Source organism: Ranitomeya imitator, chromosome 6 (genome assembly GCF_032444005.1).
Source record: "Ranitomeya imitator isolate aRanImi1 chromosome 6, aRanImi1.pri, whole genome shotgun sequence".
Lineage (NCBI taxonomy): Eukaryota > Metazoa > Chordata > Amphibia > Anura > Dendrobatidae > Ranitomeya > Ranitomeya imitator.
In genome coordinates this window covers 29,611,153-29,755,331 of record NC_091287.1, presented here as the reverse complement: position 1 = coordinate 29,755,331, position 144,179 = coordinate 29,611,153, and the positions used below count along the sequence as shown (strand labels likewise).

General features: G+C 45.0%; 1 protein-coding gene and 1 long non-coding RNA gene across 5 annotated transcripts; one reads left to right on the top strand and one right to left on the bottom strand.

Annotated features, from left to right (window-relative positions):
- Nucleotides 1-30,888: 30,888 nt before the first annotated feature.
- Nucleotides 30,889-143,628, bottom strand: SGCE (sarcoglycan epsilon). 4 transcript variants are annotated; one of them, XM_069729381.1, is made up of 12 exons: nt 143,486-143,619; nt 96,164-96,286; nt 83,227-83,384; nt 70,401-70,473; nt 66,802-67,000; nt 59,916-60,078; nt 51,906-52,117; nt 43,783-43,809; nt 36,580-36,768; nt 34,855-34,898; nt 32,716-32,750; nt 30,889-31,999 (listed from the first exon to the last, which is right to left on the bottom strand). In XM_069729381.1, exons 1-12 carry the CDS (start codon nt 143,547-143,549, stop codon nt 31,949-31,951), a joined length of 1,338 nt encoding a protein of 445 aa, XP_069585482.1. In that variant the 5' UTR covers nt 143,550-143,619; the 3' UTR covers nt 30,889-31,948. The 4 variants fall into 4 exon arrangements, with proteins under 4 accessions (XP_069585482.1, XP_069585483.1, XP_069585484.1 ...); XM_069729382.1 differs by lacking the exon at nt 43,783-43,809 and having other exon boundaries at nt 143,486-143,628; XM_069729383.1 differs by lacking the exon at nt 32,716-32,750.
- Nucleotides 84,939-86,929, top strand: LOC138643550 (uncharacterized). The gene is made up of 2 exons (XR_011314178.1): nt 84,939-85,049; nt 86,317-86,929. It is a non-coding gene; the product is annotated as an uncharacterized lncRNA (long non-coding RNA).
- Nucleotides 143,629-144,179: the final 551 nt, after the last annotated feature.

Genomic DNA, 144,179 nt, shown 5'->3' with positions numbered 1-144,179 from the left:
CAGCTCCCCAGCGACCACACAACGACTTACCAACGATCACGGCCAGGTCGTATCGCTGGTCGTGATCGTTGTTAGTCGTTTAGTGTAACGGTACCTTTAAGCCCCGAGGGATGCCGGGTGGTGTTCTTATCTATTTGGCCTGAAGGCTTCAGTACGAATGCCATGATATAGATCAAAAGCTTTCAGATAAGATTCAGTGGTTAGTTTTAACATATAAATGGAAATATTGCCTGAGACAGAGAACAAATTGGAAGAGAGAGAGGACACAGAGCCCAGGCTGATTGACTCCTATGTAATATATGACTTTATTGTTTGCTATTTTGAGTGACTGTTTATATTTATTATCTTTTATTAATTCATTTTAGTTTATTCAATTTTCCTGTGAGTATTTATTCATCACAATTCTTTGAACTGTAACAAAACAAGTGGTGTCAGAAAGTGGGAATTATGTCTTGGCTAAAAACGTTTGCAAAATTGAATAAGTTTGTTAAGAATAGGAAAGCAATTGAGAGTGTTAGATCCTTGCCGGAATGGATGTTGTCAGGACCGTGTACCCCAATGGCGCAGGAATGTAATAAATATATGGAGGGACAGCATTTAGCAAATCCCCAGGATGTGGCTGCAAAATTTGATCTCTCAAGGTATAATGCAAAGGAGCAAAAAAACAGCAGCGGCCGTTGGATGGGTCTGTGTCCAGGCACTGCAAAGTTTGCAGGAGGAGATTGATCACTTGCGTTTAGCGCTGCATACAGCTATAGCGCAAAGGATCAGCTTGCAATCAGCTTTGAAAGATCAAGTGAAACAGCATGAAAAAATGCAAAAGAGTTTGGAAGAATATGTGATAAAAAATATGAATAAGAATAAGCGCAGGAGGAGACAGCAGCCAGTGTCAGATAGTCATACTGCACATGTTAGAACCATGATTGCACATGAGAAATGGTCAGATTTGTTAGAATGTGATGACTTAGAAAATTAGGTAGAATTGCATGCCAGACTTAAGGCCCCTTCACATTAAGCGACGCTGCAGCGATACAGACAACGATCCGGATCGCTGCAGCGTCGCTGTTTGGTCGCTGGAGAGCTGTCACACAGACCGCTCTCCAGCGACCAACGATGCCGGTAACCAGGGTAAACATCGGGTAACTAAGCGCAGGGCCGCGCTTAGTAACCCGATGTTTACCCTGGTTACCATCCTAAAAGTAAAAAAAACAAACACTACATACTTACCTAACGCTGTCTGTCCCCGGCGCTCTGCTTCTCTGCACTCCTCCTGTACTGTCTGTGTGAGCACAGCGGCCGGAAAGCAGAGCGGTGACGTCACCGCTCTGCTTTCCAGCTGACCGACGCTCACAGCCAGTGCAGGAGGAGTGCAGAGCACAGCGCCGGGGGACAGACAGCGTTCGGTAAGTATGTACTGTTTGTTTTTTTACTTTTAGGATGGTAACCAGGGTAAACATCGGGTTACTAAGCGCGGCCCTGCGCTTAGTTACCCGATGTTTACCCTGGTTACCAGTGAAGACATCGCTGGATCGGTGTCACACACGCCGATCCAGCGATGTCCACGGGAGATCCAGCGACGAAATAAAGTTCTGGACTTTGTTCAGCGACCAACGATCTCCCAGCAGGGGCCTGATCGTTGGTCGCTGTCACACATAACGATTTCATTAACGATATCGTTGCTACGTCACAAAATGCAACGATATCGTTAACAATATCGTTATGTGTGAAGGTACCTTTATTGTAAAAACAAAGACCAGGAGAGAAGTCACTAAATGTAGGCGAGATAGGATGGATGCAGGAGATGCAGCTGTTGGCGCAGAATCCGCCATTACAGAGAAAACTAGAAATTATACAGCAGGGGAGCTAACAGAATTAGCCACCAGGTACAGACAGCAAGCAGGAAAGAATTTATTAACATGGATTCTCAGGTTATGGGATTTCGGAGCCGATACGATAATCCTGAACCGTTTTGAGGGCATAGGAATTGCTAGTATTTGTATTGATCCCATGGTGCGTTTAAAAACGAGACGTGCAAGGGACACTGCAGAGAATTTTTCACTATTGCATTTGGTGAGGGATTCTGTGGCACAAATATATGATTCTCCTATTGAATTAATGCCACAAACACGATGGGACTCTCTTGCAGATGCAGTTCAGAGACTGAGAGAAATCGCATGTATAGGTGGTATAACTCGCAATTCTTTGCCAGATATGAGTGATCACTTTGCTGTTGTTGAGGATTGGAATGGGCCAGATGCTGCAGTGATGACAGTAATGATGAAAAATAAATTCATAGAAGGTGCCCCAGTTGCTTACAAATCCCAATTATTTACTATGTTCAGTGCGCTCATGGGAAACTCCACTAATGTATATACAGCATGCAGTTTAATTTCTCATTTATCTGCTCTAGAGAAAGCAAAAGTGTCAAGAAATTACACAGTAGACAGAGTAGATCTAGAGAGAAGGAAAGGTGATAATTCCCAAGTTTGAAAAAGCGGAAAGGAGCTGTTTTGTGACCTGATAGCTAGTGATGTACCATTTCAGGACATAGATGGCATTTCTACATGTGACTTGTTCAGAAGATGGCAAGGTTTGAGCAGAAAAGGCACATTGAAAATCGCCAGGCCCAGGAGGGTGGCGACAAATGAAATAGGAGGTTGGAAGGATAGAGGTGGGACACCTGATAACAAAGTCCCTACGGCACCCGTCCCTTTGACTCCTCTAATACCATGCCTGTATTCCCTCATGGACTAATTAGATAAAAGTTGTGGAACATTCCATGAGAATTGTGATTGAACAGTTTTGCCATATTTTTTGTGATATCTAATGATGTTTGTTTTTGTTTTAATAGTTTGATGCGAAGAAAAAATCCTGTGAGCATTTATTCATCACAATTCTTTGAACCATAACAAAAAATGCAGAAAGGTCCTTTCTCGAATGGGAGGCATCAAGGAAGTGTCCGCCAAAGAAATTCAGCAGAACGTGTCCACGCCAAAGTTCTGCTTGAAGATCTGCTATGTGAATTAGGTTACTATAATATCCCCTTTAAAACAAGCAACTGTTCCTTATTGCAGGCAGGAAGCAGTCAGTAGGGCTGAACTTAGAAGTTTACAGGCAGGCTATAGAGTTGAACTTAGTAATTTTCAGGCAGGCAGTAGTCTGTAGGGTTGAACTTAGTAGTTTTCAGGCAGCAGTCTGTAGGGTTGAACTTAGTAGTTTGCAGGCAGGCATCAGACAGATGGACTCCAACTTCACACTGCACAAGCTGTCAGTGCAGAGAAGAGTAGCGGGTGGGTGGGCAAATGGGAGGTCAGATGGGGTAATGGGAGATCGGATGGGTAGGTCACTTTCAGGCCCTAAACTCCTGCATATAATGTGCCATAAGGGCCTGGGGCGCCCTGACAGCTTAGGCCTCTTTCACACTTCCGTTGTGCATTGCACGTCACAATGCGTCGTTTTATGAAAAAAAAAAAACGCATCCTGCAAATTTGGCTGCAGGATGCGTTTTTTTCCCCATAGACTTGTATAAGCTGCGTATGGCGACGCATGGCCACACGTTTCGTCCGTCGCGCACTTGGATCCTGCGCAATTTGACGGCACGTCGTCTGGAAAAAACGTTCAATGAAATGTTTTTTTTGTCAGCATTGGAAAAACGTGCAACGACGCATCCTGCGGCATACGCCGTTTGCTATAATGGCAGCCTATGGACGCAGGATGCGTCGTTGCCTGTGAAAAGCAGGAATCCTCATTCGACGGATCCGTCAAAACACTGGATTTGTGGGATCCGTTTTTTCCTGACATCCGTTGATTCGTCACAACAACACATTGTGACGGCCGCCGAACGACGGAAGTGTGAAAGAAGCCTTAAGAACAGAGGGCGGCGGGCAGCGTCGTCTGACGTCACTGATGTCGTTTGGGGCCGGTCCCCTCTGCTGTGACAATACAAAGTAGCTGCGGCTGTGAGTGACTGGGCCCCCGGGGATTAATAAAGTAATTAGCCCGGGCCCCAGCGTGCCACGCAGTCTACCAGGCCGTTTATGCAGTGGTCCAGTGCAGGCTGCGCAGCGTGTCTCGCCCAGTCCGATCCCCCCACTTTGCTTCTGCTCATACACCAGTAATGCCTGGACTGCACCCACCATTAGGCAGAGTCTGGATAAGGATTTCAGACAGCCTGTGCACAGGTCAGACTGAGCTGCAATACGAGAAGCATCCTGCAGAAGAGAGTGGCGCTGTTTCTAGTCATATGTAGCAAGCAGGACAATGAGCAGTGATAAGGAATTAATGAGGAATAAAATTAAACTATCAAAGGTTCAATATTTGGGAGTCTTAAGAAGAAGAGAGGTCATCGACGTTGTTCTTGTTCAATGGGTTCTTCATACCACGTCTTGTTTTTGGAATGTTTGGGAGACCTCACGATCTGGACTCATCCACAAGCCACTTACCGGGCGAGTGACGTGTCACCGTGGCCCAGAACCAAAGATTTAGAATATTATTATAAGTAATTTACATTTTTCTCCACCCAAGGTAAAATTAAACCTTGTAGGTCACTTAGATATCATCATCACATCATATTCGGAAGCTGCAATTATTAATAATGGCTGCAAATACAAAAGATGAAATGCAGAGAGCGTTTAACCCTTACATTCCAAAATTAGCAAAGGTTGTGCCCCATTCAGACCAGCCCCCCGCGATCAGTAAGGTTACCATTATCTTATTGACAGGGAATGATTTGTCACATCAGACCTCAAGTTCATCATTAGTGATTTATTGAAATCATTTTCCTTTTTTTGTTTTGCGTTTTTACGCTGATGTTTTTCAAACTGGCACATGCACTTCACAAATTTCGGCGCAAAATCAAAAATTCTTTTTATTTTTGCCTTTTTAGCAGCAAAAGTAGCAAATCCTTTAAGAAGTTGCAGAAATGAACCTAACTGAACGCTCCTCCAGAGCAGGGACTGCGGCAAAAGAAAATGCAATATTTGGTAAAAGTCACATTTCATGAATCTGGATGAGACAAAAAATGGATGGAGTTCTAAGTTTTAATGTTTGTCAAGTATTTTATGATCTATTTCATGAAGGTGCGCACACGGTCAGCAGTATGGTCTGTTTCCATCTTGTTGCATTCCATGAATGTGTCTAAAACATCTGGATTAGGGAAGTTGTCTAGGAAAAAAAGACTTAAAAAGAAAGACTACGTAAGAAAGTGGCACAAAGCGTACAGAGGGTAAAAGGCAAATTACTGCAGAACGCGGTTCCCATTGCAGTTCACAGGTTAATTCTTCTTGGCATTTTTAAAAGCACATTTTTATGCGGAATTCACCCGAAAAAGGCGTCAGGACGACTTCACGCAGTCGGTGACACATTGTGGCTCGGGATATGTCGGCAGTCGTCTGGACACACCGTGATTTACCGGTAATGTTGTGTTTTGCATGAATTTCCGACATTCGGGATATCGGCTGTTGTTCTGGTAAATAGTTGATTGGTGGGGTGTCTGACCCCCACTGATCTGATATTGATGACCGATCCTGAAAAAAGCATCATCATCATCATCAATCTCATAGTCTCAGACAATCCCCCCAAAAATAAGTTGCTAAAGATAAACATTCGGAACAAAAAAAATGCATTTTATTTTATTTTTGATGCTGAGATTAAAAAATGTGTGATGGCAGAAGCAAGCACTGTTTTCTTAGCCTTAAAGGGTGCGTCCACCGCTGCTGCTCTTACACTTAATGCACATGTAAATCATGGATTTTCACAGAAATTCGTAGCAAATTCTGGAGGGAAAATCACAAGCTGAGCCTACAAGTCCCTTTGGCTGGTCACCGTCACTGTTAGTGAGTAATCTGATGGCGCGTGCTCCACACCTATACATGGGAGTGGGGTAGTATACTCTGATGACACGATGGCGGAGCTTTTTTTAGATCGTCTAGTTAATTATTAGCCGCTTTTATAGTTCTGGAAACATGTTCTGTGACAATGACCTGGATGCCGCCGAGCTGCAGGATTGTAGATGTTTTATTGTTCTGGATGGCATATTACTATGGGCTGTTGTCTTCATTTAAAGAGAAAGCTCCTAATGCTCTAATGAGACAGGAGGTGGATTTCAGACTCCCGTAGATACCTATAGGCAATGTAGGATGATGGAATCACTGTAACTTTGATGCAATGTTGCAGAACAGCCAACACTAAAGATATAGGCCATAGATTTTAAATAACTCATTTGTATTCCATAAATCAATAGTACATGTGAAGATAAGATATTACAAAGGTTCTCAATTCACAGGTAAAATGTGTCTTTAGAGAATACAGACTTTCCCATTACTAAGGAGATGACAGTTGGTGCTTATAAAGTTCTATGTAGAACTGTAACTGTTATTTCAAGACAGCTTGCAGCAGAATGTCTGTGTCTTCCTCTAGATCTTTCTTAAAATGTCTGTGTCTTCCTCCACCTCCTCCTTAGAATCTGTCTTGCTCCTCCCTAGAATATAACACAATTGCAGCGAACATGTTACATGTACAGAGTCCAATTAGGCTCTTATCAAACCACTATTGCTATATATTCATTAGAGTACAAGCATGCATGGACCATAAGGGACCAACTGCAAAATGCATATGCCAAAACTAAAAACCACCTGAACAGTCATGGAGTCCCATAAAAATGTCAAACTTTATTGAATGTAGGTAAAAGCTAAAGAATTACAGGTACAATGTTAAAACCCCTGAGGAAGGAGCTGGCTGCTACGAAACGCGTGTCGGGGTGGGCTGCTGGCCCTCCACTCCTGTACCTATTGGGTATGTTATTATGATACTCTGCTGCTGGTATATTGTTGAGTTATTTGCCATATAATATGTTTGATATATGTCACTGCAGTATTTATTATTATTATTATTTATTTATATAGCACCATTGATTCCATGGTGCTTTATATGTATTTATCACTATATTATGCCGGGGTGGCTGGTCAACTATAGCCCTGTTGTTGTTCCTGTGTGACCGTTGTGAACATTCTATTTCTCTTTCACTTTTACCATTGTACCTGTAATTCTTTAGCTTTTATCTACATAAAATAAAGTTTGAAATTTTTATGGGACTCCATGACTGTTCAGGTGTTTTTTTGGTTTTGTCCTCCCTAGAATGTCTGTGTCTTCCTCTAGCTCCTCCCTAGAATTCCTGTGTTTTCCTCTAGCTCCTCCCTAGAATTGCTGTGTCTGCCTCTAGCTCCTCCCTAGAATGCCTGTCTCCCTCTAGCTCCTCCTCCCTAGAATGCCTGTATCTGCCTCTAGCTCCTCCCTAGAATGCCTGTCTCCTTCTAGCTCCTCCTCCCTAGAATGCCTGTATCTGCCTCTAGCTCCTCCCTAGAATGCCTGTCTCCTTCTAGCTCCTCCTCCCTAGAATGCCTGTATCTGCCTCTAGTTCCTCCCTAGAATGCCTGTCTCCTTCTAGCTCCTCCTCCCTAGAATGCCTGTATCTGCCTCTAGCTCCTCCCTAGAATGCCTGTCTCCTAGCTCCTCCTCCCTAGAATGCCTGTGTCTGCCTCTAGCTCCTCCCTAGAATTGCTGTGTCTGCCTCTAGCTCCTCCCTAGAATGCCTGTCTCCTTCTAGCTCCTCCTCCCTAGAATGCCTGTATCTGCCTCTAGCTCCTCCCTAGAATGCCTGTCTCCTTCTAGCTCCTCCTCCCTAGAATGCCTGTATCTGCATCTAGCTCCTCCCTAGAATGCCTGTCTCCTTCTAGCTCCTCCTCCCTAGAATGCCTGTGTCTGCCTCTAGCTCCTCCCTAGAAGCGGTGGCGCAGTGGTTAGCACTACAGCCTTGCAGCGCTGGGGTCCTGGGTTCTAATCCCACCCAGGACAACATCTGCAAAGAGTTTGTATGTTCTCTCCGTGTTTGCATGGGTTTCCTCCGGGCACTCCGGTTTCCTCCCACATTCCAAAGACATACTGATAGGAATTCTAGATTGTGAGCCAATCGGGGACAGTGATGATAATGTGTGCAAACTGTAAAGCGCTGCGGAATATGTTAGCGCTATATAAAAATAAAGATTATTATTATTAATGCCTGTCTCCTTCTAGCTCATCCTCCCTAGAATGCCTGTATCTGCCTCTAGCTCCTCCCTAGAATGCCTGTCTCCTTCTAGCTCCTCCCTAGAATGCCTGTGTCTGTCTCTAGCTCCTCTCTAGAATGCCTGTCTGCTTCTAGCTCCTCCTCCCTAGAATGCCTGTCTGCCTCTAGCTCCTCCCTAGAATGCCTGTCTGCTTCTAGCTCCTCCTCCCTAGAATGCCTGTCTGCCTCTAGCTCCTCCCTAGAATGCCTGTCTGCTTCTAGCTCCTCCTCCCTAGAATGCCTGTGTCTGCCTCTGGCTTCTCCCTAGAATGTCTTTAGCTCCTCCCTGGAATGACTCTGTCTAGCTCCTCCCTAGAATGCCTGTGTCTACCTGTAGCTCCTCCCTAATATGGCTGTGTCTGCCTCTGGCTCCTCCCTTCTCTCGTCGCTCATGACTCAATACTGTTTTAATCCATTGTCTCCCGTCGTATCGTTTGCAGCTTATGCAGAATACAACCAGCTGTCGAGATCAGTTTTTCATCAGCTTCCACGCTTTGCATAGGCAGCGACCTAGAAGACAAAGCTCACTTGATTATACTGAGGTTTGTCATTTCAGTTACTGCCTATGCAGAGCGCAGCCAGCAGCTGATGACCTTTTTACCTTGCCTGCTGCTCTCTGCATAACCTACACCAAACAGGCAGTCATTTCACCGCGCTTCATGGCGTTGAGGAGTAAGGAGTCTTGTGTGTTCACTTTTGGTCCAGAATCTCAATTGTATCCTAATGTCTCGGTGACAATGAAGTTTTGCAGCGAGCAGGAACAGAATAAATATTTGTTGAGTCACCGAGATCTGTGTTCTTAAGAAAAGCAAATAAAGTAACGTAATGTTTTCTGAAAAGTTTTGTGTCAAGTTCTAGAACTACAAAACTTAAAAAATGTCTGTACTTACTTTCTGTACCCTTCGTCCTTTTTCACACAGTATTCAAGATCTCTGCTTGCTGCCATTCACTAGGGATCTTCACTGCTTCATTGACCGATTCGAGTACCGAGCATCCGAGCAGTTTATTGCTCTCTCATCACTAATGGTTTTATATATTAGGAGGACACCAAACTGCAGACGCCGTGTATGGAAAAATTAAGTACGCCCCATGAATCAGTAGCTTGCTAAAAATACTTTAGGCAGCGTTAATTCGCAGTAATTGTTTTTTTTGTACGATTTTAATCAGTCTCTCACATCGTTCTAAAGGGATTTTGGCAGAATATTTTTCAGGTGTGATTTTCACATTGCCCACCACACCTGTTACTTGCCACAAGTGAGTTTGAACGAGCATCACTTGCTTGAAACAAAGCTGTTCACCCACAATTTTGGAAAGGTGCCAACAATTCTGGCCGGCATATATTTGTTTAGTTTTTTTTTTAGGTGTGAAATTATGTCCAATTAACCTTTCTTTCTCTGTTTTTGTTGTTGTTCCAATACACACAAAGGAAATAAATGTGTGTATAACAAAACATGTTATTGCAATAATTTTCTGGAACAATCTGAAGGGTGCCAACACATTAAGCTATTACTGTATATTTCAAAATTTTGCATTTTCATATGTATTATTGATATATAATGTAAAAATTAAAACAACATTTACACTTTAACCCCTTCCTGACATGCGCCGTACTAGTACTGCTCTGTGGGAACTGTGTTCCTGCAAACCGCAGTACTAGTACGGCGGCACGATCACGCGGTCTCACTGTGTGCGCCGCGGCGGTTGCTTGGAGGTGTCAGCTGTATGTGACAGCTGACACCCCGCAGTAATGCCCACAATCGGCGCTAGCGCCATTCGTGGGCATTTAACCCCTCTGATGCCGCTGTCCCAACCTGGGACAATGTTATAAAGGTTAAAAAAAAAAAAATAGAATGTCTAAAAAAAAATAATCCCCAAATAAAGAAAAAAATAAATATTTTTCCAATAAATCCATTTATTTATGTAAATAAAAAAAACAATAAAAGTACACATATTTGGTATCGCCACGTCCGTAGCGACTCGCTCTATAAAATTATCCCACTAGTTAACCCGTTCAGTGAACACCATAAAAAAAAGGCAAAAAACAAGCTTTATTCTCATACCGCCAAACAAAATGTTCAATAAAATGAGATAAAAAAGATGGATATAAATAAACATAGTACCGCTGAAAATGTCATCTTATCCCGCAAAAAAAAGCCGCGAAACAGCTCCATCAGCAGAAAAGTAAAAAAGTTATATCTCTCAGAATAAGGCCGGCGTCACACTTGCGAGTTTTACGGACGTATGAGCGCAGAAACTACGTCCGTAAAACTCGCAAAACATACGGCACAATTATTCTCTATGCCCCTGCTCCTATCTGCCGTATTTTACGGATCCGTATTATACGGCTTTCTACGGCCGTAGAAAATCGCAGCATGCTGCGTTTGTCACCGTACTGCGCAAGAAATACGCCAATGAAAGTCTATGGAAGCCCCAAAAATACGGATTACACACGGACAAGCAGTGTGACTTGTGAGAAATACGCAGCGGTGTTAGAAAAGCCGGCAATTCAGTGCGGTGTACAGTAAAATCACACTGACAGCTTACAATAGAATAGGTAGAATAAATGTGTACACATAGAATAGGTATATATATATATATATATATATATATATATATATATATATATGTATGTCAGTGAGACACATATATGTATATATATTAATATTTCTTCCAGCGCTAGACAGCTTTAAAGCCGGTAATTCAATTACCGGCTTTTGCTCTCTCCTTCCTAAACCCGACATGATTTGAGACATGGTTTACATACAGTAAACCATGTCTTCTCCCCCTTTTTTTTGCATATTCCACACTACTAATGTTAGTAGCGTGTATATGCAAAATTTGGCCGTTCTATCTACTAAATTAAAGGGTTAAATGGCGGAAAAAATTGGCGTGGGCTCCCGCGCAATTTTCTCCGCCAGAGTAGTAAAGCCAGTGACTGAGGGCAGATATTAATAGCCTGGAGAGGGTCCATGGTTATTGGCCCCCCCCTGGCTAAAAACACCTGCCCCCCGAGTTCATATGAGGACAACCAGCAGAGGGCGCCTCTTATGAACTCGAACCTGGGAGCTTTCTAGGAAATTTCCCACGATCTAGGAACAACCAGCAGAGGGCGCCTCACCGCAAATGAAGGTAAATATAGGTCATTGACCTACTTTACCTTCATTCCCTGGAGTTTTGCAGCCACGAACAACATTGCATTAGCAAAGCTCGTGGCTGCAACATTTTTTAACCCCTTCAGATGGATTTACATCGTTGGACTTTACAGATCTGCGGAAGGTAAGGATATTGTTGTTTTTTTTTTTTTTGTTACAGAACGAGGGTCTTCAGTGATTGGATTGGGCGTTGAATAAAACATTACAACAACCTTTGTTTTTATTTCATTAAAATAATTTTTAATAATGTGTTTGTGTATTTTTTTAACCCTTTACTAGTATTGGATTAATAATAGATAGGTGACATAATTGACGCCTCTCCATTATTAATTTGGCTTAATGTCACCTTACAATAGCAAGGTGGCATTAACCCTTCATTACCCCATACCCCACCGCTACACAGGAGTGGGAAGAGAGTGGCCAAGTGCCAGAATAGGCGCATCTTCCAGATGTGCCTTTTCTGGGGTGGCTGGGAGGAGGTGTTTTTAGCCAGGGGGGGCCAATAACCATGGACCCTCTCCAGGCTATTAATATCTGCCCTCAGTCACTGGCTTTACTACTCTGGCGGAGAAAATTGCGCGGGAGCCCACACCAATTTTTTCCGCCATTTAACCCTTTAATTTAGTAGATAGAACGGCCAAATTTTGCATATACACACTACTAACATTAGTAGTGTGGAATATGCAAAAAGAATGGAGAGAAGACATGGTTTACTGTATGTAAACCATGTCTCAAATCATGTCGGGTTTAGGAAGGAGATAGCAAAAGCCGGTAATTGAATTACCGGCTATAAACCTATCTAGTGCTGTTTGAAGTTAAAATATATATACATATATGTGTCTAATGACATATATATATATATATATATATATATATATATATATATATATATATATATATATATATATATATATATATATAGACAGTATATAGATTTTTTTTTTTTTTTAACACATGGATCCCTTGTATAGCCGTATGTCGGATTTGCAAGCCTGCGAGAAAAACACGCAGTACGGATGCCATACGGATTACATACGGAGGATGCTATGCGCAAAAAACGCTGACACACCCTGCCTATGGAGGAGCTACGGACCACTATTTTGGGGACTTTTCAGCGTATTACGGCCGTAATATATGGACCGTATTGTTTTACGCTGTGTGTGACGCCGGCTGTTGTGAATTCTGTTATCGAACTCCCTCCTGTGGTCATGAACGGTACTTCGGCGAGTTCTGTCCATGGACTCCCTCTGGTGGCTGTGAGTGGAGCTGCTGGTTCTGAGGTTCCTTCCACAGGTGACCTAGTTTAGTCTTGGCTGGCTGCCCTATTTAACTCCACTCAGATCGTTACTCCATGCCAGCTGTCAATGTTCTAGCACTGGTTCAGTTCGCTCTTGGATCTTTCTGGTGCCCTGTCTACTCCAGCAGAAGCTAAGTCCCTGCTAGTTATTATTTGTTCATTATTTCCTTGTCCAGCTTGGTATCATGATTTTGCCTTGCTAGCTGGAAGCTCTGGGATGCAGAGTGGCACCTCCGCACCGTGAGTCGGTGCGGAGGTCTTTTTGCACACTCTGCGTGGTCTTTTTGTAGTTTTTTGTGCTGACCGCAAAGATACCTTTCCTATCCTCGGTCTGTTTAGTAAGTCTGGCCTCCCTTTGCTGTAACCTGTTTCATTTCTGTGTTTGTGACTTTCATCTTTACTCACAGTCAATATATGTGGGGGGCTGCCTTTTCCTTTGGGGAATTTCTCTGAGGCAAGGTAGGCTTTATTTTCTATCTCTAGGGCTAGTTAGCTCTTAGGCTGTGAAGAGGCGTCTAGGTAGAGTTAGGGTACCGTCACACTATACCATTTCGATCGCTACGACGGTACGATTCGTGACGTTCCAGCGATATCGTTACGATATCGCTGTGTCTGACACGCAGCAGCGATCAGGGATCTTGCTGAGAATCGTACGTCGTAGCAGATCTTTTAGAACTTTCTTTCATCGCTGGATCTCCCGCTGTCATCGCTAGATCGGTGTGTGTGACACCGATCTAGCGATCTAGCGATGCGATCCAGCGATGTGTTCGCTTGTAACCAGGGTAAACATCGGGTTACTAAGCGCAGGGCCGCGCTTAGTAACCCGATGTTTACCTTGGTTACAAGCGTAAAACTAAAAAAAAACAAACAGCACATACTTACATTCTGGTGTCCGTCAGGTCCCTTGCCGTCTGCTTCCCGCACTGTGACTGCCGGCCGTAAAGTGAAAGCAGAGCACAGCGGCTGTGCTTTCACTTTCACTTTACGGCCTGCAGTCAGTGAGTGCGGGAAGCAGACGGCAAGGGACCTGACGGACACCAGAATGTAAGTATGTGCTGTTTGTTTTTTTTTAGTTTTACGCTTGTAACCAGGGTAAACATCGGGTTACTAAGCGCGGCCCTGCGCTTAGTAACCCGATGTTTACCCTGGTTACCCAGGGACCTCGGCATCGTTGGACGCTGGAGAGCTGTCTGTGTGACAGCTCTCCAGCGACCACACTACGATTTACCTACGATCACGGCCAGGTCATATCGCTGGTCGTGATCGTAGGTAAATCGTATAGTGTGACGGTACCCTTCGGTACGCTCCACGGCTATTTCTAGTTGTCTGATAGGATTAGGGGTTGCGGTCAGCAGAGCTCCCACTTCCCAGAGCTTGTCCTGTGTCAGTTTACCCATCAGGTCATTCCGGGTGCTCCTAACCACCAGGTCCATAACAGTACAGCTGGCACAAAGTATTAATGCATCTCAATAGGGGGATAAGAGAAGTTCTGAGACCATTTTTTTTTCTCTGCAGTGTGTTTTGTCTTTCTTTTCCCCTTAACCTCTGGGTGGTTCAGGACACAGGTGTAGATATGGACATTCAAGGCCTGTCCTCTTGTGTGGATCATCTCACTGCAAGGGTACAAAACATTCAAGATTTTGTGGTTCAGAATCCGATGTTAGAGCCTAGAATTCCAATTCCTGATTTGTTTTCTGGGAATAGATCTAAGTTCTTGAATTTCAAAAATAATTGTAAACTGTTTCTAGCTTTGAAACCCTGCTCCTCTGGTGACCCCGTTCAACAAGTAAAAATCATTATTTCTTTGTTGCGTGGTGACCCTCAAGACTGGGCATTTTCCCTTGCGCCAGAAGATCCTGCATTGCGTGATGTAGATGCGTTTTTTCTGGCGCTTGGATTGCTTTATGATGAACCTAATTCAGTGGATCAGGCAGAGAAAATCTTGCTGGCTTTGTGTCAGGGTCAGGATGAAGCGGAGGTATATTGTCAGAAGTTTAGAAAGTGGTCTGTGCTTACTCAGTGGAATGAGTGTGCCCTGGCGGCAATTTTCAGAAAGGGTCTTTCTGAAGCCCTTAAGGATGTCATGGTGGGATTTCCCACGCCTGCTGGTCTGAATGAGTCTATGTCCTTGGCCATTCAGATCGATCGGCGCTTGCGTGAGCGCAAAGCTGTGCACCATTTGGCGGTATTATCTGAGCATAGGCCTGAGCCTATGCAATGTGATAGGACTTTGACCAGAGCTGAACGGCAAGAACACAGACGTCAGAATGGGCTGTGTTTTTACTGTGGTGATTCCACTCATGCTATCTCCGATTGTCCTAAGCGCACTAAGCAGTTCGCTAGGTCTGCCACCATTGGTACAGTACAGTCTAAATTTCTTTTGTCCGTTACTCTGATTTGCTCTTTGTCATCCTATTCTGTTATGGCATTTGTGGATTCAGGCGCTGCCCTGAATTTGATGGACTTGGAGTTTGCCAGGCGCTGTGGTTTTTTCTTGGAGCCCTTGCAGTATCCTATTCCATTGAGAGGAATTGATGCTTTGGCCAAGAATAAGCCTCAGTACTGGACTCAATTGACCATGTGCATGGCTCCTGCACATCAGGAGGATATTCGCTTTTTGGTGTTGCATAATCTGCATGATGTGGTCGTTTTGGGGTTGCCATGGCTACAGGTCCATAATCCAGTATTGGATTGGAAATCTATGTCTGTGTCCGGCTGGGGTTGTCAGGGGGTACATGGTGATGTTCCATTGCTGTCAATTTCGCCTTCCACTCCTTCTGAAGTCCCTGAGTTTTTGTCAGATTACCAGGACGTGTTTGATGAGCCCAAGTCCAGTGCCCTACCTCCTCATAGGGACTGCGATTGTGCTATTGATTTGATTCCTGGTAGTAAGTTTCCTAAGGGCCGACTGTTTAATTTATCTGTACCAGAGCACGCCGCTATGCGGAGTTATATAAAGGAATCCTTGGAGAAAGGTCATATTCGCCCGTCGTCATCACCGTTGGGAGCAGGGTTCTTTTTTGTGGCCAAGAAGGATGGTTCTTTGAGACCTTGTATTGATTACCGCCTTCTTAATAAGATCACAGTCAAATTTCAGTACCCTTTGCCGCTGCTGTCTGATTTGTTTGCTCGGATTAAGGGGGCTAGTTGGTTCACCAAGATAGATCTTCGAGGGGCGTATAATCTTGTGCGAATTAAACAGGGCGACGAATGGAAAACAGCATTTAATACGCCCGAGGGCCATTTTGAGTACCTTGTTATGCCATTCGGGCTTTCTAATGCTCCATCTGTGTTTCAGTCCTTTATGCATGACATCTTCCGAAAGTACCTGGATAGATTCATGATTGTATATTTGGATGATATTTTGGTCTTTTCGGATGATTGGGAGTCTCATGTGAAGCAGGTCAGAATGGTGTTCCAGGTCCTTCGTGCGAATTCCTTGTTTGTGAAGGGGTCAAAATGTCTCTTTGGAGTTCAGAAGGTTTCATTTTTGGGTTTCATTTTTTCCCCTTCTACTATCGAGATGGACCCTGTTAAAGTTCAGGCCATTTATGATTGGACTCAGCCTACATCTGTGAAGAGCCTGCAGACGTTCCTGGGCTTTGCTAATTTTTACCGTCGCTTCATTGCTAATTTTTCTAGTGTTGCTAAACCGTTGACTGATTTGACCAAGAAAGGTGCTGATGTGGTCAATTGGTCCTCTGCGGCTGTAGAGGCTTTTCAGGAGTTGAAGCGTCGTTTTTCTTCTGCCCCTGTGTTGTGCCAGCCAGATGTTTCGCTCCCGTTTCAGGTCGAGGTTGATGCTTCTGAGATTGGAGCAGGGGCTGTTTTGTGGCAAAGAAGTTCTGATGGCTCGGTGATGAAACCATGTGCCTTCTTTTCTAGAAAAATCTCGCCTGCTGAGCGCACTTATGATGTTGGCAATCGAAAATTGTTGGCCATGAAGTGGGCATTCGAGGAGTGGCGACATTGGCTTGAAGGAGCCAAGCATCGCGTGGTGGTCTTGACGGATCACAAGAATCTGACTTATCTCGAGTCTGCCAAACGGTTGAATCCTAGACAGGCTCGATGGTCGCTGTTTTTCTCCCGTTTTGATTTTGTGGTTTCGTACCTTCCGGGCTCTAAGAATGTGAAGGCTGATGCCGTGTCAAGGAGTTTTGTGCCTGACTCTCCGGGTGTTCCTGAGCCGGCGGGTATTCTCAAAGAGGGGGTAATTTTGTCTGCCATCTCCCCTGATTTGCGGCGGGTGCTACAGAAGTTTCAGGCTGATAGACCTGACCGTTGTCCAGCGGAGAAACTGTTTGTCCCTGATAGATGGACTAGTAGAGTTATCTCTGAGGTTCATTGTTCGGTGTTGGCTGGTCATCCTGGAATCTTTGGTACCAGAGATTTGGTGGCTAGATCCTTTTGGTGGCCTTCTTTGTCACGGGATGTGCGTTCTTTTGTGCAGTCCTGTGGGACTTGTACTCGGGCTAAGCCCTGCTGTTCTCGTGCCAGTGGGTTGCTTTTGCCCTTGCCGGTCCCGAAGAGGCCCTGGACGCATTTTTCCATGGATTTTATTTCAGATCTCCCTGTCTCTCAAAGGATGTCGGTCATTTGGGTGGTTTGTGATTGCTTCTCTAAGATGGTCCATTTGGTACCCTTGTCTAAATTGCCTTCCTCCTCTGATTTGGTGCCATTGTTTTTCCAGCATGTGGTTCGTTTGCATGGCATTCCGGAGAACATCGTCTCGGACAGAGGTTCCTAGTTTGTTTCGAGGTTTTGGCGGTCCTTTTGTGCTAAGATGGGCATTGATTTGTCTTTTTCCTCGGCTTTCCATCCTCAGACAAATGGCCAAACCGAACGAACTAATCAGACTTTGGAAACATTTCTGAGATGCTTTGTTTCTGCTGATCAGGATGATTGGGTGTCCTTCTTGCCTTTGGCTGAGTTCGCCCTTAATAATCGGGCCAGCTCAGCTACTTTGGTTCCGCCTTTTTTCTGTAATTCCGGTTTCCATCCTCGTTTCTCTTCAGGGCAGGTTGAGCCTTCAGACTGTCCTGGTGTGGATACTGTGGTGGACAGGTTGCAGCAGATTTGGACTCATGTGGTGGACAATTTGACATTGTCCCAGGAAAAGGCTCAACGTTTCGCTAACCGCCGGCGCTGTGTTGGTCCCCGACTTCGTGTTGGGAATTTGGTTTGGTTGTCGTCTCGTTATGTTCCTATGAAGGTTTCCTCTCCTAAGTTTAAGCCTCGTTTCATTGGTCCGTATAAGATTTCTGAAGTTCTCAATCCTGTGTCATTTCGTTTGGCCCTTCCAGCTTATTTTGCCATCCATAATGTGTTCCATAGGTCGTTATTGCGGAGACACGTGGCGCCTATGGTTCCCTCCGTTGCCCCTCCTGCCCCGGTGTTGGTCGAGGGGGACTTAGAGTATGTGGTGGAGAAGATTTTAGATTCTCGTATTTCGAGACGGAAACTCCAGTACCTGGTCAAGTGGAAGGGTTATGGTCAGGAAGATAATTCCTGGGTTGTTGCCTCTGATGTTCATGCTGCCGATCTGGTTCGTGCCTTTCATTTGGCTCGTCCTGATCGGCCTGGGGGTTCTGGTGAGGGTTTGGTGACCCCTCCTCAAGGGGGGGGTACTGTTGTGAATTCTGTTATCGAACTCCCTCCTGTGGTCATGAACGGTACTTCGGCGAGTTCTGTCCATGGACTCCCTCTGGTGGCTGTGAGTGGAGCTGCTGGTTCTGAGGTTCCTTCCACAGGTGACCTAGTTTAGTTTTAGGCTGGCTGCTCTATTTAACTCCACTCTGATCGTTACTCCATGCCAGCTGTCAATGTTCTAGCACTGGTTCAGTTCGCTCTTGGATCTTTCTGGTGCCCTGTCTACTCCAGCAGAAGCTAAGTCCCTGCTAGTTATTATTTGTTCATTATTTCCTTGTCCAGCTTGGTATCATGATTTTGCCTTGCTAGCTGGAAGCTCTGGGATGCAGAATGGCACCTCCGCACCGTGAGTCGGTGCGGAGGTCTTTTTGCATACTCTGCGTGGTCTTTTTGTAGTTTTTTGTGCTGACCGCAAAGATACCTTTCCTATCCTCGGTCTGTTTAGTAAGTCTGGCCTCCCTTTGCTGTAACCTGTTTCATTTCTGTGTTTGTGACTTTCATCTTTACTCACAGTCAATATATGTGGGGGGCTGCCTTTTCCTTTGGGGAATTTCTCTGAGGCAAGGTAGGCTTTATTTTCTATCTCTAGGGCTAGTTAGCTCTTAGGCTGTGAAGAGGCGTCTAGGTAGAGTTAGGTACGCTCCACGGCTATTTCTAGTTGTGTGATAGGATTAGGGGTTGCGGTCAGCAGAGCTCCCACTTCCCAGAGCTTATCCTGTGTCAGTTTACCCATCAGGTCATTCCTGGTGCTCCTAACCACCAGGTCCATAACAGCCAGCCTAAAGAGATGCAAAAACAACTTTTTTTATATAAAATAGTTTTTATTGTATAAAAGCGCCAAAACATAAAAAAATATATAAATTAGGTATCGCTGTAATCATACTGACCTGAAGAATAAAACTGCTTTATCAATTTTACCACACGTGGAACGGTATAAACGCCCCCCGTAAAAAAAATTCTGGAATTGCTGGGTTTTGTTCATTCTGCCTCCCAAAAATCGGAATAAAAGGCAATCAAAAAATGTCATGTGCCCGAAAATGGTACTAATAAAAACGCCAACTCGTCCCGCAAAAAACAAGACCTCACATGACTCTGTGGACCAAAATATGGAAAAATTATAGCTCTCAAAATGTGGTGACGCAAAAACTATTTTTTTGCAATAAAATGCGTCTTTCAGTGTGTGACGGCTGCCAATCATAAAAATCCGCTAAAAAAACCTGCTATAAAAGTAAATCAAACCCCCCTTCATCACCCCCTTAGTTAGGAAAAATATTAAAATAAAACAATGTATTTATTTCCATTTTCCCATTAAGGATAGGGTTAGGGCTAAAGTTAGGAATAGGGTTGGGGCTAGGGTTAGGCGTGGGGCTAGAGTTGGAGTTAGGGTTTGGATTATGTTTATGGTTGGGTTAGGGTTGGGATTAGGGTTAGGGGTGTGGTTAAGGTTAGGGTTGGGATTAGGGTTTGGGGTGTGTTGAGGTTAGGGGCGTGGTTAGGGTTGGGATTAGGGTTAGGGGTGTGTTTGGGTGAGGGGTGGTTAGGGTTATGGTTAGGGTGTTGGGGTTAGAGTTAGAAATGGGGGTTTCCACTGTTTAAGCACATCAGGGGCTCTCCAAATGCGACATGGCGTTCAACCTCAATTCCAGACAATTTTGCATTGAAAAGTCAAACGGCGCTCCTTCCCTTCCGAGCAATGCACCCAAACAGTAGTTTACCCCCACATAGAGGGTATCAGCGTACTCAGGACAAGTTGCACAACGACTTTTGCGGTCCAATTTCTCCTGTTACCCTTGGAAAAATAAAAAAATTAGGGCAAAAATATCATTTTTGTGGAAAAAAAAAATGATTTTTTTTTTACGGCTCTACATTATAAACTTCTGTAAAGCACTTGGGGATTCAAAGTGCTCACCACACATCTAGATTAGTTCCATAAGGGGTCTTCTTTCCAAAATGTTGTCATTTATGGGGGGGTTTCCACTGGTGAGGCACATCAGAGGCTCCCCATGTTTACCCCAACATATGGGGTATCCGCGTACTCAGGACAAATTGTACAACAACTTTTGGGGTCCAATTTCTCCTGTTACCCTTGGTAAAATAATGCAAAAGTGATCTAAAGTAAATTTTTTGTGAAAAAAAGTTAAATGTTAATTTTTTTTTAAACATTTCAAAAATTCCTGTGAAGCATCTGAAGGGTTAATAAACTTCTTCTTGGATGTGGTTTTGAGCACCTTGAGGGGTGCAGTTTTTAGAATGGTGTCACTTTTGGGCATTCTCTGTCATATAGACCCCTCAAAGTCACTTCAAGTGTGAGGTGGTCCCTAAAAAAATGGTTTTGGAAATTTTGTTGTAAAAATCAAGAAATCTCTGGTCAACTTTTAACCCTTATAGCTAAAAAACAAAAAAATATATGTATCCAAAATTGTGCTAATGTAAAGCAGACATGTGAGCAATGTTATTTATTAACTATTTTGTGTGATATGAATCTCTAATTTAAGGGCATAAAAACTAAAAGCTTGAAAATTGCTTAATTTTCAAAATTTTCGCTATATTTCCGTTTTTTTCACAAACGCAAATCATATCGAATAAATTTTACCACTATCATAAAGTACAATATGTCTCAAGAAAATATTCTCAGAATCACCAGGATCCGTTGAAGCACTTCAGAGTTATGACCTCATAAAAGGACAGTGGTCAGAATTGAAAAAAATGGCCTGGTCAGGAAGTTGAGAACAGGCTTCAGGGTGAAGGGGTTGAGTTCTTTGAAGCTCTTAAGATCCCACCTCTGCAGTTCTATAGGGTTGGGGTCTGGACTGTGACTCAACCGTTACTGCACGTTGATTCTTTTCTTTTTTCATTCTGATGTAGATTTGCTGCTGTGCTTCCAATCATTGTCCTGTTGTATGACCCAGTTTCGGCCAAGCTTTAGCTATGGGTAGATGGCCTCATATTTGACTCTAGAATAGTTTGCTACATGGATAATTTCATGGTCAACGATCATGTGGCTGCAAAACAAGCCTAAAACATCCCCTCTCCACCACTGAGCTGACAGATGGTACAAGGTGTTTGGGCTGATATACGGTTCGGTTTCTCTAAAATGTGGCTCGGGGTATTATGGCCAAACATCTCCACTTTAGCCTCGTGTGATCCAGAAGTCTTGTGGGTTTGCTCAATTGCAACCTAAACTCCTCCAAACAAGCCATTCTTGATAGTTTTTTTTATTGTACTGTCATTAATTTTAAGATGTTAACTGAGGCCTTTAGAGTCTGAGCAATAGCTCTTGGGCTTCTTACAACTTCTCTGAGCATTGTACCATCTGACTTTGGAGGGAATTTACCAGCACGTCCTCTCCTCTGGAGATTGTCAACTGTTTTGAATGTTTTACATTTGTGAGAATAATTGTGTTACTGAAGAATGATGGAAACTAAATATTTCAAAATAGTGTTATAACTCTTCCCAGGTTCATGGGCTGTTAGAGAAGAGCAAATCTTTCGAAATTTAAATTTCTCATCTTCAACATATTTTTTTCTAAAAAATGTATCTGCAACTACTGCAGTACCTTCTAATGACCGGAAAACAAGGTGTGCAGCACTGGGTTCTTCTTGGACTTTATTGAATTTATTGCAATTTAATGCAAACACAACCTGAAGTGACACCTGAAGAATAACCCACAGGACACTTGAGTAGCCAAATGTTGCCCAGTGCATCATCCAAGCGCAGCTTTTTCGCACGCTGCGTTTTAGACTCATTTTTCAAGGATAAAATACTCTGCAGGTTAGAGTACCAGCAAAGTGAATGAGATTTCTGACATTTCTTGCACACGAAGCTTATTTCTCGCTTACTGATTTGAACCATCAAAGCGTTTTGTCAGATCTTACAGCAGGTTTTTTTGCAGCAGTTTTCACACATTCAAATGAATTAGAAGAAACCATGTCAAAGCACATATTGTACGCAATGCATTCGTTTTTTTTGTGCAGAAAAATCCGCTACAAATAGTCAAAGTTTGACTATACAGGTGTTTCTCACAAAATTAGAATATCATCAAAAAGTAAATTTATTTCAGTTCTTCAATACAAAAAGTGAAACTCATATACAGCTCTGGCAAAAATTAAGAGACCACTGCAAAATGTTCAGTTTGTCTGATTTTTCTCTTTATAGGTATATTTTTGAGTAAAATGTGAATTGTTCTTTTATTCTATAAACTTCTGACAACATGTCTCCGAATTTCCAAGCAATAAATTTTGTATTTTTTTTTCTGAAAAGGAGAAATGGTCAAAAATGTTTTTAAAAAACTGTGCTTTCAGACCTCAAATAATGCAAAGAAAACAAGTTCATAATCATTTAGAAACAATACTAATGTTTTAACTCAGGAAGAGTTCAGAACTCAATATTTTGTGGAATAACCATGATGTTTAATCACAGCTTTCATGCGTCTTGCCATGCTTTCCACCAGTCTTTCACACTGTTCCTGGCACCAAAATGTAAGCAGTTCTTCTTTGTGTGATGGCTTGTGACTATCCATCATTCTCTTGATTACATTCCAGAGGTTTTCAATGGGGTTCATGTCTGGAGATTGGGCAGCCCATGACAGGGTTTGGATGTGGTGGTCTCTTAATTTTTGCTAGAGCTGTATTATAAAGAGTCATTACAGAGTGATCTATTTCACGTGTTTATTTCTGTTAATGTTAATGATTATGACTTACAGCCAATGAAAACCCAAAAGCCATTATCTCAGTAAGGCCGTGTGCCCACATTTAGTATTTTTAGCATTTTTTTTAGCATTTTTTCATCGGTTTTCAGCTGCAAAATCGCTAAAAAACCGCTTACATTAAGCATCCCATTAGAATGCATTCTTCAACTTTTGTGCCCATGAGGCATCGTCGAAAAAAAACGCAGCATGTTAATTAATTTTGCAGAAAATCTCTGGATTTGCCACTATATACGGTAATATAGTAGTGGGACGCTCCAGAAAAATACGCGAGAAAAACAGGAACAAAAAGCGAGCGGATTTCCTGCGTAAGGAGTCTGGTTTTGTTCAGGAAAATTCTGCTAACATTCTGCAACGTGGGCACATAGCCTCAATTAGAATACTTTATAACACCAGCTTGAAAAAAAGATTTTAAAATCAGAAATGTTGTCCTACTGAAATGTATGTTCAGTAAATGCACTCAATACTTGGTCGGGGCTCCTTTAGCATCAATTACTGCATCAAAGCGGCGTGGCATGGAGGCGATCAGTCTGTAGCACTGCTGAGGGGTTATGGAAGCCCAGGTTGCTTTGATAGCAGCCTTCAGCTCGTCTGCATTGTTGGGTCTGGTGTCTCTCATCTTCCTCTTGACAATATCCTATAGATTCTCTATGGGGTTAAGGTCAGGCGAGTTTGCTGCCAATCAAGCCCAGTGATTCTGTTGTCTGTAAACCAGGTATTGGCACTTTTGGCCGTGTGGACAGGTGCCAAGTCCTGCTGGAGAATGAAATTTCAATCTCAAAAAGCTTGTCGGCAGAGGGAAGCATGAAGTGCTCTAAAATGTCCTAATATTTCCTAGTAGACGGCTGTGATGACTTTGGTCTTGATAAAACACAGTGGACCTACACCAGCAGATGACATGGCTCCCCAAACCATCACTGATTGTGGAGACTTCACACTAGACCTCCAGCAGCTTGGATTGTGGCCTCCACTCTTCCTCCAGACTCTGGGACCTTGATTTCCAAATGAAATGCAAAATTTACTTTCATTTGAAAACAACACCTTGGACCACTGACAACAGTCCAGTTCTTTTTCTCCTTGGCCCAGGTAAGACGCTTCTCGCGTTGTCTAATGGTCATGAGTGGCTGATACAAGGAATGTGACACTTGTAGCCCATGTCCTGGATACGTCTGTGTGTGGTGAAGCAATGACTCCAGCAGCAGTCCACTCCTTGTCAATCTCCCCCAAATTTTTGATTGGCCTTTTCTTAACAATCCTTTCAAGGCTGCGGTTATCCCGGTTGCTTGTGCACCTTTTTCTACCACACTTTTTCCTTCCGCTCAACTTTCCATTAATATGCTTGGATACACCACTCTGAACAGCCGGCTTCTTTAGCGATGACCTTTCGTGGCTTACCCTTCTTGTGGAGGGAGTCAATGACTGCCTTCTGGACATCTGTCAGGTCAGCAGTCTTCCCCATGATTGTGGAGCTACTGAAACAGACTAAGGGACCTATTTAAACGCTTAGGAGCCTTTACAGGTGTTTTTTGTTAATTATTCTAATTTACTGAGATGATGACTTTTGGGTTTCCATTGGCTGTAAGCCATAATCAACATTAACAGAAATAAACACGTGAAATAGATCACTCTGTGTGTAATGACTCTATATAATATATGAGTTTCACTTTTTGTATTGAAGAACTGAAATAAATTAATTTTTTGATGATCTAATTTTGTGAGAAGCACCTGTACCTGGCCTAAAGAGAAAGGTCAAACTCGATACTACAGACCCATGCAATTGTCAGCTCCATCATTGTCCTCCAGAGTCCAGTGGTGGCCGTTTTACACCACTCCATCCGACGCTCGGCATTGTGCTTGGTGATGTACGGCTGCATGCAGCTGCTCGGTCATGAAGCTCCCGGCAGGGGCGCAGTGCTTGTGCTGATACCAGAGGAGGTCTGGACTCTGCAGTTATGGAGTCAGCAGAGCATTGATGTCTTTTCTGCCCTCTGTTCCTCAGCTTTGGCCCCCCACTTTCTAACCTTATGGGGTGTCCACTTCGTGGCTGAGTTGCTGCAGTTCCTTCCTCTTCTCAATAATATCACTCACAGGTGATGGGGAAGATTCAGGAGGAAGAAATGTCATGAACGGACTTGTTGCCCCGGTGGCTCCTATTACAGGACCGCGCTGGTATCAGTGAGCTCTTAACCTCCAGCAGACGGCATGGCGGGAGGCTGGAGGTTATACACCGGGGTTTGAGGGGCCAGATGTTATACTCCAGGAGCGAGTGGCCAGATGTTATACACCGGGGACGAGAGGCCAGAGGTTATACACCGGGGTATGAGGGGCCAGATGTTATACACCGGGGACGAGAGGCCAGGGGTTATACACCGGGGTATGAGGGGCCAGATGTTATACACCGGGGTCGTCCGAGACAACTGCTGGCCATATAGTGCGTATGGAGCCTTTAGATGTGGGAAGCAATTCTAGTCTCCATATCGGAGGTGTATACCGAAATTTACAGAATGTTTATAATAGTCTATATTCAAAATTGCTTTTTGTTCCGTGATTTGTGATGGATGACTGCAAAAGTGTGCATGCCTTAGTACTAAGCTTTGCAAACACTCCAGGATATGTTACAGCCGGTGACTATTGTATTGGCTGTCAGTGAACGCCTCCTCTGGGAGTTAGAGTACATATTGACTTCTCTATCACCTTGATGTCTGGTTACTTCACTGTCCTAAGTGATGCATGTAATCCCTGACGGATGGCACCCTGCTGACGGATGGCAGCCTGCTGACGGATGGCAGCCTGCTGACGGATGGCAGCCTGCGGCAGGACGCACAGAGGAGGTTTCTAGGCAAATATCTGCTTGGTTTATGGAATTATGAAAGGTTCTAGGCGGCGGGATATGGAGATGTGAGAAAAAGTTGGATTCTTGGGATGTATCACCTACAAGTAAACTATACCACTCAGTCTGCGCCTAACCTGAAATGGCTGATAACAGAGAGAAGACGACAGCCTGGCATGCTTTTGAAACTAGAGCAGAGAATAACTACAAACAATTGGATCCAATTTATCTCGGCATTACAAGCATCTTAAAGAGTAACTTTTCTTTTTAATAAATCAAGAATACACATAAACATAGCAAACTTTGCATTAGATTTTATTAGAGAAATCTGCTTCTCTCTCCTCCCGGACCGATCTTTCATTGTCAGATTCACAAGTAGAATGGGTCTTCGGTGAATACAGATTTTCTTATTACTGAGATAGGAGAGGACAGTTGGGGCTCATAAAGTTCTATAGAGAACTTGCAGTAGAATATCCTGCAGCCTCCAGCAACTCCTCCTCCTCCCTCCATAGAAGATATCAGTTGGTGTTTATAAATTCAATGGAGGGAGGAAAAGGATCTGGAGGCTGCACCGAAATTTCTGGAAATGTGAGAAGTCAGATGTATCTCTGCTTGAGAAGTCGTCATGCTGGTCAGGGCCAGGTGGAAAATATGGGATAAGTTACGACTTGAAGTAGAATGAATGTCGCTATATCTATCTGCACAGTAATCTCTCATATGGTTTGCAAAAACTGGTAACGCTGTATGTGATATTTGTCTTGGTCTTTGTATAGTGATTTTTGTATAGTATCAGAATTGAGCTTCGTAGCAAAGCCACAGAAGAGGACTAAAAATTAGTCACACCCATACTATTCGATTAGGCGGGACGGCCAGCCCCCTCTCAATGCATCCCATGTGAACACCCCTGTATACAAGACCCAACGTGCTGGGATTGGCTGCACCCTGACAAATAAAGTGCACAAAATACATACAAATATGTGAGGTATTGGTTGATATTTTGGCCAAGATATGCAAGCTCGCAACCCAACATCAAGGGTCCTCACTAGGGTTGAGCGAAACGGAGCGTTCATTTTCAAAAGTCGCCGACTTTTGGCAAAGTCGGGTTTCATGAAACCCGTCCCGATCCCTGTGTGGGGTCGGCCATGCGGTACGCGACTTTCGTGCCAAAGTCGCGTTTCGTATGACGCGCTTGGCACCATTTTTTCAGCCAATGAAGGAGCGTGGGCAGAGTGATGACATAGGTCTTAGCGGCGTGGACGCATATCGCTATGTTGTCGCTTTTGCGCTGTAGCGATTTGCAATGTGTAACACTAGCTTTTCAGTTGAGAGAGAGAGAGAGAGAGAGGAAAAAAAAAAATATATCCCATTGACTTTGCATTGGGTTTCGTGTTTCGGTCGATCCTCGACTTTTCGCCACAGTCGGCCGATTTCACTCGACTCGACTTTTGAGATAGTCGGGTTTCGCGAAACCCGACTCGACCCTAAAAAAGTCAAGGTCGCTCAACCCTAGTCCTCACGCTTGCGAGTCCTATCACTAAACTTAGTAGCAAAGCCACAGAAGAGGACTAAAAATCCGTCTCTATCCTACTATTATACAGGAAAGATATATATCTTGGTACCGTGTTAGCCAGTAGATAGAAAAATATTTAGAATTGAGAGTCCTCAGTGGTTGATAACTTTTAATGGCCAACTGAAAAGATGGTAACAAATTGCAAGCTTTCCAGACTACACAGGTCTTTTCATCAGGCAAAGACTAAAACAAATTCTGAAGAATCACATATTTATACACAGCACAGAACTGTGACTATGGGAGAGTGATAAACAGTAGTGTCCATAAATATTGGAACAGTTCCTAGATAAGGAGTGATTGTTTTGTTGTCCTCTGATTGGGGTCTGGTTCTGTTATGATGCCACATAAGGTCTGAAGTGCAAATTCCTTAATTGATGTAAAAAGACATACATCAGGACTACAAGATCCCAGGAACCTTCAGCTGCGTCACATCTAATGTGATGTACTTCATTATTTGTACTAAATGTCCAACTGGGGGTCTATATGTTGGGGAGACAGGGCAGAAACTGAAAACATAGACAAATTCTCACCGCCACTCAATAAGAGAAAAAAGAATGGATCTACCTGTGGCCAAACATTTTTGTATGCGTGATCATAGCACCATGGACCTGACATTACATGTATTGAAAGGTAACTTCAAATCTCAGAGAGACAGGAGAATCTGGGAGTATACATTTATGACAACCTTCGACACACTTGGTGCAGGAATGAATGTGTCTCATGGATTTGTCTTTTTACATCAATTAAGGAATTTGCACTTCTGACCTTATGTGGCATCATAACAGAACCAGACCCCAATCAGAGGACAACAAAACATTCACTCCTTATCTAGGAATTGTTCCAATATTTATGGACTGTGTATCACTCCCATAATGACAGTTCTGTGCTGTGTTGTGTATAAACATGCGATTCTTCAGATGTATTAGTCTATGCCTGCTGAAGAGGCCTGAGTAGTCTCAAAAGCTTGCAATTTGTTACATTTTTAATGGCTAACTGAAAAGATGGTATCAACCACTGAGGAATCTCAATTTTAAATATTTTTCTATCCTACTATCATACACTATTCCTACTGCCACACCTCACTGTTGACGAATTGCAGATAAAAGCAGTATTATTGTAGAATATAGAAGGGATTTTAATTGTCTCTGAAAAGTTTTTTTCTTGTACAAGAACAAACTGTGGAGAAACGCATCTAACACTGCCAGCTTGTGTTGTGGATGTAGTTTCCAAAATGGGGTCACTTGAGGGGGTGTTTCACTGTTTGGCACATCAGGGGCTCTCCAAACGCGACATGGTGTTCAATCTCTATTCCAGCCAATTTTTCGTTGAAAAAGTCATAGAGCTCTGCCATGCGCCCAAACAGTATCTTACCTCCACATATGGGGTATCCGCATACTCAAGCCAAATTGCACAATAACTTTTAGGGTCCTGTTACCCTTGGAAAAACTTAAATTGGGGGTGAAAAGATAATTTTTGTAGGAAAAATATTATTTTTTAATTTTACGGCTCTACGTTTAAAGCTTCTGTGAAGCCCCTGGGGGTTCAAAGTTCTCACCACACATCTAGATAAGTTCCTTGGAGGGTGTAGTTTCTAAAATGGTGTCACTTGTGGGGGGTTTCCACTGTTTAGGCATATCAGGGGCTCTCCAAATGCGACATGGCGTTCGATCTCAATTCCAGCCAATTCTGCGTTCTTAAAGTCAAATGGTGCTCCTTCCCTTCTGAGCTCTGCCATGCGCCCATATAGTGGTTCCTCCCCCCACATATGGGGCATGAGCGTACTCAGGACAAATTTCACAATAACGTTTAGTGTCCAATTTCTCCTGTCACCCTTGTGAAAATGAAAAAATTTGGATCTGAAGTTAATTTTTTTGTGAAAAAAGTTAAATGCTAATTTTTTGTAAAGACATTCCAAAAATTCCTGTGAAGCACCAGAAGTTAATAAACTTCTTGAATGTGGTTTTGCGCACCTTGATGGGTGCAGTTTTTGGAATGGTGTCACTTTTGGGTATTTTCTATCATATAGACCCATCAAAGTGGCATGGGGGGGGGCATTGAGCCCCCCAAAGCAAAAGTCTAAGGTGCCGCAAAAGTTTTGTATGCTTTATGGCCAATGTGAACATGTGCTGCTTGTATACAAACTTAGACCAAGCTCAATTTTTATTTTTGTGTTTCTTTTTCTCTGTATTTTTGCATTCTGCACAAGCCAGGGTGTGGCCTCCCTCTCCTGAGCTGGAAATTACATTTAAAAGGCATCCCCAGACTGGTGTCCATAAGTTGGGACCCGGGACTTTTGTCTGCCCTTATTCACACACTGAGGTCAACTCTGACACATGCTAAGGTTTTAATATTAGACAGGGTAGGACCCGTCCCAATCTGGGTCACCTTGTCGATGGTGGGATGGCTTTTTTGCTATTTTTGATCAAAAACAGTATTACTCAGAACCCTGTGTTACTTAAATGCACTTTTGCTTTTTACTTATTTAGTTACAGCAGGGTTTTTGCTCATTTTGTTTTTTGTAGTTTTTGGGGCCGCAAAATTGTAGTCCCATCCCCATTCGACCCAATTGTCATACGATCAGTGTCTGCAAGCTCCACTTTTTTGTGCGGTGCAGTCAATGCACGCCTGACCTACTTCTGCAAAGCACAGCAGGTAAAATCAGTTTGACATTACCTACCATGTAGTGCATAGGCAGTAAATAAAATGACAAAGCTCAATATGATGAACTGATCTTTGTCTTTTTAGTCGCTGCCTATGCAAAGACTAAAAAGTAGCTAATGAGGACAGACTCATCTTGCCTGCTGCTCTCTGCATAAGCAGCAGAAGTAATGCAGGAGATGAGGAGCACATGGATGATGACAGAATTTAATTAAGTCCCAGTCCGGCCCTGCTGAAAGCAGTGGATACCAGGAGAAAATTTACTCTATTTCGACCCGGCTTTCAGTCATAGAGGTGTGCACGGTCATGTTATGTTATGTAAGCATGCCCCAGCACTTTGATTGACAGCTCGCTCTGCACTGATGGATACACTGCAGATCCGGCTGTCAGTCAAAGTAATGTGCTGACAGCCGCCACTCATTGTGGACTGGTTGGTGACAGGTAGGCTGGGTTCACACTGCGTTAGTGTGACCTGTTTAATGGACTACGTTACACCGCGGCATAATGCGGTGTAAAGTAGTCCGTTAACGCCGCCATTACTTTCAATGGCTGATGCATCACTAGCGCACGCCCACAATGGGCGTGCGCTAGGGATGTGCCGTCATTGAGTGACGGACCCGAGACGCGGGCTGCAGCGTTTCAGGGTCCGTCACTGCTAGCGCACTGCTAGCGCAGATGGAGCTAGTAGATGCTCAATCTGCGCCAGCGCTGTGCAAACGTCGGCACTTGCGTTAGTGCAGTCCGTTTAACGGATGTGTTGAACGGACTGCACTAACGCAGTGTGAACTTAGCCTAACCCATTTGTTTTATATAGTGTCCTGTAAAGAGGCCTTATAACAAGAACTGCCACCAAGTATCCTGAGATCCTCTTTACTGGTCACTTGTCCGCACGCTTAACCGCTAAGCACAAACATGGAGCGCAAAACTATTGTAAAAGTATTTTATTATAACTGTATTCAGAAACATTGTCCGGTGTAGACCAGGATCTGTCCGTGGCTCCTATGTACAGAATTGTGTTTGCAGATTCTTATTGCCGCCTCTTATATACAAGTGGTTTTGGAACTATGAGTGGTTCTGGTACTGCCCATTTCTGGAGCTCTGCCCATTGCTCTACCATTGCCTTTGCTCTAGCACTGCCAGTTCTTTTACCATCGCCCTTGTTCTACCATTTCCTTTGCTCTAGCACTGCCAGTTCTTTTACCATTGCCCTTGTTCTACCATTTCCTTTGCTCTAGCACTGCCAGTTCTTTTACCATTGCCCTTGTTCTACCATTTCCTTTGCTCTAGCACTGCTAGTTCTTTTACCATTGCCCTTGTTCTACCATTTCCTTTGCTCTAGCACTGCCAGTTATTTTACCATTGCCCTTGTTCTACCATTTCCTTTGCTCTAGCACTGTCAGTTCTTTTACCATTGCCCTTGTTCTACCATTGCCCTTGCTCTACCATTGCCTTTTGCTCTAGCACTGCCATTTGATTTACCATTGCCCTTGTTCTACCATTGCCCTTGCTTTTACCATTGCCCTTGTTCTACCATTGCCCTTGCTCTAGCACTGCCAGTTCTTTTACCATTGCCCTTGCTCTACCATTGCCTTTGCTCTAGCACTGCCAGTTCTTTTACCATTGCCCTTGCTCTACCATTGCCTTTGCTCTAGCACTGCCAGTTCTTTTACCATTGCCCTTGCTCTACCATTGCCTTTGCTCTAGCACTGCCAGTTCTTTTACCATTGCCCTTGCTCTACCATTTCCTTTGCTTTAGCTCTACCAGTTGTTCTGATATTATTGATTGTTCCAAGATCTGGCTCAGGTATTAAAGTAACATTAAAAAAAGAAAATCCATATAAAAAGTAAAAGTAAAAAAGCAAATAGTTCTGGAGTTAAATATAATCCTGTAGACGGAGGAGTCTGAGGCGTCGTGCAGGTTACGGCAATAAAAAGCTGTAAATCTGGAGATAAACTGAAGATGCTTTTGTCCTTTCTGTATCCGTTTTATAAATTTATGGCGTCGGTGAGTTTCCGCTCCTCAGGTATACCATTGACCTGTAAATAGTAATTTATACATATTATTCCAGAATAAAAGAGGTTACATCACCACATACTAGTACACGTCCAATAACAGCTCAATGATTCCTTATCCAGGCTTTGCCCACTCGGAACTACATAATACCCATTCTTTTCAAAATTAGGTGATCATGTCCAACTAACGTTCTCATTCATTTCTGTGCTTGATTAATCCATCCTCAACGCTGCTCTAAGACACAAATTTTTGCCACAGGATATATTATGAGATGTTAGCCCCATAAGGGACCAAGTAGTATACTGGAGACCCCAATAATTACGCAATAGGCAAAAATTAGAATAATAGAACTTAGAATTACGCTTTCTAAGTATATATATTTAGAAAAGTTTTAAATTGGCTAAAAGTTTTAGGACATTTTAGCCCCCAAGTGCATGCAATTAGGTAAAAAAATGTCCATCAGGTTCCCTATCATTTACATCAGTGAAGATACCTAAATTAAGGCAAAAATTTACTCCAGCCTCATATTGCAGTTCAGCCTCCTTCATTCTGCAGTTTGGTGACTTTTCATGCAACATCCCTTTAAATTTTGTAGTCCTGATAGCAATGTGATCTGACAAAATTCAGTAATCTCATCGACAAGAGAGCAGGTTTTTGGAAACGTCCGTACTACGGCAGATTATAGCTTGGAGCTTATGTCTTGCAGATGTAAATTACGCGGAATATCTGTTATACTTACCTCAAATCTCTGAAAAGTGGTCATCCGAAATTCTCCTGGATCCAGAAGCAGCAATAAAGAGGAAGAATGGAATAAATCCCCCAAATCTTTACACATTCCCAGCACGCTTACTGCATGACATGTATGTGGGTTCTAGAATCGAAGTAGAAAACTGGCGTGGCTCTCCATAATATACAGATATGTTTTTTCTTATTTTTCCTCTTGGCTCAACATATGCTGAGATGAGTGACGTGACCTGAACAACTTTGAAAAAAAAATAAATCTGACTTTGTGATATTCTGCTGGGAGTTGTTTATGTTATATGTGTTAATATGTGGCCACCCAGTGGTTGTGATGTGCATTGCAGCCTGTTGCTGCTAACTTGCCAGGATAATGTAATGCGTTTGTATAATGAGGAATTTAGATATCCGAGACATTACAAAAAAAAAGTACCTAAGCACAAACAGGCAGGTAATTGCAACTTACCTGCCTGTTGTGCACAGCGCCGCTCTTCCCCGTCACAAAGTGGTCACAGACCGCTCCTGCCGGGGATTCAGAAGCCTCTGCTGACGTCACATCTACAGATCGGAGGCTTCTTTTCCGCTCCTTTCTGTCAACGGGGCAGGACTTCTGATGACATTCTGATTGACAGCCGGATCCCGTTGCCTAAGTGGGGAGCTGGCTGTCAATCAGAATGACCTTGGAAGTCGCACCTTGTCGCGTCAGCAGAGGCAGCTGAAGCCCCGGCAGGAGTGGTCTGTTACCGCTTTGTGCCGGAGAAGAATGGCGCCGGGCACCACAGGCAGGCGAGTTGCAATTACCTGCTTGTTAGCTCTTAGGTACATTTTTTATTTTTAGTCCAGGATGTACCTTTTAAAGTGGTTCTCCGGGAACAGAAATAAAATTACTAACTATAGGTAATGTCGCACTCTGTAACAATAAAGCAGGTAAACAAAGATTTTTAGATCATAATTTGTCCAAGTTTTGCATGTCCAGCAGCCAACAACAAGGCGACCTTCTTATGCTGGGAACCTACCTAATGTGACTCCTCTCCTACATTTATATAGGAGTGATTAAACCCCCAGAGGCTGAGTGGTGGAGCGCTCGGGCACAGAGCCTATATATAAATAACAATAGACTGACTGTCACTTCCAAACAGAGACCAGATGTGAACAGGTGCACAGTAAGAGTAGCCATCTCTATATATAACTTTACACAACTTTATTTGCTTGTTATGTATGGAGATGGCTACTCTTACTATGAACCTGTGCAGACCAGTGTGACAGTCAGTCTTTTGTCATTTATATATAGACCCTCTAACTGAGCGCTCCAACACTCAGCCTATGGCTTTTTTAAATCACAGCAGAGGAACCAGTTTAGGTTAGGTCCCCAGCAATGTAGGTTGCCTTGTTGTTGGCTGCCGGACAAGCATGAATTGGCCAAATTATGTAAGTATCTTCCTATTTTCTATTGCAGTAATGCAATTCAGTTTTTATATATTTCATGTTTACATGCAATAGCTTTACAGAATGCTACTTTATTTGTTAGGTATAGGTAATGTCATAATAAATAAATTCCTAAATATCTTTAATTGGCACATCACAATCGTATAAAGGGTATAAAGATCAGAATGACGGGTTTGCTTACAAACCACCAAAGCTGTTGGCTGAGTGAACATTTAAAATGATCCGTAGGTTTTTCTCATGAATATCAGGACATGAAGAAAATAAAAGAGTAACCCCTCTAGGAGTCAAAGCAGAGTGATGATACATAATGGTGGTCGTAGCTCGACCATACATTATATGGTCGCCATTTAAATATAAATTACTGCAGATGACTCCTTCCTCTTAGCTTGGCATATCCCAAAATGACTGTCTCAAGATGATTTTGTGATACTCTGTCAGGAGAGGTTTATGCATTAAGTGTCTATATAGCCACCCATGGTTGTGGTATGTTTTGCAGCCTGTTGTGATGATGTGTTGAATCTGTCCTTGCGGGAGAAGCGGGCAAATCTGTACAATGCCAACTAGCCGCCTCTAGGATGGTCTACTGAAGCCAGAGCTGTGGCCATCAGTCGGCAAGCTGTGAAATGTTTGGCATCACCACCAGATGTTTCATATTACCATATACCTGATGATCTGTACGCTTGTCTCTACTGACCTGCATTTTGCTGTTGAGGTATCCGAGTCTGATGCGGTAAAGTCCTAGGAAACAATGAAGAAGATTGAGTAACGCATAAGAAGACGTTCTTGACTAGTTACATGTGGCCACCAATGTATGGCCCTCTGAGCAGCACTTTAAGTAAATGTTCACCCCACCAAAGCTGATTCATTTATTTAATGCATTTTCATATTCAGGCACAATCCATAATAGTTGGCACTACACAAACGAAATACCAAATTACAGTACCATGACATCTTTAAGCACTTAGTTCTCTACCCTGGGACCACTAGGATTTATTAGACACCATACCACCAGATCACTAGACCTCAAACTAGAGTATCTCAATGCATCCTCCTTATGCAAACACCGCCCACGAGGAACTAAATAATGTCCCTTGAATAAAATATTCATTGCTCATTAACTTATTTGTTACATTGTTATACTTGGGTACTATCCATACTAGATGACACTGCACAAAAGAAACGCAAAACTCCTATACCATTACATGGTTAATTACTCCATGACCACCAAGATTTATTGGCCACTATACCAACAGATCACTAGACTTCAAAAGACACCTAAATCTAGATCTGAATGGTAATTTATATACAGTATATTATTCCACAATAAAAGTGGTTATATCACCTGTATAGCCACATACTGTGGTCTTATTACACTTCAAAATACACCTCAATTTAGAGCATCTCAATGCATCCTTCTTATGCAAACACCGCCCATGAGGAACTAAATAATGCCTCTTGAATAAAATATTCAATGCTTATTAACTTATTTAATCCATTTTTATACTCCGGTACTATCCATAATAATTGACACTGCACAAAAAAAAAAACCCATACCATAGTCACGACTTATTTCTCTACCCTTGAATTTATTGGCAGCTATATCACTAGATTTCAAAAGACACCTACATCTAGCTCTAAATGCTAATTTATAGGTATTATTTCATAATAAAAGAAGACTATACCACATTTATAGTCACATACTGTGGCCCTAGTAGACTTCAGCAGATACGGTAACTCAATCTCGAGTATTCCAAATGGATTCTTATCGAAGCGCCGTCCACGCGGAGCTAAATAATGTCCACCCATTAGAAATAGCTTTAATTTTTAAATCCATCATTATAATAAGCCACCATAAATAACAGTTGGCATTGCCCAAAACTAACTAAATTCCTATGCCAATAGGTCGGTAAGGACTTTGCTCTCTACCACAGAACCACCAGGAAACATTGGCCGTTGTAACAGCAGATCACTAGACTTGAAAATACACCTTCTTGAAAGTGCATCGACGCATCCTCCTTTTCCAAAGAAAACTAAATAATGTTCACTTCTGAATAAAATATTAGGTGCTGATTAATTTTTGTTAATTCACCTTCATAGTGATCTACCATCTATACTTGTTGTTTCTGTTCTTCAGAACTATTAAATCCCTATACCATTTGGTCAGTAGACTTCGCTTTCTTCAGCTGGACCACTAGGATTTATTGGCCATTATATCATCAGGTTGCTGGACTTTAAATAGAACATCAATATTGCGTATGTAAATGAATCCTAGCTAAGCACCACCCACGCAGAACAAAAACGAATAATAAGAATTTTCCCACCACATAGACACTTACATCCTGGAATAACACTGCTCGGTAGCATCTAGAATTTGCGAGCTACATCCTTCACATGTAGCTCACTTTTTCAAGATACTCACTGTTGCGTCTGCATCAAGGGCATGTTGGTGTTATCGTACGTGTCCGCATGCAGAGGGGGAACCATTTCCCCTGTCACTGGATGGAAAACTGGAAGTGTGGACAGGGGCCAAGCAATTTCTCTGTGTTTAGACATGTCCCGGAGCTCTTTTGTTGATTTCTGGATGGAGCTGTGGTGAACAAGCTGGATGCTGCATAAAAAAAATAATAAATAACATAAAATATGTTATTAAAACTTTGAGTATTTTGATACAAATTAACGAGAAGATTCCTTTGTCGTGTATTACACATATAAACTACAGCTGGTGCGCAGTGTGGCAACTATAAAGATCAATCAATCCATTACTCAGCATTTTAACATTTTCAAACATCGTGTCTCTGTTCCATGGATCATTTATGAACCATTAACACAGTCCGCTTTACATAAAAACATTGAAGTAGAAGTTCTCAAGCACCGCCCACGCGGAACCAAGAAAAATACAGAATAAAAGAAATTCCGTTAACACATAGACCCATGCAGGAGTAGAAAAACATGGCTGCTTTATTCCATGCACAGCGCCACCTCATCATCGACAGCTCGTGTAGAATTGCAGCTGGGCCCCTTTCTATTCAATAGAGCTATGTTTTGGATAACATTTTGGGGACTGATCACTGTTACACAGTTAAACCTTCCATACATTGATAAGCCTTTCGAACAGTGACGATCTCATATGATGTAACCAAACAGGACGATTACTATTTAACCTTCAAGTGGTTGAGGGCCTTGAAGAAGGCAAATTAGGAAGTCCAGAGTGGGGCACGTCACAATATGTTCAAGGTATAACAAATATATATGCTCTGTAAGGTACTATAATTTAGTTCTATTATTTGTGCACTAAAAACCACTATTGTGTCATATCTGATCCGAATGGTACTGTTAAAAAGACAAAATAAAATGCAGTATGGCACCACCATGTTCTTCACCACATGGCACTGGTGAAGAAGCGATGGCACATGATCTCCCTGCAGTACCTCTCTCCGTTCTGTAGACCATAGGTCGCTTTAAGCTTGTGGTCTACAGAATGGCAGGATGATGCAGTGACTGAGCCATCGAAGCACGCACATGATCTCAGACTCCCGGCATCAATGCGTTGGTCCGCCAGGTGGACTCTTCGGGATCCTGGATTAGGTGAGTACATGTTTTTTATTGTACTTAAAATTTTTGGTGTTTCTTTGGAGGCATTATACAGTGTTGGGGGCCGTCATACATTGTAAGGGCAAGTGTGGGGGCCATTATACAGAGTGGAAGCTAATATTATACAATTTAGGGGAATACTGTGACGAGCCCTCATACAGTATGCGACCTAATGTGGGGCCCATCATACAGTGTGGAGATTATTTTGGGGGGCCTTCAAAGTATGGAGACTATTATGGGGAGCTTTCATACAGTGTGGGAGCTAGTGTGGTTACTACTGTGGGGGTCCTTAAAGTGTTGAGACTGTTGGCCCATCATACTGTGTATACGGGAGCTGTGGGTCTATCATACTGTGTATAGGGGAGCTGTGGGCCCATTATACTGTGTATAGGGGAGTTGTGGGTCTATCATACTGTGTGTAGGGAAGCTGTTAGCCCATTATACTGTGTATAGGGGAGCTGTGGGCCCATTATACTGTGTATAGGGGAGTTGTGGGCCCATTATACTGTGTATAGGAGAGCTGTTAGCCCATTATACTGTCTATAAGGGAGCTGTGGCCCATTATACTGTGTATAGGGGAGTTGTGGGCCCATTATACTGTGTATAGGAGAGGCGTGGGCCCATTATACTGTGTATAAGGGAGCTGTGGGCCCATTATACTGTGTATAGGGGAGTTGTGGGCCCATTATACTGTGTATAGGGGAGTTGAGGGCCCATTATACTGTGTATAGAGGAGCTGTGGGCCCATTATACTGTGTATAGGGGAACTGTGGGCCCATTATACTGTGTATAGAGGAGCCTTGGGTCCATTATATTGTGTATAGGGGAGCCATGGCCCATTATACTGAGCATAGAGGAGCTGTGGGCCCATTATACTGTGTATAGGGGAGCTGTTGGCCCATTATACTGTGTATGGAGGAGCCTTGGGTCCATTATACTGTGTATAGAGAAGCCTTGGGTCTATTATACTGGATATAGGGGAGCTGTGGGTCCATTATACTGTGTATAGGAGAGCTGTGGGCCCATTATACTGTGTATAGGGGAGCTGTGGGCCCATTATACTGTGTATAGGGGAGCTGTGGGCCCATTATACTGTGTATCGGGAAGCTGTTGGCCCATTATACTGTGTATGGAGGAGCCTTGGGTCCATTATACTGTGTATAGAGAAGCCTTGGGTCTATTATACTGGATATAGGGGAGCTGTGGGTCCATTATACTGTGTATAGGAGAGCTGTGGGCCCACTATACTGTATATAGGGGAGCTGTGGGCCCATTATACTGTGTATAGGGGAGCTGTGGGCCCATTATACTGTGTATCGGGAAGCTGTTGGCCCATTATACTGTGTATGGAGGAGCCTTGGATCCATTATACTGTGTATAGAGGAGCCTTGGGTCTATTATACTGTGTATAGAGGAGCCTTGGGTCCATTATACTGGGTATAGGGGAGCCATGGCTCATTATACTGCGCATAGGGGAGCTGTGGGCCCATTATACTGTGTAGAGGGGAGCTGTGGGCCCATTAAACTATGTATAGAGGAGCCTTGGGTCCATTTTACTGTGTATAGAGGAGCCTTGGGTCCATTATACTGGGTATAGGGGAGCTGTGGGTCCATTATACTGTGTATAGGGGAGCCATGGCCCATTATACTGCGCATAGGGGAGCTGTGGGCCCATTATACTGTGTATAGGGGAGCCTTGGGTCCATTATACTGTGTATAGAGGAGCCTTGGGTCCATTATACTGTGTATAGGGGAGCTGTGGGTCCATTATACTGTGTATAGAGGAGCCTTGGGTCCATTATACTGGGTATATGGGAGCTGTGGGTCCATTATACTGTGTATAGGGGATCCATGGCTCATTATACTGCGCATAGGGGAGCTGTGGGCCCATTATACTGTGTAGAGGGGAGCTGTGGGCCCATTATACTATGTATAGAGGAGCCTTGGGTCCATTTTACTGTGTATAGAGGAGCCTTGGTTCCATTATACTGGGTATAGGGGAGCTGTGGGTCCATTATACTGTGTATAGGGGAGCCATGGCCCATTATACTGCGCATAGGGGAGCTGTGGGCCCATTATACTGTGTATAGGGGAGCTGTGGGCCCATTATACTGTGTATAGGGGAGCCATGGCTCATTATACTGCGCATAGGGGAGCTGTGGGCCCATTATACTATGTATAGAGGAGCCTTGGGTCCATTATACTGTGTATAGAGGAGCCTTGGGTCAATGATACTGTGTATAGGGGAGCTGTGGGTCCATTATACTGTGTATAGAGGAGCCTTGGGTCCATTATACTGTGTATAGAGGAGCCTTGGGTCCATTATACTGTGTATAGAGGAGCCTTGGGTCCATTATACTGTGTATAGGGGAGCTGTGGGTCCATTATACTATGTATAGAGGAGCCTTGGGTCCATTATACTGTGTATAGGGGAGCTGTGGGTCCATTATACTGTGTATAGGGGAGCCATGGCCCATTATACTGCGCATAGGGGTGCTGTGGGCCCATTATACTGTGTATAGGGGAGCTGTGGGCCAATTATACTGTGTATAGAGGAGCCTTGGGTCCATTATACTGTGTATAGAGGAGCCTTGGGTCCATTATACTGTGTATAGGGGAGCTGTGGGTCCATTATACTGTGTATAGGAGAGCTGTGGGTCCATTATACTGTGTATAGAGGAGCCATGGCACATTATACTGCGCATAGGGGAGCTGTGGGCCCATTATACTGTGTATAGTGGAGCTGTGGGCCCATTATACTGTGTATAGAGGAGCCTTGGGTCCATTATACTGTGTATAGAGGAGCCTTGGGTCCATTATACTGTGTATAGGGGAGTTGTGGGCCCATTATACTGTGTATAGGAGAGCTGTGGGTCCATTATACTGTGTATAGGAGAGCTGTGGGTCCATTATACTGCGCATAGGGGAGCTGTGGGCCCATTATACTGTGTATAGGGGAGCTGTGGGCCCATTATACTGTGTATAGAGGAGCCTTGGGTCCATTATACTGTGTATAGAGGAGCCTTGGGTCCATTATACTGTGTATAGAGGAGCCTTGGGTCCATTACACTGTGTATAGGGGAGCTGTGGGTCCATTATACTGTGTATAGAGGAGCCTTGGGTCCATTATACTGTGTATAGAGGAGCCTTGGGTCCATTACACTGTGTATAGGGGAGCTGTGGGTCCATTATACTGTGTATAGAGGAGCCTTGGGTCCATTAAACTGTGTATAGAGGAGCCTTGGGTCCATTAGACTGGGTATAGGGGAGCTGTGGGTCCATTATACTGTGTATAGGGGAGCCATGGCCCATTATACTGCGCATAGAGGAGCCTTGGGTCCATTATACTGTGTATGGAGGAGCCTTGGGTCCATTATACTGTGTATAGGGGAGCTGTGGGCCATTATACTATGTATAGGGGAGCCGTGGGCCCACTATACTGTGTATAGGGGAGCTGTGGGCACATTATACTGTGTATAGGGGAGCTACAGTATAAGCCAATCATACGGTGTATAGGGGAGCTGTGAGCCCATTATACTGTGTATAGGAGAGCTGTGGGCACATTATACTGTGTATAGGGGAGCCGTTGGCCCATTATACTGTGTATAATTTGTCATTAGATCAATAGGAGTGTGAGATTCGAGTTGTATTCTGCATTACAACCTATTGATTTTTATTAGGAAATGTGTAATACTTAATTTGACCTCTGGAGGCACTGCAGGGAAGTTGAACACTTACTATTAAATTTCCCAACAGCTAGTTACTGGAGTTTCCACAAAATGATTAGATTATTGTCAATGGACCCAAACAAGAAGGAATCTTCCAAAGTGGAAGCGACTTTACAATACAAGGAGCACTGAACTTAGCACTTAAAGGGGCTATCCAGTGAAAACAAGTTATCACCTATCCAAAGAAAAAGGTGATGGGTGGGTGTCCGACTGCCAGGAGCTGCACAGATCTGGAAAATTGGGAACTTTTATCCCTGTTAGAATGGAGTGGTTGTGCACATGCTCGACCAATGCTCCATTCAGTCCCTATGGGTATTTTGGCATTGAATTCAACATTTTTAAGGCAGTCCCGTAGAGAATGAATAAGCACCGGGCATCTGATTGTCTGTGACTTTTTCTAATGGGGATTAACATTCTCTGTCAGGGCTATAGAGTCTCCGATCAGCCGATCAGCGGGGATACTAACAGTAAGACGTTCACCAATCATTAAGTTCTCAGCTACCCTGTGGGTATTTTATGAGTTGTTTTAACTGGACAATCCCTTTAAGCCAATTTTCAAGGCTCATTGGCTATGTTCACACGTTGATTTTTTTCTGCTGCCAAGACCTGCTGTTTTGACAGTAAAAACAGAAACTTGCATAAAAAAAAATTTAAATAAACACGGCAAAAACATAGTGTGAACATAGCCTTAGGGTTGTAAACTGTTCAATCCCAAGCTTTTGATGTACCAAGCGCCAGCATGTTTGTCATTGCTCATAATGACTGTAGAGTAGCTTGTCTTATATAGGCACAACACAGCCTGCCCAAATAGTGCGTGTAACCCACAACCACAGAGAGTATTACTGCGTCTGTCTATTCCATGAATTAGTTCATGGATGAGCAGAATTCCCCAAACTTTATATTTTGTTACCCACCAATCCCAGGTCTCAGCTTTGCTCCCTTCGCCCCGTCTGCTATAGTTTCTTGTGCTCCAAGTCGGGCTTTGCAGCCTGCTCCCATGTGTTGAATTTCCTAGTCCTATATGAGGCCTCCCAAGACACATATCTAGGTCTTGATATTAAGATTTTTAGTTTGTCTGTGCACAGCTCCCTGTGTTCGATCTCCCAGACGTCTCCTTTCTGCATGCAACTTCCAGAACCTCTGCTACATGTCCACCTGCTGTTTTCAAGACCTCTGCTGCCTGTCTGTGGTCTCCCCGATGTCTCCTGTCTGCGTATGCTTTCAAGACCTCTGCTACTTTTTCCCGGTCTCCCAGAATTTCTGCTACCTGTCTGTGTCTCCAGGACATCTCCTGTCTACCTGTGCCATCTAGTACCTCTGCTACTTGTTCCGGGTCTTCCAGGACCACTGCTATCTGCCTGCGGTCTCTAGGACATGTCCTGTTTGTCTGTGGCATGCAGTGCTTCTGCTACCTGTCTGCAGTCTCCAGGACGTCTGCTGTCTGCCAGTGGCATGCAGTACTTCTGCTACCTGTCTGCGGTCCCCAGGACATCTCCTGTCTGCCTGTGGCATGCAGTACGTCTGCTACCTGTCTGCAGTCCCCAGGACATCTCCTGTCTGCCTGTGGCTTGCAGTACTTCTTTTACATGTCTGCGTTCTCCATGACCTCTCTTCTCTGCCTGTGGCATCCAGTACCTATGCTACTTTTTACCGGTCTTCCAGGACCTCTGCTACCTGTCTGTGGTCTCCAGCAAATCTGTCTTTTTGCAGCATGCAGTACTTCTTCTACCTGTCTCTGGTCTCCAGGACATCTCTAGCCTGCCTGTGGCATCCAGTACCTCTGCTACCTGTCTGCATTTCCCAAGTGCCTCAATTTCCTGCAGCACTGACGCCCATGGCTTGTGTGCCCACCCTTGGTAGATTTCAAAATAACACGATTCCCAGGAGATTAGTGATTGCAGACAAGGTGCAAAGAGATTTCCATTAAGTCAGGAAGAAAACAAATGTAAATGTATCAAAGAAAAAATATTGACAAATTACAAAGGAAAGAATCTTAAATGTATCAAATGCATAACAAATATTTGCAATTCCTAAATTTTGGGCGTTTCTGCCCTTTTTTTTTTCGTAGCCCACATTTAGAGGAAAGCACCATAATATGCGCACATTGACAGGGTCGTGACTGTCTTTTCTTCTTCACCAGGCACCTATTGAACCTACGTAATCTACAAGCAGCGTTCACCAAAATAAAGAGATGACTGGATGTGGATGAGAAGCATGGAGGAGCGGGTGGGTGAGGCGTGACAAGCTACGGTGAGGCGCGGTAGTATAATGTGACAACGAGGAGACATAGAGAAGACACTTACTCTGGGGTTTGCATGTTTCTCTTTTCCCTAGAAACGAAACAAAATGAATGAAATTAAATTACAGCACTGATATTCGGAGCACGTCTTACGTCTACGATGGGGACAACGATGGGACTATATGAGCCGTAAACACTGCTGTAAGGACTGCGAAGGCAAACAGTCATGTACATCAGTGTTTATCGTGATGGAAGCGATGGTACTCCACGTGTGATCCAGAGTGTTAGAGGAAAGGGGGCCTACGGCAGAAGTCCACCGATGACCACCGCTACACCCCTCGTCCTTAGGAGGACTTGATGCTTGCCCCTCCATCTCCAATCCATACCCTCTAGGTTCAGTTCCCACCACCTGTTTGCCATTTAGTAGGGTTCCTGGCACTGCACCCACTAATATTAAGGCATGTTTAGGTTTCTGCCCATATCTGTTGACCATGGCCCTTTCACATGGGCCAAGACAAACTGTATGGGGACAGAATACGGTCCTCGTGGACAGCACATCACCGTCAATGATGATTAATATGGGATAATTTTGGGATCGGGAACAAGCATTCTGATGAACACTCATGGGAAAGGACCTTCGAGGCTGGGCCCTCTTCCTGTAGGGACTCATGGGCAATCACTATGGTATGAATGCCTTGGATGTCCCAGACCCTGAGATGCTCCTAGAAAAAAAAAAAGCTAGACATGACCATTACATGGCGATCTGTCTAACCCAACTTTCTTCCATCTTTGTCTATAGTCAATTCAGAATAGAGAACCCCAAAAAAAGTACCCTGAGTGTGTCCAAGGTGCTAGAGACCATTTTATAGTCCACAGTACAGCAGGTGTCTTAGATTTATCTCATTTGATCTTATCTAAAACTTCGAGGACTCATGCACCCTGCATGGTGGCAGACAGACCCATGGGGACTGTGTACCGCCATATGGTGACTTCCTAAAGCACCACATTATCCCACAGAATAAATGCTTCAGTATAGACTCATTTAATAGCATAGGCCTTATACTGAATATTTTTTAAACTTTTTGTGAATGGTGGATCCTGAGTTATCTACTGTATATAGAGGTGTTATCAGTCATTGTACAGGAGGAGGAGGTGAGCTGTGTCATCACCTATTGTGAATGGTGGATCCTGTGTTATCTACTGTATATAGTGGTGTTATCAGTCATTGTACAGGAGGAGGAGGTGAGCTGTGTCATCACCTATTGTGAATGGTGGATCCTGTGTTATCTACTGTATATAGAGGTGTTATCAGTCATTGTAGGAGGAGGAGGAGGTGAGCTGTGACATCACCTATTGTGAATGGTGGATCCTGAGTTATCTACTGTATATAGAGGTGTTCTCAGTCATTGTACAGGAGGAGGAGGTGAGCTGTGACATCACCTATTGTGAATGGTGGATCCTGTGTTATCTACTGTATATAGAGGTGTTATCAGTCATTGTAGGAGGAGGAGGAGGTGAGCTGTGACATCACTTATTGTGAATGGTGGATCCTGAGTTATCTACTGTATATAGAGGTGTTATCAGTCATTGTACAGGAGGAGGAGGTGAGCTGTGACATCACCTATTGTGAATGGTGGATCCTGTGTTATCTACTGTATATAGAGGTGTTATCAGTCATTGTAGGAGGAGGAGGAGGTGAGCTGTGACATCACCTATTGTGAATGGTGGATCCTGTGATATCTACTGTATATAGAGGTGTTATCAGTCATTGTAGGAGGAGGAGGAGGTGAGCTGTGACATCACCTATTGTGAATGGTGGATCCTGTGTTATCTACTGTTTATAGAGGTGTTATCAGTCATTGTACATGACGAGGTGAGCTGTGACATCACCTACTGTGAATGGTGGATCCTGTGTTATCTACTGTACATAGAGGTGTTATCAGTCATTTTACAGGAGGAGGCGAGCTGTGACACCACCTATTGTGAATGGTGGATCCTGTGTTATCTACTGTATATTTAAGTGTTATCAGTCATTGTACAGGAGGAGGAGGTGAGCTGTGAATTGTGAATGGCGGATCCTGTGTTATCTACTTGATACTTGACTATTGCACTTACACACACGGGCTGATGACCGGATCATGCAGCTTTATATGAAAATCCCTAATTATTATAATTGCTAGACCTGAAATAACAAGCACTTTTCACCTATTGTGTCCCCCCATCTCCTTGTAGATTGTAAGCTTGCGAGCAGGGACCTCACCCCTAATTTCACTGTTTAAATTGTCTTAACTTGTACTGAATTTATTGTCTGTACATGTCCCCGCTTAATTGTAAAGTGCTGCGGAATTTGTTGGCGCTATATAAATAAAAATTATTATTATTATTATTACTGTATATAGAGCTGTTGTTATCAGTCATTGTACAGGAGGAGGATGTGAGCTGTGACATCACCTATTGTGAATGGTGGATCCTGTGTTATCTACTGTATATAGAGATGTTATCAGTCATTGTACAGGAGGGGGAGGTGAGCTGTGACATCACCTATTGTGAATGGTGGATCCTGTGTTATCTACTGTATATAGAGATGTTATCAGTCATTGTACAGGAGGGGGAGGTGAGCTGTGACATCACCTATTGTGAATGGTGGATCCTGTGTTATCTACTGTATATAGAGGTGTTATCAGTCATTGTACAGGAGGAGGATGTGAGCTGTGACATCACCTATTGTGAATGGTGGATCTTGTGTTATCTATTGTATATAGAGGTGTTATCAGTCATTGTACAGGAGGAGGAGGTAAGCTGTGACATCACCTATTGTGAATGGTGGATCCTGTGTTATCTACTGTATATAGAGATGTTATCAGTCATTGTACAGGAGGGGGAGGTGAGCTGTGACATCACCTATTGTGAATGGTGGATCCTGTGTTATCTACTGTATATAGAGGTATTATCAGTCATTGTACAGAAGGAGGAGGAGGTGAGCTGTGACATCACCTATTGTGAATGGTGGATCTTGTGTTATCTACTGTATATAGAGATGTTATCAGTCATTGTACAGGAGGGGGAGGTGAGCTGTGACATCACCTATTGTGACTGGTGGATCCTGTGTTATCTACTGTATATAGAGGTGTTATCAGTCATTGTACAGAAGGAGGAGGTGAGCTGTGACATCATCTATTGTGACTGGTGGATCCTGTGTTATCTACTGTATATAGAGGTGTTATCAGTCATTGTACAGGAGGAGGAGGTGAGCTGTGACATCACCTATTGTGAATGGTGGATCCTGTGTTATCTACTGTATATTTATGTGTTATCAGTCATTGTACAGGAGGAGGTGAGCTGTGACATCACCTATTGTGACTGGTGGATCCTGTGTTATCTACTGTATATAGAGGTGTTAGCAGTCATTGTACAGAAGGAGGAGGAGATGAGCTGTGACATCACTTATTGTGAATGGTGGATCCTGTGTTATCTACTGTATATAGAGGAGTTATCAGTCATTGTACAGGAGGAGGTGAGCTGTGACATCACCTATTGTGAATGGTGGATCCTGTGTTATCTACTGTATATAGAGGTGTTATCAGTCATTGTACAGGAGGAGGAGGTGAGCTGTGACGCTGAATGTGCAGAAAATCAAAGACCCGATAAAAACAAAATGTGTAATTTAACCTAAATGTGAAAATGATATTTAGCCCCAAATACATGCTGATTCTGATGAATGAGAAATTTCGGTTGTCGTTTCCGTGTCTTCCGGGAGATTTGTCGACCCTTCCGTGAGTTTGGAAGTTCTCGCTGTATCCAAGAACCTCTTAGACTTTCCAGAAGAAGTTGGACGTATGCTTATATTTTCTCTACGTAGCAGGAAGCAGTAGACATACGCATGACTACCGCAGGGTGCACCTGTAGTCTGTTACCATGGAAATACTTAGATTTGCATAAAAGCTGTATACAAAAAAAGGAGCTTTTCAAAAAGACTAAATTATTTTAACCATTTTCGAGCAGAAATAAAAAGTGATTGCAAAAGTGAACATATTCACATAGCCTTCACATTTTGTGGGGGTTTTTGTGCATCCACCAGGTCCCCCCAATCCCCACTTCCTATATTTCATCGCTTTTTAAAATATTTTTATATTGATGCTTTTCATTTTCAGAATAGAAGAGGCCACTCTGGATCTCAGTGAAGCAAAACGTCCGTGATTAAAAGGCAAATAGTATTAAATATGGAGGATGAGAATGTAAAGACATAATGCAAATGCTGCAGACAAGGAAATACATGACGGTTAGAGGACGCGAATGGTCGAAATAAATCGCATGACGTAATGAAGGCAAGATGTTCAGAAGATGGTCGTGTCTCAGTTACTTGCTGCTTTTTACTGCATCCTTAAAGTTAATGCATACTGCCTGTCCCTTTAAGAACAACATTTAACATCTGTCCATTTTATAGTTCACTTTTTCACCTTCTGTACTCCAAATGTCAATGCGGCTGACTGGAGGAAAAGCGGGCGATTGGAAGCCACTTATATGCAGATTATTTATAGGGATGAAGATAAATCCCCTAATAAAGTTTCATAACTATCTATGCTAGACAAAATCATTAAAAAAAAAAGTTACTCTTTAAAGGGAATCTGTCACCCCAAAATTTGCCTATAAGCTGCGGCCACCACCATCAGGGGCTTCTCTACAGCATTCTGTAATGCATTCTGTAATGCTGTAGATAAGCCCCCGATGTATCCTGAAAGATAAGAAAAACAAGTTAGATTATACTCACCCAGGGGCGGTCCCGGTTCAGTTCGGGTCCGATGGGTGTCGTGGTCCGTGTCCGTCGCCTCCCATCTTCATAAGATGACGTCCTCTTCTTTTCTTCCTGTCGCGGCTCTGGCGCAGGCGTACTTTATCTGTCCTGTTGAGGGCAGAGCAAAATAATGCAGTGCGCGGACGCTTGGAGAGGTCAGATAAAGTACGCCTGCGCCGGAGCCACGACAGGAAAAAAAGAAGAGGACGTCATCGTATGAAGATGGGAGACGCCTTGACCCGGACCACGACGCCCATCGGACTGGACCGCACCGGGACCGCCCCTGGGTGAGTGTAATCTAACTTGTTTTTCTTATCTTTTAGGATACATCGGGGGCTTATCTACAGCATTACAGAATGCTGTAGATAAGCCCCTGATGACAGTGGCCGCAGATATATAGGCGAATCTTGGGGTGACAGATTCCCTTTAAGGTAAAGGTGGTTGCAATTTAGGTTTCCTCTTTAATTGTAAATTCAAGTATTATAAATGCTATAAGAGAGACCCCAGCTCTTCTGTGGACCCCTGTATATAATGGAGGTCAGATCTAAATCATCACTACTGTGTCATATTGAGACTTTTTGGCTCAGAAAAACTTTGGATGTCCAATGTTAGATTACACTATGTTGGATCGCCCAATGCTGGATCGCCCCATGTTGGATTGAGTAATGTTGGATTGAGTAATGTTGGATTGCCCGATGTTGGATTGCCTGATGTTGGATTGCTCGATGTTGGATCAACTAATGTTGGATTGTCCAATGTTGGATTGCCCAATGTTGGATTGCCCGATGTTGGATTGCCCGATGTTGGATTGCCCAATGTTGGATTGCCCGATGTTGGATCGACCGATGTTGGATCGACCAATGTTGGATCGACCAATGTTGGATTGTACAATGTTGGATTGCCCAATATCCCATTTTGGGGTTGCCCAATGTCCCATTTTGGGGTTGACCGATGTTGAGTTCCCAATGTTGGTTTGCCCGCTGTTGGAAAGGCCAATGTTGGTTAGCCCGATGTTGATTAGCCTGGTGTTGGATCACACGGTGTTGCATTGTCCGCTGTTGGAAAGGTTGATGTTGGTTAGCCTGATGTTGATTAGCCCGGAGTTGGATCACCCAGTGTTGTATTGCGCGTTTGACCATCTATGGCCTGTTGTGTTGTTTTGTAAAATCCCTTTAAAATGGCCCAGGTAAAATCACTAAATCTATTCTTCTGTCCTTTTAGTAAAAATGCCACAAAATGCATATGAGAGAAGAGCTTTAGGTGACCTCACTTCTCTGCCACAGAATGAAAGCATTGGAGACTGTCATATGGGCACTGTATAGCGGTATTATTTGGGCATTACAGAGCATTTTTTGTGCATATAGTATTGCAATATACAGGCACTACATGGCTTTCTGTTGTGATTAATTTATGGTGGCATAATTTTAAGGTATTACGTCAGCATTGTATGTAGTAATATGTTGTGTGAACATATTTATGAGACTACCATATATGAGTAGCGGGCCGGCCATATACACCTCGCAGTAAGTCTAGTAGCAGTTTCCTTAGGACTATAGGGCAAAGTAATTATTGTAGCTGAGTTATAAAGAGTAAATTGATAAATCTGTCACAGTGAAAAATTGTATACGAATACGAGGCAATTATTATACTGAAGCAAGACCACTTGTTCCCAAAGCAGGTACAATTCATACTCATACCATAGCCCAACTCTGAATAGTGGGAATGACTGATCATCCAAGTCTCATTTCATCACAGGGAACACCAATCAGCCATAATATTAAAACATCTGTCTAACTGTGTTGGACAGTGCCACCAAAATTGTATGGACGCCACAAGACTTCGGTGGCATCTGGCCCCAATATACCGTAGATCCTTTTTTTCCTAAATTAACACAGTCCAAAAAAGAAAATAATAGGCAAAACGTCTATCGTAAATGTCTCCAAACACAACCTCAATGTAAGTATAGAGGCATGACGATAAATTGCAACAAATATTATATGATAAAAACTTGAATTTTTATTATAAACATAGAATAAAATAAATATAAATACAATGAATTCAAGCTTAAGAACATACGAGTAGTGCGGGAGCATTGGGACATGAAAAATATGTATGTATATTGGAAATTGTACCGCCTATAATGAAAGGAAAAAATCCCCCAAACAAAGAGAATTTGGCATAAAGTCAATTCTGATTCATGATTTACAAATAAAGTGCATAGTGCATAATGTGATGATTTACCATGAATTGTGCTTGGGTTTTAAATCAATCATAATAGACGTGGTAAATGCCAGTGAAGGGCTATTGTGCATCTCATAATATAATAAGCCGTACAATACCTGTAAAGTGCTGAGTGCAAAGAGTCCCTGCTACCTAAATCATGAATCAGAATTGACTTTATGCCAAATTCTATTTGTTTGGGGGATTTTTTCCTTTCATTATAGGCGGTACAATTTCCAATATACATACATATTTTTCATGTCCCGATTCTCCCGCACTACTCGTATGTTCTTTAGCTTGAATTCATTGTATTTATATTTATTTTATTCTATGTTTATAATAAAAATTCAATTTTTTATCATATAATATTTGTTGCAATTTATCGTCATGCCTCTATACTTACATTGAGGTTGTGTTTGGAGACATCCTTTTTTTCCTGTACGTTTCTCAGTGGGGCCTCCAAAGACAGAATTTGATTTTCCAGCATGTCCCAGAGATGATCGATAAGATTGAGATCTCGGAATTGAGAGACAAATCGTCACCTTCATCTCTTTGTCATGTTATTATAAGGTTTTGAGGTCTTGTAGGGGTTTTTATTCTGATGATAAAGGGCACGGTCATTAAGATCCCACTGCCATGATGGGAGCAGCACTTGTCACATAAAATATCCGTCCCCCATAGATGCCATTGTCATCAGATACTGGATGCTATTGACTTCACCTGTCAGTGGTTTTAATATTACGGTCGATCAGTATATGTACTGTACCTCCACTTCCATAAATACATTTCTAGAAGATGAATTTGAATATTTAGTAATATCCCATCATTATTAATGCTCACAAACCATACACAGCATGAGACCGAGCACTGCCACCTGTTATATGTGGCTGCCACCAGTCGGACGGCCAGTCAAACTGGTCCCAAGCATAGACCACCACAAGTCATTTAACATGTTATGGTCTTTTCATCAATATAGGATCCTTATCATAAACCATTGCATGCTGGCCCAAATATAGTCCATAATCATGTAACCATTCCTATGTGTCTCTGATATGATGGAACATGTGCAAAGAAAATTCAAAAACTACTGAATATGATGCCAAAAATATTCAAAACGAAATATCCACAGTTTGCTTTATGTGTGTAATGTGTGTACATAAAAGCGGGGCACTCACATTCCTTCCCTCCGACAGCACATGATGTAGGCCAAGATGGCAAAAAGCACCAAGGCTACGGCAGAGGGCACTGCCAACGTGATGAGGAAGTCCGAGTAATAGTCTCTGCCCTTCAGTGTTTCGGATGGAGGTCTATACTCCCCTGCGTCAGGAAGGATCCCTTCCCCCCGCACAACTTCCTGAGTGATCACCACTTGCTTCAATTTATCCACCTAAAAGAAAAAAATGATTTTTTTTTTCAAATTTAACAGTAACGGTCATTTCAGAACTTGCAGAGGAATGTCTGTGTTCCTCTTCCTCCTCCCCAGAATGTCTGTGTGTTCCTCTCGCTCCTTCCCAGAATGTCTGTGTGTTCCTCTCGCTCCTCCCCAGAATATCTGTGTGTATCTTTTGCTCCTCCCCAGAATGTCTGTGTGTTCCTGTCGCTCCTCCCCAGAATGTCTGCGTGTTCCTCTCGCTCCTCCCCCAAATGTCTGTGTGTATCTTTCGCTCCTCACCAGAATGTCTGTGTGTTTCTCTCGCTCCTCCCCAGAATGTCTGTGTGTATCTTTCGCTCCTCCCCAGAATGTCTGTGTGTTCCTGTCGCTCCTCCCCAGAATGTCTGTGTGTATCTTTCGCTCCTCCCCAGAATGTCTGTGTGTATCTTTCGCTCCTCCCCAGAATGTCTGTGTGTTCCTGTCGCTCCTCCCCAGAATATCTGTGTGTATCTTTCGCTCCTCCCCAGAATGTCTGTGTGTATCTTTCGCTCCTCCCCAGAATGTCTGTGTGTTCCTCTCGCTCCTCCCCCAAATGTCTGTGTGTATCTTTCGCTCCTCCCCAGAATGTTTGTGTGTTCCTCTCGCTCCTCCCCAGAATGTCTGTGTGTATCTTTCGCTCCTCCCCAGAATGTCTGTGTGTTCCTCTCGCTCCTCCCCCAAATGTCTGTGTGTATCTTTCGCTCCTCCCCAGAATGTTTGTGTGTTCCTCTCGCTCCTCCCCAGAATGTCTGTGTGTATCTTTCGCTCCTCCCCAGAATGTCTGTGTGTTCCTCTCGCTCCTCCCCCAAATGTCTGTGTGTATCTTTCGCTCCTCCCCAGAATGTCTGTGTGTATCTTTCACTCCTCCCCAGAATGTCTGTGTGTTCCTGTCGCTCCTCCCCCAAATGTCTGTGTGTATCTTTCGCTCCTCCCCAGAATGTCTGTGTGTATCTTTCGCTCCTCCCCAGAATGTCTGTGTGTTCCTCTCGCTCCTCCCCCAAATGTCTGTGTGTATCTTTCGCTCCTCCCCAGAATGTCTGTGTGTTACTGTTGCTCCTCCCCAGAATATCTGTGTGTATCTTTCGCTCCTCCCCAGAATGTCTGTGTGTATCTTTCGCTTCTCCCTAGAATGTCTGTGTGTTCCTCTCGCTCCTCCCCAGAATGTCTGTGTGTATCTTTCACTCCTCCCCAGAATGTCTGTGTGTTCCTGTCGCTCCTCCCCAGAATATCTGTGTGTATCTTTCGCTCCTCCCCAGAATGTCTGTGTGTATCTTTCGCTTCTCCCTAGAATGTCTGTGTGTATCTTTCGCTCCTCCCCAGAATGTCTGTGTGTATCTTTCGCTTCTCCCTAGAATGTCTGTGTGTATCTTTCGCTCCTCCCCAGAATGTCTGTGTGTTCCTGTCGCTCCTCCCCAGAATATCTGTGTGTATCTTTCGCTCCTCCCCAGAATGTCTGTGTGTATCTTTCGCTTCTCCCTAGAATGTCTGTGTGTTCCTCTCGCTCCTCCCCAGAATGTCTGTGTGTATCTTTCACTCCTCCCCAGAATGTCTGTGTGTTCCTGTCGTTCCTCCCCAGAATATCTGTGTGTATCTTTCGCTCCTCCCCAGAATGTCTGTGTGTATCTTTCGCTTCTCCCTAGAATGTCTGTGTGTATCTTTCGCTCCTCCCCAGAATGTCTGTGTGTATCTTTCGCTCCTCCCCCAAATGTCTGTGTGTATCTTTCGCTCCTCCCCAGAATGTCTGTGTGTTCCTGTCGCTCCTCCCCAGAATATCTGTGTGTATCTTTCGCTCCTCCCCAGAATGTCTGTGTGTATCTTTCGCTTCTCCCTAGAATGTCTGTGTGTTCCTCTCGCTCCTCCCCAGAATGTCTGTGTGTATCTTTCACTCCTCCCCAGAATGTCTGTGTGTTCCTGTCGCTCCTCCCCAGAATATCTGTGTGTATCTTTCGCTCCTCCCCAGAATGTCTGTGTGTATCTTTCGCTTCTCCCTAGAATGTCTGTGTGTATCTTTCGCTCCTCCCCAGAATGTCTGTGTGTATCTTTCGCTCCTCCCCAGAATGTCTGTGTGTATCTTTCGCTTCTCCCTAGAATGTCTGTGTGTTCCTCTCACTCCTCCCTAGAATGTCTGTGTGTTCCTCTCACTCCTCCCTAGACTGTCTGTGTGTTCCTTTAGCTCCACCCTAGAATCTCTGTGTTCCTCTAGTTCCACCCTAGAATCTCTGTGTTCCTCTAGTTCCTCCCTAGAATGTCTGTGTCTTCCTCTAGTTCCTCCCTAGAATGTCTGTGTCTTCCTCTAGTTCCTCCCTAAAATGTCTGTGTCCTCATCTGGCTCCTCCCTAGAATCTCTATGTTCCTCTCGCTTATCCTTAGAATGTCTGTGTCTTCCTCTCACTCCTCCCTAGAAAGTCTGTATCTTTCTCTAGCTCATCCCTAGAATGTCTGTGTTCCTCTAGCTCCTCTCTAGAATGTCTGTCTTACTCTAGCTCCTCCCTAGAATGTCTGTGTATTCCCTTAGCTCCTCTCTAGAATGTCTGTGTCTTCCTCTAGCTCATCCCCTCCTCTCTCCATAGAATCTTATTAGCACTAACTGTCATCTCCTATCTCAGTAATGTCAAAATCAGTATTCTCCAAAAACAAATGTTTAAAACTGAGAATAAAAGATCATTCCAGGAGGAGAAAGAAGCAGATTTCTCTAATAAGACATATTACACAGTTGCTTATTTTCGTGTGAACTACTCATTTAGTAAATAAAAATGAAAATTTTGATCACTCTTATTCCCCTAGTGTATGTTTTTTGCACACATCCACATAAGTTATATGGTTACTTTAACTTGTTTGTAACTCTTTAGGTATCTAGGAGGGCTAAGCAACCACCAAACACAGCTTAAACCTATAATAGAAGGAATATGCCCCCAAATAAAGTTTGCAATAAATGCAATTCAGCAAACCAAAATAGACACATGGTTAAAAAAAAACAAAAAAGATAAACTACTTGGGATAATAAAGGGTAAAGATAGCATAGTAGAGTAAATCCTAATTATTTTATTGAAGACACCACATGATAAGCAGAATAAAAAAACATGCAAGAAGTACTGGAGCCTCGGGGAGAGCAAGCGCCGACACCGCGGGAACAGTGCCTGCATGGGAGGTGAGTATAAGCTTTATTATTTTTACGAGGGCCAAACATTTTGATCAAGAAGGGGTTGTCCTAGTAGTGGATACCCCCTTTAAAGAGAACCTGATAGCTGGTATAAACTGCTTGATCCACAGGCAGTATGTATAAGACACTGGTTGTATGATTTCAGCCATTTATGTTCAACTCATAGAAAAATATGCTTTAAAAGCTGACGAGGACCAAGCCGCATGGGAGGCTAGTCCGGAAGTCCCCTGCAGCTTCTCCACGCCAGCTCCCCTGGAGCGACAGGTCTTTCCCTACCGCCTGCCCATGGATCGGACACAGAGGCGTAGCTAGGGTTTTGGTTCAGGGGGGACAAAACTTCTGAGTGGGCCCCTAACCAGGTAACATTGATTACAACTCGGTGACGCGCCCTAATACTGGAGGAGAACCTCAGCAGGTGTCCGCGCTGTTACTGAAGATAATCTCTACATAAAGACCAATATGAATATTACCGCCATATGGTAAGTGTTAGATACCAGCCCTACAGAACATATAAGAGATCACAGCACAGTTACAGATAATGACTTACCGCTGACGTCCTTTCTGATGGAATCGTTCATTTTTCCCATCTTTTCCATCTGGCCCAGACCGACATGACAACTTCTTCCAGCTAGAATTCACCTGCAGAGAATACAACAAAGACACATTTCACTTCTCATATTCCAGCCCCATCACCATCTATTCCCAACCTGCACAAACTCCTCATACTGCTGATACCCCAATACTGAGCCGCTGCTGCCGTATGTGTCCCTATTACTGCACCTGATACCCCAATACTGAGCTGCTGCTGCCGTATGTGTCCCTATTACTGCACCTGATACCCCAATACTGAGCTGCTGCTGCCGTATGTGTCCCTATTACTGCCCCTGATATCCCAATACTGAGCTGCTGCCGTATGTGTCCCTATTACTGCACCTGATACCCCAATACTGAGCCGCTGCTGCCATATGTGTCCCTATTACTGCACCTGATACCCCAATACTGAGCCGCTGCTGCTGTATGTGTCCCTATTACTGCACCTGATACTCCAATACTGAGCCGCTGCTGCCGTATGTGTCCCTATTACTCCACCTGATATCCCAATACTGAGCCGCTGCTGCCGTATGTGTCCCTATTACTGCACCTGATACCCCAATACTGAGCCGCTGCTGCCGTATGTGTCCCTATTACTGCACCTGATACCCCAATACTGAGCCGCTGCTGCCGTATGTGTCCCTATTACTGCACCTGATACCCCAATACTGAGCTGCTGCCGTATGTGTCCATATTACTGCCCCTGATATCCCAATACTGAGCCGCTGCTGCCGTATGTGTCCCTATTACTGCACCTGATACCCCAATACTGAGCCGCTGCTGCCGTATGTGTCCCTATTACTGCACCTGATACCCCAATACTGAGCCGCTGCTGCCATATGTGTCCCTATTACTGCACCTGATACCCCAATACTGAGCCGCTGCTGCTGTATGTGTCCCTATTACTGAACCTGATACCCCAATACTGAGCCGCTGCTGCCGTATGTGTCCCTATTACTGCCCCTGATACCCCAATACTGAGCCGCTGCTGCCGTATGTGTCCCTATTACTGAACCTGATACCCCAATACTGAGCCGCTGCTGCCATATGTGTCCCTATTACTGCACCTGATACCCCAATACTGAGCCGCTGCTGCTGTATGTGTCCCTATTACTGAACCTGATACCCCAATACTGAGCCGCTGCTGCCGTATGTGTCCCTATTACTGCCCCTGATACCCCAATACTGAGCCGCTGCTGCCGTATGTGTCCTTATTACTGCCCCTGATACCCCAATACTGAGCCGCTGCTGCCATATGTGTCCCTATTACTGCCCCTGATACCCCGATACTGAGCCGCTGCTGCCGTATGTGTCCCTATTACTGTACCTGATACCCCAATACTGAGCCACTGCTGCCGTATGTGTCCCTATTACTGCCCCTGATACCCCAATACTGAGCCGCTGCTGCCGTATGTGTCCCTATTACTGCCCCTGATACCCCAATACTGAACCGCTGCTGCCGTATGTGTCCCTATTACTACCCCTGATACCCCAATACTGAGCCGCTGCTGCCGTATGTGTCCCTATTACTGCACCTGATACACCAATACTGAGCCGCTGCTGCCGTATGTGTCCCTATTACTGAACCTGATACCCCAATACTGAGCCGCTGCTGCCGTATGTGTCCCTCTTACTGCCCCTGATACCCCAATACTGAGCCGCTGCTGCCGTATGTGTCCCTATTACTGTACCTGATACCCCAATACTGAGCCGCTGCTGCCGTATGTGTCCCTATTACTGCACCTGATACCCCAATACTGAGCCCCTGCTGCCGTATGTGTCCCTATTACTGTACCTGATACCCCAATACTGAGCCGCTGCTGCCGTATGTGTCCCTCTTACTGCCCCTGATTCCCCAATACTGAGCCGCTGCTGCTGTATGTGTCCCTATTACTGTACCTGATACCCCAATACTGAACCGCTGCTGCCGTATGTGTCCCTATTACTACCCCTGATACCCCAATACTGAGCCGCTGCTGCCGTATGTGTCCCTATTACTGCCCCTGATACCCCAATACTGAGCCGCTGCTGCCGTATGTGTCCCTCTTACTGCCCCTGATTCCCCAATACTGAGCCGCTGCTGCCGTATGTGTCCCTATTACTGCACCTGATACCCCAATACTGAGCCGCTGCTGCCGTATGTGTCCCTATTACTGCACCTGCTGTGTGGTTCTCTGTGTCCTCTAAATTCTAAAGCAACCCTCTACAATACAGTAATGCCAGGTGCAAGTGCCCTAGAAATCAGTGCCCATATTTTGCCCCTAGAAAATAATAATGCCCTGTGTGCCCCTTTGATAGCCACATTAACCTGAGTTCCCCTATAACAATAAGTGCCCACTTTACATTTAATAATGTCCCGAGTCTCCCCTGTACAGCTCCCCTATACACAGCATGATGCTCTCTTATACACAGTATAATGCCCCCACACAGTATACTGACTCCTTAGTATCCCCCAAACAGTTTGATGGCTCCAACAATGTATAATGACCCCCACACTAATCTCCACACTGTATGATGGCCCCCTAGATAGCCTCCATATACAGTAGCATAATGCACCAAATAGTCCACATTATAGTATAATGCACTCCGCATAGGGAGACTCTATAGCATAAGGCAGCCCCCATAGGCAGACACTGTAATAAGGCAGCACCCCCATATAGGCAGACCCTGTAATAAGGCAGCACCCTTATAGACAGACCCTGTAATAAGGCAGCACCCCCATAGTCAGACCCTGTAATAAGGCAGCACCCTTATAGACAGACCCTATATTAAGGCAGCACCCCTATAGGCAGACCCTGTAATAAGGCAACACCCCCATAGTCAGACCCTGTAATAAGGCAGCACCCCCATAGTCAGCCCCTGTAATAAGGCAGCACCCTTATAGACAGACCCTGTAATAAGGCAACACCCCCATAGTCAGACCCTGTAATAAGGCAGCACCCCCATAGTCAGCCCCTGTAATAAGGCAGCACCCCTATAGACAGACCCTGTAATAAGACAGCACCCCCATAGTCAGACCCTGTAATAAGGCAGCACTCCCATAGTCAGACCCTGTAATAAGGAAGCCCCCCCATAGTCAGACCCTGTAATAAGGAAGCCCCTGTAATAAGGCAGCACCCCCATAGTCAGAACCTGTAATAAGGCAGCCGCTGTAATAAGGCAGCCCCCTTAGTCATACCCTGTAATAAGGCAGCACCCCCATAGTCAGGCCCTGTAATAAGGCAGCCCCCATAGTCAGACCCGGTAATAAGGCAGCCCCCATAGTCAGACCCTGTAATGAGGCAGCCCCCCTATAGGCAAACCCTGTAATAAGGCAGCACCCCCATAGGCAGACCCTGTAATAAGGCAGCCCCCATAGGCAGACCCTGTAATAAGGCAGCTCCCATAGTCAGACCCTGTAATAAGGCAGCAGCACCCATTAAAAAATTAAATAAATACTCACCTCTCTTCTTCCTGGTTCCTGCGATACTCCCATTGATCTTCAGACAGCGGGCGTCGGGCAGTGACGTCATCGCGCCCGCTGTCAGTGTCAGCAACGTTGGACGCCGACAGGGGGATGATGGGAGAAGGAGTGCAGCGCTCCTTCTCCCATCATTGCGGTCAGCTGTATCAGCTAAATGCCGGTACAGCTGATCTTCCGATGATGGCGGGGGACCCAATGCTGGCACCGGGGCCCCCCACCTGATCAGGTGCCCCATAGCGGCCGGGCGGCAGAGCAGGGAGATTAATTCTCCCTGCTATGCGCACAATACAGTTACTGTAGCGTAGCTCCGGGTAGGTCCCCTCAGAGCACCGGCCCGGGGCATCCGCACCCTCTGCCCCCCGGTAGCTACGCTACTGATCGGACAGCTTTCAGGTTCCCTTTAAACACACTTTGCAAGTATTTTACAGGGGTTGGTGGACTAGGGCACCTCCTAAGGCACCACTGAAGATAGTGGGGGTGGGGGGGGCGAAGAAGGTATATACATTCTCCCAGGAATGTTCCTTTATATATCTGTATATTCACTAGGCGTATAACCTTACCAGTGAGATCTTACACCAGTCTATATGGAATTGTGCCCGAAACTTTTTATCGCAACTTATGGCGGGTTCCATCTCCTGGCTGCACCTGAGCTGGTTCTGTGGGTTTTCTACTTCACGTAGACATGATGAGAACGGGACATCTGCTCCGACCATAACATAAACACTAGAAAAGACATAGGTGAGAATCTTTAAGCCTAATTATACTATACATATAAAATCTGTATTATAGTCCCAGAGCTGCATTAACAATTCTGCCAACTTCAGAGCTGCAATCTCTCCCGGCAGTCAAAAAAAAGTTTCTGGTGATTTCCAATCTTGGAATTCTTTTCTTTAATGTAATGTAATGTAGTAGAAAAAAAAACTAACTTCCGTTATGAAAGCATAGTTTAAGTTTTAAGTGTGTGTTCTGTCAACACACTTGTGGACTGTTTCCTGTAACAACCAGCAGAATTGTGAACGCTGCTCCCGTGAACAAAACGAAATACAGTTGAGACCGAAAGTTTTGCATTTTCTTTTTATGGTGTGAATACTTCTGTCTGGTTGTTGTGATGACATTTTGCTGTTAATCAGGAAGCAAATGATTGTCAGCTAAAAGGATGACAATTGTGCTTGACATTGTTTTATCCCTTTATGTGTTAGTTTTCAACATTTGCTGGGCCAAATGTTTTTGCATGTTTTGTCATTGGTAGTCAAATTTTGCCTAAAATTTTTATTTTTGTTTGTGTGTTTTGAGGTTAAAAATGGCGAAGACAAAGACAAATTTATCACCAGACGTCAGGAATAAATATGTATGATAAAGAAAGAAAAAGAAGGTTATGGAACAGCTGACACAGCTAGAACCGCGCAAAACTTCCTCCAAAGTTGATCACATTATTAAGAAAAAGTCAGTATCTGATGTTCATAAAGTGCTGTACAGGTTTTGAACAAAAATAATGAAGAATATGGGGTCAAAGTGAGTCGCCAAACTGTGGGGCGATGGCTAAGGGCAGTAGGGTGGAATACACAAGTTCTAGTCAAGAAGCCTTTCATCTCTGCAAAGAACCGGAAGGTCCGACTAGATGTTGCCAAAGAACACAGCTAATGGAAAAAGACAGATTGGTCTAAGGTGTTGTAGTCGGATGAATCCAAGTTCAATCTGTTTGGTGGTGATGGCAAGTACTATATGTACCGCCCCATTGGAAAACGTAATGATGTAAGGTGCCACACACCTACAGTGAAACATGGTGGTGGCAATGTCATGGTTTGGGGCTGCTTCTCTGCATCTGCCATTAGCCCTCTGCATAGAATTGATGGAAATATGAATGCTACCATGTACAAGGATATACTGGAGAATGTAATGCTGCCACATGGTAAAACCAAAGTAGGCAGGGGCTGGAAATTCCAGAAAGAAAACAATCCTAAGCACACATCCAATTTAATCAGAAATTGATTAGCAAAGAAAAATGTTTGCATGTTGCAATGGCCAACCCAATCACCTGATGTACACCCTATAGAGCACCATAGGGATAAGTTAGGGTGATGAGTTTGGGCCCACACCCATAGCAATAAGGATGAATTGTTTGCAGATTTGTACATGGAATGGAGCGAGATCCCTCAGGATGTCTTATACCCGAGTGGCTCCAATGTCCGTTGGTGCAGTAATTAACCCCTTAATCACATATTATGTACTATCCCGTCAAGGTGACCTGGGACTTAATTCCCAGTGATGGGATAGTACGTCATACGCGATCGGCCGCGCTCACGGGGGGAGTGCGGCCAGGTGTCAGCTGACTATCGCAGCTGACATCCGGCACTATGTGCCAGGAGCGGTTACGGACCGCCCCCGGCACATTAACCCCCGGCACGCCGCGATCAAACATGATCGCGGTGTGCCGGCGGTATAGGGAAGAATCGCACAGGGAGGGGGCTCCCTGCGGGCTTACCTGAGACCCCCGTTACAAGGCTAAGTGCTCACCTTGTACCGAGCGTCTCTTCCCTGCAGGCCCCGGATCCAAAATGGCCGCGGGGCTACTTCCGGGTCCTGAAGGGAGTACTTCTGGGTCCAGAGCAGGCTCTGTTACCAAGCAGCAGGGCACACCAGATCGCTGATCTGACACAGTGCTCTGCAAAGTGTCAGATCAGCGATCTGTCACTATACAGTGATGTCCCCCCTGGGACAAAGTGAAAAAGTAAAAAAAATTTTTTTAGATGTGTAAAAAAAAAATCCTAAATAAAGAAAAAAAAAATATATGTATATATATTGTTCCCATAAATACATTTCTTTATCTAAATAAAAAAACAAACAATAAAACTACACATATTTAGCATCGCCGCGTCCGTAATGACCCGACCTATAAAATTGTCCCACTAGTAAACCCCTTCAGTAAACACCGTAAAAAAAAAAAAAACGAGGCAAAAAACAACGCTTTATTATCATACCGCCGAACAAAAAGTGGAATAACACGCGATCAAAAAGACAGATGTAAATAACCATGGTACCGATGAAAACGTCATCTTGTCCCGCAAAAAACGAGCTGCCATACAGCAACATCAGCGAAAAAATAAAAAATTTACAGTCCTCAGAATAAAGCGATGCAAAAATATTTATTTTTTCTATAAAATAGTTTTTATCGTATAAAAAGCGCCAAAACATAAAAAAAATATAAATGAGGTATCGCTGTAAACGCACTGACCCAAAGAATAAAACTGCTTTATCCATTTTACCAAACGCGGAACGGTATAAACGCCCCCCCCCCCCCAAGAAATTCATGAATAGCTGGTTTTTGGTCATTCTGCCTCACAAAAATCGGAATAAAAAGCGATCAAAAAATGTCACGTGCCCGAAAATGTTACCAATAAAAACGTCAACTCGTCCTGCAAAAAACAAGACCTCACATGACTCTGTGGACCAAAATATGGAAAAATTATAGGTCTCAAAATGTGGTAACACAAAAAATATTTTTTGCAATAAAAAAAGCGTCTTTTAGTGTGTGACGGCTGCCAATCATAAAAATCCGCCAGAAAACCTACTATAAAAGTAAATCAAACCCCCCTTAATCACCCCCTTAGTTAGGGAAACATAAAAAAATTTTAAAAATGTATTTATTTCCATTTTCCCGTTAAGGTTGGGGTTAGGGTTGGGGCTAGGGTTGGGGTTAGGGTTGGGGCTAGGGTTGGCGCTAGGGCTAGGGTTAGGGCTAGGGTTGGGGCTAGGGTTGGGGCTAGGGTTGGGGTTAGGGTTGGGGCTAGGGTTGGGGCTAGGGTTAGGGTTGGGGCTAAAGTTAGGGTTGGGGCTAAAGTTAGAGTTGGGGTTGGAGCTAAAGTTAGGGTTGGGGCTAAAGTTAGGGTTAGGGTTACATTTACGGTTGGGATTAGGGTTAGGGGTGTGTCAGGGTTAGGGGTGTAGATAGGGTTATGGTTGGGATTAGAGTTAGGGGTGTGTTGGGGTTAAGGTTTCAGTTAGAATTGGGGGTTTCCACTGTTTAGGCACATCAGGGCTCTCCAAACGCAACATGGCGTCCGATCTCAATTCCAGCCAATTCTGCGTTGAAAAAGTAAAACAGTGGTCCTTCCCTTCCGAGCTCTCCCATGCGCCCAACCAGTAGTTTACCCCAACATATGGGGTATCAGCATACTCAGGAAAAATTGGACAACAACTATTGGGGTCCAATTTCTCTTGTTACCCTTGGGAAAATAAAAATTTGGGGGTCTAAAAAAACATTTTTGCGGGAACAAAATTAATTTTTATTTTCACGACTTGCGTTATAAACTGTAGTGAAAAACTTGGGGGTTCAAAGCTGTCAAAACACATCTAGATAAGTTCCTTAGGGGGTCTAATTTCCAAAATGGTGTCACTTGTTGGGGGTTTCTACTGTTTAGGTGCATCAGGGGCTCTGCAAATGCAACGTGACGCCTGCAGACCAATCGATCTAAGTCTGCATTCCAAATGGCGCTCCTTCCCTTCCGAGCTCTGCCATGTGCCCAAACGGTGGTTCCCCCCACATATGGGGTGTCAGCGTACTCAGGACAAATTGGATAACAACTTTTGGGGTCGAATTTCTCCTGTTACCCTTGGGAAAATACAAAACTGGGGGCTAAAAAAAAAATTTTGTGAAAATTTTTTTTTTTATTTTCACGGCTCTGCATTATAAACTGTAGTGAAACACTTGGGGGTTCAAAGCTGTCAAAACACAGCTATATAGGTTCCTTAGGGGGTCTAGTTTCCAAAATGGTGTCACTTGTGGGGGGTTTCTACTGTTTAGGCTCATCAGGGGCTCTCTAACGTGACATGGTGTCCCATCTCAATTCCAGTCAATTTTGCATTGAAAAGTCAAACGACGCTCCTTCCCGTCCGAGCTCTGCCGTGCGCCCAAACAGTGGTTTACCCCCACATGTGGGGTATCGGCACACTCAGGACAAATGGCACAACAACTTTTGGGGTCCAATTTCTTCTCCTACCCTTGAGAAAATAAAAAATTGGGGGCGAAAAGATCATATTTGTGAAAAAATATGATTTTTTTATTTTTACGGCTCTGCATTATAAACTTCTGTGAAGCACTTAGTGGGTTAAAGTGCTCACCACACATCTAGATAAGTTCCTTAGGGGTCTACTTTCCAAAATGGTGTCACTTGTGGGGGGTTTCAATGTTTAGGGACATCAGGGGCTCTCCAAACGCTTGGGGTCCAATTTCTTCTCTTACCCTTGGCAAAATAAAACAAATTGGAGCTGAAGTAAATTTTTTGTGAAAAAAAGTTAAATGTTATTTTTTTTAAAACATTCAAAAAATTCCTGTAAAACACCTGAAGGGTTAATAAACTTCTTGAATGCGGTTTTGAGCACCTTGAGGGGTGCAGTTTTTAGAATGGTGTCACACTTGGTTATTTTCTATCATATAGACCCCTCAAAATGACTTCAAATGTGATGTGGTCCCTAAAAAATATTGGTGTTGTAAAAATGAGAAATTGTTGGTCAACGTTTAACCCTTATAACTCCCTAACAAAAAAAATGTTTGGTTCCAAAATTGTGCTGATGTAAAGTAAACATGTGGGAAATGTTACTTATTAATTATTTTACATGACATATCTCTGTGATTTAAGGCCATAAAAATTCAAAGTTTGAAAATTGCAAAAAAAATTTTAAATTTTTGCAAAATTTCCGTTGTTTTCACAAATAAACGCAAGTTATATCGAAGAAATTTTACCACTATCATGAAGTACAATATGTCACGAGAAAACAATGTCAGAATCACCAAGAAGCGTTCCAGAGTTATAACCTCATAAAGGGACAGTGGTCAGAATTGTAAAAATTGTCCCGGTCATTAACGTGCAAACCACCCTTGGGGCTTAAGGGGTTAAAGCAAGAGGTTATGCTACAAAATACTAAGTTATGGCATCGTAACAATGAATTACGCTCTCTCTGTTGTGAGCAATAAATAGTAGATGCAAAACTTTTGGGCGTCAGTTTTCTTTAATTAAATGACCGTACCGATATTCTAGAGAATTTTGGTTAAAATTAAGGTCTCACATGATGACAACTTTATGCACTTTCAATTCATCACCAGGAAAATGGCATCAAAAGAATCTGAGAGAAGAAATCACACTTTAAGAAAAAATGCAAAACTGTTTGTCGCCACTGTAGGATGAAACACAGGTTTAGTTCAAGATTAGTAATGGGATAAAAAATAAAAAAAAAATAGAGATGAGCAAAAAGATTCACAGCCGGATCGGGGACTTGCACTCGAATCCTGGAATCCTGGAGCCCTTCTGGCATCATGACTCCACGAGGCCTCACCAATGTCATGATGTCCAAGGCGGCGTGACGTCATGATCCTGCAGCGGCCTCCTAAATGCCAGAATTCCAGTATTCAAGTAATGGCCAAGGACGTTTGCAGAACCCGGGTTTGTCTGCCACAGACTACCCAAGAGGATGCAGTTGTCGCAAGTTATGGCGGTCACAGCCTGTTCCACCTCATCCTAGAGATGATCTACAGGAATAAGATCAGGGGACTGTGAAGTCTTGGTAAGTAAGGAAACCTCACTGTCATCTTACTGGTAACAACCAATGACCATACAAGCCTTGTAGCAGAAGAGATGGACTTGGTTAGAGTAGTCCTTCTATCCAAGTGTTCATCTGCAGGGATCAAAGGACACATGAAGTGCCAGGAAAACATTCCCCAAATTATTACTCCACTTCCACCAACCTGAAAGGAAGCGGTCATTCATCTACAGGTCTGAGAGGAGCCAGGGCGTGAATCAGTGAATCACCATCCTCAGGTTGACCGCTTTTTAGAACCCTACCACCGACTAATCCACCACCGATGATCAATGATCGTTCCATGCTGCTAAGACAACTCCATTTTTATAAATACAGTGACTATATTTTTCAGACAATAAGGATGCACCTTATTATAACATGCGCACCACAGGTTTAGAGATTAGAGAATAGGAAAAACATATTTCCTTCTAATTATGATATCCTTGGTGGCGATGAGAAATAGAAACTGGTTGAACGCAACAGCACAAAAATTAAAAATAATTATTCACTGTACTCCAAAGCAACATGTTTTAGACCTGCATGGTTCTTTAACACACCCCAGAGGATCCTGTGAGCCACGCCCCCTTGGTAAAGGCTATAAAAAAGTTGCACATAATAAAAACCAATATCTCTGGAACGGCATGGTAGATTTGGTCTGTAACATGTTGCCTGGGAGCCCAGCAGATATTTATTTATTTTCTGCCTTTTTAATTTTTGTTCCGTTGTGTTCAACCATTTTTTGCGCCTTGTATACTACTGGATCAATAAAGTAGCAGCTTCGCCCTGAGTATTTCTCTGAGTATTTCATGTTATACATTCGGCAGATAGAAGGCCATATTCTATCCTCAGGAGCACATCCCATATGAGGCTTACCCTTCCTTCATGTCATTGATGGGGAGCGGCACTCGGCCTCCCCTGTCCAGGGCTGATGTGATATTAATGGCATTCAGACGATCCGGTTGCCAGACGTTTTTAACAGCTCCTAGAAAATCACCCAGAACTTCACTGGCCAACATTTCTTCTACATTCATGTTTCTAATAAAGAACTCAGCTTGGTAAGGAAGTGGGAAATCTGTTCTCAGAATACAGAAAGCACATGACAAATATCAAAATTACCATAGATTATAGTGTATGCATACCCATATCACACATATCTAGTATACATCCTGTATTATACCCCAGAGCTGCACTCATTATTCTGCTGGTGCAGTCACTGTGTACATACATTACATTACTGATCCTGTGTTACATCCTGTATTATACCCCAGAGCTGCACTCACTATTCTGCTGGTGCAGTCACTGTGTACATACATTACATTACTGATCCTGAGTTACATCCTGTATTATACCCCGGAGCTGCACTCACTTTCCTGCTGGTGCAATCACTGTGTACATACATTACATTACTGATCCTGAGTTACATCCTGTATTATACTCCAGAGCTGCACTCACTATTCTGCTGGTGCAGTCACTGTGTACATACATTACATTACTGATCCTGAGTTACATCCTGTATTATACTCCAGAGCTGCACTCACTATTCTGCTGGTGCAGTCACTGTGTACATACATTACATTACTGATCCTGAGTTACCTCCTGTATTATGCTCCAGAGCTGCACTCACTATTCTGCTGGTGCAGTCACTGTGTACATACATTACATTACTGATCCTGAGTTACATCCTGTATTATACTCCAGAGCTGCACTCACTATTCTGCTGGTGCAATCACTGTGTACATACATTACATTACTGATCCTGAGTTACATCCTGTATTATACCCCAGAGCTGCACTCACTATTCTGCTGGTGCAGTCACTGTGTACATACATTACATCAGTGTTTTTCAACCTTTTTTGAGCCGCGGCACACTTTTTATACTTAAAAAATCCCGAGGCACACCACCAACCAAAATGGCACAAAATGGTGCGTCCAGGTTTGAGATGAAAGTCTGCAGTCATTCTATGTGACTGCAGGCTTCTGAATTCTCACAGCGCAAGCACTGCACACTTTCAGGATTCTCCCTTGCCGGTGGCCAGAGTGGACGGTCATGACAGCACAAGTATGTGATTTGGATACTTCTGGCCACATTCTAACTAGACGTGTCCGGCCTCAGTCAATTCATTTTCATTGAATGAGGCCACACATGTCTAGTCAGCACGTGACCGCATGTATGTAAATCACCAACATCAGAGAATTATGATAGCAGTGTGCACTGTGAGAATTCAGAAGTCTGCAGTCACATAGTATGACTGCAGACTCATCACAACCTTGGACATCCCCTTTAATGTTCCTAACAAATAAAAATGAGAATTAGTATCACAAAAAAAACACATTTACATCCAGGTACCTGATAGATGACGTTGTTTGTGGAGTCGCCTCTTTCTTTTCATCTTCACCTTGTCCAGATGCCATGATGACTCTTCTCATCCACCGGCAGAGCTCGTTTCTGCAGACTTCCATCTTCTCCTGTCTTCTGCAGCACATCCCGACACAACACCCTTAAAGATAGCAGTGTTATTATAATGCTCCGGAATAAAAATATCTGCCCTAGGCTGAGCCCCTGAGTAAATAATTGCCCCTCACTTTATTCCCAGCACATAATATGACCCTCACTGTCCCTCTTATGGTACATGCCATCCACACTACACTCTCTCTCTTTTCCATACTTCACACTGCCTTCTCATACGGTGTCCCTCATAGAGAGCCCAGTCTCTCTACTGTGCCCCTTCATTACACTCCTCCTACTTGGCATACTGTCTCCTCCTGGCTGTTACCCTCACACTACTCAGTATCTATTATGTGTCCACTCACACTTTCATCCCCCCATACTGTCTGCACACATTTCTAATAGCCTCCTCCTGTACATCCCCCCTGCTAACATACCCCTTTGCTCTCTCCATATTTCCTCCTCACACATTCCCCCCTCACACATTCCCCCGACTCCCCATACTGTCCTCACACATCCCATCACCGTTGCTCCCAGTACTGTCAGCACACATTTTTCCCCTCGCTACTGTGTCCACCCCCATCTCCCCACTCACCCCCACAGAATATATCCACTGCCCTTCCGATAGAATAAATCCATCCCCTTCCACAGAATAAATGCACCCTGCCCCACACATGCTAAATAAATTCCAGCCCCCCCCCCACGTACACACTGAATAAATCCCCCCCATACACTGAATAAATCCCCCCACTCACTGAATAAATTCCCCCACACACTGAATAAATCCCCCCCACACGCTGAATAAATCCCCCCCCACACACTGAATAAATCCCCCCCACACACTGAATAAATCCCCCCCACACACTGAATAAATCCCCCCACATACTCCCCATAAACCCACCCCACGCTGAATAAATCCCCCCACACTTAATAAATCCCCCCACACACTTAATAAATCCCCCACATACTCTCCATAAACCCACCCCACGCTGAATAAATCCCCCCACACTTAATAAATCCCCCCACACACTTAATAAATCCCCCACATACTCTCCATAAACCCACCCCACGCTGAATAAATCCCCCCACACTTAATAAATCCCCCCACACACTTAATAAATCCCCCCACATACTCCCCATAAACCCACCCCACGCTGAATAAATCCCCCCACACTTAATAAATCCCCCCACACACTTAATAAATCCCCCCACATACTCCCCATAAACCCACCCCACGCTGAATCTTCGGTGTCTTCAGCTCCACAGCACAGGAACACTTACCACCAAGTGTCTTCTGTCCCCTGCGCGCCGGATAGTGACGCCAGCAGCGTGATCACATGACTTGATCACGCTGCTGGCGTCGCTCTGACCCAGCGGTCAGAGCCTCAATTGTACTCGCAGCTGGTAGATGTCTGCGAGTACAATTGATCTCCGGGAGCCGGCGCGCTGCAGCTTCTCTGTGCCGGCTGTCAGCTTGACAGTCGGCACAGAGAACAGCTGACTCCCGTTCCCCCGCGGCACACCCGACCATGTGTCGCGGCACACTAGTGTGCCGCGGCACACTGGTTGAAAAACACTGCATTACATTACTGATCCTGTACAGATTCTGAGTTACATCCTGTATTATACTCCAGAGCTGCACTTCAGCAGACCTCTGGTTGCCATTGTAATCGATCGTTGCCCTGTGATTATGTGACAGTGGGCTGATAGGGGCCAGTATGCATATACAACAGCTCCATTTAGAGATTGACCACAGCATATAAATAGTTAACAGCAGCAATAGGAGCTCAGCTCAAGTCACTGCTGTTACAAGACAGATGTTGGTTCTACGACTTAGCTGACATCAACCGCATGTGGAGCGAACCTTACTGATGGGTGATAAATGCTTTTGGCTGAATTACCAGTTGAATTTCATCAATACATTTGCTAATTATTAGTGTTTGCGTGACTTTTTGGAGCCAATGTCCCTTTGCACATTATTAACACTCGTTGTAATCAATCGGTATTGGACACAGGGCCAACTTACCCTCCCCTGACATAATATTGATGATAAGATTATGTCTGGCCGTCTCAAACGTTCGTCTGTTGTAGGCGGTTATCTTCAGAAGAAAAAAAATTAGAAGAGAAAGTAAAAATTAATGTACCGACAAATAATAACAATATATCACTCGGCTCAGTATGAAGTAGTTGTGCTCATAACCATTCTGTCCCTAAGAGCGCAGTCAGAAAGTCATATAAATCGGATTGAGATCGGAAAGCAGTGACCGGACTGGCCGTCGGGTCTCCCCACCTGAGTATGACAGCTTCATGTATTTCTATGCAGCTATCGGGCTCCGGTAGGGAGAGCTGCCGGCCAGTCCGTGCACTGCGTTCTGATCTTGCTCTGATTTATATAGCCGGTCTGACTGTGTCCTCACATCTGTCTCCATGAATGAAGCCGTGGGGTGCCCCGATGGAAAGGGGTGATGGTCGCACATGCGCTCAGGCACCACCACTTCATTCGATCTCTATGGGACTGCCGGAGATAGACGAGTGAAGCATATGTGCACCATCTAGGCATTTTAGAGCCTCGGTGGTTGGACTCGCCATTAATCAGCAAGTTATCAATCCACAAGATGTCATGCAACCCCTTTATCTTCCTCCATAAGTAATTATTTAAGATGAACAATTCGATTCTCGCCGCCATGGTCTGGCGTCCAGTATGGTCCTCCGTGACAGTCAGTCTTCACCTCTGCACCCAGCATCCGACCCGGCATATTCTGGTGCTTTCTTGACCCAGCGACATCATGACACTAGGCTTCATATGACATGAAGTCGTTGGGCAAAGTGGGTGCCAAGAAGGTGCCACGGAAGACCAGACTGGAAGCCGGACCAGGGCAACACTAATAGAATTGCTCATTTTTAGTAATTTCAGCAATTCCACAGTAGAACCCCCCCCCCCGGCAACTCTCAATCAGTGATACATCGATCTCAATGGGCATCAGGTCATGCTAGATTTCCAATATGGTGGCACCAAAGGGGAATTGAACCCTTGCAGCCTGGTGCCATCACAGTTTACAGCTCACTACTGTAGGGTGCACAGTAGGGGGACACCCAATGGTCAACGAATTGTTAGAGGACACAGATTGTAGAACCTGGAGAAGCCCTTTAAATGGTTAACATAATCAGGGCGGTATGAGAGAAACATTACATATTTGGCCGTAGATTCTATTTTTCCGGCATGAAAAGACCAGAATGATTTATCTGTTCCTCTGATTGCGCTTTTATCTTTTATTTTTTTTGCCAATGGCACGATGAAATAAAAACATCATTAATTATCAATCTACAATAATAATATTCTCCTGGTCCAAGGGAGAGAAGAAAAATAATGAGCATCTCCCGGCAACTAAAGTAGGTCAAGATTATAATTAGCATATTTTGGCATTCGTCACAAAACGTGTATGATACAGAGCAAAAATGTAACCAAACAGATGGAAATAGGCAGAAATGTCCACAAAACAGAACAGGCACAAAGAGATCTACATATTAATACCTATACCTGGCACTGCCACGTGGGTACCAATATGGGCACTACTACAGATGGCAGAACCCAGAGCACTTGGCAATGGTTGGTACTAATGTACAATTCCTAACAAATGGATGGCACTATTATATGAGTTATTATATGAGTAGTGTTAATATTCCCTCCCCCAGATATAGATACTACTAGGTAGCTGGCACTGCTGTGTCCTTTATTATAGGTACTATTGTATAACTATCGCTAGGAGCCTAATATTAATCTAAGGAGAGGTCATAACTTCTGTATGGGCACTGTAATGGGTGACAGTGCTGTATTGTGTTGTGGCATAATTCACCCTCTATAATAAGTATTGACATGCCTGGTACTATTGTATGGCCACTATGAGGCTGATTCTATTGTGTGACCACTACTATGAGGCTGATACTATTGTATGGCCACTACTATAAGGCTGATACTATTGTATGGCCACTACTATGAGGCTGATACTATTATATGGCCACTACTATGAGGCTGATACTATTGTATGGCCACTATGAGGCTGATGCTATTATATGGCCACTACTATGAGACTGATACTATTGTATGGCCACTACTATGAGGCTGATACTATTGTATGGCCACTACTATGAGGCTGATACTATTGTGTGGCCACTACTATGAGTCTGATACTATTGTATGGCCACTACTATGAGGCTGATACTATTGTATGGTCACTACTATGAGACTGATACTATTGTATGGCCACTACTATGAGGCTGATACTATTGTATGGCCACTACAATGAGGCTGATACTATTGTATGGCCACTACTATGAGGCTGATACTATTGTATGGCCACTACTATGTGGCTGATACTATTGTGTGGCCACTACTATGAGGCTGATACTATTGTATGGCCACTACTATGAGGCTGATACTATTGTGTGGCCACTACTATGAGACTGATACTATTGTATGGCCACTACTATGAGGCTGATACTATTGTATGGCCACTACTATGAGGCTGATACTATTGTATGGCCACTACTATGAGGCTGATACTATTGTATGGCCACTACTATGAGGCTAATACTATTGTGTGACCACTACTATGAGGCTGATACTATTGTATGGCTACTACTATGAGGCTGATACTATTGTATGGCCACTACAATGAGGCTGATACTATTGTGTGGCCACTACTATGAGGCTAATACTATTGTGTGACCACTACTATGAGGCTAATACTATTGTGTGACCACTACTATGAGGTTGATACTATTGTGTGGCCACTACTATGAGGCTGATACTATTGTGTGACCACTACTATGAGGCTGATACTATTGTGTGACCACTACTATGAGGTTGATACTATTATGTGGCCACTACTATGAGGCTGATACTATTGTGTGACCACTACTATGAGGCTAATACTATTGTGTGGCCACTACTATGAGGCTGATACTATTGTGTGACCACTACTATGAGGTTGATACTATTGTGTGGCCACTACTATGAGGCTGATACTATTGTGTGACCACTACTATGAGGCTAATACTATTGTGTGACCACTACTATGAGGTTGATACTATTGTATGGCCACTACTATGAGGCTGATACTATTGTATGGCCACTACTATGAGGCTGATACTATTGTATGGCCACTACTATGAGGCTGATACTATTGTAAGGCCACTACTATGAGGCTGATACTATTGTGTGGCCACTACTATGAGGCTAATACTATTGTATGGCCACTACTATGAGGCTAATACTATTGTATGGCCACTACTATGAGGCTAATACTATTGTATGGCCACTACTATGAGGCTGATACTATTGTAAGGCCACTACTATGAGGCTGATACTATTGTGTGGCCACTACTATGAGGCTGATACTATTGTGTGGCCACTACTATGAGGCTAATACTATTGTGTGACCACTACTATGAGGCTGATACTATTGTATGGCCACTACTATGAGGCTGATACTATTGTGTGGCCACTACTATGAGGCTGATACTATTGTATGGCCACTACAATGAGGCTGATACTATTGTGTGGCCACTACTATGAGGCTAATACTATTGTGTGACCACTACTATGAGGCTGATACTATTGTATGGCCACTACAATGAGGCTGATACTATTGTGTGGTCACCACTATGAGGCTGATACTATTGTATGGCCACTACAATGAGGCTGATACTATTGTGTGGCCACTACTATGAGGCTAATACTATTGTGTGACCACTACTATGAGGCTGATACTATTGTATGGCCACTACAATGAGGCTGATACTATTGTGTGGTCACCACTATGAGGCTGATACTATTGTATGGCCACTACAATGAGGCTGATACTATTGTGTGGCCACTACTATGAGGCTAATACTATTGTGTGACCACTACTATGAGGCTGATACTATTGTATGGCCACTACAATGAGGCTGATACTATTGTGTGGCCACTACTATGAGGCTAATACTATTGTGTGACCACTACTATGAGGCTGATACTATTGTATGGCCACTACTATGAGGCTGATACTATTGTGTGGCCACTACTATGAGGCTGATACTATTGTATGGCCACTACTATGAGGCTGATACTATTGTGTGGCCACTACTATGAGGCTGATACTATTGTATGGCCACTACTATGAGGCTGATACTATTGTATGGCCACTACTATGAGGCTGATACTATTGTATGGCCACTACTATGAGGCTGATACTATTGTATGGCCACTACTATGAGGCTGATACTATTGTATGGCCACTACTATGAGGCTGATACTATTGTATGGCCACTACTATGAGGCTGATACTATTGTATGGCCACAACTATGAGGCTGATACTATTGTATGGCCACTACTATGAGGCTAATACTATTGTGTGACCACTACTATGAGGCTGATACTATTGTATGGCCACTACAATGAGGCTGATACTATTGTGTGGCCACTACTATGAGGCTAATACTATTGTGTGACCACTACTATGAGGCTGATACTATTGTATGGCCACTACTATGAGGCTGATACTATTGTATGGCCACTACTATGAGGCTGATACTATTGTATGGCCACTACAATGAGGCTGATACTATTGTGTGGCAACTACTATGAGGCTGATACTATTGTATGGCCACTACAATGAGGCTGATACTATTGTATGGTCACTACTATGAGGCTGATACTATTGTATGGCCACTACTATGAGGCTGATACTATTGTATGGCCACTACTATGAGGCTGATACTATTGTATGGCCACTACTATGAGGCTGATACTATTGTATGGCCACTACTATGAGGCTGATACTATTGTATGGCCACTACTATGAGGCTGATACTATTGTATGGCCACTACTATGAGGCTGATACTATTGTATGGCCACTACTATGAGGCTGATACTATTGTATGGCCACTACAATGAGGCTGATACTATTGTGTGGCAACTACTATGAGGCTGATACTATTGTATGGTCACTACTATGAGGCTGATACTATTGTATGGCCACTACTATGAGGCTGATACTATTGTATGGCCACTACTATGAGGCTGATACTATTGTATGGCCACTACTATGAGGCTGATACTATTGTATGGCCGCTACAATGAGGCTGATACTATTGTATGGCCACTACAATGAGGCTGATACTATTGTATGGCCACTACTATGAGGCTGATACTATTGTATGGCCACTACTATGAGACTGATATTATTGTATGGCCACTACTATGAAGCTGATACTATTGTATGGCCACTACAATGAGGCTGATACTATTGTATGGCCACTACTATGAGGCTGATACTATTGTATGGCCACTACTATGAGACTGATATTATTGTATGGCCACTACTATGAGGCTGATACTATTGTATGGCCACTACTATGAGGCTGATACTATTGTATGGCCACTACTATGAGACTGATATTATTGTATGGCCACTACTATGAGGCTGATACTATTGTACTATTGTATGGCCACTACTATGAGGCTGATACTATTGTATGGCCACTACTATGAGGCTGATACTATTGTATGGCAACTACTATGAGGCTGATACTATTGTATGGCCACTACTATGAGGCTGATACTATTGTATGGCCACTACTATGAGACTGATATTATTGTATGGCCACTACTATGAGACTGATATTATTGTATGGCCACTACTATGAGGCTGATACTATTGTACTATTGTATGGCCACTACTATGAGGCTGATACTATTGTATGGCCACTACTATGAGGCTGATACTATTGTATGGCAACTACTATGAGGCTGATACTATTGTATGGCCACTACTATGAGGCTGATACTATTGTATGGCCACTACTATGAGGCTGATACTATTGTATGGCCACTCCTATGAGGCTGATACTATTGTATGGTCACTAATATGAGGCTGATACTATTGTATGGCCATTACTATCAGGCTGATACTATTGTATGGCCACTCCTATGAGGTTGATAGTATTGTATGGCCACTACTATGAGGCTGATACTATCGTATGGTCACTAATATGAGGCTGATACTATTGTATGGTCACTAATATGAGGCTGATACTATTGTATGGCCATTACTATGAGGCTGATACTATTGTATGGCCACTACTATGAGGCTGATACTATTGTATGGCCACTACTATGAGGCTGATACTATTGTATGGTCACTAATATGAGGCTGATACTATTGTATGGCCAGTACTATGAGCCTGATACTATTGTTTGGCCACTACTATGAGGCTGATACTATTGTATGGTCACTAATATGAGGCTGATACTATTGTATGGCCAGTACTATGAGCCTGATACTATTGTTTGGCCACTACTAGGAGTCTAATATTACACTATGACTTCCACACACCCCAGTGATGGAGGAGAGAGTGTCAGATGATGCTCCCTCCCCCTCTGCCTTTGACTCAGCAGCATGTGTCAGCAGTGGAGCTGATGAGACGCTCTGCAGAATACAGAGCAGTAGGGGAACGAGAAGGAGAGGTTAGTATTGTGTGTGTGTAATATGTAGGGGGGCTGCATTATATTGTGTGGGGGGACTGCACTAGACTGTGTGTGTGGAGGGGCTGCATTATACTGTGTAAGGGGGGACTGCATTATATTGTGAAGGGGGTTGCATTATATTGTGTGGGGTGGATTATACTGTGTGTGGGGAGCTGCACTATACTGTGAGTGGGGGGCTGCATTATACTGTGTGTGGTGTGACTGCATTATACTGTGAGTGGGGGGCTGCATTATACTGTGAGTAGGGGGCTTCATTATACAGTGAGTGGGGAGCTGCACCATTCTGTGAGTGGCGCGCTGCATTATACTGTGTGTGGGGGAACTGCACTAAACTGTGGGTAGGGGGTTGCATTATACTGTATATGGGGGTCTGCATTATACTGTGGGGGGCTGCATTATACTGTGCGTGGAGGGACTGCATTATACTGTGTGTGTTTTTGGGGGGCTGCAGTATACTGTGTGGGGCTGCATTATTCTCTGAGGGGGCTGCATTATAAAGTGTGTGGTGTTGCATTGTACTCTGAGGGGGCTGCTTTACACTGTGTGTGTGGGGCTGCATTATACTCTGAGGGGGCTGCATTATACAGTGTGGGGGGGGCTGAATTATAGTGTGTGTTTGTGGGGGGGCTGAAGTATACTGTGTGTGAGGGGCTGCATTATATGCTGAGGGGGCTGCATTGTACTCTGAGGGGGCTGCTTTATACTCTGAAGGGGCTGCATTATACTCCGAGGGGGCTACATTATACTCTGAGGGGGCTGCATTGTACTCTGAGGGGGTTGCTTTACACTATGTTGGTGGGGCTGCAATATACTCTGAGGAGGCTGCATTATACAGTATGTGGGGGGGCTGCATTATCCTGTGTGTGTTTGTGGGGGGGCTGAATTATACTGTGTGTGGGGGGCTGCATTATACTGTATGTGGGGCTGCGTTATACGCTGAGGGGGCTGTATTGTACTCTGAGGGGGCTGCTTTATACTCTGAGGGTGCTGCATAATACTTCGAGGGGGCTACATTATACTCTGAGGGGGCTACATTATACTATGAAAGGGTTGCATTATCCTCTGAGGGGGACTGCATTATGCTCTATGAGGGGACTATATAATAATCTATGAGGACACTACATAATAATTATGAGGACACTACATTATATTCTATGAGTGGCGCTGTAGTACACTCTGAGGGGGGGCTGCAGTATACTCTGAGTGGAGGCGCAGTATACTCTGAGGGGGCCTAGACTCAGGGCATGTAAATACAACAGAAATGCTTCTGTGTGATGGTGCAATATGTGAACATTTGGGGCCCCACTTTAAACTTTTGCCCAGGGCCCCACTTCATCTAAAACCGGCCCTGGTGGGTACTACTATAATGCAAGCTTGACGTGACTGATACTACTATGTGGCCACATATGAGGCTAATGCTATTTGTATAAATTCTAACATACAGATGACACTTCTGTATGGGCACTTATTGTACCGTATAGTTGGCACTATTATACGGTATATAGCATGACTGATACTTTAGTATGACCACTGCTATTGTGTAAATTCTAATATGCGACACCTGTTACTATGTTACTGTCTATTGGTGCTGCTGTATATTCACTGATGTACATTTACAGTATCTACTATATAATTGTCTAAGGGTCACTTCCGTCTTTCTGTCTGTCTTTCTGTCTGTCACAGATATTCATTGGTCGCGGCCTCTGTCTTTCATGGAATCCAAGTCGCTGATTGGTCGTGGCAAAATGCCCACGACCATTGCCACGACCAATCAGCGACGGGCGCAGTCCGGTGGCAACATGGCCCCTCCTTCCTCCCCGCAGTCAGTGCCCCCTCCATACTCCCCTCCGGTCACTGCTCACACAGGGTTAATGGCAGCATTAACCGACCGCGCTATGCCGCAGTGTAACGCACTCGGTTAACACTGCTATTAACCCTGTGTGACCAACGTTTTACTATTGATCCTGCCTATGCGGCATCAATAGCAAAAAGATCTAATGTTAAAAATAATAAAAAAAATAAATAAATCGTTATATACTCACCGTCCATCGGCCCTTCAGATCCACAACAGGCCTTTTCCGCTCGCGACGCTCCGATAACCGGTCCATGCTGCGATCTCGCGAAATGATGACATAGCGGTCTCGCGAGACCGCTATGTCATCATCTCGCGAGACCGCAATGCACTCTTGAGACCGGAGCGCACGACGAGCGTCGGTAACCGCTTCGCTTGGATCTGGGGGCTCCGGAAGGTGAGTATATAACTATTTTTTATTTTAATTCTTTTTTTTTTAACAGGGATATGGTGCCCACATTGCTATATACTACATGGGCTGTGAAATATACTACATGGGCTGTGCTATATAATATAGTACGTGACTGGGCAATATACTACGTGGCTGGGCAATATACTATGCCGGCTGAGCAATATACTACGTGGCTGAGCAATATACTACGTGGCTGGGCAATATACTACGTGGCTGGGCAATATACTACGTGGCTGGGCAATATACTACGTGGCTGGGCAATATACTATGTCACTGGGCAATATACTACGTGCCTGGGCAATATACTACGTGGCTGGGCAATATACTATGCTGGCTGGGCAATATACTACGTGGCTGGGCAATATACTACGTGACTGGGCAATATACTACGTGGCTGGGCAATATACTACGTGGCTGGGCAATATACTACGTTGCTGGGCAATATACTATGTTACTGGGCAATATACTACGTGGCTGGGCAATATACTACGTGGCTGGGCAATATACTACATCACTGGACAATATACTACGTGGCTGGGCAATATACGGTACTATGCCGGCTGGGCAATATACTACGTTACTGGGCAATATACTAGGTTACTGGGCAATATACTACGTGGCTGGGCAATATACTACGTTACTGGGCAATATACTACGTGGCTGGGCAATATACTACGTGACTGGGCAATATACTACGTTACTGGGCAATATACTACGTGGCTGGGCAATATACTATGTGGCCGGGCAATATACTACGTGACTGGGCAATATACTATGTGGCCGGGCAATATACTACGTGACTGGGCAATATACTACGTGGCTGGGCAATATACTACGTGGCTGGGCAATCTACTATGTAACTGGGCAATATACTACGTGGCTGGACAATCTACTATGTAACTGGGCAATATACTACATAACTGGGCAATATACTACGTCGCTGGGCAATATACTACGTGGCTGGGCAATATACTACGTGGACATGCATATTCTAGAATACCCGATGCGTTAGAATCGGGCCACCATCTAGTTTATGTATATTCACATAGTGTTTGCTTTATTACAGACAGTATATATCCATTACTATGTGACTTTCACTACTATGTAACGGACTATAATCTAAGGGCACAATGGTGCTATATGTACCCCCTTATTTCTGGTGATCAGGTAGCCACATCACAGTGCCAATGAGCAGTATGGTGAAAGGTCATTAAAGGGGTTTTCCAGGACAATTTTATTTATTTTTTACTAGGGGCTTAAAAACAGAGACAACTACTTATTCAACCTGGTGCCGGTTCAGAGTGGTCACCGACGATTCAGCTGCTCCACCTCAACAGAGCAGCTCTTCTTCTTCCGGACTGATCTGTTGAGAGGGCGTGACTGCTGATGTCATGGTGATTGATAGCTGGCTCCCCAGTGTTAGGCAGCAGGAAGCCGGCAGTCAATCAGCATGACATCAGCACTCATGCTCCATCAAGAGAGCAAAGCAGATGAGAAGCCGCTACGCTGTCGACTTGACATCATCAGAAGCCACATAAACACCAACAGGAGAAGTCCGTGACTACTCTGTGTGGCAGAGATTGGCACCAGACACAATAGGCAGATATTTAGCAAATACCTACCTGTTAGTTCTTGGCTCATAGTGAAAAAATGTAATAGTCCTGGATAGCCCCTTTAATGGCATGGCATGCCGTGTGCCTTGTTGAGGCACGAGGCACAAAGCAACATTCTTTTATGTAAGGCAAACTGAGAGCAAAGTAGAAAATAAGATATTGCGAAGTGGCGGACTCTGGCTGTTATGTAGTCAGGCTGCGCGCAGGCTATACATTTACCCTCATTAATTCAATTCTGTCTGAGCATTTTTACATCAGCCACTCGACATTCACATCTACAGGAGTCATTCAATGAAGCAACATGAGACCCTCATTTCTCGTTACACGGCACAGACCAAGACTAAGTGCTTAGACAATGTTAAAACCAGAACTGGCAGAGCGGAAAGAAGAATAATATGATATTATAAGACATTAATCCTGGAAACAGCTCAGCACTTATAGACATAATGACACGCCAGCCTGCAAAATATCAACCTCATTGCACAATCAGCAGTAGGGACAAAATGTTAAAGGAGTTCTCCATTTGTATAAAAAGTAGTTAAAATCTACATTTACATGAAATATTTTCACCATCTCAATTTCATATGTTCTGTTACAGTTGTAGAAGGGAATTTAATATAAAACAGTGTTTCGTTTTCCCATTCTGGAACTGATTCTATCAGTTTCCTGCCACTCGGGTCACTTGCAGAGGGAACACTAGCAGGCTGGAGCAAACAAGCTACTGTGATTATACAGGCTGCACTCTATTTCATGTGTTCTGTTACAGTTGTAGAAGAAAGGAATTTTATATAAAACAGTGTTTCTTTATCACTTTCTGCAACTGATGCTAACAATTTCCTGACACTCGGGGTCACTTGCAGAGGGAACACTAGCAGGCTGGAGCAACCGAGCTACCATGATTATACAGGCTGCACTCTATTTCATGTGTTCTGTTACAGTTGTAGAAGGGAATTTCATATAAAACAGTGTTTCGTTTTCCCTTTCTGCAACTGATTGTATCGGTTTCCTGACACTCGGGGTCACTTGCAGAGGAAGCATTAGCAGTCTGGAGCAACCGAGCTATCATGATTATACAGGCTGCACTCTATTTCATGTGTTCTGTTACAGTTTTAGAAAGGAATTTTATATAAAACAGTGTTTCTTTATCACTTTCTGCAACTGATGCTAACAATTTCCTGACACTCGGGGTCACTTGCAGAGGGAACACTATCAGGCTGGAGCAACGAGCTATCATGATTATACAGGCTGCACTCTATTTCATGTGTTCTGTTACAGTTGTAGAAGGGAATTTCATATAAAACAGTGTTTCTTTATCCCTTTCTGCAACTGATGCTAACAATTTCCTGACACTCGGGGTCACTTGCAGAGGGAACACTAGCAGGCTGGAGCAACCGACCTATCATGATTATACAGACTGCACTTTATTTCATGTGTTCTGTTACAGATGTAAGGGGAATTTTATTTAAAACAGTATTTATTATTCCCTCTCTGCAACTGATTCTACCAGTTTCCCGCCACTCGGGTCACTTGTAGAGGGAACACTAGCAGGCTGTAGCAAACAAGCCATCGTGATTATACAGGCTGCACTCTATTTCATGTGTTCTGTTACAGTTGTAGAAGGGAATTTAATATAACACAGTGTTTCGTTTTCCCCTTCTGCAACTGATTGTATCGGTTTCCTGACACTCGGGGTCACTTGCAGAGGGAACACTAGCAGGCTGGAGCAACTGACCTATCATGATTTTACAAACTGCACTTTATTTCATGCGTTCTGTTACAGATGTAAAGGGAATTTTATTGAAAACAGTGTTTATTATTCCCTCTCTGCAACTGATTCTATCGGTTTCCTGCCACTTGGGGTCACTCACAGAGGGAACACTATCAGGCTGGAGCAACTGCTACAGGGATTAAAAAGGGCCGCACTTGTCAACAGGGTGCTACCCCAGTGTAAAGAGCAATGCCTAACAATACTTTTAAAGTGTAACCCCTTATGTGCCGTCCCTGGCCATTGATGACCAGCTTGCCTGAAAAGAGAGCAGGGAAAACAGACCACCCCTGCGGGAGAAAGCATGGAAGTATAGGGTCATCGGAGAGAGTAGCATGGAAAGGAGTGTTTGCTGCAAGACTGGAAGAATGTTCGCTTCCAAAGAGGGAGAGAGGAGCGGCTGTTCACCCCTTTTTTTATAAACAAGGTCCAGGGTGATCTAAAAATTATTAAAAAAAACGACACTACCCTACCAATGCCTTGTGGCATCTCTACTGGCACCGCTAAGGCCCACCCCTGATCTCTGGTCTATCTTTTCTGGCAGGAATGTGAACGATTTCTAAAAAAAAGTCTTCCCAATGGTTCCCGAACGCAGTAAAAAAAATAAAATAAATCTAACCATAAACAGTTTTGGTTTGATTAATTTATGCTTTGTCATAGTAAATATTAACATTGTACCTCTATAATGGTTGGTTTTCCCACACTTTCAAATGTCGGAGATCCATACAGCACCCCATCACTGTAAGGCGTCCTCTGAATATACCGCAGCCACCCCGGCCGATCTGGATAACCCATTAAATTTGTATTAAATGTGATTGGATCGTTGCTTAGTTCACCTAGACAGGACGCAAAAAAGGAAAGAGATTTTTTTAAGGGGAATTTGATACCATTTAGAAAATGTGGAAGTGTGCAAACAATTTTGGCCTTATGAACAAAGGGAATTTTTCTTGGGCATTCCAAAAGCCATAACTTTATTTACCTTTCAAAGTCACTGCTGATTCTCAAGATTTCTTACAATAGGTGTCATTCATTACATATTTAGGGGTAAAATCAGTTTTAAAATATAAAAAATAATACAAATAACCAGTACCAAGATGTATAAAACTGAGAATAAACTTCAATAAAAAAAATAAAAATATTCCACAGTTGTACCAGTGGTATAGCTATTTCTCCAAAGTGATCTAGACATGTTGCTCCCATGACTGCAGCGTCTCCAGACTTGTCTCCCGTGAAGTACATGGGGGACGTTATTGGTCGGTGATTACACAGGAGCTGCCAGCAGAGGATCTTGATGATTTGCCCAAGAGCATTAAGAAGCAGATCCTTCCTCAGACGACAACTAATAACCTCAGTGATAACAGGCAAGGCTGTAATTGCCGACATTTCTGCATGTGGTGCTCAGATTCCAAATGTGTTGAAGATTTAGTATTCATTTTTTCATCCTTTGCATATCATGTCTACGCATCCTGCAATTTCCATACATTTTTCTTCTTGGTGTTGAATATGTTTTTTTCAGAGAGGAAGAGGGCTAGAACTCTAGCACCACTTATTGGAAGCAGCGATCTAGAGTTCTTGTCCTCTTCTTTAATTTCCCAGGGGAGCATGCATGGCTTATAAGTCTCCTCACTCTGATATACCAGGCTTGTCTTGACACTCTCCTCAAAGAGAGGTATTACTTCTTGGTGCTGAAATTTAAATGTTGAGGAGTGTATGTACACATAGATACGGAAATGTGCTGTTCTGCTACGCAACTAAGCAAATCCGGCTATTGGCGGGACTGGGGACAGTTGATTGGCAAGGGTGTCACACCACCACTGATGTAATAACGATGGCCTATCCTAAGGATAGCCTGCCACTATAAAAGTCCCAGACAACCCATGTAACAATCAACCCCCAACCGGCTTCAGATCTCTATAAATAAAGGATTGTGTTTAGCTGATCGGGTGTGTGGCCACTACATAAAACCTCCCCCAAGGAGCCAGACACAGTGGGCAGACTACAGAATTTATTTTGGCTTCCTTAAAGGGAAGGTGCCGCATTTTATTTTTTTGTATTAAATATGATTCTTTATATAAACAATTATTTTTAATACAAATTTGCATTTTTTAACTTTAACATTTTTTTCATAATTAATTATTTTTTCAGCCACTGGGCGCCGCCATTTTGCTTTGCAGGAATGTAAGTGCAGCTGCACGACACTTACACTCTGCAAATACGGCAGCCCTGGGCATAGGAGACAGCGGTCGGCATCCGACCCTATACTTTACATTGAGCTGCTCCCTGCTGTGCGCTGGCCACGCCCCCTGAGCTGTCCACATCACAGCAGAGGCAGGAGATCGGCGCCATCTTTCTGGAGCTCACACTGTGTCTGTCAGCTCCAGTTTCCCAGTATAATCGCAGGAGCCCTGCGGTTATAGGAGGAGGAGACCAAGGACGGCACAGGAGGGAGAAAGGAGCAGCGTCGGCAGCAGTGAAGTAATATCGGAGGGTGAGGGTGAGAGGTAATCTAATCCTATCCTTTGTGATGCTGACTCTGAGCAGTGTATCTCCTCTTGTGTGTTACTGTGCTGAGACGTGTATCTAATCCTATCCTGTGTGATACTGACTGAGCTGTGTATCTAATCCTCTCCTGTGTGATGCTGTCTGCTGAGCCATGTATTTAATCCTACCCTGTGTGATACCGTGCTGAGACGTGTATCTGATCCTACCCTGTGTGATACCGTGCTGAGACGTGTATCTAATCCTATCCTGTGTGATACTGTGCTGAGACGTGTATCTAATCCTACCCTGTGTGATACTGTGCTGAGACGTGTATCTAATCATATCCTGTGTGATACTGTGCTGAGACGTGTATCTAATCGTACCCTGTGTGATACTGTGCTGAGACGTGTATCTAATCCTGCCCTGTGTGATACTGACTGAGCTGTGTATCTAATAATGTCCTGTGTGATACTGAGTGCTGAGCTGTGTATCTAATCCTCTCCTATGCACTTCTCTCCCCCCTGTTATGTGTGATCTATATGGCGGTATTATGTGTGATCTATATGGCGGTATTGTGAGAACACTGGCGGTATTATGTGAGATCTATATGGCGGTATTATGTGTGATCTATATGGCAGTATTGTGAGAACACTGGCGGTATTATGTGAGATCTATATGGCATTATTATGTGTGATCTATATGGCGGTATTGTGAGAACACTGGCGGTATTATGTGAGATCTATATGACGTAGTTATGTGAGAAGTATATGGCGGTATTATGTGTGAAGTATATGGCGGTATTATGAGAACACTGGCGGTATTATGTGAGATCAATATGACGTCGTTATGTGAGAAGTATATGGCGGTATTATGTGAGAAGTATATGGCGGTATTATGTGTGAAGTATATGGCGGTATTATGTGAGATCTATATGGCGGTATTATGTGAGAACACTATGGCGTCGTTATTTGCGATCTATATGATGGTATTATGTGAGAACTATAGGACAGTATTATGTGAGATCTATATGGCGGTATTATGTGTGAAGTATATGGCGGTATTATGTGTGATCTATATGGCGGTTTTATGTGAGAACACTATGGCAGTATTATCTTCAGAAAGCGGACCCATTCTATGGTGGTTCTGGCTGAGCACCTGCACACAGGTCTTAGGTAATAGAGGGGGCAGCATCACTTCCAGTTAGGTGCAGTCAGGGGAGGGCTGGTGAGGGAGCTGAAGAGAGGGGTCTCATTTTTATCGTTACTATATGGCTACATTTCCCCGCAGCGTCACCCCGGACTGCGCCTGTCGCCTCGCTTTCACACATCGCCAGGACAGGATGGAGAAGACAGGATCTGAGGAGGGGAATGGGGTCTTTGCATGCAGAGTCTGGATCAGACCAGGCCATCAATCCGCAGAAACGTTTCCTGGATTTCTGTGGAGCAGACGGTCCATCCATGTGTATAAAAGACAGCGCTCTATGTAAATCCCTGGCTGCTCCGCGCACCAAACAGGGGGCCCCTATAGACCAGCACACTGCTCTCCTGAAATACTCTGCGCTGCTGTTACCCTGCTCCCTCCACATATATCTCCCAGAATCCTTGCTGCCTGCCATCCTCTGTGACTGTCTACTTGTCAGTATAACTTTGCAGTCACCAACAAAATGGCTTCTCACTGTGTTCCTGAATATCATCATCTCTTAGTTCACATTGCGTTTAGTACAATCTGTTTAACGGATCCGTTTAACACATGTCCAGAAATGAGACAAATTTGGTGAAAATTTGGCTTCACGTTAACGCTTGCGTTAACGCATGTGACTGCGTTTATGTCATTTTGATGTCCGTTCGTGAAGCATCCGTTTGTCTGCGTTCAGGCACTGTCAATAAAGTTGTTCCCTTTTTTTTTTTGCTCTTTTGTCAGTGTTGGGTGTGGATGGGAAACATTCTCCATTTTGCAAGCATTGAGTGAACTTCTGCTAGCAAGATGTTTGTGTCTGAGCTTGTTAGATTTCGCTTGATGCCGTTGCGAATTCGGCGGAGAAGGCGCATTTCCCAAAGGAGATATTGGATCCATGAAGTGATTTTTTTACGGAATACATATGGTGCCTTTCACACCCTGTATGTTCAGCTTCGGGATCATACCTTTAAATTTAAACGTTACATGACCACATGGACCCTCAAGCACCACCCACCACCCTCATTAACGCAATCCAACGTATGGTTTCATTTGGACATTTTTCTTGATTTGCGTCTGGCTGCGTTAGCAATAGGCTTGAATGGCAGAATTAGCGCTTCCGTTAATCTTGCGTTAGCTTGAGCGGACCCGAAAACGCTGCAGGCCGCGTTCGAAGGTACGTCATAAAAAAAAACGGAATGTTGCTAACGCATGCCAATTTTGACATGCGTTACGATGCGTCATATAAACGAAAGTCTATGGGTGCGTTACAATGTCCGTTATATTGCGTTTTTACTACTTAAAAACGTGTCCGTTAGACGGACTGCCTTAGCGCAATGTGAACTCGGCCTTATCCCTTAGCAAACACCCAGGAGAGGAGACATCACACACACGTCAGCAGACTCCGCCCATAATTACTGCAGTGCAGTAATGTGAGCTAGTTGTACACTAGGTTTTTGTCAAATTTCATTAGCTGCGCCCCCTAGTGTTTAAAAGTGGAAATGCCAAACCTTTTAAAGTTATTTTTCATATTTTACTAAATTATAACCAAATGATAATATTTTTTAAGAAAATGTAAACATTAATTCTTTACATTTTTTTTTTTTTCAATCGCTGGAAAAAATTTTTTTTTGATGGCACCTTCTCTTTAAGGCCGCCGTCACACATGCGAGTTTTACGGACGTAAGAGCGCAGAATCTACGTCCGTAAAACTCGCAAAAAATACGGCACAATTATTCTCTATGCCCCTGCTCCTATTTGCCGTATTTTACTGATCAGTATTATACGGCTTTCTACGGCCGTACAAAATCGCAGCATGCTGCGTTTGTCACCGTACTGCGCAAGAAATACGCCAATGAAAGTCTATGGAAGCGTGAAAAATACGGATTACACACGGACAAGCAGTGTGACTTGCGAGAAATACGCAGCGCTGTTAGAGAGAAAAGCCGGTAATTCAGTGCGGTGTACAGTAAAATCACACTGACAGCTTACAGTAGAATAGGTAGAATAAATGTGTACACATAGAATAGGTATATATATATATATGTCAGTGAGACACATATATGTATATATATTAATATTTATTCCAGCGCTAGACAGCTTGAAAGCCGGTAATTCAGTGCGGTGTACAGTAAAATCACACTGACAGCTTACAGTAGAATAAATGTGTACACATAGAATAGGTATATATATATATATATATATATATATATATATGTCAGTGAGACACATATATGTATATATGTTAATATTTATTCCAGCGCTATACAGCTTGAAAGCCGGTAATTCAATTACCGGCTTTTTCCTTCTCCTTCCTAAAACCCGACATGATTTGAGACATGGTTTACATACAGTAAACCATGTCTTCTCTCCATTTTTTTTGCAGATTCCACACTACTAATGTCAGTAGTGTGTATCTGCAAAATTTGGCCGTTCTAGCTCTTAAAATAAAGGGTTAAATGGCAGAAAAAATTGGCGTGGGCTCCCGCGCAATTTTCTCCGCCAGAGTAGTAAAGCCAGTGACTGAGGGCAGATATTAATAGCCTGGAGAGGGTCCACGGTTATTGCCCCCCCCCCTGGCTAAAAATATCTGCCCCCAGCCACCCCAGAAAAGGCACATCTGGAAGATGCGCCTATTCTGGCACTTGGCCACTCTCTTCCCATTCCCGTGTAGCGGTGGGATATGGGGTAATGAAGGGTTAATGCCACCTTGCAATTGTAAGGTGACATTAAGCCTAATTAATAATGGAGAGGCGTCAATTATGACACCTATCCATTATTAATCCAATTGTAGTAAAGGGTTAAATAAAACACAAACACATTATTTAAAATTATTTTAATGAAATAAAAACAATGGTTGTTGGAGTATTTTATTCTACGCCCAATCCAGTCACTGAAGACCCTCGTTCTGTAAGTAAAAAAACATAATAAACCAACAATATCCTTACCCTCCGCAGATCTGTAACGTCCAACGATGTAAATCCTTCTGAAGGGGTTAAAACATTTTGTTCATAGATCGTGGGAACTTACCTAGAAAGCCTGGGAGCTTTCTAGGAAATTTCCCACGATCTATAAACAGCCAGCAGAGGGCGCCTCACCGCAAATGAAGCTAAATATAGATCATTGATCTATTTTTAGCCTCATTCCCTGGGGTTTTGCAGCGAGGAGCAGCCTGCATTAGCACAGCTCCTTGCTGCAAAATGTTTTAACCCCTTCAGAAGGATTTACATCGTTGGACGTTACAGATCTGCGGAGGGTAAGTATATTGTTGGTTTATTATGTTTTTTTACTCACAGAACGAGGGTCTTCAGTGACTGGATTGGGCGTTGAATAAAATACTGCAACAACCATTGTTTTTATTTCATTAAAATAATTTAAAAAAATGTGTTTGTGTTTTATTTAACCCTTTACTAGTATTGGATTAATAATAGATAGGTGTCATAATTGACGCCTCTCCATTATTAATTTGGCTTAATGTCACCTTACAATAGCAAGGTGGCATTAACCCTTCATTACCCCATATCCCACCGCTACACGGGAATGGGAAGAGAGTGGCCAAGTGCCAGAATAGGCGCATCTTCCAGATGTGCCTTTTCTGGGGTGGCTGGGGGCAGATATTTTTAGCCAGGGGGGGGCCAATAACCATGGACCCTCTCTAGGCTATTAATATCTGCCCTCAGTCACTGGCTTTACTACTCTGGCGGAGAAAATTGCGCGGGAGCCCACGCCAATTTTTTCCGCCATTTAACCCTTTATTTTAAGAGCTAGAACGGCCAAATTTTGCAGATACACACTACTGACATTAGTAGTGTGGAATCTGCAAAAAAAATGGAGAGAAGACATGGTTTACTGTATGTAAACCATGTCTCAAATCATGTCGGGTTTTAGGAAGGAGAAGGAAAAAGCCGGTAATTGAATTACCGGCTTTCAAGCTGTATAGCGCTGGAATAAATATTAATATATATACATATATGTGTCTCACTGACATATATATATATATATACCTATTCTATGTGTACACATTTATTCTACCTATTCTACTGTAAGCTGTCAGTGTGATTTTACTGTACACCGCACTGAATTACCGGCTTTTCTCTCTAATATATGTGCCTACTGACACACATATATATATATATATATATATATATATATAGACAGTATATATATTTTCTTTTCTTTTTGGGACACATGGATCACTTCTATAGCGGTATGTTGGTTTTGCTAGCCTGCGAGAAAACCACGCAGTACGGATGCCATACGGATTACATACGGAGGATGCCATGCGCAAAAAACGCTGACACACCCTGCCTACGGAGGAGCTACGGACCACTTTTTTCGGGACTTTTCAGCGTATTACGGCCGTAATATACGGACCGTATTGTTTTACGCTGTGTGTGACGCCGGCCTTAGGGTGTATTACCAAGTGATGGGTGTTATTTCTGTGACTCCAACTGATCCGTGTAGGGACCGAGCAATGACCTCCTCCAAAGTGCTAGCTGTGCACATAAATAATATAGATTGACTATGCCAGAAAAAGTTATTATTTCCTCAGATGACAATATACTCCAGAATGACATATGACCTGAAGAGATTCTTAGAAACAAATAGTTTTATGCAAAGATGAGTAAAATCTACACTCAATAAGCACATTGAAAATGATAAAAAGGTAAGTGAGCAAACTTGGCCAATGACTGCAGGAAACGTCTAGCGCATAAAAATGGCCAATTTTATGTGTACCTGGTAGCCCCTTTACGGCATCTCTCTTAGGCCGGGGTCACACACAACGTATAAAAAAACGGTCCGTTTTTGACGGACGAGAATCGCACAAATGTTACCAAAACAGTGATCCGTGTGCAGTGCGAGGATGCGATTTTCTCGCATCAAATGATCCGTGTGACATCCGTGTGACATCCGTATGGCATCCGTATGGTGAGATTTTCTCACACACTTGCAAAATGAGCAAATAATGGCTGAGCCTTTCCTGTCACCTGCCCAATGCCTGAGAATTTCTCGCAAGTCACACTGATGGTCCGTGTGCTGTTCTATTTTTTCTCACCCCCATAGACTTTCATTGGCGATTCTCGCCCGAGATACGCTGACAATCGCAGCATGCTGCGATTTCACTCGGATCCTGAATACGGCCGAGAAAATATCGGATGATGGGAGCTGCCCCATAGATTAACATTGGGGCGAGTGCTATGCGATTTTTTATCGCATTGCACTCGTCCGTATTACGGTCTAGTGTGACCCCGGCCTTATACCAGGTCCTACACTTGCCTTACCTCGCTGAGAATAAACGTCTCCATCTGAATGGGTGCACTCTAGGTTCAGCACCTGTTCACACTGAGTCTATGTTTGGATGTGCCGGTCAGGTTTTTGAAATGTATTCTCTAGCCTTCTGATCGTGCACTCCGCCTCCTAGCCACAGGTGTTTTAATTACAGCAGGTCCAATACCCCTCCATAGAGAGAGAGAATTTTAGTCTAGGAAGAGGTTTCACATGTACCCATTCAGATGGAGACGTTTATTCTCAGCGAGGTAAGGCAAGCGTAGGACCTGGTATAAGAGAGATGCCGTAAAGGGGCTACCAGGTACACATAAAATTGGCCATTTTTATGCGCTAAACGCTCTCATTTTTCATATTTCTAGTGCAGTAATGCAGTTCAAATTTCGTTTTTCAAGTTCCTATGTTCTAGCGCTGCAGTGTGCTGCCTTATTTACTTAACTATATACGAGTTGGCGACTCTAGGTTCAGCACCTGTTCACACTGAGTCTATGTTTGGATGTGCCGGTCAGGTTTTTGAAATGCAGGAAACGTCTGACCTCTGTAATTGCGGACAAAGGTTTCTGGACCAAATATTAAGTTGGATCAAACACTTATTTCATGCAATAAAATGCAAATTAATTCTGTGATTTTCTGTTTTTTTTTTTCTTTTTAGATTCTGTCTCTCACAGGTGATGTGTACCTATAATAAAAATTACAGACCTCTCCAGTATTTGTAGGTGGGGAAAACTTGCAAAATCAGCCGTATATCAAATACTTATTTTCCCCCCTGTATATGTGCATAATATGTCTATTGTATACAGTATGTGTCTAATGTGCACATACATGTTTAATATGTATGTGTGTATTATATGTATATGCACATGTAGGTGTGTATTTTATATATGCTTGTGTATGTGTGCGCTATGTATATGTTTATGTAATGAGTATATGTGTGCATAATGTACAGTATATGTATATTTTGTACGTATGTGTATAGCATTGTGAAATATGTAAATCTGCAGTTTAAGCATGTGTAATATTTATAGGCATATGTTATATAGGCTCATGTATTTGTGCTATATGTATGTTTACATAAAGTTTATATGTGTGTATAATGTATATGTGCATTTTCACGATATCAGACTTTTTAAGGTTAAAGGTAGACATACATCCATCAATTCCAACCCATACCCTAACACGCTGACCCATGTCAACAAGTCAAAAACCCTATGAATGAGATAATGTGTGTGTGTGTGTGTGTGTGTATGTGTGTGAAGAATTCTGAATGTGTAAACTGAATATCTGCATAATATGTATATGCTTGTCATGTGTACAATGTATACTGTATGCTTGTGTCATGTGTGTACTATGTGTATGCTTGTGTCATGTGTGTACAATGTACCGTATATACTCGAGTATAAGCCGAGATTTTCAGCTGTCTAATTATACTTACCTACTCCTGGCGCGGTCTTTGTGCGTCCCTGCTTCTTCCAGCGCTGCATATTCTTCCTGTACTGAGCAGTCACATGGTACCTCTCATTACAGTAATGAATATGCGGCTCCACCTCCCACAGAGGTGGAGCCGCATATTCATTACTGTAATGAGCGGTAACGGTGACCACCCAATACAGGAAGAATATGCAGCGCCGGGAGAAGCTGGGGCCGTGCCAGGAGCAGGTAAGTATAAGGGGAGGGGGAGTGCAGCGCGATATTTACCTGCTCCTCGCTCCAGTGCGGCTCCGTCATCAGCGTCCTCTGGCTGTGACGCTCAGGTCAGAGGGCGCGGTGACGTTGTCAGTGTGCGCCCTCTGCTGAACGTCAGTGCTAAGGACGGAGCCGCACCCGAACGAGGAGCAGGTAAAAGTGCCTGAGCGACGGAGAGGTGAGTATGTGATTTTTTTTTTAATCACAGCCACAGCATATGGGGCAAGTGACTGTATGGAGCATCTTATGGGGCCATAACATTTGTGCAGCACTATAAGGGGCAGTGACTGTATTGAGCATCTTATGGGGTTCTTATTACCCTTTATGCAGGATTATATGGGGCATATTTTAATATGGAGCATCTTATGGGGCCCATCAAACTTTATGGAGCATTATATGGGGCTCCTGATTCAATATGGATATTCAAAAACACTTAACCTACTGATGTCTCAATTAATTTTACTTTTATTGGTATCTATTTTTACTTTTGACATTTACCGGTAGCTGCTGCATTTCCCACCCTAGGCTTATATTCGAGTCATTAAGTTTTCCCAGTCTTTTGTGGCAAAATTAGTGGGGTCGGCTTATACTCGAGTATATACGGTATAAGCTTGTGTAATTTGCATATGTGAGCATAATGAATATGTGATATTTATATGTGTGTGTAGAATTGTGAATGTGTATGTGTTTGTATTGTGTATATTTGTGCCTAATGTATACACTCCCTGACAGAAGTTATGTCGCTTATCCATGTTATGTAAAAAAAAGCTTATAACCTGACATTAAATTCATCCATTGGTTGTATAAATTATTCTTTTGAAAGCTGAAACCCTCCGAAATGTGGTTTAGGTTAAGAAAATAAATTGGCATCAATGCAGAAATACTGATCAGTTAATGGACACAGAATGGTCAGATGTAATGTGATATTCAAACAAATAATTAACTTAAAATACAAATATATGTTGCATAACATTGGTGAATGAAGTTGTGGTGCTATTAGAGTCATATTTAATATGTTGTGTGACTTCCATGAGCTTGAAGGACGGCATTCATGCGGTTCAACAATGATTCATACAATTTATTAATGAAGTCATCAGGAATAGCAAAGAATGCCGTCTTACATGCCTCCCAGAGCTCATCTAGATTCTTTGGTTTTGTCTTCCCAGCTTCCTCTTTCATCCTACCCCAAACATGCTCAATGATGTTCATGTCTGGTGACTGGGCTGGCCAGTCCTTGAGCACCTTGATCTTTTTTGCCTGGAGGTACTTTGTTGCAGAGATGGATGTATGAGATGGAGCACCATCCTGCTGCAGAATTTGACCCCTTTTATGATTTGGAATATAAGAGGTAGCTAATACTTCTTGATATTTTAGGCTACTATTATTGCCTTAAACCTTGCAAATGTTTTGCACACCCCCATACTGAATGTAACCCCAGACCATGATCTTTCCACCACCAAATTTAACTGTTTTCTGGGTGTATTTTGCATCCATTCGGGCTCCAGTAGGTCTCCTGCAGTATTTGCGGCGGCTGTGGTGTAATTCTACTGAAGATTCATCACAGAAATCCACCTTCTGAAACTTTTCCAGCGTCCATCTGTTTAGCAGGCTGTGGGACTTTGCAAATGCCACACGGTTTTTTATTTGCCTTTTGTTTAGTGCTGGCTTCTGGGCACTGACTCGACCATGGAGGCCATTTCGAGACAGAATCCTACAAACTGTTCTAGTTGACACAGGGACTTGAGGTGACCAGGCCCAGGGCCGGACTGGCCATTTGGCAAGTCTGGCAAATGCCAGAAGGGCCTGTCTGGTCATGGGCCACCTTGTCTGCAATGTTATTAACAGAATTAGTATTCTCAAGACACCCATACTGTCAAGAGTTGTGAAGGAGCACAAAGTTGCAGACTCCTTCACTTACCCCAGCAGGCCACCGGTATCAATAGAAATATTGGTCTTGTAGAAATTCTTCCTTTCCTCCATCAGGGGTAATATTAGAAATATATCCCATCTGGTGCTTGGAGACGGGGACACCATGGGCCTGTGTGATTTCAAATGCCGGGGCTAAATTTCAGCCCCAGTCCGTACCTGACCAGGCCTGTTGGAGCTCTGCTGCAGTGGAAGAGGGGCTTGCTTTGGATTTTCTAACCAACAAACATTCCTCCTGAGCAGTTGTCTTGCGGGGTCTGCCGGACCTGGGCTTGGCAAACACATCTCCAGTCTCTTCAAATCTTTTTTTAATTCGTTGTACTTGACGCTGAGACACATTAAAGGTGCCAGCCACCTCTGCAGTGGATCTGGTCTTCAGCCTCTTGATAATCCAGGCTTTGGTCACAGGGTGGATTTTTGGCATGTTGTCAGAGCTCAAGTTGCAGTTCAAGTGAATGTCTGGGGTGATGGGTTTCATTTTATACACACACACACACACACACTAATTAACCGATCATTTACTAAGCACAGGTGAGGATGTAAACTAGGATTGGGTGCGTTATATGACCAGGTGACAAAACTTTTGTCTTGCCAAAATCTGACCATTCTGTGTCCATTAATTGATCAATATTTCTACATTGATGCCAATTTATTTTCTTAACCTAAACCACATTTTGGAGGGTTTCAGCTTTCAAAAGAATAATTTATACAACCAATGGATGAATTTAACGTCAGGTTATAAGCTTTTATTTACATAACATGGATAAGCGACATAACTTCTGTCAGGGAATGTATATGCATATTTATGTGTGTATTTCCTATATGTGTTTATATGTGATTAATAGCAGTGTTTAATTGGTGGCTTCAGGTGTATGTGTGTCTCAGAGTGGTCTCAGTCGTGGGGGTCCTATCTACTGTGCCGTCGAGTATGTTTACTCACATAAAAATTAACCCTGTGAGCCCAAACATATACCTAAAATTACCAGGACCTCACACATTCCCTGATTTTTATATACCTTAGGTGCTAGCAGTAATATTTCAGCCCTTGTGACATTTGTTTCCATACCTGGTTTTGGATAAGGAGGGAATTCTCCCTTGTAGTATTCTCTTTCCAGAACATGAACAAACAGGACCCCCGAAGAAGGATAAATGTTCCGATCCGAGTGCACTTTGGACAGGATGGTGACCACTAGAAATCAGAACATACAGTAAAGTCAGTCCTCTATCCTCCCCTTATGTTATTAGAGGGCGATAATTAAAAAAACACAATGGAGGCGTCAAAGTTAAACCTCAATTGTGGCATAACACCCATAATAACACTGAGAAGTACGGCACGATGTTAGTTGTAATCTTTAGGCTAAAAATCAAACAATTGGTCGTCCTCCTTCATTTAATCACCTGTTCTAGAACAGTCGAAGCTGGATTCCTACTGGTTGGGACAGGAAGGGTTGTCATGGGAACAAAGACATTTTCTTTGTTGTTGTCTCTTTTAATCACTCTGGGCCTAAGACAACTTTGCACTGGATGAAGATATTTTTAATAGTCCAGTAGGAGTTTTATATATGCAAGATTTACTATAGGGATGCAAACATTAATGTGTATGAGAGGGATGAACACAGTGAGAGATTAGACCAGGGGTCTCAGACAAAAATGGGGCCACTAAGACAAATCCTGGTAGGGCGTGGGCTGCATTGGTAATTTTAGGCTGGTTCTGCACCGCACTACAGAGGCCACATGGCCAAAGTTCGCTCTCGCTGCTACGTCGTGGTGTCACAATGCAACACCTAGTGTACTGCAGCCCCACAGCCTCCTATGTGTAGTATGATGGTCATAGAGCTCCTCTATACACTGTATAATGACCACACAGCCCCCTACATACAGTAAGAAGACCCTACAGCCTCCCTACATACAGAGTGATGGCCTATAGCTCCTCTATACACTGTATAATGGCCACACAGCCCCCTACATACAGTAAGAAGACCCTACAGCCTCCCTACATACAGAGTGATGGCCTATAGCTCCTCTATACACTGTATAATGGCCACACAGCCCCCTACATACAGTAAGAAGACCCTACAGCCTCCCTACATACAGAGTGATGGCCTATAGCTCCTCTATACACTGTATAATGGCCACACAGCCACCTACATACAGTAAGAAGACCCTGCAGCCTCCCTACATACAGAATGATGGCCTATAGCTCCTCTATACACTGTATAATGGCCACACAGCCACCTACATACAGTAAGAAGACCCTACAGCCTCCCTACATACAGAGTGATGGCCTATAGCTCCTCTATACACTGTATAATGGCCACACAGCCACCTGCATACAGTAAGAAGACCCTGCAGCCTCCCTACATACAGAATGATGGCCTATAGCTCCTCTATACACTGTATAATGGCCACACAGCCACCTACATACAGTAAGAAGACCCTACAGCCTCCCTACATACAGAGTGATGGCCTATAGCTCCTCTATACACTGTATAATTGCCACACAGCCACCTACATACAGTAAGAAGACCCTACAGCCTCCCTACATACAGAGTGATGGCCTATAGCTCCTCTATACACTGTATAATGGCCACACAGCCCCTACATACAGTAAGAAGACCCTGCAGCCTCCCTACATACAGAGTGATGGCCTATAGCTCCTCTATACACTGTATAATGGCCACACAGCCCCTACATACAGTAAGAAGACCCTACAGCCTTCCTACATACAGAATGATGGCCTATAGCTCCTCTATACACTGTATAATGGCCACACAGCCACCTACATACAGTAAGAAGACCCTACAGCCTCCCTACATACAGAATGATGGCCTATAGCTCCTCTATACGCTGTATAATGGCCACACAGCCCCCATATACAGTAATTACAGTAAGAAGACCTTACAGCCTCCCTACATACAGAGTGATGACCTATAGCTCCTCTATACACTGTACAATGGCCACACAGCCCCCTACATACAGTAAGATGACTCTACAGCCTCCCTACATACAGAATGATAGCCTATAGCTCCTCTATACACTGTATAATGGCCCCACAGCCCCCTACATACAGTAAGATGACTCTACAGCCTCCCTACATACAGTGATGGCCTATAGCTCCTCTATACACTGTATAATGGCCCTACAGCCCCCTACATACAGTAAGAAGACCCTACAACCTCCCTACATACAGAATGATGGCCTATAGCTCCTTTATACACTGTATAATGGCCACACAGCCCCCTACATATAGTAAGACCATACAGCCTCCCTACATAAAGAATTATGGCCTATAGCTCCTCTATACACTGTATAATGGCCACACAGCCACCTACATACAGTAAGAAAACCGTACAGCCTCCCAACATACAAAATGGTGGCCTATAGCTCCTCTATACACTGTATAATGGCCACACAGCCCCTTACATGCAGTAAGAAGACCCTGCAGCCTCCCTACATACAGAATGATGGCCTATAGCTCCTCTATAAACTGTATAATGGCCCCACAGCCCCCTGCATACAGTAAGAAGACCCTACAGCCTTACTACATACAGAATTATGGCCTATAGCTCCTCTAGACACTGTATAATGGCCACACAGCCCCCTACATACAGTAAGATGACTTTACAGCCTCCCTACATACAGAATGATGGCCCATATCCCTCTGTCGCTTGGCCTAGCCCACCTCTGTCTGGAAAACATTGCTTGAGGGACTGCAGCCTGCAGCTGTGTGTCTGAGACCCCTAGAATAGATAGATAATAGATGATAAATAGATAGATAATAGATAGATAATAGATAGATAGATAGATACATACATAGATAATAGATAGATAGATGATCGATAATATGTAGATAATAGATGATAGAAAGATAAGATAGATACAGTAGATAGATAATAGATAATAGATGGATAGATAGATAGATAGATAATAAATAGATAATAGATGATTAATAGATGATAGATAGACAAACAGATAATAGATAGATAATAGATAGATGATAGATAATAGATGATAGATAGATGATAGCTAGATGATAGATAATAGATGATAGATAGACGAACAGATAATAGATAGATGTAATACATCGTCTGTCCTTCAGTTTAAGAACAAGTGGTTATTTCTCTGTATTTCCATTATCTCTGATCCCCGGGATCTTCTCGTGGTGCATTGTACATTCTCATATTCTCAGAGCCCGGACTCTGCATATTATTGGAATTTTTTGGCAAATGAAAACCTGATTGTTATCTGTGACAACCAACCTAAATCAGGGTCCATGATGTTAGAAAGTCCCCATCAGTAATGACTAAGGGCGTTTCTTGCTATGTTGTATCACGGCTCGAAGCTTTCTCTTATATTATGGAGTTCCTCAGGGTCCCCAGAAATGCCCTTTATCCCACAGGCGGGAGCACAAGGCCCCTTTGTCTTTTCTATTTACAGTCATTTTCATCCAGATTTGATGGCTCAGTTCTGTTAATGGTTTGTAAATGGCAAAGAACACAAGAGCCGCTTTCATGGGACATTTACTAGAGGCCCCATAGTGAGGACTAGTGTTGAGCATTCCGATACCGCAAGTATCGGGTATCGGCCGATATTTGCGGTATCGGAATTCCGATACTGAATTCCGATACTTCCCGCGTATCGGATACCGGAATCGGAAGTTCCCAGAATTCAAATTGAACGCAGCAGCCAATGAGGAATGAATGAAAGTGTGGGCACATCCTGTTTAGCATGGTGGGCATGTAAGTACTGGCAAGGCTTGGATTGGCTGCTGAAATGATGTCACTCTGCACTATAAAAAAGCGCTGCCGCCATTTTGCGCTCACTCTGCTGTGATTTCAGTTAGGGACAGGACGCTGTGTTCTAACTGAGGGCCAGTTGAGCTAGCTAATTGCTTTATTTTCCTTTCCAAAGGCTAATTTAGCAAAACGCTGTGTGTTCTTCACTGTTCACCTTGCTCTTGCCTTGCAGCGCTGTTTTAACAGCGTTCTGCAAGGTCTCTGTGTGTGTGTGTGTGCAGCTCACTCTGTAGTCTGTGTGCAGCCATATACCCGGTTGTATTCAGCTCAGGGGGGGTTCACACTGCCTCACACAGTTGTTCTTTTTTGCTCTTAGTGCAGCCTGCTGCACATTTTTTCTCAAATTTCCTATTAGTGTTTTTCCACCAGTCTCCAGCTCTATTGTGGAAAAACACTACATAGGATAACCTAGAGGGGGGTTTTTGGGCCTTGCAGCGCCGTTTACGGCTGTCTGCACGGTCTCCGTGTGAGCCCAGCTCGCCCTGTAGTCTGTGTGCAGCCATAGCCGGTTGGATTCAGCTCAGGGTTCGTTACTGGCTCATACCTTGAGAAAAATTTTCCTTTTTTTCAAATAGTGCAGCCTGTTTAAAATTTGAAAAAAAAAATTCCTATTAGTGTCTTTCCACTCGTATCCAGCTAAATAGTGGAAAAACACTATATAGGATAACCTAGAGGAGGGTTTTTTGGCCTTGCAGCGCCGTTTACGGCTGTCTGCACGGTCTCCGTGTGAGCCCAGCTCGCCCTGTAGTCTGTGTGCAGCCATAGCCGGTTGGATTCAGCTCAGGGTTCGTTACTGGCTCATACCTTGAGAAAAATTTTCCTTTTTTTCAAATAGTGCAGCCTGTTTAAAATTTGAAAAAAAAAATTCCTATTAGTGTCTTTCCACTCGTATCCAGCTAAATAGTGGAAAAACACTATATAGGATAACCTAGAGGAGGGTTTTTTGGCCTTGCAGCGCCGTTTACGGCTGTCTGCACGGTCTCCGTGTGAGCCCAGCTCGCCCTGTAGTCTGTGTGCAGCCATAGCCGGTTGGATTCAGCTCAGGGTTCGTTACTGGCTCATACCTTGAGAAAAATTTTCCTTTTTTTCAAATAGTGCAGCCTGTTTAAAATTTGAAAAAAAAAATTCCTATTAGTGTCTTTCCACTCGTATCCAGCTAAATAGTGGAAAAACACTATATAGGATAACCTAGAGGAGGGTTTTTTGGCCTTGCAGCGCCGTTTACGGCTGTCTGCACGGTCTCCGTGTGAGCCCAGCTCGCCCTGTAGTCTGTGTGCAGCCATAGCCGGTTGGATTCAGCTCAGGGTGCGTTACTGCCTCATACCTTGAAAAACAATTTCCTTTTTTTCAAATAGTGCAGCCAGTTTAAAATTTGAAAAAAAAAATTCCTATTAGTGTCTTTCCACTTGTATCCAGCTAAATAGTGGAAAAACACTATATAGGATAACCTAGAGGAGGGTTTCTTGGCCTTGCAGCGCCGTTTACGGCTGTCTGCACGGTCTCCGTGTGATTTAAACTAGCTCTGTAGCCCGATCTGCACCAAAAAAAAGGTTAAGTTCACCAAACACAACTTACACTTGTGTAGGCCACATTTGAAAAATAATAAAGTTTAGTCCACAATTTACAACATTAGTGTTTCTTACACCTGTTAGGAGGAGCATTACAGGAATAAGCACACTAAGGCCTTAGTACTTTTCTGCTTATCTTTATCTGTCAACCAAGATGAAGAGGGCAGGGAGTAAGGCACGTGGGCGTGGGCGCGGAGCAGGGAGAGGAGCAGGGAGAGGACGTGGTGATTCTGTGCCTGCTGCGGGCGCCGGTGACTCGTCGTCACTCAGTTTCAGCAGGGAACAGTCCTTCATGCGCAGCTTTGTCGGAGAGCGCCGTGCACCGCTGCTGCGTGAAGACCAAATTGAAGCCGTTGTCGGGTGGATGGCAGCTAACGCCTCGGCATCGACTTCAGTTAGTGCCACATCCTCTCAGGCACAGAGCACTGGAGAGCAGCCATCTGTCTCTTCACCACCTGCCAAATTGGCCAGGCAGTCAGAGAGCCCAGGACAGGAGCCGTCTCTACTTCTGTTCTCTGAATCTCTTGGCTTGGAAACAGGGGGCCAGCCAAGCAGCATTGGAGAAATGGAAGAAGAGGCAGTGTGCAGTGATGCCCAACACCTTTTTCTCTCTGACTCTGAAGAGGCAGGTGGGCCAGTGCCTCCGGTGACCACAGCGCAGTACGCATCTGATGATGAAACTCAGGTGCCGCTTTCTCGTGCGTACTGTGCTGCTGAGACTACCCAGGAGGAGCAGTTGGTGGCAGAGGGTAGTGGAGATGATGAGGTCCTTGACCCATCGTGGCGTGAGGAACAGGAAGGTGGTGGGAGCAGCTCAGAGGAAGAGCTTCCTCTTACGGGCCAAAGAGGGAGAGGGAGGGGGAAGACTGCGGAGCCTGTAGCCTCCTCTTTGGCACCCGTTAGGAGCCTGTCTCTTTCCAAAGCCAAAAAGGGCGCTCCCAAGACTTGCAGTGCCTGGTCCTTTTTTGACACAGTTGCAGATGACATTTGTTTTGTCAAATGCAAGCTGTGTCATCATAAAGTAAAAAGAGGGAAAAATGTCAGCAACCTCAATACCACAAATATGTGGAAACATGTGCGGACCAGGCACGCGGTGGAGTTACAGAAACACACTGAAGATGTAGGCCAACCAACAGCGGCAGCTACCACCTCTTCAGCTCGTGTTGCCTCTTCCTCCAGCTCACGCACAGCTGGTTTGGCTTCCTCCCAGAGACCTTGTGTAATTCCACCCACAGCACCACCTTCCCAGTCATCCTCACACTCCCAGTCTACTCTACAGCCATCGGTAGTACAGGCATGGGAGAAAAGGCGGGCATTCTCGGCCAACCACCCCCGAGCACAGGCTCTGAATGCAGGCATTGCCAAACTGTTGTCCCTGGAAATGCTCTCGTTCAGGCTGGTGGAGACTGACAGCTTCCGTGACTTGATGGCATTGGCAGTCCCACAGTACAAGGTGCCCAGCCGCTTTTACTTCAGCAGGCAGGCTGTCCCTGCCCTGCACAGGCATGTTGAGGCAAACATAAAACATGCGCTACTGAACGCCGTCAGTAGCAAGGTCCACCTCACCACCGATGCGTGGACCAGTCAGCATGGACAGGGGCGATATGTTTCCCTCACTGCCCATTGGGTTAATGTTGTTGAGCCAGGTACAGATCGTGCGAGTGGCGCAGGACGTGTCCTGCCCACTCCAAGGATTGCAGGAATCCAGTCTGTACGCATCGACTCCTCCTCTTACACCAGTTCCTCTGATTCCTCTCTGCAGGATCCGTCACAGTCCACCCCCACATGGACCCGTGAACGTTTACCTATGACCGACATGAGCACAGCCGTGGCCAAACGTCAGCAGGCCGTCTTGAAACTAGTTTCATTGGGGCATCGAAGCCACACAGCGCAGGAGCTCTGGAATGCCATAAAGCAGGAGAGCGATGTGTGGTTACTGCCAGCGAATCTCCAGCCAGGCATGGTAGTGTGTGACAATGGCCGAAATCTGGTGGCAGCTTTGGCCCTTGGCAACCTCACTCACATCCCATGTCTGGCACATGTGCTCAATTTGGTTGTGCAGAGTTTTCTGAGGGACTATCCGGATCTTGATGCCCTGCTGCACAAGGTCCGCCTAGAGTGTGCTCACTTGCGGCGTTCCAGCTTGGCCAGATCCCGCATTGCTGCTCTGCAGCGCCGATTCCGCCTTCCGGAACACCGCATCATATGTGACCTACCTACCCGGTGGAATTCCACGTTACATATGTTGGAGCGGTTGTGTGAGCAGCAGCAAGCAGTTATGGAGTACCAGCTGCATCAGGCGCAAAGAAGTCGCAGTCAGCGCCGATCAGACTTCACAACCACAGAGTGGGCCACTATGAAGGACGTCTGCCAGGTTTTGCGTCCTTTTGATTATTCCACGCGGATGGCAAGTGCAGATGATGCACTAGTCAGCATGACTGTCCCCCTTATCTGCCTGCTTCAGCAAACTTTGCAAGGGTTAAGGGATGATGTGGTGGAAGAGGTGGAGGATGAGGAGTCACCTTTTCCATCAGCTTCTGGAGAGTCAGCGCCACGTGGTTCCTCACAAAGGGGTACGCAGGGGCCAATTTGTGAGGAGGATGAGGAGGAGTCAATGGAGGAGGAAGAGCTCCGTCCAGAGGAGGGAGCGACACAATTGTCCAGTGGTCAGTGTGTACAGCGAGGGTGGGGTGATGACGAGCGGGCAGAGATCATGTCTCAAGCAGGGGACAGCGTTTCTGGGCCGGTTGGCACTCTGCAGCACATGGTGGATTTCATGCTGCAGTGCCTGAGAAACGACCGCCGCATCGACCACATTCTCAACATGCCTGATTATTGGGTGTTCACCCTCCTCGATCCTCGCTACCGGGACAACGTCCAAAACCTCATCCCTGCGTTGACCCGGGAGCGTAAATTGCGGGAGTACCACGACACACTGGTGAATTCCATCATCTTCTCCTGTCCAACTGAGAGGAGTGCTGCTAGTGCTTTACAAAGCAGCTCAGTGCGTCGAGGCAGTGGGGGAGGCTCTGCCCAAAGAGGGAGCAGAAGCAGTGCCTCTGCCCAAGGCAAGCCCAGTATGGCACAACTCTGGCACACTTTTGTGTGCCCGCCCCAAATGTCTACACCATCACCGGCGGCTCCAGTCAGCAGGAGGCAACGGTTCCGTCAGATGGTGACAGACTACATGGCTTGCCCTCTTACTGTACTCCCAGACGGCTCTTCCCCGTTCAAGTTTTGGGTCTCTAAGCTGGATACATGGCCAGAGCTAAGCCAGTATGCATTGGAGGTGCTGGCTTGCCCTGCGGCTAGTGTCTTATCGGAACGTGTCTTTAGTGCCGCAGGTGGTGTACTAACAGACCGTCGCATGCGACTATCCTCCGATAACGTTGACCGGCTTACTTTCCTGAAAATGAACCAGGCCTGGATCTCGCAGGAATTTGCCACTCCTCTGCCTGATTAAGTAATTGGGTGTCATCCAGGTCTCTGCTGTGTTCATCTTTCTACCACCTGAACTGCTATTCCTGGGCTCCAACACCGCCAGTTGCGGCTCAGAAGTGCAGGCTGCACAGTAAAAACATACGACCCAGTGTTATTGGGTTTCAGTAACGTCAGCTGATCCCCAGCTGTGTAGCCGGCAATGTGTCCTGCGACCGCCACGCTGGCACAACAACCTAAATGTAAGGGAACCTGTCCCCCCCCCCCCCCCCCCGTCGTTTGTTACTGAAAGAGCCATCTTGTGCAGCAGTAATGCTGCACAAGGAAAAGGTAGCTCTTTTTTTTTAGCTCTTTGCACACGCAGAACTTAACACTTATAAAATGTGTTCACTGATACCGTTATACCGTCCCGGAGCTGGGACTTTCCTTCGTAATGTGACGCAGCACAGCCGTCATTCCTACCCCCTTGGTGCCATGCGCTGCCTCCTCAGCGTTGTTTTAAGCTGTCACGGAGCCTGCGCTGTTCTGTTATCCCTTGGGCATGCCCTATTTGCGCTGCCTGTCTTCTGACATAATTTGGTGTCAGGCTGGCTGCGCCTGTGCGGCCGCGGTGCCCGAGATCCCGCCTCGCAGTGTCTTCTGATTGAGTCACACTGCGGGCCTGGGATCCATGGGCATGCGCAGTGCATATCTTCCCCTCGGGCTCTCGCTCATTTCCCTCCGCCTTCTTTAGACTGTGCGCCGTCAGCTGATCCCTAGCATGCCACGGCCGTGACACCGCACAGTCTGAAGAAGAGGGAAGGAGGGGAGTGAGAGTCGAGGTTATGCACTGTGCATGCCCATGGTTCCAAGGCCCGCAGTGGGATTACGTTAGATGAGACTGCGAGGTGGGATCTGGAGCAGCGTGGACGCACAGGCACTGACAGCCTGACACCAAATTATGTCAGAAGACAGGCAGCGCTAATTGGGCATGGCCAAGGGCTAACAGAACAGCGCAGGCTCCGTGGCAGCTTAAAACAACGCTGAGGAGGCAGCGCACGGCATCAAGGGGATAGGAATGACAGCTGTGCTGTGTCCCATTACGAAGGAAATTCGCACCTCCGGAACGGTTTAACGGTATAAAGGGACACATTTTTAGTGTTTACTTCGGTGTTTGCAAGGAGCATAGTTAAAAGAGCAACCTTTTCCTTTTGCATCCTTAGTGCTGCACAACATGGCTCTTTCAGCTACAAACGTCTTGGGGGGGGGGGTTAAAGGTTTCCTTTCAACTTGCTCCAATCAGGCTTCGGCCTACACTCTGTTCCTCTGCTCCTCCTGCTGTCCCTGGGCTCTAACACCGCCAGTTGGTGCCTGGAAGTGCTGTGTGCACAGTCAACAGTCGCTCCTCTGTTATTGGGGTTCAGTAACGTCAGCTGATCCCCAGCTGTGTGTGCGGCAATACCTCCAATCTGCTCCTCCTGCTGTCCCTGGGCTCTAACACCGCCAGTTGGTGCCTGGAAGTGCTGTGTGCACAGTCAACAGTCGCTCCTCTGTTATTGGGGTTCAGTAACGTCAGCTGATCCCCAGCTGTGTATCCGGCAACGTGTCATGCGACCGCCACGCTGGCACAACTAAAATGTAAGGGGACCTGTCCCCCCCCCCCTAGGCGTTTGTTACTGAAAGAGCCACCATGTGCAGCACTAATACTGCACAAGGGAAAGGTCGCTCTTGAAATTATGCTCCTTGCAAACGCTGAACTACACACTCATGTAATGTGTCCCCTCACACCGTCCAACCGTCCCGGAGGTGGGACTTTCCTTTGCAATGTGACACAGCACAGCCGTCATTGCTACCCCCTTGGCACCGTGCGCTGCCTCCTTAGCGTTGTTTGATTCCGTCATGGACCCTGCGCTGTTATGTTATCCCTTGGCCATGCACAGTTTGCGCTGCCCGTCCTCTGACATCATTTGTTGTCGTCCTGGCTGCGCCTGTGCGTCCACGCTGCCCGAAATCACACCTCGCAGTGTCGTCTAATGTGATCCCACAGTGGGCCTGGTATCCATGGCCATGCGCAGTGCATATACTAGCCTCTCACTCCCCTTCTTCACGCTTCTTCAGACTAGGCGGCGTCAGCTGATCCCTAATAGCATGCCACGGCCGTGACGCCGCACAGTCTGAAGAAGCAGGAAGGAGGTGAGTGAGAGGCGATGATATGCACTGCGCATGCCCATGGATCCCTGGCCCGCAGTGGGACTACATTAGATGACACTGCAAGGTTGGATCTCGGGCAGCTTGGACGCACAGGCACTGCCAGCCTGACACCTACATGATGTCAGAAGACGGGCACCGCTAACTGTGCATGGCCAAGGGATAACATTACAGTGCGGGCTCCGTGACAGAACCAAACAACGTTGAGGAGGTGGTGCCCGGCACCAAGGGGGTTGGAATGACGGCTGTGCTGTGTCACATTACAAAGGAAAGTCCCACTTCCGGGATGGTTTGACGGTGTGAGGGGACACATTATATGAGTGTGTACTTCAGCGTTTGCAAGGAGCATAATTTTCGGAGCCACCATTTTCCATGTGCAGTATTACTGCTGTACAAGATGGCTCTTTCAGCAACAAATGCCTGGGGGGGGGGGTTAAAGGTTCCCTTTCAACTTGCTCCACTGCAGGCTTCGGCCTACACTCTGCTCCTCTTTGATTCCCTGGGTTTCAACACTGTCAGTTGCCACCTGGAAGTGTTGTCTACACAGAAAAAAACACTAGGTGATGTGTCAGTGGGGTTCAGCACCGCCAGCTGTTCCCCTGCTGTGTAGTCGGCAACGTGTCCAGCACAAGCCACGCTGGCACAACAGAACAAAAGCTGCCACCAGTGCAGGCTTCGGCCTACACTCTGCTCCTTTCCTCCTCCTGCTGACCCTGGGCTCAAACACCGCTAGTTTTTGCCCGGAAGTGCTAGCTGCACAGAGAAAAACACCAGCCAATGTGTTAGTGGGGTTCAGCAACGCCAGCTGTTCCCCTGCTGTGTAGCCGGCAACGTGACCTGCAAACGCCATGCAGGCACAGGAACTGAAATTAAAAGGGAACCTGGCCCCACCCCCCCAGGTGTTTCTATGTATAACAGCCACCTAGTACAGCAGTACTGCTGCATTTGTACAAGGTGGCTGACTTTTTCTCCTTGCCCACGTGGAACTCAACACGTACAAAATGTGTCTCATTGAGACCATTCCACTGTCCCTGAGGTGTGACTTTCCTTTGTAATGATACGCAGCACCCCCCTTGGTAGCGTTTCCCGTCTTTTGTCATCATGGTTAGCTGGCTGCGCCTGTGCATCCGCCTTGCTAGAAACAACGCCCCTCGTTGTCATATTTATTTTGTCAGCGAGGGTGTGGTTTATGGGCACGAGCAGTGCATATGTTCGCCTGTCTTAACTCATCTCCTTCCGCCTTCTTCAGACTGTGCGGCCTCCTGGCCGTGGTAGGCGATAAGGGATCAGCTGAGGCCGCCCAGTCTGGAGCAGGTGTAAGGACATGTGTAAGCGGCAAACCTATTTACTGCACAAGGCCACGAATCCCAGCCACGCAGTGTGATTTTTTGAAAACACACTGTGGGTCTGGGATTCATGTCCATCGCTAACCGCAACGGCCGACATGAAATGAGGTCAGAAGACAGGAAGCGCTCACAGCGCATGGCCAAGGGATCACAATAGCGCAGACTCCTGTACAGCAAATAACAACGCTCAGGAATCTGCGCCCAGTACCTAGGTGCAAATTTTGACACCTGTGCTGCGTCTCGTTAAAAAGACAAGTCACGCCTCCACAACTGTTTGACAGTATAATGGGCTAAATAGTGTACGTGTTTTAGTCAGCGTGTGCAAGGAGCAAAACAAATAGAGCAACCTTTTACTTGTGCAGCATTAATGCTGCACAAGGTGTGGCTCTTGTACCTTGCAACACCTGAGGGGGGGGTTAAAGGTAACCTTTGAAATTGGTTCAACTAGGCTTCGGCCTACACTCTGCTCCTCTACTCCTCCTGCTGACCCTGGGCTCAAACACCGCTAGTTTTTGCCCGGAAATGCTAGCTGCACAGAGAAAAACACCAGCCAATGTGTTAGTGGGGTTCAGCACCGCCAGCTGTTCCCCTGCTGTGTAGTCGGCAACGTGTCCAGCACAAGCCACGCTGGCACAACAGAACAAAAGCTGCCACCAGTGCAGGCTTCGGCCTACACTTTGCTCCTCTCCTCCTCCTGCTGACCCTGGGCTCAAACAACGCCAGTTTTTGCCCGGACATGCTAGCTGCACAGAGAAAAACACCAGCCAATGTGTTAGTGGGGTTCAGCACCGCCTGCTGTTCCCCCGCTGTGTAGCCGGCATCGTGTCCAGCACAAGCCACGCTGGCACAACCGACCAAAAGCTGCCACCAGTGCAGGCTTCGGCCTACACTTTGCTCCTCTCCTCCTGCTGACCCTGGGCTCTAACACCGCTAGTTTTTGCCCGGACATGCAATCTGCACAGAGAAAAACACCAGTCAATGTGTCAGTGGGGTTCAGCAACGCCAGCTGTTCCCCTGCTGTGTAGCTTGCAACGTGACCTGCAAACGCCACGCAGGCACATGAACTGAAATTGAAGGGAGCCTGCTCCCCACCCACAGGTGTTTCTATGTATATCAGCCACCTTGTACAGCAGTACTGCTGCATTTGTACAAGGTGGCTGACTTTTTCTCCTTGCCCACGTGGAACTCAACACGTACAAAATGTGTCTCATTACAGACCATTACAATGTCCCTGAGGTGTGACTTTCCTTTGTAATGACACGCAGCACCACCCTTGTTAGCGCTGCCCGTCTTTTGACATCATTGGTTAGCTGGCTGCGCCTGTGCATCTCCCCTGCTCGAAACAACGGCCCTCGGTGTCTTATTTTTTTGGACAGCGAGGGTGTGATTGATGGGCATGTGCAGTGCATATGTTTGCCTGTGTTCACTCATCTCCTTCCGCCTTCTTCAGACTGTGCGGCCTCCTGGCCGTGGTAGGCGATAAGGGATCAGCTGAGGCCGCCCAGTCTGGAGCAGGTGTAAGGACATGTGTAAGCGGCAAACCTATTTACTGCACAAGGCCACGAATCCCAGCCACGCAGTGTGATTTTTTGAAAACACACTGTGGGTCTGGGATTCATGTCCATCGCTAACCGCAACGGCCGACATGAAATGAGGTCAGAAGACAGGAAGCGCTCACAGCGCATGGCCAAGGGATCACAATAGCGCAGACTCCTGTACAGCAAATAACAACGCTCAGGAATCTGCGCCCAGTACCTAGGTGCAAATTTTGACACCTGTGCTGCGTCTCGTTAAAAAGACAAGTCACGCCTCCACAACTGTTTGACAGTATAATGGGCTAAATAGTGTACGTGTTTTAGTCAGCGTGTGCAAGGAGCAAAACAAATAGAGCAACCTTTCACTTGTGCAGCATTAATGCTGCACAAGGTGTGGCTCTTGTACCTTGCAACACCTGAGGGGGGGGTTAAAGGTAACCTTTGAAATTGGTTCAACTAGGCTTCGGCCTACACTCTGCTCCTCTACTCCTCCTGCTGACCCTGGGCTCAAACACCGCTAGTTTTTGCCCGGAAATGCTAGCTGCACAGAGAAAAACACCAGCCAATGTGTTAGTGGGGTTCAGCACCGCCAGCTGTTCCCCTGCTGTGTAGTCGGCAACGTGTCCAGCACAAGCCACGCTGGCACAACAGAACAAAAGCTGCCACCAGTGCAGGCTTCGGCCTACACTTTGCTCCTCTCCTCCTCCTGCTGACCCTGGGCTCTAACAACGCCAGTTTCTGCCCGGACATGCTAGCTGCACAGAGAAAAACACCAGCCAATGTGTTAGTGGGGTTCAGCACCGCCTGCTGTTCCCCCGCTGTGTAGCCGGCATCGTGTCCAGCACAAGCCACGCTGGCACAACCGACCAAAAGCTGCCACCAGTGCAGGCTTCGGCCTACACTTTGCTCCTCTCCTCCTCCTCCTGCTGACCCTGGGCTCTAACACCGCTAGTTTTTGCCCGGACATGCAATCTGCACAGAGAAAAACACCAGTCAATGTGTCAGTGGGGTTCAGCAACGCCAGCTGTTCCCCTGCTGTGTAGCTTGCAACGTGACCTGCAAACGCCACGCAGGCACATGAACTGAAATTGAAGGGAGCCTGCCCCCCACCCACAGGTGTTTCTATGTATATCAGCCACCTTGTACAGCAGTACTGCTGCATTTGTACAAGGTGGCTGACTTTTTCTCCTTGCCCACGTGGAACTCAACACGTACAAAATGTGTCTCATTACAGACCATTACAATGTCCCTGAGGTGTGACTTTCCTTTTTAATGACACGCAGCACCCCCATTGTTAGCGCTGCCCGTCTCCTGACATCATTGGTTGGCTGGCTGTGCCTGTGCGTCCCCCCTGCCCGACACAACGCCCCCCGTTGTCTCATATATTTTGACTGCGAGGGTGTGATTGATGGGCACGAGCAGTGCATATGTTCCCCTGTTTTCACTCCCCTCCTTCCGCCTTCTTCTGACTGTGCGGCCTCATGGCCGCGGCATGCGATAAGGGATCAGCTGAGGCCGCCCAGTCTGAAGCAGGTGTAAGGACATGTGTGAGCGGCGAACATATTTACTGCACAAGGCCACGAATCCCAGCACCGCAGTGTGACTTTAGGAAAAGCCACTGTGGGTCTGGGATTTATGGCCATCGTTAACCGCACCGGCCAACATGAAATGAGGTCATGAGACGGCCTGCACTAACAGGGTATTGCCAAGGGATAACACAAGAGCGCAGTTTCCTGTACTGCAAATAACAACGGTAAGGAATCTGCGCACAGCACCTAGGTGTAAATTTGTACACCTGTGCTGCGTCTCCTTAAAAAGACTAGTAGTCACGCCTCCACTACTGTTTGACAGTATAATGGGCTAAATAGTGTACGTGTTTAATTCAGCGTGTGCAAGGAGCAAAATTAAATAGAGCAACCTTTGACTTGTGCATCATTAATGCTGTTCAAGGTGTGGCTCTTGTACCTTGCAACACCTGAGGGGGGGGGTTAAAGGTAACCTTTGAAATTGGTTCAACTAGGCTTCGGCCTACACTCTGCTCCTCTACTCCTCCTGCTGACCCTGGGCTCAAACACCGCTAGTTTTTGCCCGGAACGGCTAGCTGCACAGAGAAAAACACCAGCCAATGTGTTAGTGGGGTTCAGCAACGCCAGCTGTTCCCCTGCTGTGTAGTCGGCAACGTGTCCAGCACAAGCCACGCTGGCACAACTGACCAAAAGCTGCCACCAGTGCAGGCTTCGGCCTACACTTTGCTCCTCTCCTCCTCCTGCTGACCCTGGGCTCAAACAACGCCAGTTTCTGCCCGGACATGCTAGCTGCACAGAGATAAACACCAGCCAATGTGTTAGTGGGGTTCAGCACCGCCAGCTGTTCCCCTGCTGTGTAGCTGGCAACGTGTCCTGCAAACGCCACGCAGGCACATGAACTGAAATTGAAGGGAGCCTGCCCCCCACCCCCCCAGGTGTTTCTATGTATAACAGCCACCTTGTACAGCAGTACTGCTGCATTTGTACAAGGTGGCTGACTTTTTCTCCTTGCACACGTGGAACTCAACAAGTACAAAATGTGTCTCATTACAGACCATTACAATGTCCCTGAGGTGTGACTTTCCTTTTTAATGACACGCAGCACCCCCATTGTTAGCGCTGCCCGTCTCCTGACATCATTGGTTGGCTGGCTGTGCCTGTGCGTCCCCCTGCCCGACACAACGCCCCCCGTTGTCTCATATATTTTGACTGCGAGGGTGTGATTGATGGGCACGAGCAGTGCATATGTTCCCCTGTCTTCACTCCCCTCCTTCCGCCTTCTTCTGACTGTGCGGCCTCATGGCCGCGGCATGCGATAAGGGATCAGCTGAGGCCGCCCAGTCTGAAGCAGGTGTAAGGACATGTGTGAGCGGCGAACATATTTACTGCACAAGGCCACGAATCCCAGCACCGCAGTGTGACTTTATGAAAAGCCACTGTGGGTCTGGGATTTATGGCCATCGTTAACCGCAGCGGCCAACATGAAATGAGGTCATGAGACGGCCTGCACTAACAGGGTATTGCCAAGGGATAACACAAGAGCGCAGTTTCCTGTACTGCAAATAACAACGGTAAGGAATCTGCGCACAGCACCTAGGTGTAAATTTGTACACCTGTGCTGCGTCACCTTAAAAAGACTAGTAGTCACGCCTCCACTACTGTTTGACAGTATAATGGGCTAAATAGTGTACGTGTTTAATTCAGCGTGTGCAAGGAGCAAAATTAAATAGAGCAACCTTTGACTTGTGCATCATTAATGCTGTTCAAGGTGTGGCTCTTGTACCTTGCAACACCTGAGGGGGGGGGTTAAAGGTAACCTTTGAAATTGGTTCAACTAGGCTTCGGCCTACACTCTGCTCCTCTACTCCTCCTGCTGACCCTGGGCTCAAACACCGCTAGTTTTTGCCCGGAAATGCTAGCTGCACAGAGAAAAACACCAGCCAATGTGTTAGTGGGGTTCAGCACCGCCAGCTGTTCCCCCGCTGTGTAGCCGGCATCGTGTCCAGCACAAGCCACGCTGGCACAACCGACCAAAAGCTGCCACCAGTGCAGGCTTCGGCCTACACTTTGCTCCTCTCCTCCTCCTCCTGCTGACCCTGGGCTCTAACACCGCTAGTTTTTGCCCGGACATGCAATCTGCACAGAGAAAAACACCAGTCAATGTGTCAGTGGGGTTCAGCAACGCCAGCTGTTCCCCTGCTGTGTAGCTTGCAACGTGACCTGCAAACGCCACGCAGGCACATGAACTGAAATTGAAGGGAGCCTGCCCCCCACCCACAGGTGTTTCTATGTATAACAGCCACCTTGTACAGCAGTACTGCTGCATTTGTACAAGGTGGCTGACTTTTTCTCCTTGCCCACGTGGAACTCAACACGTAGAAAATGTTTCTCATTAGAGACCATTACAATGTCCCTGAGGTGTGACTTTCCTTTGTAATGACACGCAGCACCACCCTTGTTAGCGCTGCCCGTCTTTTGACATCATTGGTTAGCTGGCTGCGCCTGTGCATCTCCCCTGCTCGAAACAACGCCCCTCGGTGTCTTATTTTTTTGGACAGCGAGGGTGTGATTGATGGGCATGTGCAGTGCATATGTTTGCCTGTGTTCACTCATCTCCTTCCGCCTTCTTCAGACTGGGTGTCCTCATGGCCTCGGCAGGCGATAAGGGATCAGATGAGGCCGTCCAGTCTGAAGCAGGTGTAAGGACATGTGTGAGCGGCAAACATATTTACTGCACCAGGGCACGAATCCCAGCACCGCAGTGTGATTTTTTAAAAACACACTGTGGGTCTGGGATTCATGTCCATCGCTAACCGCAACGGCCAACATGAAATGAGGTCATAAGACAGGAAGCGCTCACAGCGCATGGCCAAAGGATCACAAGAGCGCAGACTCCTGTACAGCAACTAACAACGCTCAGGAAGCTGCGCCCATGCAAAAAGGTGTTGTTTTCGACACCTGTGCTGCTTTTCTTTAAAAAGACAAGTCACGCCTCCACTACTGTTAAACAGTATAATGGGCTAAATAGTCTACGTGTTGCATTCAGCTTGTGCAAGTAGACAAATTAATAGAGCAACCTTTTACTTGTGCAGCATTAATGCTGCAGAAGGAGTGGCTCTTGTTCTTTGTAACACCTGAGGGGGGGTTAAAGGTAACCTTTGAAATTGGTTCAACTAGGCTTCGGCCTACACTCTGCTCCTCTCCTCCTCCTGCTGACCCTGGGCTCTAACAACGCTAGTTTTTGCCCGGAAATGCTAGCTGCACAGAGAAAAACACCAGCCAATGTGTTAGTGGGGTTCAGCAACGCCAGCTGTTCCCCCGCTGTGTAGCCGGCATCGTGTCCAGCACAAGCCACGCTGGCACAACCGACCAAAAGCTGCCACCAGTGCAGGCTTCGGCCTACACTTTGCTCCTCTCCTCCTCCTCCTGCTGACCCTGGGCTCAAACACCGCTAGTTTTTGCCCGGAAATGCTAGCTGCACAGAGAAAAACACCAGCCAATGTGTTAGTGGGGTTCAGCAACGCCAGCTGTTCCCCCGCTGTGTAGCCGGCATCGTGTCCAGCACAAGCCACGCTGGCACAACCGACCAAAAGCTGCCACCAGTGCAGGCTTCGGCCTACACTTTGCTCCTCTCCTCCTCCTCCTGCTGACCCTGGGCTCAAACACCGCTAGTTTTTGCCCGGAAATGCTAGCTGCACAGAGAAAAACACCAGCCAATTTGTTAGTGGGGTTCAGCACCGCCAGCTGTTCCCCTGCTGTGCAGCTTGCAACGTGACCTGCAAACGCCACGCAGGCACATGAACTGAAATTGAAGGGAGCCTGGCCCCCACCCCCAGGTGTTTCTATGTATAACAGCCACCTTGTACAGCAGTACTGCTGCATTTGTACAAGGTGGCTGATGTTTTCTCCTTGCCCACGTGGAACTCAACACGTACAAAATGTGTCTCTTTGAGACCATTCCACTGTCCCTGAGGTGTGACTTTCCTTTCTAATGATACGCAGCACCCCCCTTGGTAGCGCTTCCCGTCTTCTGACATCATTGGTTGGCTACTTGCGCCTGTTCGTCCGCCCTGCCTGAATAAAATGCTCCTCGTTGTCTTAATTATTTTGACTGCGAGGGTGTGATTGATGGGCACGAGCAGTGCATATCTTCGCCTGTCTTAACTCATCTCCTTCAGCCTTCTTCAGACTGTGCAGCCTCATGGCCGCGGCATGCGAGAAGGGATCAGCAGAGGCCGCCCAGTCTGAAGCAGGTGTAAGGACGTGTGTGAGCGGCCAAAATATTTACTGCTCAAGGCCACGAATCCCAGCACCGCAGTGTGGCTTTATGAAAAGACACTGTGGGTCTGGGATTTATGGCCATCGTTAACCGCACCGGCCAACATGAAATGATGTCATAAGATGGGCAGCGCTAACAGGGCATTGCCAAGGGATAACACAAGAGCGCAGACTCCTGTACAGCAAATAACAACGCTCAGGAAGCTGCTCCAAGCACCAAGGCGTTATTTTGGACACCTGTGCTGCGTCTCATCAAAAAACCAAGTCACGCATCCACTACAGTTTGACTGTAGAATGGGGTAAATTGTGTATGTCTTTCATTCAGCGTGTGCAAGTAGACAAATTAATAGAGCAACCTTTCACTTGTGCAGCATTAATACTGCACAAGGTGTGTCTCTTGTACTTTGTAACACCTGAGGGGGGGGTTAAAGGTTTCCTTTGAAATTGGTTCAACTAAGCTTCGGCCTACACTCTGCTCCTCTCCTCCTCCTCCTGCTTCAACATGGGCTCTAACATCGCTAGTTTTTGCCCGCAAGTGCTAGCTGCACAGAGAAAAACACACGCCATTGTGTTAGTGGGGTTCAGCAACGCCAGCTGTTCCCCCAGTGTGTAGCCGGCAAAGTGTCCTGCAAACGCAACGCAGACACAAAGCTGCCTCCAGTGCAGGCTTCGGCCTACACTCATCTCCCCCTGCTTACCCTTTGCTCCAACACCGCTAGTTGGGGCTCTAGGAAGACAATCTTTAATAGGCAAGGCAACGCATCCGTGTTCCAGCACCGCCAGCTGGTTCTCGGCAGTGTTTTTGTCACAGGTACTCCCTCGTGCCAAGCCTGGTTTCAGCACCGTCAGCTGTTTCCGGGTTGTGTCAAGCTCACTGAGACACCTATGCTTGCCTCGTCGTGGTGCGGTCGGGTTAGCCAACTCCAGGGTGCCTCCAGTTTAGGAGCTTCCTATGTGGGCTGCGTGAACTGGTAGTCAAGGCTGGTTCTGTAGTGCCAGTAGGCCCAGCTCCCCCTGTAGGACTGTTGGGGTTCGGTAACTGCGGCTGCCTCGCGGCCTAGCTGTTCTCTCCTCTCCTGTGGGCCTTGGGGTCCACCACCTGGTTCCAGCACCGTCAGCTGGTTCCGGGCCGAGCCTTTGGCTTAGGTGCCTCCTCCTGGGTATCCGAGTTCCGCCAACGCCAGGCGGTCCTTGGTAGTGCTTTTAAGCGCGGGCACCTACAGCTTAGTAACCGGGTTCCAGCACCGTCAGCTGGTCCTCGGTCGTGCCATTGGCTCTTGCACACTGGGGCAACGCATCCGGGTTCCAGCACCGCCAGCTGGTTCTCGGCAGTGTTTTTGTCACAGGTACTCCCTCGTGCCAAGCCTGGTTTCAGCACCGTCAGCTGTTTCCGGGTTGTGTCAAGCTCACTGAGACACCTATGCTTGCCTCGTCGTGGTGCGGTCGGGTTAGCCAACTCCAGGGTGCCTCCAGTTTAGGAGCTTCCTATGTGGGCTGCGTGAACTGGTAGTCAAGGCTGGTTCTGTAGTGCCAGTAGGCCCAGCTCCCCCTGTAGGACTGTTGGGGTTCGGTAACTGCGGCTGCCTCGCGGCCTAGCTGTTCTCTCCTCTCCTGTGGACCTTCGGGTCCACCACCTGGTTCCAGCACCGTCAGCTGGTTCCGGGCCGAGCCTTTGGCTTAGGTGCCTCCTCCTGGGTATCCGAGTTCCGCCAACGCCAGGCGGTCCTTGGTAGTGCTTTTAAGCGCGGGCACCTACAGCTTAGTAACCGGGTTCCAGCACCGTCAGCTGGTCCTCGGTCGTGCCATTGGCTCTTGCACACTGGGGCAACGCATCCGGGTTCCAGCACCGCCAGCTGGTTCTCGGCAGTGTTTTTGTCACAGGTACTCCCTCGTGCCAAGCCTGGTTTCAGCACCGTCAGCTGTTTCCGGGTTGTGTCAAGCTCACTGAGACACCTATGCTTGCCTCGTCGTGGTGCGGTCGGGTTAGCCAACTCCAGGGTGCCTCCAGTTTAGGAGCTTCCTATGTGGGCTGCGTGAACTGGTAGTCAAGGCTGGTTCTGTAGTGCCAGTAGGCCCAGCTCCCCCTGTAGGACTGTTGGGGTTCGGTAACTGCGGCTGCCTCGCGGCCTAGCTGTTCTCTCCTCTCCTGTGGGCCTTGGGGTCCACCACCTGGTTCCAGCACCGTCAGCTGGTTCCGGGCCGAGCCTTTGGCTTAGGTGCCTCCTCCTGGGTATCCGAGTTCCGCCAACGCCAGGCGGTCCTTGGTAGTGCTTTTAAGCGCGGGCACCTACAGCTTAGTAACCGGGTTCCAGCACCGTCAGCTGGTCCTCGGTCGTGCCATTGGCTCTTGCACACTGGGGCAACGCATCCGGGTTCCAGCACCGCCAGCTGGTTCTCGGCAGTGTTTTTGTCACAGGTACTCCCTCGTGCCAAGCCTGGTTTCAGCACCGTCAGCTGTTTCCGGGTTGTGTCAAGCTCACTGAGACACCTATGCTTGCCTCGTCGTGGTGCGGTCGGGTTAGCCAACTCCAGGGTGCCTCCAGTTTAGGAGCTTCCTATGTGGGCTGCGTGAACTGGTAGTCAAGGCTGGTTCTGTAGTGCCAGTAGGCCCAGCTCCCCCTGTAGGACTGTTGGGGTTCGGTAACTGCGGCTGCCTCGCGGCCTAGCTGTTCTCTCCTCTCCTGTGGACCTTCGGGTCCACCACCTGGTTCCAGCACCGTCAGCTGGTTCCGGGCCGAGCCTTTGGCTTAGGTGCCTCCTCCTGGGTATCCGAGTTCCGCCAACGCCAGGCGGTCCTTGGTAGTGCTTTTAAGCGCGGGCACCTACAGCTTAGTAACCGGGTTCCAGCACCGTCAGCTGGTCCTCGGTCGTGCCATTGGCTCTTGCACACTGGGGCAACGCATCCGGGTTCCAGCACCGCCAGCTGGTTCTCGGCAGTGTTTTTGTCACAGGTACTCCCTCGTGCCAAGCCTGGTTTCAGCACCGTCAGCTGTTTCCGGGTTGTGTCAAGCTCACTGAGACACCTATGCTTGCCTCGTCGTGGTGCGGTCGGGTTAGCCAACTCCAGGGTGCCTCCAGTTTAGGAGCTTCCTATGTGGGCTGCGTGAACTGGTAGTCAAGGCTGGTTCTGTAGTGCCAGTAGGCCCAGCTCCCCCTGTAGGACTGTTGGGGTTCGGTAACTGCGGCTGCCTCGCGGCCTAGCTGTTCTCTCCTCTCCTGTGGGCCTTGGGGTCCACCACCTGGTTCCAGCACCGTCAGCTGGTTCCGGGCCGAGCCTTTGGCTTAGGTGCCTCCTCCTGGGTATCCGAGTTCCGCCAACGCCAGGCGGTCCTTGGTAGTGCTTTTAAGCGCGGGCACCTACAGCTTAGTAACCGGGTTCCAGCACCGTCAGCTGGTCCTCGGTCGTGCCATTGGCTCTTGCACACTGGGGCAACGCATCCGGGTTCCAGCACCGCCAGCTGGTTCTCGGCAGTGTTTTTGTCACAGGTACTCCCTCGTGCCAAGCCTGGTTTCAGCACCGTCAGCTGTTTCCGGGTTGTGTCAAGCTCACTGAGACACCTATGCTTGCCTCGTCGTGGTGCGGTCGGGTTAGCCAACTCCAGGGTGCCTCCAGTTTAGGAGCTTCCTATGTGGGCTGCGTGAACTGGTAGTCAAGGCTGGTTCTGTAGTGCCAGTAGGCCCAGCTCCCCCTGTAGGACTGTTGGGGTTCGGTAACTGCGGCTGCCTCGCGGCCTAGCTGTTCTCTCCTCTCCTGTGGACCTTCGGGTCCACCACCTGGTTCCAGCACCGTCAGCTGGTTCCGGGCCGAGCCTTTGGCTTAGGTGCCTCCTCCTGGGTATCCGAGTTCCGCCAACGCCAGGCGGTCCTTGGTAGTGCTTTTAAGCGCGGGCACCTACAGCTTAGTAACCGGGTTCCAGCACCGTCAGCTGGTCCTCGGTCGTGCCATTGGCTCTTGCACACTGGGGCAACGCATCCGGGTTCCAGCACCGCCAGCTGGTTCTCGGCAGTGTTTTTGTCACAGGTACTCCCTCGTGCCAAGCCTGGTTTCAGCACCGTCAGCTGTTTCCGGGTTGTGTCAAGCTCACTGAGACACCTATGCTTGCCTCGTCGTGGTGCGGTCGGGTTAGCCAACTCCAGGGTGCCTCCAGTTTAGGAGCTTCCTATGTGGGCTGCGTGAACTGGTAGTCAAGGCTGGTTCTGTAGTGCCAGTAGGCCCAGCTCCCCCTGTAGGACTGTTGGGGTTCGGTAACTGCGGCTGCCTCGCGGCCTAGCTGTTCTCTCCTCTCCTGTGGACCTTCGGGTCCACCACCTGGTTCCAGCACCGTCAGCTGGTTCCGGGCCGAGCCTTTGGCTTAGGTGCCTCCTCCTGGGTATCCGAGTTCCGCCAACGCCAGGCGGTCCTTGGTAGTGCTTTTAAGCGCGGGCACCTACAGCTTAGTAACCGGGTTCCAGCACCGTCAGCTGGTCCTCGGTCGTGCCATTGGCTCTTGCACACTGGGGCAACGCATCCGGGTTCCAGCACCGCCAGCTGGTTCTCGGCAGTGTTTTTGTCACAGGTACTCCCTCGTGCCAAGCCTGGTTTCAGCACCGTCAGCTGTTTCCGGGTTGTGTCAAGCTCACTGAGACACCTATGCTTGCCTCGTCGTGGTGCGGTCGGGTTAGCCAACTCCAGGGTGCCTCCAGTTTAGGAGCTTCCTATGTGGGCTGCGTGAACTGGTAGTCAAGGCTGGTTCTGTAGTGCCAGTAGGCCCAGCTCCCCCTGTAGGACTGTTGGGGTTCGGTAACTGCGGCTGCCTCGCGGCCTAGCTGTTCTCTCCTCTCCTGTGGACCTTCGGGTCCACCACCTGGTTCCAGCACCGTCAGCTGGTTCCGGGCCGAGCCTTTGGCTTAGGTGCCTCCTCCTGGGTATCCGAGTTCCGCCAACGCCAGGCGGTCCTTGGTAGTGCTTTTAAGCGCGGGCACCTACAGCTTAGTAACCGGGTTCCAGCACCGTCAGCTGGTCCTCGGTCGTGCCATTGGCTCTTGCACACTGGGGCAACGCATCCGGGTTCCAGCACCGCCAGCTGGTTCTCGGCAGTGTTTTTGTCACAGGTACTCCCTCGTGCCAAGCCTGGTTTCAGCACCGTCAGCTGTTTCCGGGTTGTGTCAAGCTCACTGAGACACCTATGCTTGCCTCGTCGTGGTGCGGTCGGGTTAGCCAACTCCAGGGTGCCTCCAGTTTAGGAGCTTCCTATGTGGGCTGCGTGAACTGGTAGTCAAGGCTGGTTCTGTAGTGCCAGTAGGCCCAGCTCCCCCTGTAGGACTGTTGGGGTTCGGTAACTGCGGCTGCCTCGCGGCCTAGCTGTTCTCTCCTCTCCTGTGGGCCTTGGGGTCCACCACCTGGTTCCAGCACCGTCAGCTGGTTCCGGGCCGAGCCTTTGGCTTAGGTGCCTCCTCCTGGGTATCCGAGTTCCGCCAACGCCAGGCGGTCCTTGGTAGTGCTTTTAAGCGCGGGCACCTACAGCTTAGTAACCGGGTTCCAGCACCGTCAGCTGGTCCTCGGTCGTGCCATTGGCTCTTGCACACTGGGGCAACGCATCCGGGTTCCAGCACCGCCAGCTGGTTCTCGGCAGTGTTTTTGTCACAGGTACTCCCTCGTGCCAAGCCTGGTTTCAGCACCGTCAGCTGTTTCCGGGTTGTGTCAAGCTCACTGAGACACCTATGCTTGCCTCGTCGTGGTGCGGTCGGGTTAGCCAACTCCAGGGTGCCTCCAGTTTAGGAGCTTCCTATGTGGGCTGCGTGAACTGGTAGTCAAGGCTGGTTCTGTAGTGCCAGTAGGCCCAGCTCCCCCTGTAGGACTGTTGGGGTTCGGTAACTGCGGCTGCCTCGCGGCCTAGCTGTTCTCTCCTCTCCTGTGGGCCTTGGGGTCCACCACCTGGTTCCAGCACCGTCAGCTGGTTCCGGGCCGAGCCTTTGGCTTAGGTGCCTCCTCCTGGGTATCCGAGTTCCGCCAACGCCAGGCGGTCCTTGGTAGTGCTTTTAAGCGCGGGCACCTACAGCTTAGTAACCGGGTTCCAGCACCGTCAGCTGGTCCTCGGTCGTGCCATTGGCTCTTGCACACTGGGGCAACGCATCCGGGTTCCAGCACCGCCAGCTGGTTCTCGGCAGTGTTCTTGTCACAGGTACTCCCTCGTGCCAAGCCTGGTTTCAGCACCGTCAGCTGTTTCCGGGTTGTGTCAACTTCACTGAGACGCCTATGCTTGCCCCGTCGTGGTGCGGTCGAGTTAGCCAACTCCAGGGTGCCTCCAGTTTAGGAGCTTCCTATGTGGGCTGCGTGAACTGGTAGTCAAGGCTGGTTATGTAGTGCCAGTAGGCCCAGCTCCCCCTGTAGGACTGTTGGGGTTCGGTAACTGCGGCTGCCTCGCGGCCTAGCTGTTCTCTCCTCTCCTGTGGGCCTTCGGGTCCACCACCTGGTTCCAGCACCGTCAGCTGGTTCTCGGCAGTGTCTTTTGCTCTTGTACCTTCTGCTCCCCATCCTGGTTCCAGTACCGTCAGCTGGTTCCGGGCAGAGCCTTTGGCTTAGGTGCCTCCTTCTGGGTATCCAAGTTCCACCAACGTCAGGTGGTCCTTGGTAGTGCTTTCAGGCACGGGTACCTCCTGCTTAGTAACCGGGTTCCAGTAACGTCAGCTGGTCCTCGGTAGTTCCATTGGCTCTTGGACCTTCGGCTACCCATCCGGGTTCCAGTACCGTCAGCTGGTTCTCGGCAGTGTCTTTTGCTCTTGTACCTTCTGCTCCCCATCCTGGTTCCAGTAACGTCAGCTGGTTCCGGGCAGAGCCTTTGGCTTAGGTGCCTCCTTCTGGGTATCCGAGTTCCGTCAACGTCAGGCGGTCCTTGGTAGTGCTTTTTAGCACGGGTACCTCCTGCTTAGTAACCGGGTTCCAGTAACGTCAGCTGGTCCTCGGTAGTTCCATAGGCTCTTGAACCTTCGGGTAGCCATCCGAGTTCCAGTTCCATCAGCTGGTTCTTGGCATTTTCTCAGCCTTCTTGTACCTTCTGCTACATTTCCAAGTTGAAGACCCTAACGTCGACGACCCGGAAGACCACCACGATGACGACGACACGGAAGACCACCCCGATGACGACGACGACGACGGCGGAGACGACGACGGCGGAGATGACGACACTGGAGACGACGACCCTGGAGACGACAACATGGAAGACCGAGAAGCAGAAGAACAAGAGGCTGCAGAACAAAGAGCAGAAGAACATTAAGCATAAGACTTAATATCAGAGCAAAAGATATTATCTAAATTATATGCAGAAGAAGACTAAGCAGTGTATGGGGGTGAGTCCGTTCCTCCTCGTGGTGCCCCTGGATAAAGCCTGATGCTGCAGGCCAAACTGAACGCGGACAAATGTAACTTTTGTGACTGGCAGAACGGAAGGTGTAATCTTCAAACTTTTATAGATAACAACTACGGGAATGCCTGTCACAAATGAGAATATGATGAAGAAGTAGAATAGGAAGAATAATAACAGTGGAATAAAAAGAATATGTAGAATAAGAAGAATAATAATAGTTGAATAAAATGAATATGAAGAATGTAATAAAAAAAAAAAAATAGGTAGAAGATGAAGAAGAAGATGAATAAGGTGAAGAAGTTGATGTCAAAGATGCTGATGATGATGAAGATGAAAGTGTGGGAAAAGAAAAAAAAAAAGAAAAAAAAGAAGGGGAAGGGCGTGGAATAGTGAAACATCAATATCTGACAAAATAAAAAAAAAATTTACATAGTCAATATCTTTGTCACTCCGAACGTCTTAAAAAAAAACAAAAAACATGCTATTCTATTTGATTGGGATAAACCTCTATGACTTTAATGTCTCCGCCACCTCCCCAAATACATCCGGCATTATTCTTAGTTGTTTTCCTTCATGTAGAATGAACCTACAAGGAAAGAAAGGGTTTATTTTAATTCCGATATTTTGGTCCCATTGACTTGCATTGGGATCGGGTATCGGTATCGGCGATATCCGATATTTTTTGAATATCGGCCGATCCAAACCGATACCGATACTTTCCGATATCGGAAGGTATCGCTCAACACTAGTGAGGACACATACAGTCAGTGCATGTGGAGGGCGTCCACTATACATCGGATGGATCCAATTCACTCTGAGGGTCTCACGTTTGTGGACAGCTGGAATGTTGGGGATAGTGGCAATCAGTTTAGATTTCATCCATCTGGAGTTGAGTATAATTCATAATAAACTGGGCAATTGCACAGGATCCCAATTTCCCCATGGACCCCCTAGAAGTAAACCATTAGGAGCAACCAAAAAAAGTGTCAGAAACACATGGCTCCTGTAGTTAATAATTTTTGGATGTTATTTTCACATTATTTTCACACTATATATTGGAAATAGGTGGGTTATTTATGGCATTATATGGCAGTATTATGTGTGCACCTAAAGTGAATACCGTATGTCATACTGCTGAATTTTTGGCCACAATATGGTGGTATTAAGGGACTAATATATATATATAGAGAGAGAGAGAGAGAGAGAGAGAGAGAGAGAGAGAGAAATACAGTATACATATATATATATACAGTATATATATATATATATCTGTCCTTAATGCTGCAGCCAGGATCATATTCCTCACCAACCGTTACTCCGATGCCTCTACCCTGTGCCAGTCATTACACTGGCTACCCATCCACTCCAGAATCCAGTACAAAACTACTACCCTCATCCACAAAGCACTCCATGGCTCAGCACCACCCTACATCTCCTCCCTGGTATCAGTCTACCACCCTACCCGTGCCCTCCGCTCCGCTAATGACCTCAGGTTAGCATCCTCAATAATCAGAACCTCCCACTCCCGTCTCCAAGACTTTACACGTGCTGCGCCGATTCTTTGGAATGCACTACCTAGGTTAATACGATTAATCCCCAATCCCCACAGTTTTAAGCGTGCCCTAAAAACTCACTTGTTCAGACTGGCCTACCGCCTCAATGCATTAACCTAACGATCCCTGTGTGGCCTATTTATAATAAAAAAAAAAAAAAAAAGGTTCCTCGCATCATGTTCTAATTCACTTTATGCAGTATTAGCCCTCTGTGTCTGTACTGCTACATACTGGTTCATTCAGCTTTACATGAACACCCGAGCCTTACACTATGGCCGGTCCGAATAACTAAAGCAATTGTTACCATCCACCTCTTGTGTCTCCCCTTTTCCCCATAGTTTGTAGCTTGCGAGCAGCAGGGCCCTCATTCCTCCTGGTATCTGTTTTGAACTGTATTTCTGTTATGCTGTAATGTCTATTGTCTGTACAAGTCCCCTCTATAATTTGTAAAGCGCTGTGGAATATGTTGGCGCTATATAAATAAAAATTATATATATATATATATATATATATATATATATATATGTATATATATATATTGTCATTGTATGGCAGTATTATGTGGGCAAATGTAGTTAATCACTTCTGGATACTGCTAAATTTTTGGACAGTATATGGTGGTATTAGTTGATCTGTGCATACAGTAGAAATATGTACGGCAGTATTACAATGGCTCCTGTGCACCTTATGGTGGTATTGGAGGGACAATATTTGGTCCTATATGGTAATATTACAGGAGCTCCTGTAGTGAATATTATTGGATACTCCACATTATTTGTGCACTATTTGGTAGTATTATATGGGCTATATACGTGGTCCTATATGGTAGTATGTGGGCTATACAGTATATAGTCCTATATGGTAGTATTATTTGTACTATATATATGGTCCTATATGGTAGTTTTATGTGTACTATATATGGTCATATACGATAGTAATATGTGGAATATATGTATATATATGGTCCTATATGGTAGTTTTATGTGGACTATTTATGGTCCTATATGGTAGTAGTATTTGGGCTTTATATAGCACTATATGGAAGTACTACAGGGGCTTCTGTAGTGAATATTTTTGCATACTGCACATTATTTGGGCACAATATGATGGTGTAAGTTTGGCTATACATGGCACTATATCGAAGCATCATGTGGGTTCCTGTAGTGCATATTATTTGTTCACTATATGATGGTATTAGGTGGGATACATAAGGCACTATATGGTAGTATATGTAGGCTCTTAAAACGAATATTGGATAATGCATAATTTTTAGGCACTAAATAGTGGTATTAAGAAGGGCATATATGGCATTATACAGTAGTATTATATGGGCCATTGCAGTGAATATTATCTTATTACTGCACATTATTTGATTGTATTAAGTGGTCTATGTATGACCCTATATGGCAGCATTGTGTTGAATTATTTTGAATACTGATAATTTTTTAGCGCTATATAGTGGCATTAGATGGGCTGTATATGGCATTCCATTGCAGTATTATATGGGATCCTGTACTGAATATTGTAGGTGTAATGAATATTTTATACCACTATATGGTGATATTAGATGGGCTCTTGCAGTGAATAATTTTTGGACACTGCTAAACTGTTGGGCTCTATATGGTATTATTCGGTGGGTTATAAGTGACACCATATGGCGGCACTAAATGGGCACTTATTTTATATTGTTGGATGGACAATATATGACACTATATGGTAGTACTATAGTGATATAGTTAGCATTGTTTGGATTGCATAATTTTTAGTCACTTTTACTTGGACTGTTTATGGTACTACCTGGCAGTATTATGTGAGTTGAACATAGAGAATGTTGTGGACACTGTAGGGGAGTATTGATTAGGTATATTATGGCAGTATTATTTTTACATGAAAAGACATTATTATTACTGAATTAAAGTATTATTTAGTGTAGCATTCAGGTAGGAAGATTCGGATAAATAGTGCAAAAAGTTGAAAAATGAGGACCAATGTTTACATTTTTTGGAACCATCTGATCATTTGTTTTCCCTGGAGATAAGTGGCGGCAAAGTAAGTTAGCAGCACGTGGCGGAGGTGCGGAAAGGTAAGTCACTAGGTAAAACAACACAGGAGGTAAGGAGGCAACAATTGGTCAATTTAGGGGTAAGATGTGTAAGTCACAGCAAATCTCGTCATTTTCAGGTTACTTATTCCTAGATTAATACAGATTACAGAACACATTGTAGACGTGGGGGAGATATTCATTCTCAGCTGAGGCCTGAACTCACCATTGGTCTTTGCAGCAGGATTTAGTCTGCTGATTACACGAGGGTTCAACCGTTTACTCATCCCGTAAACCGAGTCATGTTTGCCATCAGCACAGCATAGAAATAAAGCTAGACAGAAGAACATGAGATTCAAAGTAATGCACGGGCCGAGGCGACCGCCGGGGGCTTGTGGGGCCACATGTATGTCCGGGTACCCTCCTACAGGCAGTTTTGGGGGTGGTGGGGTCAGCCCTTATTATAGAGTCTTATTAGCTATGATTCATGGGAAAAAGGTATGCAAATTCTCAGAAAGTAAACTCGCTAGCGCCACCTATTAGGAAATAGATGACCCGTAAGTCAATGTCCGACCCTTTCACCAGTCTTATAATGTTACACGCTTGTTAAAGGGTTGGACATTGTCCCATAAGTATTAGGACCCCATAAATCAATGTCCAACACAGACTTGGTAAATGGTTGGACATTGACTTTTACGTAACCAAGTACCAGCAGAAAGTTAAGGGTTTCCATGTTATATTAGGGTTCTCCAACACTTCTCCGCGTGCTCCTGACTGGCAGATATAACTAACACCATACTTAGTCATTTTTGAGAAGCTTCGATAAGGAGAAATCTGCCATATATATAATACAGCTCTGGGAAAAATTAAGAGACCACCACATCCAAACCCTGTCATGGCCAGCCCAGTCTCCAGACCCAAACCCCATTGAAAACCTCTGGAATATAATCAAGAGGATGATGGATAGTCACAAGCCATCAAACAAAGAAGAACTGCTTACATTTTGGTGCCAGGAACAGTGTGAAAGACTGGTGGAAAGCATGGCAAGACGCATGAAAGCTGTGATTAAAAATCATGGTTATTCCACCAAATATTGATTTCTGAACTCTTCCTGAGTTAAAACATTAATATTTTTGTTTCTAAATGATTATGAACTTGTTTTCTCAGCATTATTTGAGGTCTGAAAGCACTGGGTTATTTTTTCTTAATTTTGACCAGAAAAAAAATACAAAATGCATTGCTTGGAAATTCGGAGACATGTTGTAAGAAGTTTATAGAATAAATGAACAATTTACATTTTGCTCAAAAATATACCTATAAAGAGAAAAATCAGAGAAACTGAACATTTTGCAGTGGTCTCTTAATTTTTTTCCAGAGCTGTCTACACAGTGAGTACAGAAAGTATTCAGACCCCTTTAAATTTTTCACTCTTTGTTCCAATTTAGCCATTTAGTAAATTCAAAAAAAGTTCTTTTTTTTTTCTCACTCGGCACCCCATCTTGACTGAAAAAGAAATGGATCAATTTTTGCAAATTTATTAAAGAAAAACTTAAATATCACCTGGTCATAAGTCTTCAGCCCCTTTGCTCAGTATTGAGTAGAAGCACCCTTTTGAGCTAGTACAGCCATGAGTCTTCTTGGGAATGAGGCAATAAGTTTTTCACCACTGGATTTGGGGATCCTCGGCCATTCTCCCCTGCAGATCCTCTCCAGTTCCGTCAGGTTGGATGTGAACGTTGGTGGACGCCATTTTCCGGTCTCTCCAGAGATGCTCAGTTGGGTTTAGGTCAGGGCTCTGGCTGGGCCGGTCAGGAATGGTCACAGAGTTGTTCTGAAGCTGCTCCTTTGTTATTTTAGCTGTGTGCTTAGGGTCATTGTTGTGTTGGAAGGTGAACCTTCAGCCAAGTCTGAGGTCCAGAGCACTCGGGAAGAGGTTTTCATCCAAGATATCACTGTACTTAGCTACATTCACTCATGTTTCCTTCAATGACAACCAGTCGTCCTGTCCCTGCAGCTGAAAAACACCCCCATAGCATGATGCTGCCACCACCATGTTTCACTGTTGGGATTGTATTGGGCAGGTGATGAGCAGTGTCTGGTTTTCTCCACACATACCGCTTAGAATTATCACCAAAAAGGTCTATCTTCGTCTCATCAGACCAGAGAATCTTATTTCTCATAGTCTGGGAGTCCTTCATGTGTTTTTTAGCAAACTCTATGTGAGCTTTCATATGTCTTGCACTGAGGAGAGACTCCCATCGGGCCACTCTGCCATAAAGGCCGGACTGGTGGAGGGCTGCTGTGATAGTTGACTTTGTGGAACTTTCTCCCATTTCCCTACTGCATCTCTGGAGCTCAGCCACAGTGATCTTGGGGTTCTTCTTTACCTCTCTCACCAAGGCTCTTTTACCATGATTGCTCAGTTTGGCTGGACGACCAGGTCTAGGAAGACTTCTGGGGGCCCCAAACTTCTTCCACTTAAGGATTATGGAGGCCACTGTGCTCTTAGGAACCTTGAGAACTGCAGAAATTCTGTTGTAACCTTGGCCAGATCTGTGCCTTGCCACAATTCTGTCTCCTTGGCCAGTTCCTTTGACCTCATGATTCTCATTTGGTCTGACATGCACTGTGAGCTGTGAGGTCTTATATAGACAGGTGTGCGCCGCTCCAAATCAAGTCCTATCAGTTTAATTACACACAGATGGACTCCAATGAAGGAGTAGAACCATCTCAAGGAGGATCACAAGGAAATGGACAGCATGTGACTTAAATATGAGTGTCTGAGCAAAGGGGATGAATACTTATGAACATGTGATATTTCAGTTTTCTTTTTTATTAAATTTGCGAAAAATTGTACATTTGTTTTTTTTTCAGTCAAGACGGGGTGCAGAGTGTACATTAATGTGAAAAAATGAACTTTTTTGAATTTACCAAATGGCTGCAATGAAACAAAGAGTGAAAAATTAAAAGGGGTCTGAATAGTTTACATACCCCCTGTATGTACACAGTGACTGCACCAGCAGAATAGTGAGTACAGCTCTGGAGTGTAATACAGGATGTAACTCAGGATCAGTAATGTAATGTATGTACACAGTGACTGCAGCAGCAGGATAGTGAGTACAGCTCTGGAGTCTAATACAGGATGTAACTCAGGATCAGTAATGTAATGTATGTACACAGTGACTACACCAGCAGAATAATGAGTGCAGCTCTGGGGTATAATACAGGATGTAACTCAGGATCTGTAATGTAATATATGTACACAGTGACTGCACCAGCAGAATAGTGAGTGCAGCTCTGGGGTATAATACAGGATGTAACTCCGGATCAGTAATGTATGTACACAGTGACTGCACCAGCAGAATAATGAGTGCAGCTCTGGGGTATAATACAGGAGGTAACTCAGGATCTGTAATGTAATGTATGTACACAGTGACTGCACCAGCAGAATAGTGAGTGCAGCTCTGGGGTATAATACAGGATGTAACTCAGGATCAGTAATGTAATGTATGTACACAGTGACTGCACCAGCAGAATAGTGAGTGCAGCTCTGGAGTATAATACAGGATGTAACTCAGGATCAGTAATGTAATGTATGTACACAGTGACTACACCAGCAGAATAGTGAGTGCAGCTCTGGGGTATAATACAGGATGTAACTCAGGATCAGTAATGTATGTACACAGTGACTGCACCAGCAGAATAGTGAGTGCAGCTCTGGAGTATAATACAGGATGTAACTCAGGATCAGTAATGTAATGTATGTACACAGTGACTGCACCAGCAGAATAGTGAGTGCATCTCTGGGGTATAATGCAGGATGTAACTCAGGATCAGTAATGTTTGTACACAGTGACTGCACCAGCAGAATAGTGAGTGCAGCTCTGGGGTATAATACAGGATTTAACTCAGGATCAGTAGTGTATGTACACAGTGACTGCACCAGCAGAATAGTGAGTGCAGCTCTGGGGTATAATACAGAATGTAACTCAGGATCAGTAATGTAATGTATGTACACAGTGACTGCACCAGCAGAATATTGAGTGCAGCTCTGGAATATAATACAGGATGTAACTCAGGATCAGTAATGTAATGTATGTACACAGTGACTCCACCAGCAGAATAGTGAGTGCAGCTCTGGAGTATAATACAGGATGTAACTCAGGATCAGTAATGTAATGTATGTACACAGTGACTGCACCAGCAGAATAGTGAGTGCAGCTCTGGAGTATAATACAGGATGTAACTCAGGATCAGTAATGTAATGTATGTACACAGTGACTGCACCAGCAGAATAGTGAGTGCAGCTCTGGGGTATAATACAGGATGTAACTCAGGATCAGTAATGTATGTACACAGTGACTGCACCAGCAGAATAGTGAGTGCAGCTCTGGGGTATAATACAGGATGTAACTCAGGATCACTAATGTATGTACACAGTGACTGCACCAGCAGAATAGTGAGTGCAGCTCTGGGGTATAATACAGGATGTAACTCAGGATCAGTAATGTATGTACACAGTGACTGCACCAGCAGAATAGTGAGTGCAGCTCTGGAGTATAATACAGGATGTAACTCAGGATCAGTAATGTATGTACACAGTGACTGCACCAGCAGAATAGTGAGTGCAGCTCTGGGGTATAATACAGGATGTAACTCAGGATCAGTAATGTATGTACACAGTGACTGCACCAGCAGAATAGTGAGTGCAGCTCTGGAGTATAATACAGGATGTAACTCAGGATCAGTAATGTATGTACACAGTGACTGCACCAGCAGAATAGTGAGTGCAGCTCTGGAGAATAATACAGGATGTAACTCAGGATCAGTAATGTAATGTATGTACACAGTGACTGCACCAGCAGAATAGTGAGTGCAGCTCTGGAGTATAATACAGGATGTAACTCAGGATCAGTAATGTAATGTATGTACACAGTGACTGCACCAGCAGAATAGTGAGTGCAGCTCTGGGGTATAATACAAGATGTAACTCGGGATCAGTAATGTAATGTATGTACACAGTGACTGCACCAGCAGAATAGTGAGTGCAGCTCTGGGGTATAATACAAGATGTAACTCGGGATCAGTAATGTAATGTATGTACACAGTGACTGCACCAGCAGAATAGTGAGTGCAGCTCTGGGGTATAATACAAGATGTAACTCGGGATCAGTAATGTAATGTATGTACACAGTGACTGCACCAGCAGAATAGTGAGTGCAGCTCTGGAGTATAATACAGGATGTAACTCAGGATCAGTAATGTAATGTATGTACACAGTGACTGCACCAGCAGAATAGTGAGTGCAGCTCTGGAATATAATACAGGATGTAACTCAGGATCAGTAATGTAATATACAGTGGGGCAAAAAAGTATTTAGTCAGTCAGCAATAGTGCAAGTTCCACCACTTAAAAAGATGAGAGGCATCTGTAATTTACATCATAGGTAGACCTCAACTATGGGAGACAAACTGAGAAAAAAAAATCCAGAAAATCACATTGTCTGTTTTTTTAACATTTTATTTGCATATTATGGTGGAAAATAAGTATTTGGTCAGAAACAAAATTTCATCTCAATACTTTGTAATATATCCTTTGTTGGCAATGACAGAGGTCAAACGTTTTCTGTAAGTCTTCACAAGGTTGCCACACACTGTTGTTGGTATGTTGGCCCATTCCTCCATGCAGATCTCCTCTAGAGCAGTGATGTTTTTGGCTTTTCGCTTGGCAACACGGACTTTCAACTCCCTCCAAAGGTTTTCTATAGGGTTGAGATCTGGAGACTGGCTAGGCCACTCCAGGACCTTGAAATGCTTCTTACAAAGCCACTCCTTCGTTGCCCTGGCGGTGTGCTTTGGATCATTGTCATGTTGAAAGACCAAGCCACGTTTCATCTTCAATGCCCTTGCTGATGGAAGGAGGTTTGCACTCAAAATCTCACGATACATGGCCCCATTCATTCTTTCATGTACCCGGATCAGTCGTCCTGGCCCCTTTGCAGAGAAACAGCCCCAAAGCATGATGTTTCCACCACCATGCTTTACAGTAGGTATGGTGTTTGATGGATGCAACTCAGTATTCTTTTTCCTCCAAATACGACAAGTTGTGTTTCTACCAAACAGTTCCAGTTTGGTTTCATCAGACCATAGGACATTCTCCCAAAACTCCTCTGGATCATCCAAATGCTCTCTAGCAAACTTCAGACGGGCCCGGACATGTACTGGCTTAAGCAGTGGGACATGTCTGGCACTGCAGGATCTGAGTCCATGGTGGCGTAGTGTGTTACTTATGGTAGGCCTTGTTACATTGGTCCCAGCTCTCTGCAGTTCATTCACTAGGTCCCCCGCGTGGTTCTGGGATTTTTGCTCACCGTTCTTGTGATCATTCTGACCCCACGGGGTGGGATTTTGCGTGGAGCCCCAGATCGAGGGAGATTATCAGTGGTCTTGTATGTCTTCCATTTTCTAATTATTGCTCCCACTGTTGATTTCTTCACTCCAAGCTGGTTGGCTATTGCAGATTCAGTCTTCCCAGCCTGGTGCAGGGCTACAATTTTGTTTCTGGTGTCCTTTGACAGCTCTTTGGTCTTCACCATAGTGGAGTTTGGAGTCAGACTGTTTGAGGGTGTGCACAGGTGTCTTGTTATACTGATAACAAGTTTAAACAGGTGCCATTACTACAGGTAATGAGTGGAGGAAAGAGGAGACTCTTAAAGAAGAAGTTACAGGTCTGTGAGAGCCAGAAATCTTGATTGTTTGTTTCTGACCAAATACTTATTTTCCACCATAATATGAAAAAAAAATGATAAAAAAACAGACAATGTGATTTTTTGGATTTTTTTTTCTCAGTTTGTCTCCCATAGTTGAGGTCTACCTATGATGTAAATTACAGACGCCTCTCATCTTTTTAAGTGGTGGAAGTTGCACTATTGCTGACTGACTAAATACTTTTTTGCCTCACTGTATGTACACAGTGACTGCACCAGCAGAATAGTGAGTGCAGCTCTGGGGTATAATACAGGATGTAACTCAGGATCAGTAATGTAATGTATGTACACAGTGACTGCACCAGCAGAATAGTGAGTGCAGCTCTGGAGTATAATACAGGAGGTAACTCAGGATCAATACAGGATCAGTAATATTATATCTTTATAATCGGACTCTGTTTCTTCTTATAGACTGATTTGAAACCGTAACTGTAATAAACTGTAATAATTTCAAGACAATAAATTACTAAAAATAAACTATCCCTTTATAGATAATACACAGGCATTACAGCTCAGCCAGAGTTGCTTTATTTGGCCCGGCGCTTCATACAGATAAGCTGTGCACACTGCTCTAAATAAAGTGTTTAGGGCGAGAACAACCGATATACTGTATTAACTAACACACAGAAAAAGCAGACATCACAGCTTATGACTAGATTTGGTAATTTTTTGGTATTTGCACGTGTTGTGAAACTTTTATGCCCATTCACACCCACGATGCACCTCTCACATACTTCCCAAGTGTTGTTCTCTTGGAGAACAGTCCTTAGAATTCAGGCAGAAGCTTCGTGTATAGATCAATGTGAAATCATAGACGGACGGCCTCTGTCCATGCAGCATGCATAATCCTATGTGCTGTATTCCTATGTGGCAGTGCGGCCCCACAATGACCGGGGCCCGGGAATGGCTGCTCCTTACTATAGTTACTGTATGACCGTAAACCCCAGATTCTCAGCAGTGACGCGTGTACCACTGCGGGAGTATGCATACCGCGTGGGCGCTAGCAATGTGTTCATGCTGTAGCCTGGGGATGGGTCACTACTAGAGTGTGATGGGCCACAATGCAAAATGTGGACTGGGGCCAACCCCTCCATCCCAGTATATACTGTGTGTCCCTCATCCTGGTATATAGGCCCTTTTTCCTGGCCCAATCCTGATATATATATATCCCCCATCCTGGTTTATGTCCCCCATTCTGCCGCTGTTCTTTAATGTATAGAAAAAAGTTAAACATTAAATTCACCAGGTAGGAAGTATAATGCACTCCCCATAGTCATCCATATAGTAAAAGGCATCCCACAGCCCTCCAAATTCAAATTCAAAGAAGCTTTATTGGCAGGACCAAATAAACATCAGTTTTGCCAAAGCACAAGTACAATAGGGAATAGGGAGTAGGGACTGTGGGGATAATGGGTAGGAACTGTGGGGACGATGGATGGGGACTGAGGGAACGATGGATGTAATATAATATGTTGCACAGCCCATAGTTCTCCAAATAGTGTAATGCACAGCCCAAAGTCATCCATATCATATTCATATAGTGCACCTCCATATTAATATAATACACAGCTGATATGCTTCATATAGCATACTGCAAAGCCCATAGTCCTCCATATTGTATAATCCACCCCATTGTCTGCCATATAGTATAATGCACTCCCCAGAGTCCGTCATATAATATAACGTACCCCATAGTCCTCCATAAAGTATAATACACATCCCATAGTCATCCATGTAATATAATACACCTCATAGTTCTCCATAAAGTATAATGCACAGCCCATAGTCCTCCATAAAGTATAATGCACAGCCCATAGTCCTCCATAAAGTATAGTGCACAGCCCATAGTTCTCCATAAAGTATAGTGCACAGCCCATAGTCCTCCATAAAGTATAATGCACAGCCCATAGTCCTCCATAAAGTATAGTGCACAGCCCATAGTTCTCCATAAAGTATAGTGCACAGCCCATAGTCCTCCATAAAGTATAATGCACAGCCCATAGTCCTCCATAAAGTATAATGCACAGCCCATAGTCCTCCATAAAGTATAGTGCACAGCCCATAGTTCTCCATAAAGTATAATGCACAGCCCATAGTCCTCCATAAAGTATAATGCACAGCCCATAGTCCTCCATAAAGTATAGTGCACAGCCCATTGTTCTCCATAAAGTATAATGCACAGCCCATAGTCCTCCATAAAGTATAATGCACAGCCCATAGTCCTCCATAATGTATAATGCACAGCCCATAGTCCTCCATAAAGTATAGTGCACAGCCCATAGTCCTCCATAAAGTATAATGCACAGCCCATAGTCCTCCATAAAGTATAATGCACAGCCCATAGTCCTCCATAAAGTATAATGCACAGCCCATAGTCCTCCATAAAGTATAATGCACAGCCCATAGTCCTCCATAATGTATAGTGCACAGCCCATAGTCCTCCATAATGTATAATGCACAGCCCATAGTCACCATAAAGTATAGTGCACAGCCCATAGTCCTCCATAAAGTATAGTGCACAGCCCATAGTCCTCCATAAAGTATAATGCACAGCCCATAGTCCTCCATAAAGTATAATGCACAGCCCATAGTCCTCCATAAAGTATAATGCACAGCCCATAGTCCTCCATAAAGTATAATGCACAGCCCATAGTCCTCCATAATGTATAGTGCACAGCCCATAGTCCTCCATAATGTATAATGCACAGCCCATAGTCCTCCATAAAGTATAGTGCACAGCCCATAGTCCTCCATAAAGTATAGTGCACAGCCCACAGTCCTCCATAAAGTATAGTGCACAGCCCATAGTCCTCCATAAAGTATAATGCACAGCCCATAGTCCTCCATAAAGTATAATGCACAGCCCATAGTCCTCCATAAAGTATAGTGCACAGCCCATAGTTCTCCATAAAGTATAATGCACAGCCCATAGTCCTCCATAAAGTATAATGCACAGCCCATAGTCCTCCATAAAGTATAATGCACAGCCCATAGTCCTCCATAATGTATAGTGCACAGCCCATAGTCCTCCATAATGTATAGTGCACAGCCCATAGTCCTCCATAAAGTATAGTGCACAGCCCATAGTCCTCCATAATGTATAATGCACAGTTCATGGTCATCCATGAAGGATAATGCACATACCATATTCATCCACAATGTATAATGCACAGCTTATAGTTAACCATAATGTAAATTGCATAGCCCATAGTCCTCCATAATGTATAATACATAGCCCATAGTTATCCATAAAGTACAATACGCAGCACATAGGCCTCCATAAAGTAAAATGCACAGCCCTAGTAATCCATATAGTATAAAGGATCACAAAGCCCTTCATATAATATACTGAACCAACCTCATAATCATCCATGTAGTATAATGCACAGTCCCTAGTCATCCATAAAGTATAATGCACCCCACAGCTCACGATAAAGTACAATGCACAGCCCATAGCTACACATAAAGTAAAATGCACAGCCCATAGTCCTCCATAACATATAATGCACCTCATAGTCCTCCATAAAGTAAAGTGCACAACCCATAGTCCTCCATATAGTATAATGCATCCCAAAGTCCTTCATATAATATACTGCACCTCAGTCATCCATGTAGTATAATGGACAGCCCCATAGTCCACCATAAAGTATAATGAACAGCCCATAGATCTCCATAAAGTATAATGCACAGCCCATAATCCCCCATAAAGTATAATTCACCTCATAGTCATCCATTTAGTATAATGGAGAGCCCATAATCCTTCCTAAAGTATAATTCACATTTCATAGCTATACATGAAGTATAATGCACAGCCCATAGTCTTCCATAAAGAATAATGAACAGCCCATAATCATCCTGAAAGTAAAGTGCACAGCCCATAGTCCTCCATATAGTATAATGCATCCCAAAGTCCTTCATATAATATACTGCAACTCATAGTCCACCATAAAGTATAATGCACATCCCATAGGCCTTCATAAAATAAATTCATCCCATAGTCCTCCATAAAGTATAATGCACAGCCCAGAGTCCCCCATAAAGTACAATACGCAGCACATAGTCATCCATAAAGTATAATGCACAGCCCAGAGTCCTCCATAAAAAATAATGCAAGACCCGTAGACCACATAAAGTATAGTGCACAGACCATAGTCCTTCATAAAGTATAATGTACCTCAGTCATTCTTGTTGTATAATGCACAGCCCATAGTCCTCCATAAAAAATAATGCACAACCCATAGTCCTCCATAAAGTATAATGCATAGCCCATAGTAATCCATGTTGTATAATGTAAAGCTCATAGTCCTCCATAAATCCATAAAGTTTAAATCACCTCAGAGTCATCCATATAGTATAATGCACAGCCCATAGTCCTCCATAAAGAATAATGTACAGCCCATAGTCCTCCATAAAGAATAATGTACAGCCCATAGTCCTCTATAAAGAATAATGTACAGCCCATCGTCCTCCATAAAGAATAATGCACAGCCCATAGCCCTCCATAAAGAATAATGTACAGCCCATAGTCCTCCATAAAGAATAATGTACAGCCCATAGTCCTCCATAAAGAATAATGTACAGCCCATAGTCCTCTATAAAGAATAATGGACAGCCCATAGTCCTCCATAAAGAATAATGTACAACCCATAGTCCTCCATAAAGAATAATGTACAACCCATAGTCCTCCATACAGAATAATGTACAGCCCATAGTCCTCCATAAAGAATAATGTACAGCCCATAGTCCTCCATGAAGAATAATGGACAGCCCATAGTCCTCTATAAAGAATAATGGACAGCCCATAGTCCTCTATAAAGAATAATGTACAACCCATAGTCCTCCATAAAGAATAATGTACAACCCATAGTCCTCCATAAAGAATAATGTACAGCCCATAGTCCTCCATAAAGAATAATGGACAGCCCATAGTCCTCCATAAAGAATAATGTACAGCCCATAGTCCTCTATAAAGAATAATGGACAGCCCATAGTCCTCTATAAAGAATAATGGACAGCCCATAGTCCTCCATAAAGAATAATGTACAACCCATAGTCCTCCATAAAGAATAATGTACAACCCATAGTCCTCCATAAAGAATAATGTACAGCCCATAGTCCTCCATAAAGAATAATGTACAACCCATAGTCCTCCATAAAGAATAATGTACAACCCATAGTCCTCCATAAAGAATAATGTACAGCCCATAGTCCTCCATAAAGAATAATGTACAACCCATAGTCCTCCATAAAGAATAATGTACAACCCATAGTCCTCCATAAAGAATAATGTACAGCCCATAGTCCTCCGTAAAGTATAATGTACAACCCATAGTAATCCATGTTGTATAACGCACAGCCCATAGTAATCCATGTTGTATAACGCACAGCCCATAGTAATCCATGTTGCATAACGCACAGCCCATAGTAATCCATGTTGTATAATGCACAGCCCATAGTAATCCATGTTGTATAATGCACCGCCCATAGTAATCCATGTTGTATAATGCACCGCCCATAGTAATCCATGTTGTATAACGCACAGCCCATAGTAATCCATGTTGTACAATGCACAGCCCATAGTAATCCATGTTGTATAATGCACAGCCCATAGTAATCCATGTTGTATAATGCACCGCCCATAGTAATCCATGTTGTATAACGCACAGCCCATAGTAATCCATGTTGTATAACGCACAGCCCATAGTAATCCATGTTGTATAACGCACAGCCCATAGTAATCCATGTTGTATAATGCACCGCCCATAGTAATCCATGTTGTATAACGCACAGCCCATAGTAATCCATGTTGTATAACGCACCGCCCATAGTAATCCATGTTGTATAATGCACCGCCCATAGTAATCCATGTTGTATAACGCACAGCCCATAGTAATCCATGTTGTATAACGCACAGCCCATAGTAATCCATGTTGTATAACGCACAGCCCATAGTAATCCATGTTGTATAACGCACAGCCCATAGTAATCCATGTTGTATAATGCACAGCCCATAGTAATCCATGTTGTATAACGCACAGCCCATAGTAATCCATGTTGTATAACGCACAGCCCATAGTAATCCATGTTGTATAACGCACAGCCCATAGTAATCCATGTTGTATAACGCACAGCCCATAGTAATCCATGTTGTATAACGCACAGCCCATAGTAATCCATGTTGTATAATGCACCGCCCATAGTAATCCATGTTGTATAATGCACCGCCCATAGTAATCCATGTTGTATAATGCACAGCCCATAGTAATCCATGTTGTATAACGCACAGCCCATAGTAATCCATGTTGTATAACGCACAGCCCATAGTAATCCATGTTGTATAACGCACAGCCCATAGTAATCCATGTTGTATAATGCACCGCCCATAGTAATCCATGTTGTATAATGCACCGCCCATAGTAATCCATGTTGTATAATGCACCGCCCATAGTAATCCATGTTGTATAATGCACCGCCCATAGTAATCCATGTTGTATAATGCACCGCCCATAGTAATCCATGTTGTATAATGCACCGCCCATAGTAATCCATGTTGTATAATGCACAGCCCATAGTCCTCAATAACATATAATGCACATCGCATAGTCATCTATGAAGCAGTATGGCCACCGTGTATTCACTGATTAAAAGAAATAATAATAAACACTTCCCCCTCTCCCCAATGCACGGTGTCCCTTCTGAAGCTGGCAGCTGACTTCAGCGTGCAAGTGTCAGGTCCACATGACGTCACTGCCATGCACCCCCGGTTACATGCCCGCTGACGTCTGCTGCTGACCTCTTACTGGCCGGCAGAGTCAGCAGCTGAGGTCAATACACTTCACCTGGATGTGCTTCTGAGGGCGCGCATCCAGTTGAAATTTCTGCTATCGTCGGCGTGCCCCTCACCCATACGGGCCTAGTCACTGCCTCCCTGACTGCGGTCGTTATGCCCATTGTTTTCTGATGTCATTTTATTCGGTAGTTTTTGGCTTAGGAACATTAAGAACCATTGCACAATTTGTCGATCTGCCTTTTGGCCTCTTGTTATATAATACCTTCCTAAGCGGAGCCATTATAGATATTGTAACGCTCCATACTTAGGAGCCAAATGACCGCCTGAGCACGGTTATTCAGGATACATGTCCATGTGCAGGAATCTTTTTTTTTTTTTTTCAGATTGTGCTCACTACACTTTATTTGCATTGATAACCAATTATTAGATACTACAGACCTAAAGTTAAAGAGAAGATAACATCATAAAATTACCTATTATTTAAATCACTTTTTATTTTACTTATACTTTTTTCATATCACAGTCTGCAGATTAAAAAAAAATCTTCTAGCTTTCACATCAGCCATTGCACATGCACATTAGCAACAATGAACAGACTCTGACATTACTTTTGAAGCATGTAATAAGCGTGTGCATTCTTTGTGAATGGAGAGGGAGTTGTGACATTGCCTATTATGATTGATGGATCCTGTGTTATCAGCTGTTTATAGAGGTGTTATCATTCATTGTACAGGAGGAGGAGGTGAGCTGTGACATCACCTATTGTGAATGGTGGATCCTGTGTTATCTACTGTATATAGAGGTGTTATCATTCATTGTACAGGAGGAGGAGGTGAGCTGTGACATCACCTATTGTGAATGGTGGATCCTGTGTTATCTACTGTATATAGAGGTGTTATCATTCATTGTACAGGAGGAGGAGGTGAGCTGTGACATCGCCTATTGTGAATGGTGGATCCTGTGTTATCTGCTGTATATAGAGGTGTTTTCAGTCATTGTACAGGAGGAGGTGAGCTGTGACATCACCTATTGTGAATGGTGGATCCTGTGTTATGTACTTTATATAGAGGTGTTATCAGTCATTGTACAGGAGGAGGAGGTGAGATGTGACATCACCTATTGTGAATGGTGGATCCTGTGTTATCTATGGTATATAGATGTGTTATCAGTCATTGTACAGGAGGAGGTGAGCTGTGACATCACCTATTGTGAATGGTGGATCCTGTGTTATCTACTGTATATAGAGGTGTTATCAGTCATTGAACAGGAGGAGGAGGTGAGCTGTGACATCGCCTATTCTGAATGGTGGATCTTGTGTTATCTACTGTATATAGAGGTATTATCAGTCACTAGATTGTGGCCCGATTCTAACGCATCGGGTATTCTAGAATATGCATGTCCCCGTAGTATATGGACAATGATGAGTCCAGAATTCGCGGCAGACTGTGCCCGTCGCTGATTGGTCGAGGCAACCTTTATGACATCATCGTCGCCATGGCAACCATTATGACATCTACGTCGATACTGTGCCCGTCGCTGAATCAGAAACGTGAGATGTCTACGTCCTTTATGACATCATCGTCGCTGTGCTCGTCGCTGATTGGTTGAGGCTGCCGGGCCAGATTGTGGCCCGATTCTAACGCATCGGGTATTCTAGAATATGCATGTCCCCGTAGTATATGGACAATGATGATTCCAGAATTCGCGGCAGACTGTGCCCGTCGCTGATTGGTCGAGGCAACCTTTATGACATCATCGTCGCCATGGCAACCATTATGACATCATCGTCGCTGTGCCCGTTGCTGATTGGTCGAGGCCTGGCGGCCTCGACCAATCAGAGACGCGGGATGTCTACGTCCTTTATGACATCATCGTCGCTGTGCCCGTTGCTGATTGGTCGAGGCCTGGCGGCCTCGACCAATCAGAGACGCGGGATTTCTACGTCGATGCTGTGCCGGTCTCTGATTGGTCGAGGCCTGGCGGCCTCGACCAATCAGAGAGCAGGGATTTCGAGGACAGACAGACAGACAGACAGACAGACAGACAGACGGAAAAACCCTTAGACAATTATATATATAGATTATACAGGAGGAGGAGGTGAGCTGTGACATCACCTATTGTGAATGGTGGATCCTGTGTTATCTACTGTATATATAGAGGTGTTATCAGTCATTGTACAGGAGGAGGAGGTGAGCTGTGACATCACCTATTGTGAATGGTGGATCCTGTGTTATCTACTGTATATAGAGGTGTTATCAGTCATTGTACAGGAGGAGGAAGTGAGCTGTGACATCACCTATTGTGAATGGTGAATCATGTGTTATCTACTGTATATAGAGGTGTTATCAGCCATTGTACAGAAGGAGGAGGTGAGCTGTGACATCACCTATTGTTACTGCTGGATCCTGTGTAATCAGCTGTGTATAGAGGTATTACCTGTCATTGTATTCCTGCCTCTGCCTTTCCTGGTAATGAGCCCACTGAAAACTCTTGCTAAAAGCATAGGAAGGATGAGTGTAAAATAGCCCTGGTAGAAATTGTGAAAATTACAAGATATTTTTTTTTATAACGATTGTAATAAGAAAAAGAAACATTGCAAATAAAAAATAAATGTAACAACAAAAAAAACCCACAGATTTAAACAATAGGTCAATTTTCTGATGACACATTTTCTTTCATCTTTGTGCTGCCATATTTGTCCTTAGCAGCAGCGTTACACAGACAGATGTTCAGTGTCGTCCCATGTAATCCTATAGGCGCCATACAGCTCTAGTATAGGGACGCATTTGCATTGTAATGTTGCCATTTCCCAGAGTGCACTGGTGCAGTACATGGCTGTAGTCATCCCTATGATTGTACAGCATCAGCAAGTATAGAAAAAAATATAAGAATTAGGGAAGGGGGGTGGAAGGGTGTTGGTCACTTTTTGGGAGGACGGGTGTATGTGGCCGCCGTATCGATTGGGTGAGAAAATGAGTTTATCAGATGTAGCAGAGCTGAGTTTGTCATTTATCTGTTAGTTTGTCGGAAAGTAACAGTTTGATACTTAGATGACAAATGCGATGGATAATGGATACACAAGGGAATACGTTGCAGCAGCTGGGCAGATGTGGCAGACTGCACCCACACACCGCACCGCTATGTGCCCATCCTGCCAGTGCTGTATGTGCCAGGGCGGCGGTGTGCGGGGGATACGGGGCCACGCGCTCGCACATATGTACCTGTCAGCAGGAGGGGGCCACATCTCACAGCAATGAGGTTCATCCCCAGCAGTAGCGGCTGCATCTTCCCTCTCCCTGATTCTGTATGTGGAAGGCAAGAGCATCAGCCTCATCCCCTCCTCTTCCTCTCCCTCCCTCCATCCATGTCCTTCCCTCCCTCCTCTTCATGTCCCTCTCTTTTTCTCCTCTCTAACAGCCATTAACAATGTTCCCTCTCAGCCTCGGCAGATTCCTGGGGTTTGAGGAGGAATATCGTAGAAGAAATGCAAGCAATTTTTAATAAAAGCAGCGCAATGCAGATGTGGCGTCCTCTGGGGTCCTATTAGGAGGGGAAGGGGGGAGGGCGCCGACGTAACCAGAGGTTCACGCTCAAATGTATTTTTGGAGTTATTTTTTTTTATATATCATCAATTTGCATCATTCTTTAGCATCTAAAAAAAAACAACCTAAATTAGGAAACGTTATTTAATTAGCGTCAAGAGGGGAAAACACCGAACACCTTTATAATCTCCTCATTATTTCACAGGAGTGGAGCGGCCGAAATCAATACCGAACCCCAGACCAGATCGTCTAAATAAAAACTCACCCCCGGACTAGACTAGACTAAATGAAGACCCCAGACTAAACGTCTAAGAAAAGACCCCCCCAAACTCATACAGACCAGATTCCAAAACTAATGCAGACCCCAGATTAG

Coding starts and splice junctions, on each gene's coding strand:
- SGCE (XM_069729381.1), bottom strand. CDS start 143,549: ATGCAGCCGCTACTGCTGGGGATGAACCTCATTGCTGTGAGATGTGGC. Junction 70,474..83,226: donor GAAAACCAACCATTATAGAG/GTACAATGTTAA, acceptor TTTCTTCTGAAG/ATAACCGCCTACAACAGACG. Junction 32,000..32,715: donor CCACTTTTCAGAGATTTGAG/GTAAGTATAACA, acceptor TACTATTTACAG/GTCAATGGTATACCTGAGGA.